The sequence below is a fragment of the Giraffa tippelskirchi genome, chromosome X, assembly GCF_054371585.1.
Source record: "Giraffa tippelskirchi isolate mGirTip1 chromosome X, T2T-mGirTip1v1.2.pri, whole genome shotgun sequence".
Classification (NCBI taxonomy): Eukaryota; Metazoa; Chordata; class Mammalia; order Artiodactyla; family Giraffidae; genus Giraffa; species Giraffa tippelskirchi.
Window position 1 is genome coordinate 34,583,059 of NC_137289.1, and position 144,179 is coordinate 34,727,237.

At 41.5% G+C, this 144,179-nt stretch overlaps 2 protein-coding genes, 1 long non-coding RNA gene and 1 other non-coding gene across 9 annotated transcripts in view; all 4 read right to left on the reverse strand.

The window, feature by feature from the left end:
* Nucleotides 1–2,157, reverse strand: part of ZCCHC12 (zinc finger CCHC-type containing 12) — a 3,236-nt gene extending 1,079 nt beyond the window's left edge. Inside the window, exons 1-4 of one of the 2 annotated variants that reach the window (XM_081564415.1) lie at nucleotides 1,922–2,157; nucleotides 1,518–1,569; nucleotides 1,177–1,316; nucleotides 1–764 (exon numbers count right to left, since the gene is read on the reverse strand). The exon at nucleotides 1–764 is cut by the window's left edge and continues 1,079 nt beyond it. In XM_081564415.1, coding sequence (XP_081420541.1) covers nucleotides 1–654 — 654 coding nt within the window. In that variant the 5' untranslated portion in view covers nucleotides 655–764; nucleotides 1,177–1,316; nucleotides 1,518–1,569; nucleotides 1,922–2,157. Of the gene's footprint in view, nucleotides 765–1,176; nucleotides 1,317–1,454; nucleotides 1,570–1,921 lie in introns of both variants that reach the window. The other variant, XM_081564416.1, reaches the window with a different exon arrangement.
* Nucleotides 2,158–25,921: 23,764 nt separating this feature from the next.
* On the reverse strand, nucleotides 25,922–32,807 carry LOC145536039 (uncharacterized). Its single transcript, XR_014075628.1, has 3 exons — nucleotides 32,707–32,807; nucleotides 28,134–28,326; nucleotides 25,922–27,768 (listed from the first exon to the last, which is right to left on the reverse strand). It is a non-coding gene; the product is annotated as an uncharacterized LOC145536039 (long non-coding RNA).
* Nucleotides 32,808–33,716: 909 nt separating this feature from the next.
* On the reverse strand, nucleotides 33,717–108,022 carry IL13RA1 (interleukin 13 receptor subunit alpha 1). 5 transcript variants are annotated; one of them, XM_081564417.1, is made up of 11 exons: nucleotides 107,882–108,022; nucleotides 101,708–101,847; nucleotides 94,348–94,486; nucleotides 92,365–92,485; nucleotides 79,484–79,671; nucleotides 76,215–76,366; nucleotides 70,030–70,077; nucleotides 69,613–69,745; nucleotides 65,981–66,077; nucleotides 61,871–61,955; nucleotides 33,717–36,178 (listed from the first exon to the last, which is right to left on the reverse strand). In XM_081564417.1, the coding sequence occupies exons 1-11, from the start codon at nucleotides 107,958–107,960 to the stop codon at nucleotides 36,086–36,088; spliced, it is 1,275 nt and encodes a 424-aa protein (XP_081420543.1). In that variant the 5' UTR covers nucleotides 107,961–108,022; the 3' UTR covers nucleotides 33,717–36,085. The 5 variants fall into 5 exon arrangements, 2 of the variants coding, with proteins under 2 accessions (XP_081420543.1, XP_081420544.1); XM_081564418.1 differs by lacking the exon at nucleotides 33,717–36,178 and adding an exon at nucleotides 54,387–56,613; XR_014075625.1 differs by lacking the exons at nucleotides 33,717–36,178; nucleotides 61,871–61,955 and adding an exon at nucleotides 62,488–63,914 and having other exon boundaries at nucleotides 65,387–66,077.
* On the reverse strand, nucleotides 103,122–103,251 carry LOC145537303 (small nucleolar RNA SNORA35). The gene has a single exon (XR_014076326.1). It is a non-coding gene; the product is annotated as a small nucleolar RNA SNORA35 (small nucleolar RNA).
* Nucleotides 108,023–144,179: the final 36,157 nt, after the last annotated feature.

The window sequence follows — 144,179 nt, forward strand, 5'->3', positions numbered from 1 at the left end:
CTCCCTTATCATCCTGATTAACTCCAGGAAACTGGGGAGGCGCTCCTGCTCATTTGCATACATCCTGAGAAGATTCTTCAGCCTGAAACGCAGGTCCCCATTCAGCTCGGCCCCTAAAAGTAACTGGTGCAGGCGAGACTGGTTGGCATCTTTCTGAGCTATGAACCCTGCCTGAATAGCATTCTGGAGCTGCACCTCTAAACGGATCACATAAAGGGAGGCTTTCTCCCCTTGTGCCTGCAAGGTGTTAAAAAATTTACTATGAGCAGTCACACTGCTTTCAGACTCCCCAAACACCAGTTTCATGGCATGCAAGAAATCTGCCACGCTGAGGTTGGGGTTGGCCGCCTGCAGCAAAAGCATCACCTCCCGTGCGGGGCCCCTCAGGGTTTTAATCAAGCGCCTGAGCTTTTCTTCTTCAGACATATTCCAATCTGGCAGAACCTCATTGACTTGGATCAGCCAGTTCTCAAAGGTTTCTTCCCCCTGGGCTGGCACCACCCTCCCCGAGAACAATTTCAGGTTTCTCTCTGCCAGGATGGCCGTTAAAGGACCAAGACTCCTCTCCAGAGACCTTAGCATAGAATAGGCCCAAGGTGGCAAGGGTGCGTTCTGCCGCCGGCTGTTACCCACGCGCGCAATGATGCTAGTCATGACGGACGATGACCGGGTCTCTAAATGTTAACAAGATGCTCAGGCTTTCACAAAAAGCCTAATCTGCAGGCGTGCTGAGGGGTTCTGTCGTCCTCCTATCTCAGTAGGAACTGTAAAAAAGAAACAAACGAAACAAAACAAAAAACGGGAGCAGGGGTTATTCTCTTCCTTTTTGAATATCCTGCAGTACATTTTATTTCTGCCCACTACCCTAAAAATATCCTCCAGGAGACTGGCAATTACAACCTCATGGAGCCAGCCGGTGTCTCCGTATTAGCAGGATGCTTTTTACAGCCACTTCTATCCCTTCCCTCCGTTCCTTCAAGAGGGACGGCAACTGTTGCTTCTAATTCTAAGTGTAACAGTGTATGGAGAGGGTAGTGGGCTCTCAAAATAGAGCACAGCGGTCACAGATTTGTGGGAATAAATAAGATCTCATTAACCTCTTGGTCTCCGGTCTCAACCACACCCCCTTCTTAAAGTCCACCCTCCACCCCGCCCCGCTATTTCTCAGATTCTTACAGGAGCTCAGGAGCAAGTGCGCGCCTTTATTTCACTTCCAGCTTCTGCAACCGGTGGCCTCCGTGGGAAAGCTCGCCTCCGGGCTTCAACAGATCGCTGTCCACCGGGGGTCGCCGATCCAGGACCTCCGGGCGTCAAGACTGCGCCGCCGCAGAGGGCAGGGCAGGGAGGGGAAGGGTCAGAAACAGCTTCATTCCTCATCCCGCTTCCTCCTCCCCGCCCCCCACCCCCAACCCCGCGGCCTCAGCAGTAGCCAGGTGGAAAATTCCTTCTCCCACCTTCTGAATACAAGCCAAAGAAGGCCCCCCATTCCATTTCCCCCGGGGAAATCGTCGTCCTACCAGCTCTGTAATCAGCCGCACAGAATTCAAGTTCAGCTTCGGCTCTGGTGGCCTGCCACCGAGAAAGAGAATCGGAGTTGGAGACCCACACCCACATATTCCTCCCGCCGGAAGGGATGAGGAGATGCAAAGGGGTTCAAGGCAGACAGTTTGTGATTCTCCCACCTTCCAAACGCGCCCCTTGCCACCTCCCCCTGAAAACGCCCCCTTTCTCAATCCAGGCAAATCCTACCCATTCGGCAGCATCCAGTGGAACCCCACCTCTTCCCTCAGTGCAGCCAGGCCGCGGGAGGGCTCCTTCCCCTGCCGCGCAGCCCTCGATTCCCTAAACTGGGAGCCGCCAGTCCTGGTAGGGCTTCCCCTTCCTCTCTCCGCACGGGGCAATCGCGCCCCCCTTTCTTTACCTGTGTTGGGCTGGTGGGCAGCGGACGCTCTGGCGTCGACAGCTGCGACTCCGCCTTCGATCTCCGCGGCCCTGCAGGGGAAAAGGATGGGCGCCTCCTCAGCCGCTGAGTTAGCCGGGACTACCCAATGGAGCTGCTTCACACGGCCGCCCTGAGACTGGTAGCCGAGTCGAGGCAGCACGGTTCCCACAGCAGCCGCGGTAGCTTTTATCCTCAGCTAACCGAGACAAAAGAGCGTGACCGGCGGGCGGGCGCGGCCAATCAACGGGGCGCGGGGGCGGGCTTCCCGCGCAGCCTCGGGCGGGATACAAGTGTGCGCCAGCGGTGGAGGGTGGCGATGAGCAGCAGGTCCCAGCGAGGTCAAGTGCGGCTTGGTTGTGGGAACTGGAGGAGTTTTCTCGAGTCTTCCCTTCTCCCTCTATCTGTCGGCTCAACTTTGGGCCTTGGAGCCAGGTGCATTAAACATGAGGCAGAATCCAAATCAAATAAGCAATAAAAGTTCTTCACCTTTGTATCGGGGGAGTGGAAAATAAAAGAGCGTTAGCGCTTTCTTTGTGCAAATAGCTTGCACAGACTTTTTTTTTTTTTTACTGTGAAGGAGGTGGCAGTACTGCGTCCATTTAACAGTGAGGGGACGTGGGCCCTCAGACTCTTTAACCAATACTCACTAAAGGATTCGTGCAAGGCTGGCTGCCTCAATCATTTTGGGGTGCTTGTTGGAAATGCAGATTCCTGGGCCTGGCCTGTGGGAGATTCTGACTTACTAGGGCTAGAGCTGGGGGATTTTGTATTTTTTTTAATTGGCATTTAGTTGCTATAGGATGCTATGTTAGTTTCTGCTGTACAGCAGAGTGAATCAGTTTTACGTATATCCCCTCTCCGTCACCAGAGTATTGAGCAGAGTTCCCTGTGTTACACAGCAGGATCTCATCAGTTATCTATTTTATACCTAGTAGTGTATATATGTCAATCCCAATCTCCCAATTCATCCCCCTCTTAGCTCCCCTTGGTATCCATCCATTTGTTCTGTACATCTGTATCTCTATTCCTACTTAAAAAAAAAAAAAAAAACAGCACTGTATTTGATTCGGAGGTCTCAAGAGGATGGTGAATAATAGACCTGCTTCCAACGTATCTCTAGAAGGACTGATGCTGAAGCTGAAGCTCCAATACTTTGGCCACCTGTTGTGAACAGCCAGCTCATTGGAAAAGACCCTGATGCTGAGAAAGATTGAAGGCAGGAGGAGAAGGGGACAACAGAGGATGAGATGGTTGAATGGCATCACTGACTCAATGGACATGCGTTTAAGCAAGCTCCAGCAGATGGTGAAAGACCGGGAAGCCTGGCATGCTGCAGTCCATGTGGTCACAAAGAGTCAGACACGACTGAACTGAATTTCCAGTGTATATGTTCACAGCATACCTATGCTGACATGCAACGACAGAGCAGATATTCTTCCTGGGGTCCATGATCTTCCTGAAATTGTTTGCAAAGATTTTGGACTCTGTAGGAGACTGAACAATATCCACCCAAATATGTCAAGTCTTAAGCGCTGGAACCTTCAAATGTTACCTTATAAAGTGAAAGAGTCTTTACTGTTCAGTTCCATTTCAATCGTTCAGTCATGTCCGACTCTTTGCAACCCCATGGACTGACCGCAGCACGACAGGTTTCCCCGTCCATCACCAATTCCCAGAGCATGCTCAAACTCATGTCCATCGAGTCAGTGATGCCATCCAACCATCTCACCCTCTGTCGTCCCCTTTTCCTCCTGCCTTCAATCTTCCCCAGCATTAGGGTCTTTTCCAATGAGTCAGTTCTTCGGATCAGGTGGCCAAAGTATTGGAGCTTCAGCATCAGTCCTTCCAATGAATATTCAGGACTGATTTCCTTTAGGATTGACTGGTTTGATCTTGCAGTCCAAGGGACCATCAAGAGTCTTCTCCAACACCACAGTTTATTTATTTATATTTAATTTTTTAAATTAAATTAGTTTATTTATCTATTTTTTTAATTTTATAGTATTGTATTGGTTTTGCCATACATTGACATGAATCCACCATGGGTGTACATGTGTTCCCCTTTCAGAACCCCCCTCCCACCTCCCTCCCCATCCCATCCCTCTGGGTCATCCAGGTGCACCAGCCCCGAGAACCCTGTATCATGCATCGAACCTGGACTGGCGATTCATTTCACATATGATAATTTACATGCTTCATTGCCATTCTCCCATATCATCCTGCCCTCACCCTCCAACACCACAGTTTAAAAGCATCAATTCTTTGATGCTCAGCATTCTTTATAGTCCAACTCTCACATCCATACATGACTACTGGAAAAATCATAGCTTTGACTAGACAGACCTGTGTTGGCAAAGTAATGTCTGCTTTGTATTAACTTGTCAAGGTTGGTCATAACTTTTCTCCCAAGGAGCAAGTGTCTTTTAATTTCATGACTGCAGTCACCATCTACAGTGATTTTGGAGCCCAAGAATATAAAGTCTGTCACTATTTCCATTGTTTCCACATGTATTTGTCATGAAGTGATGGGACCAGGTGCCTTGATCTTCATTTTTGAATGTTGACTTTTAAGTCAGCTTTTTCACTCTCCTCTTTCACTTTCATCAAGGGGCTCTCTAGTTCCTCTTTGCTTTCTGCCATAAGGGTGGTATCATCTGCATATCTGAGGTTACTGATATTTCTCTCGGCAATCTTGATTCCAGCTTGTGCTTCAGCCAGCCCGGCATCTCACATAATGTACTCTGAATATAAGTTAAATAAGCAGGGTGACAATATACAGCCTTGCTCCTTTCCCAGTATGGAACAAGTCTGTTGTTCCATGTCTGGTTCTAACTGTTGCTCTTGACCTGCATACACATTTCTCAGGAGGCAGGTCAGGTGGTCTTGTATTCCCATCTCTTTAAGAATTTTCCACAGTTTCTTGTGATCCACACAGTCAAAGGCTTTGGCATAGTCAGTAAAGCAGAAACAGATGTTTTTCTGGAACTCTTGCTTTTTTCAGTGATCCAACAGATGTTGGCAATTTGACCTCTGGTTTCTCTGCCTTTCTAAATTCATGTTGAACATCTGGAAGTTCTCAGTTCATGTACTGTTGAAGCCTAGCCTGGAGAATTTTGAGCATTACTTTGCTAGTGTGTGAGATGAATGCAGTTGTGCAGTAGTTTAAACAGCCTTTGGCATTGCCTTTCTTTGGGATTGAATGAACACTGACCTTTTCCAGCCCTGTGGCCACTGCTGAGTTTTCCATATTTGCTAACATATTGAGTGCAGCACTTTCACAGCATCATCTTTTAGGATTTGAAATAGCTTAACTGGAATTCCATCACCTCCACTAGCTTTGTTTGCAGTGATGCTTCCTAAGGCCCACTTGACTTTGCACTCCAGGAGGTCTGGTTCTAGGTGAGTGATCACACTGTTGTGGTTATCTGGGTCATGAAGATCTTTTTTTGTAGAGTTCTTCTGTGTATTCTTGCCACCTCTTCTTAGTATCTTCTGCTTCTGTTAGGTCTATACCATTTCTGTCCTCTATTGTACCCATCTTTGCATGAAATGTTCCCTTGGTATCTCTAATTTTCTTGAAGAGATCTCTAGTCTTTCCCATTCTATTGTTTTCCTCTATTTCTTTGCACTGATGGCTGAGGAAGGCTTTCTTATCTCTCCTTGCTATTGTTTGGAACTCTGCATTCAGATGGGTATATCTTTCCTTTCCTTCTTTGCCTTTAGCTTCTCTTCTATTCACAGCTATTTGTAAGGCCTCCTCAGACAACCATTTTGCCTTTTTGCATTTCTTTTTCTTGGAGATGGTCTTGATCACTGCCTCCTGTATAATGTCATGAACCTCCATCCATAGTTCTTCAGGCACTCTATCAGATCTAATCCCTTGAATCTATTTGTCATTGCATTGTATAATCATAGGGATTTGATTTAGCTCATACCTGAATGGCCTAGTGTTTCCCCCTACTTTCTTCAATTTAAGTCTGAATTTTGCAATAAGGAGTTCATGATCTGAGGCACAGTCAGCTCCTGGTCTTGTTTTTGCCAACTATATAAGAGCCTCTCCATCTTCAGCTGCAAAGAATATAATCAATCTGATTTTGGTATTGACCATCTGGTGATGTCCATGTGTAGAGTCATATCTTGTGTTGTTGGAAGATGGTATTTGCTGTGACCTGTGCGTTCTTTTGGCAAAACTCTTTTAGCCTTTGCCCTGATTCATTTTGTACACCAAGGCCAAACTTGCCTGTTACTCCAGGTATCTCTTGACTTCCTACTTTTGCATTCCAGTCCCCTATGATGAAAAGGACATTTTTTTTTTTTTTGATGTTAGTTCTAGAAGGTCTTGTAGGTCATCGTAGAACCATCCAATTCAGTTTCTTAGGCATTAGTGGTTGGGGCATAGACTTGGATTACTGTGATATTGAATGGCTTGCCTTGGAAACAAACAGAGATCATTCTGTCGTTTCTGAGATTATACCCAAGTACTGCATTTTGGACTCTTTTGTTGACTACGAGGGCTACTCCATTTCTTCTAAGAGATTCTTGCCCACAGTAGTAGATATAATGGTCATCTGAATTAAATTCACCCTTTCCAGTCCATTTTAGTTCACTAATTCCTAAAATGTCAGTGAATCTTTAATCCAATTTTCTGTTGATGGGCAGGGATGTGTACCCTCTCTGTTGTTTGGGCCAATCTCTGGTAGGGGTAATGACGGTAATGGCAACCTCCTTCAAAGGAAGAAGAATCCTATGGACAGAGGAGCCTGGAGGGCTACAGTGCATGGGGTCGCAAAGAGCCAGATATGAATGAGCATGCTCATGCGCATCTCCAAATACAGTCACATTCTGAGGTGCTAGGGCTTAGGTCTTCCGCATATGATTTTTGGGGAGACGCAATTCAGCTCACAACACTCTCTTTTCCCTTACTTCTGGTTCTGGGAAAGCAGACGTTTCCTTCATGTAGATAGTGATTAGGAGGTCCCTGTGGCACTTTGGGGGTCAGGGTGGTGGCAGCATGTGCTGCACAGGTGGACTGCCCAAGGGCGATGTTGTTGCTGTTGATCTTGCTCTTGACTGTTCTTGCTTGGAAGCAAGTGAATGATCCGATGTTTTTTGCTGCTGTGGGGTTCCTCTCTAGCCTGCCAAGGTACTTTATCTGCTCCTTTCTGCTTTCTTATTCCCAATTCCAATAGTTAGAATGCTTTGGAATAGACAGTTCCAATTTGGAGATGAGGCACCTTCCAACTCAGGAGTGTGGCCTTTCTCTTGTGGACAGAACAGTAGGGTGCTGGTGGTGGAGGGTGGATGGTGATGGAGGAAGAGAGAAGGTAGGTTGGTCACCTGGCAGGGTCGAGGGTAATGCTGGCAGTAGCTTATGGGTTACCTTCGGACTCTCCCTTCAGCTCTCCAGTGCTGGGAAATCTGACCCTAATCTATCAGCACACCCTTGTTCTGAATTTCTTATTAATTGATGAATTAATTTTAATTTTTGGTTGTGCTAGATCTTTCTTGCTTTGCACAGGCTCTCTCTAGTTGTGGCAAGAGAGGGCTACTCTTCTTTGCAGTGCATGGGCTTCTCATTGTGATGGCTTCTCTTGTTGCAGAGCACAGGCTCTAGGGCACGTGGGTTTCAGTAGTTGTGGCACATAGGCTCAGTAGTTGTGGCATGGGCTTAGTTACTCTATGGCATATGGAATCTTCCTGGACCAGAGATCGAACCCATGCCCCCTGCATTGGCAGACAGATTCTTATCCACTGTACCACCAGGGAAGTCCCCTTCTTCTGAATTTAAATAGCTTTGAGGTAGAAATTACTAGGCAGTCAGTGTAGAACTCTGAGACCGTCTTGTGTTCAGTGAACATCCCACTCCATTGTCCTGACTTTCTGGAATGTGTCTTTAGTCTGATAAATTATCAGCACTCAGATCCATGGCAGTAATTAAATTCTGTTCCATACGCTTGAGGGAAAAACAACTGGTGATCATTAGTCTTAAGGCCATACATCTGGTCCATGGTAAAATGGCCAGAGGGTATGAAAAAGAGTGGAGACTTAATCCAAGGATCAAGAGAGGCTGTAAAGAAGTTAAGTATTTTGACCTTTAAATTGATTGGTTAGAAATAATATGATTTAAGGAAGGATATAAAAACTGATGTACCCTATATGCGAGACAGAATAAGAGACACAGATGCATGGAACAATTTTATGGACTCTGAGGGAGAAGGTAAGGGTGGGACGTTCTGGGAGAATAGCATTGAAACATGTATATTATCATATGTGAAACAGAACACCATTCCATGTTCGATGCATGTGACAAGGGCTCAGGGCCGGGGCAACGGGATGATCCAGAAGGATGGGATGGGGAGGGAGGTGGGTGGGGGGTCCAGGAAGGGGAACACATGTAAACCCATGGCTGATTCATGTCAATGTATGGCAAAAACTATTACAATATTGTAAAGTAATTAGCCCCCAACTAAAATAAATAAATTTATAAAAAAAAATAAAAAAAAATAAAAACTGATGTAAGTCCCACCTTGGGGGGGACTCTTAACGCCCTCTGAGTGTCTATGCTGAGAGCTTTGTACTTTCCTCCTCTTTAATAAATCCTATTCACTTGCTACCATGAGTGTCTGAGTGTTCATGGATTCCATTCTTCTGCTCTGCAGATAAGAACTCTGATTCCCATCTCAGCTTCATCACCAAATCAGGTGACCTGCAGTTGGACATGGTGGCATCATAAAAGACATACTGGACCTCAGAAATCTGGCAAAATGTTGGAAGAAAATTGGTTGTGTATCATGGTGCCTGGATGGGGTCATTAGAACAAAGACAGGGTCACTCCATGTAGTGCTAGGAGAAGCATGTTGGTTATTGAGCAGCATGGTCTCTGGTCTTATCTCTGGTCTCATGTTGCCAGGTGTCAGGGGACACTTCCAATTGCAAAGATTCAGGCTCTGGTGGCTTGGAGGAAGCCACATTTTATTTTCCAATTTCAAGAGCATAAGCTTTTAAAACCTGAAGGTTAGGAGCTAAAGCTTTCAGTTGAAACAGTATAAGCTACTTTTGACGTCCTTACTCCTCTCTGTTACCTGTTTACCTCCATCTGTTACCTGTTTAAGCTTCTCCTGAAACTTTCTTGAGATAGACACTGTTCCCTCATCAAAGGACTGAGAGCATACAGGCACTTCACACCAGGACTTTGACTCAGCCCTGGAAGTCAAAGCCGGAGTGGGGGTGCTTACAGGAGATCCTGCCCATATGGGACCCTGGGGACGGCATATTTCATGAAAATCTTCAACAAGAGGGTGAAATAAGATATTTTTAAACAAACAAAAGTTAAGAGGGTTTGTTACCAGCAGACTGCACTAATGGAAATTTTAAAGGATGCACTTCAGGAGGAAAATGATTGGGGAAGAACTAAATGCAGGAAAGAATGAAAAGCAAGGAAAGCAATAGTATGTGGACAATGTAAAGGAACATTGACGACAGAAGGAATCATAAAAACGTCTATGCTGTTTTTTTAAAAATAAACTTTAAGTACCATACAGTAAGAAAAGATGTCAGAAGGGGCATAAATGGAGTTCAACTTTTCTAAGAGACTTGTGTCATATCGAAGTGATTTAGGTATTTACTAAATTTATACTTTGATAAGGTAGTTATCTATGTAAGAATTAATAGGATGTAGCTATTAAAATAATAGCAATAGGGAATTCCCTGGGAGTCCAGTGATTAGGACTCTGAGCTCTCATTGAGCAGGGTTCAAGTTTGATTCCTGGTCAGGGAACCAAGATAACACAAGCCACATGGTGTGACCAAAATTAATAATAATAATAGTGACAGAATAATTGAATAAAAAAAATTCTGAGTCAATTTTTTTAAGTCAAGAAAGAAGAGGTTAAAACAATAGAAGGAAAAAAGGTAGATGGAAACAAGTACAGAAACCCAAATATATTAATAATTTTATAAATGTTTCTGTACTACATGCTCAAGTTAAAAAATATTGTCAGATGGAATTACTAAATATACCCATATGCTTTTCAGGAGAGATTAATCCAAAATATAAGGATACAGATAGGTTGACAAAAAAAGATGGAGAGAGACAAATCATACGAATAACGTTTAAGTGATAGAAAACTTGTACAGCTGTGTTCATATCAGACAAAACACACTTAAAAGCAAAAAGCATTATTAGAGATAGAAGGTTACTTTTAATGATAAAAGGTTCAATTCACCAGGAATGATTTTGCACTTGTAACAAAATCCCAAAATACATAAAGGAAAAGTTAACTTATGTAAAGGAGAAATAGACAACTCTCATAGTTGATCAAGGAGAGGAAAAAAATTGTCTCTGGGGATATAGTATATATATATATATATATATATATATATACACATATATATATATAATATTCAAGCAATATAATTAATAATTTTGAGCTAATAGCCAATGTATAGAACACTGCCCACCAACAAGTATAGAATACACATACAGAACATTTTTAAAATTTGAGCATGTACTAGGACAGAAAGCAAGTCTCAAAATACTTCAAAAATTGAAATCTGATCATAATGCAAATAAACTACAATAAATAGAAAAGATAACTGGAAAACCTCTATGTTTAGAAATTAAGATAGTGACTCTGAAATAACAGATTGGTCAAAGAAGAATCATAGTGAAATTACAAATTTTGTAGTCCAACAATAATGAAAATACTCATATCAAAACTTGTGGCATGTAGCTAAAACAGTGCTTAGAAGGAAAAGTATCTTTTGACAATGATGAAAGGCTAAAAGTTCATGAGGTAGGTATCTATTTCAAGATTTAAGAAAGCAAAAAGGATAAACCCAACAAAATTAGGACAACATGAAATAATAAAAATAAGAATATAAATTAATGAAATAGAAAGCAATAAAGATAACAAGTCAAGAATGTCCTATCTTGAACTGGACTTCTAGACAGGGAAATCAGACAAGAAAAAGAAGTAAACAGCGCTGGACTGGAAAAAAAGTAAAACAATCTTTATTTATAGAGGACATGATTTTGCATATAGAAAAGACTCCAGAAACCATTAAAAAAAAAACTTCTAGAATGAATAAATTAGTTCAGTGTGATTGTAAGATATAAGATCAAGCCTGGGTGCTTGGTATACTGGGAAAGTTCATATAGTACAAATAAATGGCAACCCACTTCAGTATTCTTGCCTGGAAAATCCCATGGACAGAGGATCCTGGTGGGCTACAGTCCATGGGGCTGCAAAGAGTTGGACACGACTGAGTGACTGAGCATGCACTCTTTCAGAGAAAACTTTAGTCTCTTGCATTCAGTAGACAAGTGTTCTTAGAAGTTGCTTAAATGGTAATATAGACATTTCTCCAGGGATGGTATAGAAATAGCCAATAAACATGTGAAAAGATGTTCAACATCATTAACAATAAGGAAAATGCAAATCAAAACCACAATGAGATACCTCTTTATACCTACTAAGATGTCTGTAATAAAAAAGAGACAAGTGTTGGCAAGGATATGGAGAAATTTGAATCCTCAAATATTGCTGGTGGGAATATAAAATAATACAGCCACTTTGGAAAACAGTCTGGAATTTCCTCAAAACGTCATTAAATGTGGAATTACCAGACCATGCAAAAATTCCACTCCTAGGTAAATACCTAAGAGAAATGGAAATGTATATCAATATAAAAACTTGTACACGAATGTTCATAACAGCGCTATTAGTAACAGCTCTCCAAATGGAAACAACCCAAATGTCCATCAACTGATGAATAGTTAAGAGGAAGGAAGTTCTGATACATGCTACAATATGGATGAACCTTGGGGACATTATCCTAATCCATGAAATAAGCCAGTCACAGAAAGGTCACATATTGTATGATTCCATTTATAGGAAATGTTCAGAACAGGCAAATGTAAAGAGGCCAAAAGTAGATCAATGGTTGCTAGGAGTTGATGGAGGAGGAAAAAGGGGGAGACTGTCAATGAGTACAGAGTTTCTTTCTTCTTTTTTTTGGCCATGCTAGGCAGCACGCAGGATCTTTAGTTCCCAGACCAGGGATAGAACCCATGCCCTTTGCAGTGGAATATATAGTCTTTTTTTTTTTTTAATAAATTTATTTATTTTAGTTGGGGGCTAATTACTTTACAATATTGTAATAGTTTTTGCCATACATTGACATGAATCAGCCATGGGTTTACATGTGTTCCCCTTCCTGGACCCCCACCCACCTCCCTCCCCATCCCATCCTTCTGGATCATCCCATTGCCCCGGCCCTGAGCCCTTGTCACATGCATTGAACATGGAATGGTGTTCTGTTTCACATATGATAATATACATGTTTCAATGCTGGAATATATAGTCTTAACCACTGGACTGCCAGGAAATTCCCCATGGTTTCTTTTTGAGAATATAAAAATATTTGCTGATATAAAAATATTCTAAAATGATTGTGATGATGATTATACAACTCTGAATGTATTTTTAAAAACATTGATTTGTACACCTTAAAAGAATGAATTTTATGGATGCACACTGTAGCACAATAAAGCTGTTTAAAAAAAAAGAATACTTGTGGTATGGATCTATTTATATAAAGGTCAAACACAGTTGAGACTGTATTGTTCAGACATGTATTCAGAGATGATAAAACTAAAAGAAAGCAAGGAAATATTAAATATATACATATTAAATAAAGTCAGGATAGTGGTTACCCTGCAGGTGAGGGTGGAGTTTTGATTGAAAAGAAACCTCCAGCAGGCTTCCCCAGTATTTTATTCCTGACCTTGATTGGTGGTTACATAGGCATCTTTTTTTCTGTTTGTTAAAATGTACATATATGTTCTGTGCACGTTTCCATATAAATGTCCTATTTTGGATAAAACAATAAAATTAAGTTCATTCACGCGAGTTTATGTGGACTACACCAAACTGTTAAAATGTTGCACTGAGCCAAGTTATTCATTTCATATATTTAAAGAAAAGAATTTCTGTATTAACTGCCAGTGAGAGTCAAAGACATCATAGAGGTGGACAGGAAGTAGGGCAGAGGAAGAAAGAAGAGGATTTGACTTTCTTAAGAAGTACTACTCCTTGGGGTCCTGAGCAATACACTGAAGACGGGGTAATTGTGGTGAAGTATCCAGACTCTGCAGCCAAAGCAACTAGGTTCAAATTCTGCAACTGCCACTTAGTTTCTGACTCCTCCTCTGTCTCAGCTTCCACATCTGTCAAGGGAGTTTATCTTGCTTTCAATGTTATTGTGAGGATTAAAGGAGATTACCCTTTAAGGTCTTGTGTGCTCGGTAAATATCATCTGTTACTATTTCTTCCTAAAGCCCTTAACAGGGCTTCCCAGGGGGCACAGTGGTCAAGAATCTCCCTGTCAATGCAGGAGACACATTGGGTCAGGAGACTTCCCTGGGTCGGGAAGATCCCCTGGAGGCAGAAAGGGCAACCTGCTCCAGTATTCTGGCCTGGAGAATCCCAGGGACAGAGGAGCCTGGCGGGCTACAGTCCATGGGGTTGCAAAGAGTCAGACACGACTGAGCGACTGAGCACACACAAGTTCTTAATAAGGTGAAGAAGTTCATTCTGAGTCCCTGTTGTATGTCTATGAGATACACAAAAATAAGTTCTTGCACTTCTCCACTTGGAGCCCTGTTCCTTTTCTATGGACAAGGTGATGGCCACAGGTATTAAATGCCCAGTGTCCTCATGCTACTATGTTTTCCCTCATGCAGCCCTCTTGGTACCAATCATGAAAAGAATGAGAGCTGCCATTCATTAAGGGTTTTAATGTCCTTGGCACTATCTTCTACAGGCACATTCTCAGCTTGATCTTTGACTTCACCCCTGCTTTTAGTGACTATTTTTTCTTGGGGAAAAATATATGTTAATGGTTGTAAAGTTTTCTTATCTAGGCCATAAGGCAAATCCAGCTACAGGAATGGGCATAGTTACCGTTGAAGTTTCCTTTCTCAGAACTCTTCTAAGGCCAACTCAAACCCAGTCTTGAAATTGTGTGGGAAGGGGCCCATCTGCCACTGCTGTGCATCAGGCATGGTTGTGATCATTGGGGGCAAGAGCAAAGGCATAGCAGAAACTGGAGCTCTTTGTTCCTGAGGATGTCTCCAATGTTCTGAGGAATTAGCTAAGGACTCTTACTTTTGGTGGGTTCCAGCCTGTACTGAGGCCCTGAGGCTGTTCTATCTCTCTCACAATTACATTGCTGGGACAGAGTGGCTATCCTTCAAATCCAGGCAATTTTTTTCAATGCTCTGTGACATTTAAAGAAGTAGATGGAACAACTTGTCGGATGCTTGTCTGAAGCTGCTCACCTGAGCCCCCAAATCCTTCCCTTCAGCCAACAGATTTTTCATAAAGGAACACCAATCTCTCTGGCTCACCACCCTTTGCATCCCTACACCCTTAGATGCTGAGGCCATTTCTGGATTCAGAACCTTTGGGTAGGCTCTTTTATACCACCCTCTGCCCTCATTGGCCCCTTGTAATTCTATCACAGTTAGAAAGAATAGAACTAGTTTGTGGAAAGATTGATTTATTCAGAGTGTCCATGAGAGCAGATGGAATTGACTATCTTCTCTGCTATAGCCACAGTGCCCAGCTTTGCACCTGCCACAAACCAAATACTCAATCAGTATTTGTCAAAGAATGAATGAATGAATGAACAAGAGAGAGCAAAGTAGAAATGAATAAATGTAATTGTTCTTAAACTTTTGCAGAGCTGTCATACAGAAGACAGAGGATTTTTTAAATTAACTGTTTATTTTGAAATAATTTCAAAGTTACAGAATAGTTACAAGAATATTACAAAGAATTTTCATATGCCATATTATACAGATCCCACCAATTTTAACTATTTTGGCATTTTATCACTCTCGCTACTTTTTTCTGAACTAGGTCTGTTAAACATACCATGTTACTTTATTTCTTAATATTTTAGTGCATAATTTCAAAGGACAAGGACATTTCCATAGATAACCACAGTCCAGTTATCAAATTCAGTAAGTTTAATGTGATACACTATTGCAGTTCTTATTCCAGTTTTTCCAATTGTAAGGGAAGATTTTTTTTTCTGTTTGGTTCCCCAAGGCAGAAGGAAGATTAAGAGGTAGACATATGAGGAATATAATTTTTGGCTATATAATATAAAGATTGTAGAATGGTCTACCAATGAATACAATGGCCTTTCTCCAAAGACAGGGAACTCTCTGCTGCTGGAGGTATTTAGGTAGATGACCTGTTAGGGATGAAGGAAGAGGAGATGACTTTTGAACATGAGCTACAGAACAAGCTTCTATGTACTTCTCTAAACTAGATGACTTAAATGCAGTATACTGGGCTTGATTCTTTTTTTCCACTTACCATTTCTTTTTTTTTTTCCACTTACCATTTCTTTTTTTTTTTTTTAAGTTTTTTGATATGGACCATTTTTAAAGTCTTTATTGAATTTGTTACAATATTGCTTCTGTTTTATGTTTTGTTTTTTTGGCCGAGAGGCAGGTAATATCTTAGTTCCCCAACCACGGATTGAACCCATGCCCCCTGCATTGGAAGGGGAAGTCTTAACCACTAGACCACTAGGAAAGCTCCTCATTTAGCATTTCTAGTGTCAGAGTTGGCCCTTTGTGTAGCTGGAGTAGCCAGCCTCTTCCATGACATGATGTTGAAGCAACCTCAATGTTCCATTAGCCTGAAACTATTTCCTCTGACATGTTCTATAAACAGGTCAGCCCTGAAATAATAATACTAATGAAATGTTGCTGCTACAAGCTGTGAATGACGTCAGGATTCTTGGACTCCAGAGGAGAGGAATTTGATCTGGGGCCAGTGACAAGGCTTGATCGCTCAGAGCTTTATGTGTAGCAAAGTTTTATTAAAGCATAAAAGAGACAGTGAAGGCTTCTGACATAGACATCGGAAGGAGAGAGACAGAGTGCCCCCTTGCTAGTTTTTAGCAAGAACCTATTGCCGCTGCTGCTGCTGCTAAGTCGCTTCAGTCGTGTCTGACTCTTCGTGACCCCATGGACTGCAGCCTACCAGGCTGCTCTGTCCATGGGATTTTCCAGGCAAGAGTACTGGAGTGGGGTGCCATTGCCTTCTCCTATATACCTATTAGCAAGTTGCAAATTAGAGAAAGGAAATGCCTCAAAATTGAGAGAGTTGCACCAGGCCTCTCACCCACAATATGCATTTTGAGATAGTATTGGCACAGGTGAGTCATCCCAGGCCATAAAACGATATGAATTTTGAAGAAAGGCAGATTTCCAAGCAAATACATAGTTCATTAAAACATAGCTTAAGGAAGACATTTCCATGAGAAAAACACATTGATTAGCTCAAGATTTGAGATAAAGTTAAGCTCAGGTGGAACCAGATAACCACAATGGTGTGATCACCCACCTAGAGCCAGACATCCTGGAATGTGAAGTCAAGTGGGCCTTAGGAAGCATCACTATGAAGAAAGCTAGTGTAGGTGATGGAATTCCAGTTGAGTTATTTTATATCCTAAAAGATGATGCTGTGAAAGTGCTGCACTCAATATGCCAGCAAATTTGGAAAACTCAGCAGTGGCCATAGGACCAGAGGAGGTCATTTTTCATTCCAATCCCAAAGAAAGGCAATGCCAAAGAATGTTCAAACTTCTGCACAATTGCACTCATCTCATACACTAGCAAACTAATGCTCAAAATTCTCCAAGCTAGGCTTCAACAGTACGTGAACTGAGAACTTCCAAATGTTCAAGCTGGATTTAGAAAAGACAGAGGAACCAAAGATCAAATTGCCAACATCCATTGGATCATTGAAAAAGCAAGAGAGTTCTAGAAAAACATCTACTTCTGCTTCATTGATTACGCCAAAACCTTTGATGGTGTGGATCACAACAAACTGTGGAAAATTCTTAAAGAGATGGGAATACCATCTGCCTCCTGACCTGCCTCCTGAGAAATCTGTATGCAGGTCAAGAAGCAAAAGTTAGAACTGGACATGGAACAATGGACTGGTTCCAAATTGGGAAAGGAGCACCTCAAGGCTGTATATATTGTCACCTTGCTTATTTAACTTATATGAAGAGTATATCATGCGAAATGCCAGGCTGGATGACTCACAAGCTGCAATCAAAATTGCCGGGAGAAATAACAATAACCTCAGATATGCAGATGACATTACCTTTATGGCAGAAAGCGAAGAGGAACTAAAGAACCTATTGATGAACGTGAAAGAGGAGAGTGAAAAAGCTGACTTAAAACTCAACATTCAGAAAACTAAGATCATGGCATCTGGTCCCATCACTTCATGGCAAATAGATGGAAACAGTGGAAACAGTGACAGACTTTATTTTCTTGGGCTCCAAAATCACTGCAGATGGTGACTGCATCCATGAAATTAAAAGACGCTTACCCCTTAGAAGGAAAGTTATGACTAACCTTGACAAGTTAATAAAAAGCAGACATTACTTTGCTTGCTCCTTGGAAGAACAGCTATCACCAACCTAGACAGCATATTAAAAAGCAGGGACATTACTTTGCCGGCAAAGGTGTGTCTAGTCAAAGCTATGATTTTTCCAGTAGTCATGTATGAATGTGAGAGTTGGACCATAAAGAAAGCTGAGCGCCGAAGAATTGATGCTTTTGAACTGTGGTGTTGGAGAAGACTCTTGGGAGTTCCCTTGGACTGCAAGGAGATCAATCCAGTCAATTCTAAAGGAAATCAGTCCTGAATATTCATTGGAAGGACTTAAGCTGAAGCTCCAATACTTTGGCCACCTGATGCGAAGAACTGACTTATTGGAAAAGACCCTGATGCTGGGAAAGATTGAAGGCAGGAGGAGAAGGAGACGGCAGAGGATGAGATGGTTGGATGGCATCATTGACTCAATGGACATGAGTTTGAGCAAGCTTCAGGAGTTGGTGATGGACGAGGTACAGTCCATGGGGTCGCAAAGAGTCAGAAACAACTGAGCGATGAATTGAAGTGAACTGATGACAATACAGGATTTGAAGAGAGAAGAAAAAAAATGCCTGCCACTTGCAGTTTTATTTCCTCCCGAGGCTTGGGGACTTCTGGCCTCCCTACTGCAGCTATTAACACTCTCACTAACACGTACTATGTGCTTAAGGCCAGGCATTGGTGCAACTGCTTTGGATATGTTAATTCATTATGTCTCCAAACCCGCCCCCGCTACATGATGCAGCTCTTATTATTAGCCCTATTTTAACAACAAGGAATCTGAAGTTCAGATAGATTTTGATATCTTAACTTGATTCAAGTTCGATGTGCTAGAACACTTAAGACATTATGTTCTAGTTCAAGTGAGTGTATATGGAGATTTTAAAAATTGGTTTAATTCTTAGAAAAATAAAAATGAAAGAAAGAAGTTAAAATCTAGTATTTCAAGACTTTAAGAAAATTAATATTTATCTACTTATATCTATTTTTTTCTGAAAGGGGCAGCCTAATCTGTTACTTTTTATCTCTACTATGTTTCCTTATTTTCTGATTGTTGCTATAATTATTATTTTGATTTTAGACACATACTTTTCACTTTAATTGACATGCCAGCTTAGGATTAAAGGTTCTCATAAGGATTGTCTATGTAAAGCTTGAAATCTCCCTACTGCACTATCATTCTAGAAGACAGAGGAACCAGGAAAAGGCTCCTTATTTGCCCAGCCTTATGAGTTCCATATTTTTCAAAACAGTTAACTCCTGGCTAATTCCACTAATCCTTCAAATTTCAGCTAAAATGTCACATCCTTAGAAAAGTTTTTGCTACCCTTCAAGACTAGGTCAGATTCCCTTGTTACCTGCTCTCACTGCATCATGAAACTTTCCTTCATAGCAATGATCACATTTTATATGATTATTTTTCTGTCTTTATAGTTAGACTATAATACAACTTTTTGAGGGGTCCCATATGTTTAAGTATGTACTGGTATTATTATGAATAACAAGCTCTCTGTTAAATTCAAACCTTTCATTTTTTATTTAACTTATTTGGGGCTGCACTCCACAGCATGTGGGATTACTTCCCGTACCAGGGATCAAACCCCCTGCCTTGGAAGCATGGAGTCTTAACCACTGGACCACCAGGGAAGTCCCAGGGTCCCATCTGTTTTTGCTTCTCAGTGTATCCTCAGTACCTAGCACACTATCAGTTCAGTCAGTTCAGTCACTCAGTCATGTCTGACTCTTTGAGACCCCATGGACTGCAGCACTCCAGGCTTCCTTGTCCATCACCAGCTCCCGGAGCTTACTCAAACTCATGTCCATTGAGTCAGTGATGCCATCCAACCATCTCATCCTCTGTCGTCCCCTTCTTCTCCCACTTTCAATCTTCCCCAGCATCAAGGTCTTTTCTATTGAGTGAGTTCTTCACATCAGGTGGCCAAAGTATTGGAGTTTTAGTTTCAGCATCAGTCCTTCCAATGAATATTCAGGACTGATTTCCTTTAGGATAGACTGCAGTCTAGGATCTCCTTGCAGTCCAAGGGACTCTCAAGAGTCTTCTCCAACACCACAATTCAAAAGCATCAATTCTTTGACGCTCAGCTCTCTTTATGGTGCAACTCTCACATTCATACATGACTACTGGAAAAACCATAGCTTTGACTAGATGGACCTTTATTGGCAAAGTAATGTCCCTGCTTTTTAATATGCTAAGTTGGTCATAGCTGTTCTTCCAAGGAGCAAGTGTCTTTTAATTTCATGGCTACAGTCACCATCTGAAGTGATTCTGGAGTGCCCCCAAAATAAAGTCTCTTACTGTTTCTATTGTTTCCCCATCTATTTGCCATGAAGTGATGGGACCAGATGCCATGATCTTAGTTTTCTGAATGTTAAATTTTAAGCCAACTTTTTCACTCTTCTCTTTCACTTTCATCAAGAAGCTCTTTAGTTCTTTGCTTTCTGCCATAATGGTAATGTCATCTGCATATCTGAGGTTATTGCTATTTCCCTCTTTATTCCAGCTTGTGCTTCATCCAGCCCAGCATATTGCATGATGTACTCTGCATATAAGTTAAATAAGCAGGGTGACAATATGCAGCTTTGATGTACTCCTTTCCCAATTTGGAACCAGTCTGTTGTTCCATGTCCAGTTCTAACTTTTGCTTCTTGGTCTTCATACAGATTTCTCAGTAGGCAAGTCAGGTGGTCTGGTATTCCCATCTCTTGAAGAAATTTCCACAGTTTGTTGTGATCCACACAGTTAAAGGCTTTGGCATAGTCAATAAATCAGAAGTAGAATTTTTTCTGGAACTCTTGCTTTTTTGATGATCCAACGGATGTTGGCAATTTGATCTCTGGCAATTTGATGTATAGCACGCTATAGCCCATTTGTTGAATGAATGAATGAAAAGATGAAGGTCCAGTTCAGTTACTGAAAAGGAGGCTGGCAAAAGAAAACATTCAACAATTAAGTGGTGCCCCTGAATTCTAAATGTGGGATATTCTACAACAGTATCAAAAATCAGGGCCAGCCAGTGACTCAGTCAAAACCAAGAACTCGATGGGTCCCACAAGCAGTTAGGACTTCCCTGGTGGCTCAGACGGTAAAGCGTCTGTCTACAATGTGGGAGACCCAGGTTCGATCCCTGGGTGGGGAAGATCTCCTGGAGAAGGAAATGGCAACCCACTCCAGTGTTCTTGCCTGGAAAATCCCATGGATGGAGGAGCCTGGCAGGTTACAGTCCATGAGGTCACAAAGAGTCAGACACGACTGAGCGACTTCACTTTCACAAGCAGTTGCAGTCCAGGCTAGCATTTTGGTCAGTAGCTACAGGACAGCAAGGGCAGCATGAAAGATCTCAATTTAGTGCTGGGATGCCAGACTGGAAGCAGTCTGTGGTCAAGGTCAAGCCCTTCAGGACATAAACGATACTACAGAACATCTGCACCCAGGTTTCTTTCCTGGTGACAGAGAAATAAATCTAGAGGAAAAGAATTTGAGGGGGAATTCCCCGGCGGTCCAGTGGTTAGGACTTGGGGCTTTCGCCGCTGAGGGCCTGGGTTCAATCCCCGCTGGGGGAACTAAAATCCTTCAAGCCATGTGGCACAGCCAAAAAAATAATAAATCGAGCAAGAACTGTAAAAGACGTTGGAGAGGCGAGGTCTTTCTTGCTGGCTCCAAAATATGTCCCCTCTCACGAAGTGGTTTCCGCAAAGCCGCCGTTACAGTTTCTCCATACAGCCCCCAGAGGGCAGCAGTGCATTAGTCTTCAGCTAGAAGGTCCCGCCTAGCGCTCTGTCTTTCCGGCCATCCCATGACTGCCCCACAGTAAGCTTCGGTTTGGAGTTTCTTCACTCTGTGCCCAGAAGGCTTGCAATGTGTCTTCTCTTGGGAGTGCCCCTCATCGGTCTTCCTGGTGTTAGGCTTCCGAGACTCCGACTCTTGAAGTCACTCTCCTCTCACTGTCACCCCTGAGTGCCCTCCACCCTAATGGAAATCATGACCCAATGGTTCCCTCCAACAATCCATGTCAACATGTCCAAAACAGAATTCCTATTTCTCGTCTGCCCCATCCCCCACCCTCACTCAAGCCTGCACATCTATCATCTTTTTGTTGTTTGTTTTGGCCGTGCCGCACTGCATGCGGGGATCTCAGTTCCCCCGACCTGGGGTGGCACCCACATTCCTGGTTTGAAGTGTGGCATTTTCACCGCTGGACCACCTGGGATGTCCCATCTCTTTGTCATCTTGGACACCTTCCATCCATTCTTGGTGAGTCCACCTCTAAAATACTTCAGATCTGCACCATCTTCTCCAACTTCGCTGGCACAGGAGATCCTCGCACCTCTTGCCTGAGCTCCTATCTCATCTGTTTGTCTCCATCATCTCGCCTCCACAATCCATCCTGGTACCATGATCTCTGCCTTCACTCCAACTCCTCCAAGGATAAGAGCGTCCCTTTTGTTAATCTCTTCAAATTCTACTCACACTTCAAAGTGCAGATCAACCAGTACTTTCTTTAAGAAATTTTTCTGTCTCTCCTCCCAGCCACATAACCCATATCACTCTTTACCCTGCCTGTCTACAGCACTTTATTTGGACCTCTCTTTTCTAGCTCTAATTTTTAGCATTCTGCCTTGCATAATATTTATTATTTATATAGATGAATATTTCCTTCCATCCCTTAGCCCAGGAGGGCAACTGTGTGGCACAAATGCTTCATCTCATCCCCCAGCAGCACCCAATAAGAGACATAATTATTAGATCCTAGCTGTAATTCTACTGGGTCCAAATTCTATCTCAAAATCCTTCTCGAAACAGTACTCTAGGCAGAACTGGTCCAAAAGATGAAACAAATTTTCCATCCCTGCCCCGGACTATGAAAAACATTAAGACAGAAAGCATATGCTATTCTTCTTTGAATAATAGCATCTTGAATATAATCTATACTCATTTAAAGACTTCTTGAATGAATGAATTAAAAAAGTGGAATGGAGCAGAACCTGGCAGAAGGAATACTGTTTCCAGACTCCATGGTTCAATTTAATCCGCTTTTTTTTCACTCCAATATATCTACTCTATCCTGCCGGTAATAGACATGGTTTATATCAATATTTCCCAATGGTATTCACGGCAGAAACTTACTGAAAGCTGCATGACTAAGTGTACACTCAGCAGGTTTAAGGAGCACATACTTAACCATGCGTAACTTTTCTGAGCCTAATATTCAGACTCATAAACCTGTTTTTCTACCCTGCTTTCAGATTTTCAGTGCATTTAAAAATATCATAAAGCGGTTGCACTATTTTGGTCTTAATCCACACCGAAGTGCTCTTTCAGTGTCACATTTCCAACATGCTTATATCCGTCGTTATCCTGAGGGGGGAAAATGATGCAACACATGTATGCTTTGTACTGCCATTTGCAAGACCATTGCCTACATATATTAAAAGTTGGCATTTGGGTGAGTGTGTGTATGTATGTGTGTGCATGCAAACTTGCAGGGTTTTTTTTTTTCCCCAAGGAAAACAATGTTGTGTAAGAACTTTGCGATTTCAAGGCCAAACTTGAGTTTTCACTTATTTCACAGATGTCTTACTGTTCTTATAAAGAATTTCTGGAGTCCAATTGGACATGTAACTAATGTTTAGTCACAGCAATCTGGAAAGGAAAAAAAAGCTACTTTGTGGTGACAAGGTCATATTTTTTACTGGTTGTCAACATCATATGGTTTAAGGGCCAACGATTGTTTGTTTCCAAATCCTTGCCCCTAAGTATCACAGAGCATCAGTATTCAAAAATATACCATGAGCCTTTTTGGATCCCCACTTGAACATATTAAAAAAGATATATGAGACAATTGAGGAAATATGAACATTGACTGGATATTTGGTAGTATTAACCAATTATTATTCATTTTAAGTGCAATAATAGTATTGCTGTTACTTTTAAAATAAAAGGGTCCTCAGGTTTTAGAGATGTATGCCCTGATATGTTTGCTGATGAAATGATAGTGTTTGGGATTTACTTTTTTTAGCTTTTTTTTTGACACAGACCATTTTTAAAGCCTTTATTTGTTACAATATTGCTTCTGATTTATTATTATTATTATTATTAGCCACAAGGCATGTGGGATCTTAGCTCCCTGACCAGGGATCTGAACCTGCACTCCCTGCATTGGAAGGTGAAGGTTTAACCACTGGACCCACAGGGAAGTCCCTGGGACTTACTTTAAAATAATTTATTGTATGTAGGGTAGAGAATGGGTGGAGGTTTAGCTGAAACAAGATTTTCCATGTTGATAATTGTTGAAGCCAGATAATGAGTATATGGTTGGTCATTCATTGTAAAAATCTCTCTATTTTTATGCTGGAACTTTTCCATAATAAATGATTTTCAAAAATATATGAATCTTGTATATATATGAATCTTATCCAGGAATAATTATCCACAAATATCTTGGCCCTCCTTGACTTTAGCAAAGATGAACTGATCAAATTTCTTAAAGGAGATGGAGACCAAAAGGAAGATGAAATGAGGCAGCTAAGTCTGAAAAGAGAGGAAGTTGGGAAAGGCCTGGAACATAGACTCTTGCCAGAGTGGACAAGCCACTGCCAGCCACAGAGAGAGCATTTGGGAGTGGTAATAGCTGGAGAGAGAATGCTACAAGAAAGTAGTAGACTCAAAAGAAGGAAGGGATCCTGTGTATGCATGTTGGTGAGGGTTAGTGAGATGCAGCTGGAATGTCAAAGCTGTAAAACAAACTTACCTTTTGGGTCAAACTAGCTTTGCCTCCCCTCTAGTGCCTTGAGAAACATCATGGAGATAAGGCATTTAGAATTCACTCCTGTTCCAATTCTCAAGTCAAACAGTAACATATAGAATCATCTTCTGTTTTTGTCTACATTTTCAAATCTACAAGTCTTGGGTCAGCTTCTATTTTTCTATATCTGCTTCCATTTTTTGTCTAAAAACAATCAAAAGTTACCATTTTATTGATGGTGGATGGCAGACCTGAAGGGGCTCCTGTAGATCACTTACTCCTTTTCACGGGAGAGAAAATAGAAACTAAGAGGAAGGAAGTGAGTTGGCTAGCATTGTACAGTGTGGGGACATGGTAGGCACTCAATAAATGTCTGCTGAATCCAGGATTGGTACATTCTAGTATGCTGCTGCTGCTAAGTTGCTTCAGTCATGTCCGACTCTGTGTGACTCCATAGACAGCAGCCCACCAGGCTCCCCTGTCCCTGGGATTCTCCAGGCAAGAATACTGGAGCGGGTTTCCATTTCCTTCTCCAATGCACGAAAGTGAAAAGTGAAAGGAAAGTCGCTCAGTCGTGTCCGACTCCTACCAGGCTCCTACCAGGAGCAGCCTACCAGGCTCCTCCGCCCATAGGATTTTCCAGGCAAGAGTACTGGAGTGGGGTGCCATTGCCTTCTCCACATTCTAGTTTTAATTTTTTTAAAAAAAATTTAAAAAAAGAATCTGCCTGCAGTGCAGGAGACTTGGGTTCGATCCCTGGGTCCAGAAGATCCTCTGGAGACAGGAATGGCAATCCACTCCAGAATTCTTGCTTAGAAAATTCCATAGACAAAGGAGCCTGGAGGGCTACAGTCCATGGGGTTGCAAAGAGTCAGATATAACTGAGTGACTAACACACACAGTATAACTCTACCAAGAAATTATAGCTGGCATCAGATATGATTGGTTGGTGCCCATGTCACATAGTTTTAATACCATTCCTGGTTGGAAAAAATGGATAAATAAACAGAGAAAGCAAAGTTAGATCGTCCCTGACTTACAGGCCTTCTTTCTCTATAATTCTACTTCTGGTCTCCATGGGATCCTTATGTGCAGGCAGAGCGGCTCCTGGCTGTGAAGGTTATAGCTAATCCAGGTATCCTCTTGGGTCTGAGTTTTGTTGATTGTCTGTTAGCCTCCTTAGTGCCGCAGGCACTGGCTAGCCTTATTTTGGGCTGCACGGCAGAATGTACACCACTCCATACATTCAAGGTTTGCACTGTACTCTCATAGTGAGAAAATGGTGAGTTGGGCTCTAAGCTACCTATTTTACTGTCAAGGAGTAGCTATCTAGCATTGTTTTTCCAGTTTTTAATCTACCCCAGGGGTGAGGGGAAAAAGTGAATCTATGGAGTGTTTTTTTTCCCCAACAGCTTGAAAAGTAGAAAAAAGAAAGAAAGGGGAAAAAAAACCTACTTTTAACCTTAAGCATTTCTAGAAATGTAAACAAAAGAGTTAAGCTTTGAATTCTAGCATTCTAAGATTCTAATATTGCTAACTAGATTTATACCATATTTTTCTAAAGCAGTACAATTAGAAAATGTCATGCCATTACAAATTCAGTACAATGAAGGTTAATAGTATAATAAGATATTGTAAAAGCAAGATATATTGCTGCCACTAGGATTGTCATTTTCATATAAGAAGGAAAAAGGAATTGATGCTAGAAAAACAGTATGTGCAGTTATAGCCAGCATATATTGAAGTTCACTTTACATGGTTTATTTTATCAACATCTCAAAATAACCTGATGAGGTAGGTCCTTTTATCACCATTTTACAGATGAGAACTGAAGCTCAGACAGATCAAGTTGAGGAAACCTCCCAAAAGTGGAACCAAAAGATGATTAACTGGAGCATGAAAGACATGAAAATGAGAGAATCATTCTAAGACATACAATATCCAATTTTTAGGAGTTTTAGAAGTAGAGAAAAAAAGATATTATGTGAGAAATAATACAACGTCTCAAAAATGAAAGATAAGTTTTTTGATTGAAAGGGCTCACGAAAGCCCAGCCCAGTAAATGGAAGATGACGGATAAGAAGGTATATTACTGTTTAATGTTAAAACACTAAAGATCAAAACAGAACATTTAAAGTTCGTAGAAAAAAAGTTGTATACAAAAAAATAAGAAATCTTTCAAAAAAAATAAGAAATCAATAGAAGATCAGACTTTTCAAAAGCAACACTAGAACCAAGAACATTGGGATAAGGTTTTCAAAATTCTTACAGGAAATTGTTTCTAATTAAGAATTCTTCAACTGGTGAAACTTTGAATGATGTATGAAGATACAGTCAGACACAGAAGGGTTTTATTCAAATTACCTCCCATGCAATCTTTCTAAATAAGTTAGTGCAGGGTATGGTCCAGCAAAACTAGATCATAAAGCAATCAAGAGGACAACCTGAGATCTAGGAAACGGAATCTAACACAGAAGAGAAGCAAAGGGAATTCCTGGGACGACAGCTGGGTAGCAGACAAAGAGGGCAACCATTCCAGAATGGAGCAGGAGGGCAGCAAACTCCAACAGGGTTGTCTCTAAGAAAAATACATGAATCTCATAGATTACCTAATATACTTGACCATACTGAGTGGAGTTTAATGGTTTTGATAGAAAGTTTGAGCCTGGACTCATGGTAAGTGTATAGAAAATCAAATCAAACCAAATGTACAGTGTGGGGAATATAGTCACTATGTGCTATCTTTGTATGGTGACATGTTGTAACTAGACTTACTGTAGTGATCAGTTTGCAATGTACAGAAATATCGAATCACTATGTTGTGTAACAGGAACCAACATAGGTCAATTACACTTAAAACCAAACAAATGAAGTCATAGATAAAGAGATCAGATTTGTGGTTACCAGAGGCAGGGGGCAGGGGAATTGGATGAACGCAGTCAAAAGGTACAAACTTGCAGTTATAAGATAAAACAAGTACTGGGGATATAATGTACAACATGATAAATATTGATGTAATTAACATGGCTGTATGTTATATGTGAAAGTTGTTAAGAGAATAGATCCTAAGAGTTCTTACCCCAAGAAAAAAATTGTTTTTTTCCTATTTCTTAAATTTTCTATCTATGTGAGATGATGGATGTTTGCTAAACTTATTGTGAAAATTATTTCATGATATATGTAAATCAAATCATTATGTTGTACACCTTAATTTATGAAGTCAGTCAGTCAGTTCAGTCGCTCAGTCATGTCCGACTCTTTGCAACCCCATGGACTGCAGCACACCAGGCTTCCCTGTCAATCACCAGCTCCCGGCACTTGTTCAAACTCATGTCCATTGAGTTGGTAATGCCATCCAACCATCTCGTCCTCTGTCATCCCCTTCTCCTGCCTTCAATCTTGCGCAGTATCAGGGTCTTTTCCAATGAGTCCGTTCTTTGTATCAGGTGGCCAAAGTATTGGAGCTTCAGCTTCAGTATCAGTCCTTCCAATGAATATTCAGGACTGATTTTCTTTAGGATTGACTGGCTTGACCTCCTTGCTGCCCACTTATGAAGTACTGTATGACAATTATATCTCAATAAAACTGGAAGAAAAAAAACAAATCAAAGCAAAAGAGACAATTTGGGAATCACAAAATAAAGGCACTACAGTTAACGGCATTTTACATGGATCAACTGTAGATTATACCATAATGGTATAATGCATATAATATTGAATATTTAAGCCCAAATTTGTTGCATTTGTGGAAGGGAATTATGGGTGCACATGGTGTGTATGTAAAGCTAGTTCCTCAGTTTCTATAGTAGAAACTTAGAAATAGATAATCTCTAAGACTAAGTAAAAATAAGAAATAGCATAAGTATTATCCCAAAGTAAAGAGTTATATGCCAAAAGAAACAGCTACAAATGTTAAAAGCAGTTTTAAACAACACAGATTTATTAGCTTACATTTCTGCAGGTCAGAAGGGCAGCCCAGCATGACTGAATTCTCTGCTCAGGGTCTCACAAGGCTGAAATCACACGAGGCTGGCCAACCTGGGCTCCTCTCTGGAGGCGCTGGGGGAGAGTCTGTTTTCAGGCTCATTCAGGATGCTGGCAGGATGTGGTTCCCTCTAACACTTTGTCCATGGCTTCTTCCATCCTTAAGCCAGCAACAACATTTTGGGTCCTTTCTGTGTTTTGAATCTCTCCTCCTCTTATGTTTTCAGCCAGAGAAATTTCTCTGCTTCTAGGAGCTCAAATGACCACATCCAACCCACCCTCATAATACAAGATAATCTCTCCACTTAAAATTCTGTTATGTTAACCACATTAGCTGAGTCCTTAGAACTGACTCATTGGAAAAGACCCTGATGCTGGGAAAGATTGAAGGCAGGAGGAGAAGGGGACGACAGAGGATAAGATGGTTGGGTGGTATCACCGACTTGATGGACATGAGTTTGAGCAAGCTCTGCGAGTTGGTGATGGACAGGGAAGCCTGGCGTGCTGCAGTCCATGGGGTCGCAAAGAGTTGGACACGACTGAGCGACTGAACTTTGCCATGTAAAGTAACATTGTCATGGGTTCCAAGGATTAGGGTGTGAGCTTCTCTCCTGGGAGGAGGAATCAGCATAAGAGTGGCAGGGCAGGGGAACTGTTTTTTGTTTTTTTTTTTTACAAGCCCTGTGGTACTCTTTGACTTTTAAAATTGTTGTTGTCCAGTTGCTCAGTCCTTTCTGACTCTTTGCGACCCCATGGGCTGCAGCACACCAGGCTTCCCTGTTTTTCATTATCTCCTGGAACTTGCTCAAACTCATGTCCATTCAGTGATGCCATCCAACCATCTCATCCTCTGTCGTCCCCTTCTCCTCCCACCTTCAATCTTTTCCAGCATCAGGGTCTTTTCCAATGAGTCAGTTCTTTGCATCAGGTGGCCAAAGTATTGGAGCTTCAGCTTCAGCATCAGTCCTTCCAATGAATATTCAGGACTGATTTCCTTTAGGATTGACTGGTTTGATCTCCTTGCTGTTCAAGGGACTCTCAAGAGTCTTCTCCAGCACCACAGTTTGAAAGCATCAGTTCTTTGGTGCTCAGCCTTCTTTATGGTCCAACTCTCACATCTATACATGACTACTGGAAAAACCATAGCTTTGGCTATACAGACCTTTGTCCACATAGACTTTTATTTATTTATTTATTTTTATTTATTTTAGTTGGGGGCTAATTACTTTACAATATTGTAGTAGTTTTTGCCATACATTGACATGAATCAGCCATGGGTTTACATGTGTTCCCCATCCTGAACCCCCCTCCCACCTCCCTCCCCATCCCATCCCTCTGGGTCATCCCATTGCCCCAGCCCTGAGCATTTGTCTCATGCATCGAACATGAAATGGTGTTCTGTTTCACATATGATAATATACATGTTTCAATGCTATTGTCCCAGAACGTCCCACCCTCACCTTCTCCCTCAGAGTCCATAAGACTGTTCTATGCATCTGTGTCTCTTATTCTGTCTTGCATATAGGGTTATCGTTACCATCTTTCAAATTCTGTATATATGCATTAGTATACTGTATTGGTGTTTTTCTTTCTGGCTTACTTCACTCTGTATAATGGGCTCCAGTTTCATCCATCTCAATAGAACTGATTCAAATGTATTTTTTTAATGGCTGAGTAATATTCCATTGTGTATATGCACCACAGCTTCCTTATCCATTCATCTGCTGATGGACATCTAGGTTGCTTCCATGTCCTGGCTATTGTAAACAGTGCTGCGATGAACATTGGGGTACACGCGTCTCTTTCAATTCTGGTTTCCTCGGTGTGTATGCCCAGCAGTGGGATTGCTGGGTCATACGGCAGTTCTATTGCCAGTTTTTTAAGGAATCTCCACACTGTTCTCCATAGTGGCTGTACTAGTTTGCATTCCCACCAACAGCGTAAGAGGGTTCCCTTTTCTCCACACCCTCTCCAGCATTTATTGCTTGTAGACTTTTGGATAGCAGCCATTCTGACTGGTGTGAAATGGTACCTCATTGTGGTTTTGATTTGCATTTCTCTAATAATGAGTGATGTTGAGCATCTTTTCATGTGCTTGTTAGCCACCTGTATGTCTTCTTTGGAGAAATGTCTGTTTAGTTCTTTGGCCCATTTTTTGATTTGGTCGTTTACTTTTCTGGAATTCAGCTGCAGAAGTTGCTTGTATATCTTTGAGATTGTTTGTCTGTTGCTTCGTTTGCTATTATTTTCTCCCATTCTGACAAAGACTTTTAAAATTAGGTACATGTTTTACGTTGATCAAATGAAATCCCAAAAGTTAATTGCAATGACCCAATTTCCAAGTATCGAGTCCAAAGGGACTATTTTAGAGAATGCATCAGATGTAGTAGCAGATGTACAAGCAATCTATATTATACAAAGTCCATTTTGGCATTTCTAGGCAAAATGACCTAAGACCTGTGAAGCATGTTAAGAAATATTTGTTAGGTACAACTATGGCTGGGCCCTTGGGAAAATTCTGATTTGGATGAATCACAGGTTTCTTCCAATGTATCAATTCCTTTGTTCTTACTGTTGTATTAAAGGGCTGAGTTTGGTTATTTTTGGCAGATACTGCTGATAGCTATCTCCTGTAGCAAGAATAGGAGGTGACCGTAAACGTATTCTCTTGATATGTAAAACAAAAGTCATCATCTTAATTTTTGCAGGATATCAAAACAGAGCCAATCTAGTCCAACCTCCTCATTTTACAGATGAGAATACTGAGGCTGAGAGAGAGAAAGGAAGCTGCCCATGGCATTGCTAGTGCACACAGCAAAGATCCTCACTTCTAAATGAGCTCTACAGCTTATGGCCATTGTTATGAGCCTTGGATGGGATGATAAATCACTGTGTAACATCTTCATTTTCTAGATAGGGAAGTAGATGCAGATAGGAAGAGATACCTGTCAAAGTCATTTGAAACTCCTAAATTCTAATCCAGGTCTCTTTCCCTATACAAAGTAGCCTCTCACTGACTAACCACTTGAAAGCGAAAGTGTTAGTTTTTCAGGCAGGTCTGACTCTTTGCCACCCTGTGGACTGTATTCCATCCTCTGCCCATGGAATTCTCCAGGCAAGAATCCTGGAGTAGGTAGCCATTCCCTTCTCCAGGGGATCTTCCCAACCCAGGGACTGAACCTGAGTCTCCCAAATTGTGGGCAGATTCTTTACTGTCTGAGCCACCAGCAAAGCCCACTAACCACTCGATACCAAGACACACCTTACCCACTTCTACATTCCTAGTGCCTAGCACACTGCCTGGCTCATAGAGGAACGAATGCACAAATGAATCTTAAGACAGTGTATAAAAGCTCGCTTAGCAATGAAATGATTTAAATTCTCAGTCTTCCAGTTGATAAGAAATCTAGTCATTATTTGAAATAAGATGTTTCTTCTTTAGCCTCCTAGGACAAATAAGTACATCCCTGGCTGTGTTATACAGGCTCTAAAGTCAGGCTGACTTGTTTTTCAATTCTGTCCCAGTCACAAGCTATGCGATCTTGCACTCCCAACTGAATTACATTATGCCTTGCTTTCTTCATCTGTAACGTGAAGATAATAGCACCATTTATCTCATAGGGGGAATTAGGGAAATAACACATGCAACTTGGCAGAGAGTAGCTACTAGGTAACTAGTAATTTTCTCTTTTTACATAATGGTCTACCTAATCAATGTTGAAAACTAGCAGTGAAATATTTTCCTGTTGCTAATGGCAAACTAAGTGTGACCATTAGAAAAGACAGCTAAAGACCAAAGAACCTTCAGGAAGAAATCATTTTGGGGATTGATAAAAAAAAGTGCATCCAAATGCCAGCAAAACTCCTCCCTCACTTGAAGTAGAAGCATGCCAAGATTTTGCTACAGTAGTTACAAAAAAGTGTTATTGCTTGATCTAATCATTAGGGTTTATAAGAAAATAGAGTCTCTGAAATAAGTGTTCTGTTGTTGTTCAGTCGCTAAGGCATATCCAACTCTTTGTGACCCCACGGACTGCAGCAAGCACACCAGGCTCCCCTGTCCTTCACTGTCTCCTGGAGTTTGCTCAAATTTGTGTTCATTGAGTTGGTGTTGCTATCTAACCATCTCATCCTCTGCCACCCCTTTCTCCTTTTGCCTTCAATCTTTCCCAGCATCAGGGTCTTTCCCAATGAGTCAGCTCTTCGCATCAGGTGGCCAAAGTATCACTTGCTTCTAAAACTATTAATATTCTAGTAGCATGAAACACTACTCATGTGAGCACAAAGCTGTGCTTGTAAAACAGCAGGACTGCATGGAAATGACAAAATGGTAAATTATCTTGGAAAGCAAATGGGCTTAGATCGTTCTGGCTCCTCTGCCCTGAGATGAGGTGAACACATTTGTAGCTACAGGAATTTTTTTCTATAGATATCATACAGATATATAATCTCAAGGGTCCCCCAGTTAAATGTTTTCTGTCCTAATAGTGTTGATGTGTTGAGAATCAAAAGGCAGTTTCTTAATCAAAACTATACTTACCTGGAGATGGATTTCCAGAATCTTCCTGTATCATTTTAAATAATTACAGAAGTAACCTGACCAAGACCAGCACCTCCTATCCATATCCCAGGGCTTGGATCCTGGAAAGTTGAAGGTAAGTGACAAATGTCAGGTTAAAGACCCACTCCTAGAACATAATACAAATGAGAAACTCTCCATGACATTCAAACCATTTTGCTGTCATTACAGAAAATGTGGAAATATATTACTACCTCTTAAAAGGGAAGCTTTTGAAAATGGATTTTCTTAGTCTCAATCTAACTTGCTTATGTGATTCATTCATAACTAGAGGTCCCTCATCATGTATATACCATGACAGTCTCCTGAAGTACACTGCACTCTGTGCTGTGCTTAGTTACTCAGTCGTGTCTGATGCTTTGTGACCCTATGGACTGTAGCCTGCCAAGCCCCTCTGTCCATGGGGATTCTCCAGGCAAGAATACTGGAGTGGGTTGCCATGCCCTTCTCCAGGGTATCTTCCCAACCCAGGGACTGAACCCAGGTCTCCCACATTGCAGGCAGATTCTTTAAGGTCTGAGATACTAGGGAGGCCTGAGAATACTGGAATGAGTAGCCTATCCATTCTCCAGGGGAACTTCCTGACACAGGAATCGAACCGGGGTCTCCTGCATTGCAGTCGATTCTTTACCAGCTGAGCTACCAGGGAAGCCCACGCTGCACTCTATTGGAAGCTTAAAATCAGAAAGGACCAGTTCCCCATTTCCCTTGTTAAAATCATGATTTATCAAATACTTATGTCCTTTTAGGTACTGTTTGCAAAGGCTGTGCTAATATTAAACCACAAGCACACCTTTATCAGAAAACCCAGGCACGCCCAGAACAGCAGAGAAGCTCATGATAAATGGCTGTAAGATAAATTAGCAGTCTTGGAATTTTTTCCCAACTTACATTCTTTTAACTCCAATTTTTTCTGCCACCTACTCCTCATAACACTTTCTTCGAAATAAGACAAAAGGAAAACATTTGGGTGACATACAAAAAAACAATATTTATTTTACTCAAGCTTTTCTGCAAGAAGTTAAACAAAATGATCCCCAGTTGAAGGCATTACCAAAAATGTTAACATAGTTTCACATATCCCTTCTGTGCCAAATGAGGAAAAGACTTATCTGAATGAAAGAATAAGAATTACCATTCTTACAGTGGGTTTACTTAGCTATGTGGAGAAAAAAAAACATATAGGTTAGATATCAAATAGTACATGAACCTACTAGTTTCCTATAGGTAGTGGGAATTAAGCTGATGTATTAAAGTATTCAATTGCTCTCAAGACCTGGGGATCACTTTTCAGGAATTATAAAACAGCCATAGGCAGCACTCCCATAATTCACTGCCCCATTTTTTCCTCCAACTATTTTGCTAGTAAAAGAGCAAGATGGAAACAAAACACAATTTTCCCACTCTCAGGCTGCAGGACTGTCTGGCATCAGTAGTTCCTTAGATCATCAGAATATTAGAGCCTCCCCCACCACTGCCATCTAAGTAGGATGACAGGAAAAATGGCTTTGGGTGAGGCATTTAGGTGTTGTGTTTTCTGGAAGTATAAGATCTGGCTAGGAAATAATAATCTCCTCTCTACACAGGAAAACCAAATATTCTTTCTAGAGAACAGAGCAGAATGGAACATCCATGCCTGTCTTCCAGCCTCAACCTGACCTCAAATATAGAAGTGCAGGGAGGAAACATCTTGACATCTGCCATTGCCATGAGCCCCAATTTCCTCATCCACTGTGGTGCAAGGACATTGCCACTTTTGCCCAAACCTGTAGATAGGGATGTCTTATCTCCCTTCCCCCTAAGAGCAGGAATTGGAACTAGCACTATCTTATTAATATGAATGAATGGATGTTTGGAGAACTTGTGACATAGAGTTCTCAAGTTCCTACCAGTAATCTGAGTCTATGTAAGGAGGGGGACTTCTCATTTCCATACTCTGAAAATAGAGGAAGTAGAAATATACACACACACATATGAATATGTTGTGGGGATGGGTGAGGATGGAGCCCTAACATAGGCAAAAAAGGCAAAAAAAAAAAAAAACCACAAAGGACTAACGTTGGAGCCTGGGATGGCTGGCTATCAGTATTAGAAACGAAGCCTGCTAATAACCATTTGGGGGAGTAAGGGAAAAGAGAAAGATAAAACTATTCTTTTTTTCTCAAGCAAATATCAAAGTTCTAAGTGAAGAGAATATTTCTTTTCTGTGTAGAAAATGCATAAACAGTAAATGCTGAAAACCTTCAAATAAATGCAGACTCACACAGAAGTTACAAAATATGCAAGAATTAGTCATTGTTTCTCAATCTACTCACACTTTTCCTGAGATGCAAATTACTCCCTGCTCCTCTAGGTGCTGTGAGCAGATTTATATTCTAATTGCTAATGAGAGGTGAAAGAATACACAGAGGGAGATGAGGGAGAATGCAAAAGGGGAAATCTGGGTGGGGAGTGGGGAGCTGAAATGTCTGGAAAATGACTGGTGGGGAGAAAAAACTGATTGAGCCCCAACTAGACTGTGAATTCTTTGAGGGAGTCAGCACTTCACAGCTGGAGGCCCAATACAATCTGGACATGTGCTAAATACTTGATCTGAATAGCAGTGGTGAAGAAGAAATTCATCATTAGAGATTGTGTCCTTCAAACTCTAATATCCAATAAGCTGTTCTGCCTCCACTGCCATTAAAAGCCTGCAGTGGCTTCAAAAGTTCTCAGTAAAGAAGCTGCCTCTGCTTTTCTGTAGTCACAGCTGGCTGACATGGATGCCTGGGCCTTTCAAAGCAGAGGAAAATGCTGCTGGAGGGGATGAAGATTCCAGACTATTAAAGAGTTTTAATAGCCATAGCCCCAACTCAATGGGATCCCAAACAATAGATAACAGATTCTATCAATTCTGTTTTGTCAGAAGTTCTCTATGACTCAAGTTTGACTTCAGCATTTGCACCCAAAATGAGTTCTCCTACAAACACTATGTGTTGGTATTATCTGAGAAAAAGAATTCAAAGCAGGCATAGATCCCTCAGGAAGTTGTCACAACTCTTGATAAGATTAACTCGACTGCCATCATCACTTTCTAGCTTTTGCCCCCTAGTGTGAAGCCTTCGCAAAAGATGTCTGCTTTTCTAATTCAACAAGAATGACTCCGTCCTTTTCTCCAAAGGGCCTGTTATTTTTAGTTTTTCGGTGCACACTCAACAGAAAGACCTGTGGCTCTTATGAGCTGCCTGTTTTAAAATGGTCCAGTAGTTTCAGTTTCCCTTTAACAAGTTCCCAGATAATTAATGGAGAACGGAATGAATCTTCACAAGGTCACATTGAAGGTTAAAATAAATTATCCCCATCACTGAGAGGCTCTCTTCAGGTTTTCTATCAGCACTACAGAGTCAGTTTCTTCTTTGGTTTGCTTCTCATAGATGTCATACTTCTTCCAGTGCTGGAAGGGAAGAAAAAGCACATGATGACTTTTCTAAACAGTGTTCTTTTCCTGAGTACCCGCAGCAAGTGCTTATTTTTAGGTTTGTGTGCATGGAACCCTGAATGTATGTTTTCCTGTTTGTTTGGGGGTTTTTTTGTTTGTTTTGGCCCAAGAATCTTCATCTGTTTGGACAATTAAATGAATTGATCAAGAAAAAAAGCATGGGATTATTATATGATGTTTAATAGCTATCTCAAAAGGTAAACTTATGTGGACATCTCCAAAACTGGAAACAAAGTCTTTTGTAGAAGAATGAAAGGGTGACATGTTTTTCTTACTTCAACTGTTTCTATCTTTATTTTTTTACTGCTCAAATTTGACCATTGCTCCAGAGCTGTCAGAGGCTCAGAAAGGCATCAAGGTTTATGGCAATATACAAAATATCCTAGAAGACAGTGCAGTTAAAAGTTTTGAAAGACCTTGCATTAACAACTTCATGGAAAGGCATCAAGGTTTATGGCAATATACAAAATATCCTAGAAGACAGTGCAGTTAAAAGTTTTGAAAGACCTTGCATTAACAACTTCATGGAACATCATTTGCAAGAACAGGGAACTGTGCATACAAAGTAAGCACATCTTGAACTCAAGTTAAGTGTGTCTCTTATGGTGAAAGCCAATATCCTAGTCCTTGCCTTCCTTCCTTCCAAGTCAGAGGAAAGGGTGAAATGTGAGCTCAGTCCCCTCATCTAAAACACAATTGTTAGACTAAACCCTGGGACAGCACTATGTTCTAAGGGCCAAATCTAGCAGGCTGCTTGTTTTGGTAAATGAAGTTTTATTAGAACACAGCCACATCCATTTGTTTCTGTATCATCTATGGCTGTTTTCATGCTACAACAGCAGAGCTGAGTTGCTGTAATAGACCCAATGGCTTGTGAAACCAAAAATATTTACTATCTTGTTCTTTACAGAAAAATTTTGCCAATCCCTGCACTAGATTATTTCTAAGCTCCTTTCTGCTCTGCTGTTTTCTGGTTCTGTAAGACTAGAGAAGTAAATGAAAAGAAGAAAAACTAAAAACAAATGACAATGATGATTCAGCTGCCTCATGTTGTGCAACTGGAGATGGACCCAGCAAGTCAGGAGCATCCAGTCTTAGAGCACATATAGAGGGATGAGTTGGGAAAAACTGCGTAAAATATCAAAATTATTCTAAATATTTAACCGTGATACTCCTAGTAGAAAGGCTACAATAAAAAATACTGACAATTCCGAGTGCTGATAAGGACGCCGAGTACCTGGACTTTTTACATATTGCTGGTGGCAATGTAAAATAGCACAATCACTATGGAAAACAGTCTGAAAGTTTCTTATAAAACAAAATATACACTTACTGAATGACCCAGAAATCTCACTCCCAGGTACTAACCCAAGAGAAATGAAAATATGTCCATATAAAGACCTCTACATGAATGTTTATAGCAGCTTTATTCATAAAAGCCAAAAATCAGGAATAGTCATGATGTCCTCGAACAAGTAAATGGTTACATAAAATAAAAGCAATGGCACACAACAACAAAGCAACATCATGCTAAGTGAAAGAAGCCAGACTCAAAAATCTGTGGCTTGCATGATTATTTTGGGCTTCCCTGGTGGCTCAAATGGTAAAGAACCTGCCTGCTAATGCAGGAGGCCTAGGTTTGATCCCTGGATTGGGAAGATCCCTTGGAGAAGGAAATGGCAACCCACTCCAGTTTTCTTGCCTGGAAAACCCCATGGACAGAGGAGCCTGGCAGGCTACAGTCCATGCAGCCACAAAGAGTCAGACACAACTGAGTGACTAACACTTTCACCATTCACTTTAATCATGATTCCATTTATATAATATTCAGGAAAAGGCAAAACCTTACAGATAGAAAACAGATCAGTGGTTGCAAGGGTACAGGATCAGGGAAGGGGGTGTACTGTAAAAGAGTATGAGGGAACTTGGAGGGATGATGGAAGTTTTCTATATCTTGGAGTGGTGGCTACAAAATTGCATACATTCGCTAAAACTCTTCTAACTGTACACTTACAAGTAAAATGTATGCTACGTAAATCTTAACACACCTAAAATTTTAAAAATGCACAGATATCTAATAAAAAAATCTAAAAACATTATATAACCTTAAAGTAATGGTTTATCCAATAAATGGCACTAAGAAAACTGGCTAAATGCCAGAGTCCAGCTCCAGCAGCCAGGGAATCAGCCTGAAGGGATGAGCAGTGTCGGCGAAGAATGATGTAGCCTCTGACTCAAGGTGTGGGACTGCATGCATTTCAAGCATCAGGTTTTCTTTTATACTTTGACAAAAGCATTAGTCCAGAGGTTTGACATCTTCAGTTCCCCCTCACCCATATTTATTGTCTCCAGAAAGTGTACTTGTGATTACATTGTAACTCATGCTTATCTCTGGGCTGCATACCACATTCCTCAGTTTATTTCTTAAAAAGGCTTCTAGCTATTAGTATCTCTAAAATTCCTAATCTCTATAAGCTACAGTAAAAAATCGGGAGCCGCGTTAGGCATTACTGACAGCTAAACATTTGAAAAATAAAGTTAAACCCTACCTCACAGCCTATATGGATAAACCCTCTATCGATTAAAGGCCTGTATGTGAAAAACAAAAGTAAGTCCTGGAAAAATGTATTAAAGAGCAATTGCATAAATCTGTAATAGGAAAGAGCTTTCTACACATAAAAAATAAAGGAAGAGGGAGAATAAGATGGTGGAGGAGTAGGTGGAAATGGAGTACAACTCTCTCCACGGATACATCAGGAATACATCTTCAGACACAGAAGTGCATGCAGAACACCAGCTGAGAGCAGACAGGAGTACCTGACCAGAGGAAAATAATATATAGAACCATGTAAAACTCGGTAGGATGAAGGAACTAGGGGGAAAAACAGGAGTGTTAGTAGGACTGGACCTGCCCTCGGTGGGTGGGGAAACTGAAGCAGGGGTCTGATCCCCACATTGGGGCAATCGTCGGAGTCAGAGGAGAAACATTTAAGGCTGAGAGTGAAACAGCTGATCTGTGGCAGCCTAAATGGAATGAGAATCAGACAGTCCTTGCCACAGCCATACATACTCCAGACAGGGATGCAGGTCTCCTGGAAGGTGCAGCGGCTGGGAGCTGAAGTTTAGGAATTGTGGAGCAATCCCAGGGCGAGGGCTTCTGTTGACTGGGGCGAGACCAACTGAGGGGACTTGAGGGAGGAGATTGTGGTGGGAAATGCCTGTGGAGGAAAGCCAGGAAGCCATGGAAGCAAGGCGATCCTGCTGAGTCACATGTAGGGGGTGGAGCCATCACTATAGCCTCTCTCTCCCCACACACCAGCACTGGCAGCTGAACAATAGGAGAGCTGACCCATCAAACCCCTGACTGCACTGAACTACAGAGCAGGACCCCACCCAGGGTGCTCCTTGAAGTGACTAATGCACTGAACTACAGAATAGGACCCCAGCCAGGGGGGCCCCCTCTATGCACCTGACACACAGAATAACAGAGAAGGACCCCAGGCAAGGGAGCCCTCTAAGTGTCTGAACGGGTAGAGCTATGGAGAAAGACTGGCCAAAGAGGCCTTCTGATCACCAGCTACAAGGGGCTTGAAAAAAGACTCTGATAGGGCCATAACTCCTGTGGCGGAGGCAGTCCGTGTCCCTGCACACTTGGAGCTGCCAGGGTCCCCGCAAGCCAAGCAGCAGTGCCACCTTCATGCTCAACTCTCACTGGGGCAGAAATGCCACGGGCAAAAAAAAGTCTTGCATCTTATGCATGCAGGGTCACTTCGGTAGTGTCTGATTCTTTCCAACCCTATAGACTGTGGCCTGCCAGGCTTCTCTGTCAGGGAGGGGGGTTCTCCAGGCAAGAATGCTGGAGCATATTGGCCAATACTGGTTGCCATACCCTTCTAGAGTACTATATTTCCTGCTGCCCGAGCTGCCAACTCCTCTGAGTACCTGGTGCTGCCAGAGCCCCTGTGACCCAAGCAGCTACACCACCTCCACATCTGGCTCTCACAGGGGCAAACCCAAATCCTCCAGGGCAGCCTCAGGAGCAAATCCCAATGGAAGACCCACATGCAGAGGTGGAAATAAAACCACAATTGAAACCCAGGGGCAGTGTGGCTAAAGAAGAAGACCCAAAACCTTCCCACCAGCTGGACAAGCTGCAGATTAAATCCACACAATCAACTAGGCAGTCTCTGTGTCTATGGAATATATAAAAGGTCATGAGAGCTCCCACAAAAGAAAATGCACTAGTTCTGATAGCTGAGGACATTGGAGGCAAGAACACATAGGAGTCGGACCAGATTAGAATCCAAGCTGCCCCCACAGCAGGTCCAGAGATCAGCACAGTGTTGGAGGGCATCCTAGGTAGGTGAGGTAGACTTTGACTCTCAGAGAGGGAAAGGACTCTGACAGCAGTGACTCAAGGAAAACATTTATTCTTCTTAGGTTTTGACTTGTTCTGTAGATTCTTTTGTACTTTTTCTTTTTTTACCCTTTTTTCCACCCTCTGTTGTAGTTGCAGCTTTTATTGGCAATATGAAATCTAATTAAGCTTTTGGGTTTTTTTTTCTTTTTTTTTCCTCAGTCACATTTTTTATTGTTGTTCTAAACCTCTGCCTGTGTACATTGGGCTTTTGCAATTCTGTGGAGTTTTCCATTTTCTCTTTTTTTTAATTTTAATTTTTAAAACCTATTATTATTTTTCTACATTTATTCCTTTGTTTGCCTTTCCTACTGTTCTTTTCCCCTTGTAGTTAATCTTTAATGTATATAAATCTTCTTCATCTACCTCTATTTAACTTTGCATATTTATTCTTTTCTTTCTTTCCTTTCCTCTCAACATATTTGTTAGCTTTGTTTTCATTGCTTTATTCCCCACTTGGCACCTTGAATTAGTTTTGTTTTCCAGTTTGTGGTTTAGTTAGTTTTTTTCTTAACTGGTAAATATAATTTTTGATTTCCATTGTTTGCTGGGTCAATCTACTGTACTTTATTTTTGTTGGACTTTTTTGACTTTGCTCATGGGTGTATATGTAAATGTGTATATTCCATTATTTTAATTATTATTTGACTGATTTTGTAACTGCCATTTGTCTGGGGTTCATCTTTGGTTTCTCGTTTTTGGATATCTGTTTTAATCTCACTTAATGCCATAACAAACCACTTGTGGAATCTTCACTCCTGACCAGAGATCAAGCCCTGGGCCTTTGGAAGCACTGACTCCAAGACCCTAGACTACCAGAGAACTAACCCTACAGAGTATCAAGTAGTGAAAACTCACACAAAGGAAACCACTTGAATTCAAGACCCAGCATCACCCAACCACCAGTAGCACCCTGTGAAGGATGCCTCATTTAAATAACAAACCAAACAAAAATACAAACCCAATCATCAGCAGACAGGATTACCACCTCACTCAGAGTCGGACACGACTGAAGCGACTTAGCAGCAGCAGCAGCAGCAGCAGCCTTGCCCATCAGAGGAAAAACAAACAAACAAAAACACAGCACAAAACTCACCCTATAGGAAGCTCACACAAACCACTGGACCAAACTTAGGAGGGCAGAAACCAAAAGGAAGAGAATTCAACCTTGAAGCCTGGGAAAAGGAAACTTTAAACACAATAACTTACAAAAAAATGATGAAAAGGCAGAGAAATAATACACAAATGAAGGAACAAACTAGAAACACATAAATCCAAATAAATTAAGAGGAAATAGGCAAACCACCTGAAAAAGAATTCAGAATAATGATAGTAAAGATGATCAAAAACCTTGAAAACAAAATAGAGAAAATGCAAGAAGCAATTAACAAATACCTAGAAGAATTAAAGAATAAACGTACAGAAACAAACAACACAATTACTGAAATTAAAAATACTCTAGAAGGAATCATTAGCAGAATATCAGAAGTAGAAGAATGAATCAGTGATCTGGAAGATAAAATGGCGGAAATAACTGCTGAAGAGCAGAATAAAGTAAAAAGAATTGAGGATAGTCTCAGAGTTCTCTGGGACAATATCAAATGCATCAACATTTGAATTATAGGGGTCCCAGAAGAAGAACAGAAAAAGAAAGGGTATGAGGAAAGTTTTGAAGCGATTATAGTTGAAAATTTCCTCAACATGGAAAAGGAAGTAGTCAATCAAGTCCAAGAGGCACAAAGAGTCCCATACAGGATAAACCCAAGGAGAAACATGCCAAGACATATACTAATTAAACTAACAAAGATTGAACACAAAGCAAGACTATAGCAAGGGAGGAGCAACAAGTAACACACAAGGGAAAGCCCATACATTTAGCAGCTGATCTTTCAGCAGAAACTCTGAAGACCAGAAGAGAATGGCAGGATATATTTAAAGTACTGAAAGGGAAAAATCTACAACCAAGATTACTGTACCTGACAAGGACCTCTTTCAAAACTGATGGAGAAATCAAAAACTTTTCAAACAAGCAAAAGTTAAGAGAATTCAGTACCATCAAACCAACTTTACAACAAATGTTAAAGGGACTCATATAGTCAGCAAATACAAGAGAAGAAAAATATCTACAAAAACAAATCCCAAACAATTAAGACAATGGCATTAGGAACATATATATCAATAATTACTTTAAGTGGAAACAGATTAAATGCTCCAACCAAAAGACACAGACTGGCTGAATGGATACAAAAACAAGACTCATGCATATGCTGTCTACAAGAAACCCACTTCAGACCTAAAGACACATATAGACTGAAAGTGAGATGGAAAAATATATTCCATGCAGATGGAAAGCAAAAGAAAGCTAGAGTAGCAATCCTCATATCAGACAAAGTAGACCTTAAAATAAAGAATATTACAAGAGATAAAGAAAGACACTACATAATGATCAAGGGATCAATACAACAGGAAGACATAACAATTGTAAATATCTATGCACCCAACATAGGAGCACCTCAATACATAAGACAAGCACGAACAGACATAAAAGGAGAATTTGACAGTAACACAATAATAGTAGGAGACTTTAACACCCTACTCACACCAATGGACAGATCATCAAAACAGAAAATTAATAACGAAACACAAGTCTTAAATGATTCATTAGATGAGATGGATCTCATTGATATCTTCAGGACATTCCAGCCAAATGCAGAAGAGTACACCTTCTTCTCAAGTGCACATGGAACATTCTCCAGGATAGACCACATCTTGGGTCACAAATCAAACCTCAGTAAATTTAAGAAAATTGAAATCGTATCAAGCATCTTTTCTGACCACAACGCTATGAGATGAGATGAGGTTTTCTTACAAGAAAAAAACTGTAAGAAACACAAACACATGGAGATTAAACAACGCGTTTCTAAATAACCAACAAGTTACTGAAGAAATCAAAAGGGAAATCAAAAAATTTCTAGAAACAAATGACAATGAAAACACAACTCAAAACCTATGGGATGCAGCAAAAGCAGTTCTAAGAGGGAAGTTTATAGCAATACAATCCTACCTCAAGAAACAAGAAAAACATCGAATAGATAACCTAACTTTACACCTAAAACAACTGGAAAAAGAAGAACAAAAAATCAAAATTAGTAGAAGGAAATAAATCAAAAGATCTGAGCAGAACTAAATGAAAAAGAAATGAAAGAAACAATAGTAAAGATTAATAAAATGAAAAGCTGGTTCTTTAAGAAGATAAACAAAATTAACAAGCCTTTAGCCAGACTCATCAAGAAAAAAAAGAGAAAAGAATCAAATCAATAAAATTAGAAACGAAAAAGAAGAGGTTACAACAGATAATGCAGAAATACAAAGGATGATAAGAGATTATTATGAACAACTATATGGCAATTAAATGGATAAACTGGAAGAAATGGACAGATTCTTAAAAAAGTTCAATCTTCCCAGACTGAACCAGGAAGAAATAGAAATTATGAACAATCCAATTACGAGCACTGAAATTCAAAGTGTGATCAAAAATCCCCCAAAAAACAAAAGCCCAGGACCTGATGGCTTCACAGGAGAACCCTATCAAACATTTAGAGAAGAGCTAATGCCTATCCTTCTAAAACTCTTTCAAAAAATTGCAGAGGAAGGAACACTTCCAAACTCATTCTATGAGGCCACCATCACCCTGACACCAAAACCAGACAAAGACAACACCAAAAAACAAAACTACAGGCCAATAACACTCATGAACATAGATACAAAATTTTAGCAAACAGAATTCAGCAACACATCAAAAAGCTCATACACCATCATCAAGTTGGGTTTATTCCAGGAATTCAAGGATTCTTCAATATTTGCAAATCAATGTGATATACCATATTAGCAAATTGAAAGATAAAAACCATATGATCATCTCAATAGATGCAGAAAAAGCCTTTGACAAAATTCAGCACCCATTTGTGATTAAAACTCTTCTAAAAAATGGGCATAGCAGGAACCTATTTCAACATAGTAAAGGCCATATATAATAAGCCTACAGCAAACATTATCCTCAATGGTGAAAAACTGAAAGCATTCCCCTATGATCAAAAACAAGACAAGAGTGTCCACTTTCACCTTATTTTTCAACATAGTTCTAGAAGTCCTAGCTATAGCAATCAGAGAAGAAAAAGAAATAAAAGGAATCCAGATCAAGAAAGAAGTAAAGTTCTCACTGTTTGCAGATGACATGAAACTGTACATAGAAAATCCTAAAGATAGTATCAGGAAATTACTAGAGCTAATTACTAGAGTGAATTTAGCAAAGTTTCAGGATACAAAATCAATACACAGAAATCACTTGCATTTCTATATACTAACAATGAATAATCAGAAAGAGAAATTAAGGAATCAATCCTATTCACCATTGCAACAAAAAAAATTAAATATCTAGGAATAAACTTACCTAAGGAGACAAAAGAATTGTATACAGAAAATTATAAGACACTAATGAAAGAAATCAAAGACGACAAAAACAGATGGAGACAACAAAAACATAATCCATGTTCCTGGGTAGGAAGAATCAATATTGTGAAAATGACTATACTACCAAATGCAATATACAGATTCAATGCGATCCCTATCAAGTTACCAATGGCATTTTTCACAGAAGAAAAAATTTCACAACTCATATGGAAACACAAAAGATTCCGAATAGCCAAAGCAGTCTTGAGAAAGAGGAATGGAGCTGGAAGAATCAAACTTCCTGACTTCAAATTATACTGCAAAGCTACAGTCATCAAGACAGTATGGTACTGGCACAAAAACAGAAATATAGACCAATAGAACAAGATAGAAAGCCCAGAAATAAACTCATGCACCTATGGGTACCTTAGTTTTGACAAAGGAGGCAAGAATATACAATGGGGCAAAGACAGCCTCTTCAATAAATGGTCCTGGGAAAACTGGACAGCTACATGTAAAAGAATGAAATTAGAACACTTCCTAACACCATACACAGATAAACTCAAAATGGATTAAAGACCTAAATGTAAGACCAGAAACTATAAAACTCTTAGAGGAAAATATAGGCAGAACACTCAATGACATAAATTAAAGCAAGATCTTCTATGACCCACCTCCTAGCATAATGGAAATAAAAACAAAAGTAAACAAGTGGGACCTGATTAAACCTAAAAGCTTTTGCACAGCAAAGGAAACTATAAGCAAGGTGAAAAGACAACCCTCAGAATGGGAGAAAATAATAGCAAATGGAACAACTGACAATGGATTAATTTCCAAAATATATAAGTAACTCATACAACTCAATACCAGAAAAACAAACAACCCAATCAAACAGTGGGGAAAAGACCTAAACAGACATTTCTCCAAAGAAGACATACAGATGGCTAACAAACACATGAAAAGATGCTCAACATCGCTCATTATTAGAGAAATGCAAATCAAAACTACAATGTGGTATCACCTCACTACAGTCAGAATGGCCATTGTCAAAAAGTCTACAAACAATAAATGCTGGAGAGGGTGTGGAGAAAAGGGAACGCTCTTGCACTGTTGGTAGGAATGTAAATTGATACAGCCACTATGGAAGACGGTATGGAGATTCCTTTAAAAAGTAGGAATAAAAGCACCATACGACCCAGCAATCCGACTCCTAGGCATATACCCTGAGGAAAACAAAGTTGAAAAGACACATGTATCCCATTGTTCATCGCAGCACTATCTACAATAGCTAGAACATGGAAGCAACTTAGATGTCCATCGACAGATGAATGGAAAAAGGAGTTGTGGTACATATACATGATGGAATATTACTCAGCCATAAAAAGGAATGCATTTGAGTCAGTTCTGACGTGGTGGATGAACCTAGTACCTATTATATAGAGTGAAGTGAGTTAGAAAGAGAAAAATAAATATCATATTCTAAGTCATATATATGAAATCTAGAAAAATGGTACTGAAGAATTTATTTACAGGACAGCAATGGAGAAACAGACAGAGAACAGACTTTTGGACATGGGGAGAGGGGAGGAGAGGGTGAGATGTATGGAAAGAGTAACATGGAAACTTATATATGTAAAATAGATAGCCAATGGGAATTTGCTGTATGGCTCAGGAAACTCAAACAGGGGCTCTGTATCAATCTAGAGGGGTGGGATGAGGCAGGAGATGGAAGGGAGTTTCAAAAAGGAGGGGATATATGTATACCTATGGCTGATTCATGTTGAGGTTTGACAGAAAACAAAATTCTGTAAAGCAATTATCCTTCAGTTAAAAAAATAAATTAAAAAAATAATAAAGGAAGATTTGAGTGCAAAAAATAAAAACCTTTTGTACATCGTTAATCACCCTAAATACAATACAAAGGCAAACAGTGATGACAAACCAAAGGAGTACTAATTGACTTATTAACAGCTTTACAAACCACTAGAGAAAAGAATATTGCAGGGCAAAAACAAGCAATGAACAAGAATTTCACAGAAGAATTGATTCAACTCAATGAACACGTGAAAAATATAAAATTTGATATGTAAATTTAAAACAAGATGCCCTTTCCTCATCTATCACATTGGGGAGATTTTTTTTTAATTAGTTTATCTTCTATTTTTTAACTTTACAATATTGTATTTGTTTTGCCAAACATTGACATGAATCCACCATGCGTGTACATGTGTTCCCCTTTCAGAACCCCCCTTCCACCTCCCTCCCTATCCTATCCCTCCGGGTCATCCCGGTGCACCAGCCCCGAGCACCCTGTACCATGCATTGAACCTGGACTGGTGATTCATTTCACATATGATAATTTACACGCTTCAATGCCATTCTCCCATATCATCCTGCCCTTGCCTTCTCCCATAGAGTCCATAATACTGTTCTATATATCTGTGTCTCTTTTGATGTCTCGCATACAGGGTTATCTTTACCGATTGACTAAATACCATATACATGTGTTAGTATACTGTACTGGTGTTTTTCTTTCTGGCTTACTTCACTCTGTATAATAGGCTCCAGTTTCATCCACCTCATTAGAACTGATTCGAATGTATTCTTTTTAATGGCTGAGTAATATTGCATTGTGTATATGTACCACAGCTTCCTTATCCATTCCAGGACATGGAAGCAGCTTAGATGCCCATCAGCAGAGAATTTTTTTTTTAATTAGATACATTCCTGTGGGCAAAAGCATGGCCAAACAATCAGTGAGTCATACTACTGGTTGCTATGTAAGTCAGTACAACCTAATTGTAATCAGTGCTTCTTGTGAAAAATTTAAGTATGTGTATTCTAATGCCACCATTTCCTTAATATGAAGGAATCAGACCCTAGATATTGAACCAGAGTATTTAATGAGACAGCATATATTATATATTTTCATACATCAGTAAAATAGACCTACCTTATTTTCTTGAACCTCTGCATAATATTTCATTGTATCACTGCACTATAATTTATTTAACCAGTATCCTTAATATTAATAGATATTTAACTTGTATATCCTTTCTGGATGACAATTTGTCAATGGCAATTCAAGAGTTTAAAATGAATATAATCTTCTTTCCCCTGGCAATCTTAACTGTAACAATTTATCCCAAGAAAGTAATGAAATATATATGCTAATATTAGCTGTGAAATGATACCTATAATAATAAAATTTAGATTAATCTAAATGGCCAATAATAGGGAACTGATCAAGTGCATCATTATATTGACACTCTGCTGCTATAGCATGAAAGCAGCCATAGACAATATACAGATGAATAGGCATGGCTGTGTTCCAACTGAACTTTATGGACACTGAAATTTGAATTTCATATAATTTTCTTCCTTAGATTTTTTCCAACTACTTAAAAGTATACACACCATTTGCAGCTTGCAGCCTGTATGCAAACAACTGGCAGACAGGAGTTGGCCCATGGTCTGTAGTTTACAGAGAAATCCTATGAGGAAGGTCGTGGATGGCAGCATAATTTTTTTTTAATTGGAGGATAATTGCTTTACAATGTTGTGTTGGTTTTTGCCGTTATGACAGCATGAATCAGCTATAAGTATACACATATCCCCTCTCTCTTGAGTCTCTCTCCTCCCACCCCACCCTTCCATCCTGCCCACCCTTCCACCCTCTAGGTCCTCACAGAGCACCAGGCTGAGCTTCCTGTGTTATCTAGCAACTTTCCACTAGCTATCTGTTTTACACATGGTAATGTATATATTTCAAGGCAGCATAGTTCTTCTATTTCCCCAAATGCCACTATAAAAAGCACAAGCAGGAAAGGTGAGTCTGCAGGCTAAGTAGGAAGGCAAAGCCAAAATCCACAGACACAGTCTGAAACAAGACCAGATCAAAGTGATGCTTCAATGAACCCTGAAATATGACTGGGTGGCCAAATTAGAGATGCTACAAGAGTAGGATGGTATTAGTTACAGGAGAGTCTGGAGACAGAATCAGCAGGGCCTCTGGTAGATGTGAGGACTCTAAGATAACTCACTGAAACGTCAGCAAGTTAATGTATGAAGTGAGTAAGTCTGGAAGAAGTCTGCATTGTCCAAGAGTGACCAAATGCAAGGAGACCATGGGACAGCCTGTGAGCCAGCTGGGCTCTTTGAGCTCTCAAAACCAGCCAAAGCTCCCTTCCAGGGCCAAGTCTACTCTGAAGAGAAACTGATGGAAACAGACTCACACTGGCTAGGATAGAGCCAGGAGACACAATCTAGAGAGCACAGATAAAAGTAGAGGAGGTGAACAGGCAGAGTCAGATTTCAGAAAGGAATTTACTATAATTAAATTGGCAAAAATAATAGAAGATGAAACTCTACAGCTGTGAAATTAGAAAAAAAAAACTATCCTAAATCAAGCCTCCTTCTAAAACTTCAGGGAAACTACTTTCATGTAAAAATAAGCAACAGAATAATATTGTTACAGAATTAAAGCAGGCCAGAAAGAGGTCCACCAAAAAAAATAGATAAAAATTATAATCTCATGTTTTAAAACTAGTGAAAAGATATTAAGAAAAAGTTATATGATATGGAAAATGTACATGATATCAAAGAATATAAAAATTCAAAATAAGAGCAACTCAGAAATTACATAGTAAACTCCAAGAAACAGTTAGGAGTAAAAGAAAATAATCATTTCAGAAATGAAGACTAGCTAGAGGAAACATGGGCAAATAAACACAACAGATAATACCTTAAGAGAAACAGAAGATGAAAAGGAGGATTATTTTTAAATCAAAAAGAAATAAGATTAAAATAATCAAAAATAAAGTTATCAAAAGGATGTGACAAACAGAAGACAGGCAAAGAAAATAAGGTAACATAATAACAAAGTCTATAAGCGAAGAAATTTTTACTGAAATTTTAAAAAATGATTTGAAACTACATACTGAAAATGCACACTATATACCTTGGAAAATCAACCCAAAATGACTAACGCCAAGACATATCCTAATAAAATTATTAGACTTGAAGGAAAAAAGTCTTTTGACAACCAAGCAAAAAAGACAAAGTGTTTCAATACAGAGAGAATTGTCAGTAGACTTTGACAACATTTACGCCAGAAGAAAATGGATGACATATTTAAGACACCCAAGGCAAGTACATGTAAGCCAAGGATTTTATATCTAGCTAAAATGACTTTCAATTATTAATGAAGGAAACTCCATCAATGTGTAAATAATTCAGGAAATGTTGGTCTCATGAATCCTGAGAAAACTTTTGGTGCTTCATAAAACCAAAATTACTGTAACGACATCAACAGAAAGACTGGGAGTTGGCATCAAATACATACCATACAGAATTAAGACTAAAAAGGGCTATAAGGGAGAAAATATAGTACACAATGACCTTATGCACTGGACATGCAGATACTAGACAACTTCAAGAACGAGGAGAGAATGGGAAGAACATATGGAAAATTTGCTATTTTTGCTAATCATTAAAAATTATTTTATAGCTTTGTCAAAAGTTCAGAAATTCCTTCAGTTCCACCTGTTTCTTTCTCATCTGTTAAATTCAAATAAAGATATGAGCATTTTATTAAAACAGGTTATATAATATATAACAGGTTAAAAGCGTGGACTGGAGGGGACTTCCTTGGTGGTCCATTGGCTAAGACTCCCCAGTCTCAATGCCGGGGGCCTGGGTTTGGTCCCTGGTCAGGGAACTAGATTCCACATGCTGCAACTTAGAGTTCACATGCTGCAACTAATATCGAAGATCCCACGTGCTGCAACTAAGACCTAGCACAGTTAAAAAAAATGAAGGAATATATTTTTTAAAAACTGTGAAATGAATCGCCAGTCCAGGTTCGATGCATGATACAGGGTGCTCGGGGCTGGTGCACCGGGATAACCCAGAGGGATGGGATGGGGAGGGAGGTGGGGGGGGTTCTGGAAGGGGAACACATGTACACCCATGGTGGATTCATGTCAATGTATGGCAAAACAAATACAATATTGTAAAGTTAAAAATAGATAAATAAACTAATTAAAAAAAAAAAAAAAGAAAACTGTGGACTAGAGGATAACAATGCCTGAGTTCAGATCCCAGCTCTAACACTTGTTAGTTGAGATCCTAGCTCTGCTAGGTAGCAGCTGTGTAACCTCGAATGAGTTACACATAATCCCTCTGGTGCTTCATTTTCTTCATCTGTAGAGTGGAGATAAAACCTACTGCAGAAGGGGGACAAATTAATGAAGGAGAGGCTTGGACAAGTGTCTGACACATAGCAAAAGTTCAATAAGTATGAACTGTTATTACTATTATTGTTACTATTTTTCCATTTACCAGTAAAAGTGCAGTCAGTCCTCCAGAGGATATTCTTAGCTTCTGTGCAAATACTACACCATTTTATATGAGGGACTTGAACATCCATGAATTTTGGTATTTGAGGGGGTCCTGAAGCCAATCCCCACAGATACCAAAGGATGACTGTAACAATGATTTTAATTTAAAAAAAAGTAACCTGAATATTACATTTTCGCTGGTTTCTGCTCATTAGATCCAATGCTTAAACTGTGTTGGACAGGAAAAAAGCAATCTGCACACTGCAGCAGAAATGGCTTCTAAAAATACATTAATTTTTTTAACTGCCTTTTTTTCATTCCTGAAACTTTGATTACTCTCATTTTCACCCAGCATTAGCATCAGGGCCTTTGAGCACTATGTCTGTAAATATGTTCACGTAGGGTTAAAGGGACAAAAGCAAAAGCTCCGACCTATTATCCAATTATATGTCAGTCTAATTTTGAAATTACTTGTAGAAAAAACCTAAATCCATAAAATTACAGTCCACGACTCAATTCTTACCCGACTGATTTTTTAAATAAGATAATCAACAACAGAATAATGGCCAAAGATGAAAAACATCCTAGGTGAAAAAATAATAAGTGTTTGTATGGTGAACACAACTAGTTTTTAGTTGTTAGTCATCCTAGAAAAATACATGTATGTAACAATATTTTTTTTAAAGAAAGAAACAAAAATCATAGAATAACGGAACATCAAGTCTCAATTGAAGAGTACTTTGAAAATTTGGTTACTTCCTGCAGCGAACTACCCACAGGGGTGAAATGGGCTTCATACACCTTAGCATCACACAAAACACTGGACTTGTATGTGCAAGTCAACGGATTATGTGCCTCTGTCTTCTTCAGAGTAACATTCACAATAGAAAATTGTACAATATGAATCATAAATCCCCATGCCTTCAAATCACTGTAGCTTAAAAAGAACTAGCTGAATGTGGTGTGGAAGGGACTAATTTGATATCAGTTGAGGTGGTTATCAATTCAAACCCTCACTTTAAAAATGGATAATTAAAGGGAAAGAATTAGATATGTCTCCTGCCTTTCTAGCAGAAACTGAACTCCAGAACAATCAAAAGGAGCCTAGCTGATAATTGAGAGCAGTGCTTATAGAAAAGTGTCAGCTTATAAATGTAGATTAAATGATAGATGAGAAAAATCATCATCATTTCACAACCACTAATGAGATGATTGAATCAAGCAAGGATACTAACTGGCCAATAAAAAGCATCAGCTGAAGAGTTGACAGGGTGCTAACATAACACCACACAGATTATCTTCCAGTGGCAAGGGAAGGCAAGGTGTAGATGGCAAGAGGGGACATGTTATTATCACCTTAAATACAATGGTCGATCTTAGCCTCACTACGGGTGGACAGCTGGATACTATCTGTCTCCTGACACCTGGGACAGCTGGAAAGATTGAAATATGGACTGAGCATTAGATGATATGCATGCATGCTAAGTCACTTCAGTTGTGTCCGACTCTTTGCGACACTATGGACTGTAGCCCGCCAGGCTCTTCTGTCCATGGGATTCTCTAGGCAAGAATACTGGACTGAGTAGCTATTTCCTTCTCCAAGGGATCTTCTCAACCCAGGGATCGAACCTGTGTCTCTTATGTCTCCTTCATTGGCAGGTGGATTCTTTACCACTAGTACTGCTTGGTAAGCCCATATTAAATGATATTAAGGCAATAATCATTTTTAAAGTGAGGCCATGCTATTTTGGCTATGTAAGAAGCGATCTTAGCTTTTAAAGATACATACTGAAGTTTTAAAAAAAAATCAGCAGTATTTGGAAGTCAACTTCAAGTTAAAAAGGCTGTTTTCTAATCAGGAATTCAAAACTGGCACAGGACTGAAAATAAAATTGGTTTCCAAGAAGCAGGGGAAGAATAGATAATATTTTAGGGACGAAAAAGAAATGCAGATGCAGAAGAAAAGCAATTCCCTCTGCAAAGTCCCCACCCCCCAAATATGGCCAGCAGCCCAATTAGTCACAAAGAAAGGGCAAACAGTAAAGCAACAGGAAAAAGTGCTGTTGGCCAAAATGTTACTACAGTGATAAACAAAACATTGTCAAAACACTAGAAACCTTAAGGAAAACTATAAAGAAGATTTAATTTATTGGTAGCCACACCTAAATACATTTTAAGTACCACTACTGATGGTACAGCATGGAAGAAGAAAGTATTTAGAAAGGGCATGGATTATTTCTTGGGATTAGAAGCTGGTCACTTTGGGCTACAGTGACTTCTAGTGCAGGTTCTGGAATTATCTGTCTATGTGATAGTCCTTGAGAAATTTCTCCATGGCCCCCAGTGTCTCCACCTTTAAAGTGAGGGACTGGACTAGAATCTAGAGTTTTGAAAATTTATAATTAAAGGCAACTAAACATGTAAACATATACCACATTAGACGACCTCTAGAGAAATGTTCATTCCGTAATTATTCATTCCATAATCCAATGGTTCTAGAAGTAAAAAGACAGTCTTTCTGCTAGCATATGCAATTCAATTTGTGAGGCTCGCTGCCATGTAGAGAAAGTACATTAGTCATTCGGTTAAAAAGCAAACATGGAGATTTGTTCTATTACCCTTTCCCCTGCCTGGCATTTTTATTATACTTTTAGTTTTAAACACTGACTTTATTTAATGGTCTGCAGCCACCACAAACAAAAACATTTTATACTTTTAGTGGTCCACCTTGTCAGTGTATCCGCCTCACTAAATTATAGAATTATCTGACTCATCGGGACAACATATTATCCCCTAGACAGCAAATTGAAAAAAAGCAATTTTCCCATCTCTGAGAAAGATAATTGATTTGATTTTTCTGTCAACGTTATCATCATTCACTCTATCACCCAGACTTGAAACCCTGAAATTATTTTTTACTCTCACCACCTTTCATCACCCACACAGAGTCACTGAGTCGTAATGAGTTTCCTTTAATAATGTCTCTTGCATCCATCTCCTCTGCTACCACCTAAGTTCAAATCCCTATTATCTCACAGGCTTGGATGACCATGATATTCTCTTATCCCTTAATGACTTGTACAGAGTTTCTTTTTATTATAAAAGTAATACATGCTCATTACAGGCAATTTGGAAATTTCAGAAACATAGAGGGAGAAACAAAATAATATCAATTATCCACAATCTTTCTGCCCAGAGATGATTATTTTGACCTATTTCCTTCCACTCATTGCTCTATGTATATATTGATGAATTTTTATAAAAATTAGGATTGTAATACACTACACATTTATGATATGTTTTTTATACTTATGTCATAAGTATTTTGTTAAGACACTAAATGCTTTGAAAACCTAACTTGTTAAAAAAACTTATTCTTGATTGTTGATGTTTCCTTGGCTTCTAATTTTTTGTGTTAGAAACAAATTCTGCATTGGCCATCCTTATGTCATTGTTGGATTATTTTCCTAAAATAAATTCCTAAAGAAATAATTATAAGATCGAAGATGATTCTGGTTACATTTTACTGAGTTGCCCTCTGGAAAGAATACATACCATTTTACAGGCTCACCAGTGGTGTGTGAAGAGTGCCAGTCCCCCACCCATTTGTTAACACTGGATACTATCACTTTTTAGAAATTTAATAAGCTGAAAATTCATATATCTTTGGTTGTATGTCTTGTATATATCAGTGAGTCCAAACACGTTTTCACAGACATTGGGCATTTGTGTCATGGCACTTTGACTGTCTTCATTCTGCTAAGAGTGGTAGCAAACTCAAATGCCTTTCAGGGGTCTAGCATGTTAGGTCAATGTGTGAAACCACAGTGGGAATTGGGAATGGTAGGGCCTGAGATGAACTGGTAGTCCATGCCCTGCTTAAGATCCCAAATTGAAAATTTTTAAATACACCACACTGGCCAAACAAAACATCTGTGGGACAAATTCAGGACTAGATTATCAGTTTGCTACTGTGCTAGCACTTCCTCTCTCTAATTCATTCCCTTCAGGTTGTTCTGAGAATGACAGGTGTGGAGACAAGGGAACCCTCCTAGACCATTGGTGGGAATGTAAATTGGTACTGTCACTATGGAGAACAGTATGGAGATTCCTTAAAAAGTTAAAAATAGAGCTACCATATGATCCAGCAATCCCACTGCTGGGCATATATGTGGAAAACCCATGGTCCAAAAGGATATATGCACCCCAGTGTTCACTGCAGCACTGTTTACAGTAGCCAAGACATGGAAGTAACCTAAATGTCCATCAACAGAGGAATGGATAAAGAAGATGTGGTATATTTATACAATGGAGTACTCAGTTCAGTTCAGTTCAGTCGCTCAGTCGTGTCCGACTCTTTGCGACCCCATGAATTGCAGCACGCCAGGCCTCTCTGTCCATCACCAACTCCCGGAGTCTACCCAAACCCATGTCCATCGAGTCGGTGATGCCATCCAACCATCTCATCCTCTGTCGTCCCCTTTTCCTCCCGCCCCCAATCCTACCCAGCATTAGGGTCTTTTCCAATGAGTCAACCCTTCGCATGAGGTGGCCAAAGTACTGGAGTTTCAGCTTCAACATCAGACCTTCCAATGAACACCCAGGATTGATCTCTTTTAGGATGGACTGATTGGATCTCCTTGCAGTCCAAGGGACTCTCAAGAGTCTTCTCCAACACCTCAGTTCAAAAGCATCAATTCTTCAGCTCTCAGCTTTCTTCACCGTCCAACTCTCACATCCATACATGACCACTGGAAAAACCATAGCCTTGACTAGACGGACTTTTGTTGGCAAAGTAATGTCTCTGCTTTTAAATATGCTATCAAGGTTGGTCATAACCTTCCTTCCAAGGAGTAAGCGTCTTTTAATTTCATGGCTGCAGTCACCATCAGCAGTGATTCTGGAGCCCAAAAAAATAAAGTCTGACACTGTTTCCACTGTTTCCCCATCTATTTCCCATGAAGTGATGGGACCAGATGCCATGATCTTAGTTTTCTGAACGTTGAGCTTTAAGCCAACTTTTTCACTCTCCTCTTTCACCTTCATCAAGAGGCTCTTTAGTTCTTCTTCACTTTCTGCCATAAGGGTGGTGTCATCCGCATATCTGAGGTTATTGATATTTCTCCTGGCAATCTTGATTCCAGCTTGTGTTTCTTCCAGCCCAGCGTTTCTCATGATGTACTCTGCATATAAGTTAAATAATCAGGGTGACAATATACAGCCTTGACGTACTCCTTTTCCTATTTGGAACCAGTCTGTTGTTTCATGTCCAGTTCTAACTGTTGCTTCCTGACCTGCATACAGGTTTCTCAAGAGACAGGTCAGATGATCTGGTATTCCCATCTCTTTCAGAATTTTCCACAGTTTCTTGTGATTCACACAGTCAAAGGCTTTGGCATAGTCAATAAAGCAGAAATAGATGTTTTTCTGGAACTCTCTTGCTTTTTAGATGATCCAGCAGATATTGGCAATTTGATCTCTGGTTCCTCTGCCTTTTCTAAAATCAGCTTGAACATCTGGAAGTTCACGGTTCACGTATTGCATGGCAAACCACTTCAGTATTCTTGCCTTGAGAACCCCATGAACAGTATGGAAAGGCAAAGAGATAGGACACTGAAAGATGAACTCCCCAGGTCAGTAGGTGCCCAATATGCTAACGGAGATCAGTGGAGAAATAACTCCAGAAAGAATGATGGGATGGAGCCAAAGCAAAAACGATACCCAGCTGTGGATGTGACTGGTGATAGATGCAAAGTCCGATGCTGTAAAGAGCAATATTGCATAGGAACCTGGAATGTTAGGTCCATGAATCAAGGCAAATTGGAAGTGGTCAAACAGGAGATGGCAAGAGTGAACGTCGACATTCTAGGAATCAGCGAACTAAGATGGACTGGAATGGGTGAATTTAACTCAGATGACCATTATATCTACTACTGTGGGCAAGAATCCCTTAGAAGAAATGGAGTAGCCATCATGGTCAACAAAAGAGTCCAAAATGCAGTACTTGGATGCAATCTCAAAAACGATAGAATGATCTCTGTTCGTTTCCAAGGCAAACCATTCAATATCACGGTAATCCAAGTCTATGCCCTGACCAGTAATGCCGAAGAAGCTGAAGTTGAATGATTCTATAAAGACCTACAAGACCTTCTAGAACTAGCACCCCAAAAAGATGTCCTTTTCATTATAGGGGACTGGAATGCAAAAGTAGGAAGTCAAGAAACACCTGGCGTAACACGCAAGTTTGGCCTTGGAGTACAGAATGAAGCAGGGCAAAGACTAATAGAGTTTTGCCAAGAGAACGCACTGGTAATAGCAAACACCCTATTCCAACAACACAAGAGAAGACTCTACACGTGGACATCACCAGATGGTCAACACCGAAATCAGATTGATTATATTCTTTGCAGCCAAAGATGGAGAAGCTCTATACAGTCAGCAAAAACAAGACCGGGAGCAGACCGTGGCTCAGATCATGAACTGCTTATTGCCAAATTCAGACTTAAATTGAAGAAAGTAGGGAAAACCACTAGTCCATTCAGTTATGACCTAGATCAAATCCCTTATGAGTATACAGTGGAAGTGACAAATAGATTTAAGGGACTAGACCTGATAGACAGAGTGCCTGATGAACTATGGACAGAGGTTCGTGACATTGTACAGGAGACAGGGATCAAGAAAATCCCCATGGAAAAGAAATGCAAAAAAGCAAAATGGCTGTCTGAGGAGGCTTACAGATAGCTGGGAAGAGAAGAGAAGCGAAAAGCAAAGGAGAAAAGGAAAGATATTCCCATCTGAATGGAGTACTACTTGGCCATTAAAAAGAATGCCATTTGCAACATAGACGGACCTAGAGATTGTCATACTGGGAGTAAGTCAGACAAAGACAAATATTGTATGATATTGCTTATATGTGGAATCTAAAAAAATGATACAAATGAACTTATTTATAGAACAGAAATAGACCACAAACTTACAGAATAGATTTATGGCTACCAGGGGCGGTGGGGGGGCGGAGAGGGATAGATTGGGGAGTTTGGGATTGACGCATATACACTACTATTGATATATTTTAAACGGATAACCAACAAGGACCTACCATATAGCACAGGGAACTCTGCTCTATATTATCTAACAACCTAAATGGGAAAAGAATTTGAAAAAGAATAGATACATGTATATGTATAACTGAATCACTGTGCCGTACACCTGAAACTAACACAACATTGTAATCAACTCTACTCCAATTTTAATTATTAGGTTGGCCAAAACGTTCATTAGGGTTTTCCATCCCATCGTACAGAAAAACCTGAACAAACTTTTTGGCCAGGCCAATCAGTCAGTTCAGTCGCTCAGTCGTGTCTGACTCTTTGCGACCCCATGGACTGTAGCACGCCAGGCCTCCCTGTCCATCACTAACTCCCAAAGCTTGCTCAAACTCATGTCCATCGAGTCAGTGATGCCATCCAACCATCTCATCCTCTGTCGTCCCCTTCTCCTGCCTTCAGTCTTTCCCAGCATCAGCATCATTGGCCACGCCAATGAAAAGTTAAAAAAACAAAGAATGATATTCTTACTACTTTCTCATAGAAACCAACCAAAATGTGACTCCAAATCTATTTCTGGGAACTCCTCTATCCCAACCCAGTATTTCTACCACACAGAACTCTAAGGAGACTGTGAGGCTCTTGAGGACAAACACCCTGTCTTACAAAAGGCCCTGCAGCATGGTGGAAAGAGAGAACTCTAGAATCAGACAGTTCTTGGTCAAATCCCACCTCATTATATCCTTGCTGTGTGACTGCAGTAAAGTTATCTAACCTCACTGAGGCTCCAATTCCTCAACTGCAAAATGCTACTAAGAGCACTGACACCACAGGGTGGGTGTGAAGATGGAGCACTGAATACACTGTGTACACATGGGAGACTGCCAATCGCTGCTTACAGGTGTTGTTAGAATACTTGCACAATTCTTAACCTCCAGCATCTATCACAGTAGCTGGCAAAATGAAGACACAGGGGTAATCCTAAGGAAAATGTCTGTAACAGTGATTTTCAAAGTGTGGTCTGTGAATGATCTTGCCAGGAGAGGCATCATTGTTGGGTTCCTGTTAAGTATGCAGATTCCTGGGAACCTTCCCAGACCCAGTGAGTTCGAACTTCTCAAGACAGGGCCCAGGATTCTATATTCTTACAAGCATTCCAGTCAACTGTGACTCAAAGGTGAAGAACCACTGGTTGCCACAGCCACCTCAGTCACAACATATGAGCCCTTCATCAGGCACCTGACTTCTGGATCTCCCTGTCTAGTGGTGCCCTATATAGCAGAGTTACCCACTGTCTATGACCCTGATTTGATGAAAAAGATCCAGATGACTTCTCCTCTGACAGCATGTGAGCCTCTGTGCCTTCCTTCCCTAGCCACGTAGCATCACTGCCACTGTGAACCACCAGTTATTACAAGAACTGTTTGGGCATTAAAGAGAAATGGAAAGTATTATCAATAGTAATACTAAGCACTAACATTTGCTGTGGTTGTTTAGTTGTTAACTAAAGAGTTAATAAAAGAGTCATGTCTGACTCTTGCGACCTCATGAACTGTAGCCTGCAGGCTCTTCTGTCCATGGGATTTTCCTGGCAAGAATACTGGAGAGGGTTGCCATGCCCTCCTCCAGGGGATCTTCCTGAACCAGGGATCGAAGCCAGATCTCCTGCATTGCAGGCAGATTCTTTTACCACTGAGCCACCTGGGAAGCCCCAAGCACTAATATTTACTAAGCACCTATAAAGTAACTGCCAGGCACACTAAGGAGTTTCTATGTATTAATTTAATCCACATAACAACATTATGCGTGCTAAGTTGCTTCAGTCATGTCCGACTCTTTGCAGCTTCATGGACTGTAACTTGACAGGCTCCTCCGTCCATGGAATTCTCCATGCAAGAATACTGGAGTGGATAGCCATGCCCTCCTCCAGGGGATCTTTCCAACCCAGGGATCGAACCCACATCTCTTATGTCCCCTGCACTGGCAGGCAGGTTCTTTACCACTAGTGCCACCTATCATTACCTTCACTTTACAAGTGAGAAAATTGAGACACAGGGAGGTTAAGGAAGTTACCTAAGGTCAAACAGATGGTACATGACACAGCAGAGACCCGAATCCAGACAATCTGACTCCAGAGCACAGGCTATTATCTACTATGCTCTACTATTTCCCCGAATTAAGTGTCTTATGCCTGAAATGATTACTTTAAGATATATACAATAATATTGATATTTATTTTATTTAGTGTCTTTATTATCTTATTTGGGTGAATGCATTTATCAGAGAAACCACAAACTCTTTTGTTCCCACAAGGTCTTAGCTTTCCCAGCCACAAATTCCAGCAGGAGTGTCTGTAGCCACCTAACTCGAACAGTTCAAGGGGTGAGAGGTTGCTCTAGTTTCATGTCTTCTGAGGCCAGCTTCCCAGGCAACAGCATGAATAAAATCTATTTCAACTGTTTGCATGCATGTGTACTCAGTAGCTCAGTCATGTGTGACTCTTTGCAACCCCAAGGACTGTAGCTCACTAGGCTCCTCTGTCCATGGGATTCTCCAGGCAAGAATAATGGAGTGGGTTGCCATTTCCTCCTGCAGGGGATTGTCCTGACCGAGGGATCAAATTCGCATCTCCTGTGTCTCCTGCATTGCAGGCAGATTCTTTATCACGGAGCCATGAGGGAAGCCCTTTGACTGTTTATCTTATGTTTATATTTCCCCAAACCAAGTTTGAAAGATTATTCAAGAGTCAGAAGACTTATCTATCGGTTTAGTTTCTTAAAGGAGGCTCCTCCCCCTGCATGTTTGGATCAAATACATTCTCTTCCCCAGAGAGAGAATGAAGCCCAGTGATACAAGCTGAGTGAAGTATTCTGGGGATTTCTTAAATGGTATGTTTGGCTTGAGATACAACATTTTAAATCAGCTCTTTAACCTTTTATACAAAATGTACTTTAAAATAACCAATTTTGAAATGAAATTCGGACCCATGCTACAACATGGATGAACCTTGAAAACGTTAAGTGAAAGAAGTCAGACACAAAAGGCCAAATATTGTAGGATTCCATTTATATGAGGATTCCTTTTATATGAGTCTAGTTCCTAGACTAGGCAACTTCATAGAGACAGAAAGCAGAATAGAGGTTACCAGGGGTTGAGGGGAATGGAGAATTATTGTTTAATGGGTACAGTTTCTGTTTAGGATGATGATAACATTCTGGAAATAGTGAGGATGGTTCAACAGCATTGTAAATGTACTTAATGTCATTGACCTGTCTACTTAAAACTGGTTAAAATGTTAAATTTTATGTTATGTATATTTTACAAAAAAAAAATTTTTAATCCCATAGCCTCCCCTCAAAAAATCAATTTTACACCCCATAAAGTCAGTACTTACCAGGGTATCATCATTCTGGTCTCCAAACATTTCTTTAAAAATCTTGCCAGGATCAGGAATTGGAGGGAATATAATGATCTTGAGCCTTTAAGAAAACAGGGACATTTCTGATCAAATCTTCCAGTCCATAGAAATGTTCCTCTTAAATATAGCAGTATTAAAACAGGGCTTGGACAAAAGACATGGTACACAAGTCATCTTTAGTGATAATGCAGTTGTGAAGAAATTTCTAAAGCAGGCTGAGAAATCAATGTCTCAAGAGTATCAAGTGTGGGTAAAGCAAAGGATCCATCAGTAGCAGACCACTTATAATCTATCATTTAAAATTTTTTCCAGCTTTATTGAGGTATACTTGATAAACAAAAATTGTATAAATTTGAGGTGTACAAAGTGAGTTTTATGTAGGTGTACATTGTGAAAAGATCATCACAATCAAGGTAATTAACATATCCATCACCTCACATAGTTATAATTGTGTGTGTGGGTCTGTGTGTGTGTGTGTTATACCCTATCATTTAAATAATAATGGTGTTTTACTTATCACAGATCAGATGGGAGCCTGCTGTTTATAATTTTTTTAAAAAATTCTTCTGAGAACAGGGGACATTCCTCTTTAATTTTTCTTTTCTTTTTCTAATTTGTCTTCTATTTTAAATTTTTTTTCAATTTTTCTAATTGAAGTATAGTTGATTTACAATGTTGTGTTAATTTGTTCTGTACAGCAAAGTGAGTTAGTTATACATATAAACGTATATTCTTTTCCACTACGGTTTACCACAGGATACTGAATATAGTTTCCTGTGCTATACAGTAGGACCTTATTATTTGTTCATTCTATACATAATTGTTTGCATCTGCTAATCCCAAATTCCCAATCCATCCCTTCCCCACACCCCTCCCCCTTGCAACCATCAGTCTATTCTCTATGTCTGTGATTTTGTTTCTGTTTCACAAATAAATTCATTTGTGTCACAGTTTAGATTCCACATATAAGTGATATCATATGACATTTGTCTTTCTCTTTCTGACTTAGTATGATAATCTCCCATTGCATCCATGTTGCTGCAAATGGCATTATTTGATTGTTTAATAGCTGAGTAATATTCCACTGTATAAATATACTATATCTTCTTTATCCATTCCTCTGTCAATGGACATTTAGGTTGTCTCCATGTCTTGGCTATTGTAAATAGTGCTGTTATGAACATAGCAGTGCATGCATCTTTTTGAATTACCGTTTTGTCTGAATTCTGTTTTTGCATCTGGTAGTATTACATTGGCCCAAAAGTTCATTCAGGTTTTTCTGTAAGATGGTGTGGAAAAACCTGAACAACCTTTTTGGCCAATCCAACAGTACCCTCTGGTGGACCTACCTCATCTCCTAGGTCTCTAAATATCGATATGTCCTAGGGTTCAGTGTTTTGTCCTCTTTATCTCTCTCACTTTATGAGCACTCTCTTCTGGTCTTAGGGCTTTAAATCTATTTATATGCTGAGGACTCTCAAATTTCTAACTCTGGCCCAAACCTCTTCTTTAAACTCCAGATTCATGTATACAGATAATAATTCAGAATCTCTACCTGGATATTTAATAGGTATCTCAAACTTATCATGTTCAAAACTGAAGTCCTCACCTTTTCCCTAAAGCCAGATCTCCTCCCAATCTTCCCCATCTCAGTAAAAGGCTGCAATATTCACTCAGTTGCTGAAGCCAAAAATCTAAGAGTTATCCCTTGAATCCTCAATTACTCTTACACCTCCAAAAACAAGCAGCCATCAGCAAGTGCTATTATTAATTTCATCTTCAAAATACATCCCACACATCAGAATATTTCTTACTACCTTCACTGCAAACCTCCTGGCCTACACTACCCTCATCTTTCCACCCAAACACTACAATGTTTCTTAACTGGTCTACCTGCATTTACTCTTATCCAAGTCAAGTCTTCATTCAGCAATGCAACGATCCTTTATGACAGTCAATCCAATCACATCCCTCTCCTGCTTCAGTTCAGTTCAGTTCAGGCGCTCAGTCGTGTCCAACTCTTTGTGACCCTATGAGCTGCAGCATGCCAGGCTTCCCTGTCCAACACCAACTCCCGGAGCCCACCCAAACTCATGTCCATTGAATTGATGATGCCATCCAACCATCTCATCCTCTGTCGTCCCCTTCTCCTCCTGCCCTCAATCTTTCCCAGCATCAGGGTATTTTCAGCTCTTTGCATCAGGTGGCCAAAGTACTGGAGTTTCAGTTTCAACATCAGACCCTCCAATGAACACCCGGGACTGATCTCCTTTAGGATGGACTGGTTGGATCTCCTTGCAGTCCAAGGGACTCTCAAGAGTCTTCTCCAACACCACAATTCAAAAGCATCAATTCTTCAGTGCTCAGCTTTCTTTATAGTCCAACTCTCACATCCATACATGACTACTGGAAAAACCATAGCCTTGACTAGATGGACCTTTGTTGGCAAACTAATGTCTCTGCTTTTAAATATGCTATCTAGGTTGGTCATAACTTTCCTTCCAAGGAGTAAGCATCTTTTAATTTCATGGCTGCAATCACTATCTGCAGTGATTTTGGAGCCCCCCAAAATAAAATCTCTCACTGTTTCCCCATCTATTTGCTTAAAACTCCCTAATATTTTCCCATCATGCTTAGGATAACATCTCAATTCCATGCCACAGCCTACATGATCTGGTCTCGCCAGCCTCTCTTGCCTCATATCCTCTTGTTCTCCCCCCTTGTATGCTCTCCTCTAACAAGACACACTAAGCTCACTCCAGCCTCAGGACCTTTTCATTTGCTGTTCTTTTGGCCTAGAATGTTCTTTCTTTGAATATCTGAATGGCTCACTCCTTTAAGTCTGTCTTCACATGTCACTTTCTCAGAGAGGCCTTCCCTGACATTCCATGTAAGATTAGCCTCATATCACTTCCTAGCCTTTCTCCCCAGCCCAACTCCATAAGTTTACTACTCACTATGTGAACCCATAGGTAGGGACTTTGTCCTGTTCAGCACCACAACTCTAGCAATTAGAACAGTGCCTGGCACATAATGCCAACAAAGGTCCATCTAGTCAAAGCTATTGTTTTTCCAGTAGTCATGTATGGATGTGAGAGTTGGACTATAAAGAAAGCTCAGCACCGAAGAATTGATGCTTGCTAACTGTGCTGCTAGAGAAGACTCTTGAGAGTCCTCTGGACTGCAAGGAGATCAAACCAGTCTATCCTAAAGGAAATCAGTCCTGAATATTCATTGGAAGGACTGATGCTGAAGCTGAAACTCTAATAATTTGGCCACCTGATGTGAAGAAATAACTCATTGGAAAAGACCCTGATGTTGGGAAAGATTGAAGACAGGAGGAGAAGGGGATGACAGAGGATGAGATGGTTGGATGGCATCACCGACTCAATGGACATGAGTTTGAGCAAGCCCTGGGAGTTGGTGATGGACAGGGAAGCCTGGCATGCTGCAGTCCATGGGGTCACAAAGAGTCGGACATGACTGAGCAACTGAACTGAACTGAGCTGGCACATAAATAGGCACTCAATACATGCATGAAATAATGATAAAATGTTGATTCTAGAACCAGCTGAGTAAACTTATCCCAACTTTAGGTATTTTCCTGAAAGATCAAATAATAGCACCAGACTAGTTCCTATGATGAAATTAAGAAAGTAAAAAATTCTCCAAGAATGAGTACCATGTCTTAGAACTTGAAGCACTTTATCTTATAGCGTTAAGCAGCAACTCATTTTGCCTTCACATTAGACAAGTCATTTAATTGGTAATGATCTCCATTTCTAAAACTTATGAGCTAGCAACAAACAGTTGACAAATTAGGTGTTTTAGAGAGTTGAATGAACGTAAGTCTTATCAACATTCTAAAAATGTACAGAGCACTGCCTGAGCAGTGCCTTGGAAGACTAACACTTTCTTCACCAGAAAATGGGCACAGTAATACTTGCCATGCCATCCTACCAAAAGCCAGGTATAGCCAAAATGCTGCCAACACACTGGGCAGACATCAAACACACCCACAAAGAATAATAACCATAGCAGCCAGGCTAGCAGAAAGTTTCAGGCCTGCCTGAGCATCTGCCTTACCTTTTCAGATACAGCAGAAGGACAATGACTGCAGCTGCAACAATGACTGGAATGATGAGTAATGTGGTTATGTAAAATGTTGGATTGGCCTTCTGACCTGGAAGAAGGAAAGCAAACAGAAAGACATGAGAAATAAAACCCTTTGAGAAATAAACTAAGCAATCTTGTTATACTAGACTAACGAGATTACAGCTATTTCTGCCCTCTACACCAACATATTCCCCTAAACTCTTCAATTCTCTTGTCTTTTGTTATGTTAACAGTGGGGGGGGGAATCCTGCTCTGGTGCCTAAAATTCCATGGATGAATAAGCACCTTAAGGATTATCTGAAACCAGGATATCTTAATTGGTTTTAGACACTATTAACAAAGAAGTTATATTTTTTAAATATGTCATCTCATTAACACTGACTATCTGGTTTTATTGGTTACTTAGCATTATTGTTGTCATTGTTTTAGTCGCTAAGTCATGTCCAACTCTTCTGCGACCCCATGGACTGCAGCCCACCAGGCTCCTCTGTCCCAGGGAATTCTCCAGGCAAGAATACTGGACTGGGTTGCCATTTCTTCCTCCAGGGGATCTTCTCAATCCAGGGATCAAACTCACATCTCCTGCACTGGCAGGTGGATTCTTTACTGCTGAGCCACCAGGGAAGTTCTAGAGATTTATACATTTATACAGATGAGAAGTATAAGGCTGAGAGAGGTTTAATGGCTTGTCCAGAGGGTTTAATAAGTAATGGAGTCAAGACTAAAACCCAGCACTGTCCAATTCCAAAGCCTGTCATTAATTGCCTTGCTACACCTAACACTTAGAATGGCATATGTCTATTTATATGCTCATCTTTTCCATGAGGGCATGAACATTTGGAAAGCATCATCAGGGCCTAGTATTGGGTTAGGCAGCCTCTAAGGTGACTCTAAATGATCCTTGCCTCCTGATATTCACACCCTTGTGTAATTCTCTCCCCTTTAGGGTGGGCTAGACTAAATATGTGAACCACAACAGTGATGGAATGTCCCTTCTGAGACGAGGTTATAAAGGGCTGCAGTTCTCATACTGGGTGTTCTTTCATATGCTCTTTTTTGCTTGGACCACTCACTTGGGGAAGCCAGCTGCCATGTCATGAGGTAGCCCTGTGGGGAGGTTCAAGTGGCAAGGGACTGAGAAAGACCTCCGTATTAGTTTCCTAGAGCTGCTGTAAAAAATCACCATACACTGGTTGACTCAAAACAATAGAAATATATTCTCTCATAGCTCTGGTGGCCAGAAGGCCAAAATCCTAGCTTCTGGTGGCTCTCAAGAATCCTTGGCATTTCTTGGATTGTAGCTGCATCACTCCAATCTCTGCCTTCATCTTCACATGGCCTTCCCTGTTTCTGTGTATTCTCTCTTCTTCCGATAAGGATACTAGTCATTGGATTTAGGACCTACTCTCAGCCGTTATGGGCTTCTCTGGTGGCTCAGATAGTGAAGAATCTGCCTGCAAGGCAGGAGACTTGGGTTTGATCCCTGGGTCGGGAAGATCCCCTAAAGAAGGGAATGGCGAATCACTCCAGTATTCTTTTTTTTTTTTTTTAATAAATGGATGAAACTGGAGCCCATTATACAGAGTGAAGTAAGCCAGAAAGAAAACACCAATACAGTATACTAATGCATATATATGGAATTTGAGAGATGGTAATGATAACCCTATATGCGAGACAGAATAAGAGACACAGATGCATAGAACAGTCTTATGCACTCCAGTATTCTTGCCTGGAGAATTCCATGGATTGAGAAGCCTGGCGGGCTACAGTCCATGGAGTCACAAAGAGTCAGACACAACTGAGCAACTAACACTTTCACTTTTCACTCTTCACTCAGCCCTTATGGCCTCTTCTTAACTTGATTACATCTGTAAAAATTCTATTTCCAAATAAGGTCATATTCATAGGTACAAGGAATTGCAACTTGAACATATCTTTTTTTTTAATAAATTTATTTATTTTAGTTGGGGGCTAATTACTTTACATATCTTTTGAGGCACAAAATGCAACCTTCTAAAGCCTCTATCCAGCAGCCAGTGTGAAAATGAGGATTTCCAATGACCATATAAGTGATCTTGAAAGTGGATTCTCCAGCCCCGGTCAAGCCTTCAGATGGAACCACAGTCCCAGTCAACAGCTTGACTGGAACCTTATGAGAGAACTTGAGCCAGAGGTACCTAGCTAAGTTGTGCCCAGATTCCTGAGTCATGGAAATTGTGAGATAGTGAATATCTGTTTTTTAAGACACTAATTTCTTATGCAATAATATAATGTAGCCTGGCATATAGCTTGTTCAATCTCTCAATTAATAGGGCTTGATTACTTCAATAGCCTGTTTCTCTTACTGTTAGGTAGCTGTTAGGAAGTTCTTAAGTTGGTCCTGTTTTGCCCCATAGAGCCACAAAAAAAAAAGACAGCCTATTCTCTCTTCTACTTGACACTACCTCAAATATTAGAATTCAGCAATCATGACTCCCCAGGCTTACTTCATTAACTGTGCCTCACCAAATCTTAACATTCTTCAACATCCTGATTACGCTTTCAAGGAAAAATTCCAGTCTCCTAATGCACCTCTTACAATGTGGTGCCCAGGATGGAATACTGCACACTTCTGATGTAGCCAGGACATTGTGCCACACGCTGCAGCATTCCCTTATTCTGGATGCTGTACTATCACTGCTGCCTATGACTATATATGCCTTTGGGGGACATTTAAGGGTCTGATGTTGAGTCACTTTGAGCTTACCATCTAATAAAACCCTAGCCCCCACCCCACAATACACATATCCATAAGGCACATGTCTTTACAATCCTACACTTGACTCTAGCACATAGCTTGCACAGCCTCTCAATTAATAAGTGAAACTGATTTTTTTTTCAAACCTGAAAGTGTGAAAGTGAAAGTCATTCAGTCATGTCCAATTCTTTGGGACCCCAAGGACTATACAGTCCATGGAATTCTGTAGGCAGAATACTAGAGTGGGTAGCCTTTCCCTTTTCCAGGGGATCTTCCCAACCCAGGGATCGAACCCAGGTCTCCCACATTGCAGGCAGATTCTTTACCAGCTGAGCCACAAGGGAGGCCCAAGAATACTGGAGTGGGTAGCCTATCCCTTCTCCAGTGGATCTTTCCAACCCAGAAATCGAACCATTATAGGTGGTTTCTCCTGTATTGTAGGTGGATTCTTTACCAACTGAGCTATCAGGGAAGCCCAGATACAGGTTTATTTCTATAAAATGTCATCAAGGTCATTGTCGTACTCTTGATTCTGTTACCAGCACATAGGATAGTCCTCTAGCACTGCACAATCTGCAGATTTAATCATGCCTGCCTTCTATAGTTTTGTTCAGGTTGTTCGCAAAGATGGAAACAGAACAGAAGAGAGAATAACATCATTTGGATGGCAAATTTTCAAAGAGTTGCATAATGTAAATTAACTCTGAGTGATTTGATAATAATTAAACAGAAAGTACATTTCAATTGTAAGTGTTCTCTGGCTGATGTTAAGAATGAAGAACAGTCCTTTCCCATAATGTTTTCTGCCTCAATTTAGTTTCCATGCATCAGTGGTTTAAACTTTAATGTAATCCCATTCTCTTACCTATACTCATTGCTTGACTCCAATTACTCCAGAGTTTGTCATCCTCATAGCATAACTTATTTGTTTTGACTCTTATTCTGACTGTGTTCAAAGTATCAGGAAGAACACCAGGAACCATGAAACAAATTGTACCCTTAGATACAAGAAAAAAACACAAGGAATATTACCAGTTTATTCTCTTTCTCTGCTTCTGAATCCTAAATATAATTATCTGCCAAGTTCTGTATATGATCAAGACTTTGTATTGCAATGCAAATTATCTGACTTTAACTCCTGAAAAAGGAAATTGGCAATAATCCACAGAACAAAGTAGTTTGTTTTCCTCAAAGTAGTTCAAATCTAGGATATGCTTACCCTGCCTCATCATCAATTACCATATGAGTTTAAGTCCAAATAGCTCAAGTTGAATTTACTGACCTCTAGGTTTCCTTCAAATTCTGTATTCTGACATTTGGCCTCTTCAACCTTGAAAATATAAAAAATACATAAATTCAAAAGAAATTAAAGACCACATTTTATATCATTTAACCATTTTAACAAGTTTTTCTTTATCTCATTAACAGAAGACCAGGTATAACGGGAAAGGAGGTTTTTTAAAAAATAAATGGTGCTAGGATTGTCATACTGAGTGAAGTAAGTCAGACAGAGAAAGGAAATATCATAGGATACCCCTTTTGTGTGGAATCTAAAAAGAAATGAGGGGAAATATGTACACTTATAGCTGATTCACGTTTTTGTATGGCAGAAACCAACACAACATTGTAAAGTAATAATCCTTCAATTAAACATAAAAATTAAAAAAAGAAATGATACAAATGAATTTATTTATGAAACAGAAACAGACTCACAGACTTAGAGGATGAACTTATGGTTAGCAGGGGGAAGGGTTGGGGGAAGGGATAGTTAGGAAGTTTGGGATGTGCAAGTATACAGTGTTATATTTAAAAAGGATAACCAACAAGGACCTACTGCACAACACAGGAAACTCTTCTCAATGTTATGTGGCAGCCTGGATGGGAGGGGAGTTTGGGGGAGAATGGATACATGTATATGTATGGCTGAGTCACTCTGCTGTGCACCTAAAACTATCACAACATTGTTAATCAGCTATACTACAATACAGGGCTTCTCAGGTGGCACTAGCGGGATTAGAAGTCCAGATAATAATTGCTCTTTGGGAAAGTAGTGACCAAAAGAGGTCATGATTGAGCTTACGGGGAGCTGGTTTTGTAAGTGACAAATCATTTGTGAAGAATCACTGAGCTGTCCATAATGACTTCTGCAATTTTTCTATAGTATACTACATAGCAATACATAGTTAAAAAATATTATGCTCCCTTGTTGAGAATATGTGCTCAGGCGCTCAGTCGTGTCCGACTCTTTGCGACCCCATGGGCTGTAGCTAACCAGGCTCCTCTGTCCAGCGGGATTCTCCAGAAAAGAATACTGGAGTGTGTTGTCATATCTTTCTCCAGGGGAATCTTCCTGACCCAAGGATCGAAACTGCATCTCCTGCATTGGGAGGCAGATTCTTTACCACTAGTGCTATCTGGGAAGCCCAATAATATATCAAAAAATGACTGAGTTAGGACTTTCCTGGTGGTTCAGTGGTAAAGAATCCACCTGCCATGCAGGAGACATAGGTTCGATCCCTGGTGCAAGAAGATCCCACATGCTGGGGTGCAACTAAGCCCATGAGCCACAACTATTGGGCCTGTGCTCTAGAGCCCGGGAATTGCAACTACTGAGACTGTATGCCACAACTATTGAAGTCCGTGTGCCTAAAGCCCATGCTCTTGCAACAAGAGAAGCCACAGTAATGAGAAGCCTGCACACCACAAGAAAGAGTAGCCCCTGTTTGCTGCAACTAGAGGAAAGCCCATGCAGCAACAAAGACCCAGCACAGCCAAAAATAAAAAAGTTGAACAAAATTATTGTTTTTAAATGACTGCGTTCGAGAAAAGAAAATAAAATGCAAATTTCTCCTCTACACAATTTAAGTCACTTTCTGCATGATGCAAAGAGAATAACCAGTTCCTAAAATGCAGATATTTCAAAATCAGCACATGAAAGTCTCTTGCTTCATTTCAACAGTCTACTTTTGGCAACAGGTCCATGAAAAGACATTCAACATCACTAATCATTAGCAAAATACACATCAAAAACACAATCATCTTACACTTGTTAGAATGGCTGTCATCAAAAAGATAAGAGATAACAAGTGCTGGAGAGGGTGTAGAGAAAAGGAAACCCTCATGCACTGTTGGCAAGAATATTAACTGGTGCAGTCACTTTGGAACAGTATGGAGGTTTCTCAAAAAATTAAAAATAGAACTATCATATGATCCAGCAACCCCAAGGCAATCCTGCCATTTGTGACAACATGGAATAAACTTCAGGGCACTATGCTAAGTGAAATAAATTAGACAGAGAAAGACAAATACTGTATGATCTCACTTGTATGTGGAATTCAAATAAGTTGAATTTACTGAGGCACAGTGTAGCATGGTAATTGCCAGAGGCTGGGGAGTGGGGAAAATAGAAAGATGTTGGTCAGGGGTACAAATTTTCATTTATGAATTCTGGGGATTTAATGGGGCTTCTCTGATAGTTCAGTTGTTAAGGAATCTGCCTGCAATGCAGGAGATCCTGGTTTGATTCCAGGGTCAGAAAGATCCACTGAAGAAGGAATAGGCTACCCACTCCAGTATACTTGGGCTTCCGTTGTGGCTCAGCTGGTGAAGAATCCACCTGCAATGCAGGAGACCTGGGTTCAATCCCTGGGTTGGGAAGATCCCCTGGGAAAGGGAAAGGCTACCCACTTCAGTATTCTGACCTGGAGAATTCGGGGTCACAAAGAGTTGGACACGAGTGAGCGACTTTCACATGATGATTACAGTTAATAATACTGTAATATATACCTGAAATTTGCTGAGAGATCTTGTTTTCTCACCACAAAAAAAGCTAAGTCTGTGAGGTGAATGTGTTAATTTGATTGTGATAATCATCTTACAATGTATATGATTATTATAACCTTGTATACCTTAAAATAATGTTGTACAACCTAAATACATATAATTTTTACTTGCCAATCATACCTCAGTACAGATGGAAAAAAGTCAGTCAGTCAGTACAGTACAACTTCTATCAGAGATGTTTAAACATGGGACAAAGACCAGAACACATGCTATGATTTTGGGCATTCAATGTCATTCATTGAATGGTTCCTACCAGCATTTGTGAAGAGTGAAAGGCCAAATGAATGATGATGAGCCATCCTATCAATACTTCATATAAGGTCAGAGAAAAAAGCTACTCAGGGGTTACTGTACCCCAGTGATGGCCATATGGAGTCAGAAGCCTGCTGGGGAATCACAAGTGCCAATTACCCCTTGAGGGACCAGGCTGCAGGCTGATGTACCCCCCTCCCTGGACCATCTCCCTGATGTATATATTCCAAAGTCAGCAAATTATTGTGTAAATTGATGGTTCTGGGCTCTTGTTCAAATGTAAATCTCCTTGTGTAGTTTATCAGCTGCTCAGATACTTCTGTGAGAAAAGGGAAACAAGGACACAGATCACCAAGTGGATAGCTGGCAGGGATGGGCATGCCCAAAGACAAGTCACTCCATGCTTTATGATTCTGTCACAAGTGATCCCTGACCCAGAGCCATGGATGGCACCAGCTCATGCACCAGCCTACTTCCCCCTCTTAACTAGAACACCAGGCCAAATAGCTCCTCAAAAAGTCTTGCAAGAAGAACCAAGAAAGGGTCTAACCAGCTGAGCTCAAAATCAGTGAGCACACAAAAAGCTGATGACAATCTAGGGGATGGAGCAGCTGGTGAACATCTGCTAAGAGAGAGAACATTAAACTCAAGTGTATAAACAGAGTTAATTCCAAATTGACTACAGTTCTGGTTTTGATGGATAAATTCCACAGTATATGTGCTCTCTTCAATTCAGAAGTTTTTTTTTTTTTTTTTAAAAAAGGTAATAATTCAATAAGAATTTATTAAGTGACGACTGTACACATGGTCTTATACCGTGTTCTTGGTTAAAATGTAATACATGGAGACCAACCTCTGAAGTCATACTTACTAGCTGTGTGGCCTGTAGCAAGTTACTTAACCTCTCTGAGCCTTAGTTTCTCACTAAAACAAAGGTTAAAAAGGAACCAATTTCATGGATTGCTATGAGCGACTATATAAGAAGTACATAGAAGACTGTATTTGTAACACATCATGAGCAATAAGTGATGGCTATTACTCGCAAGAGGAAGTATTGAGGTGGTCCCCAGGGGGTTAAGAATAAAAGCTTTGGAGTTAGACTTTTGCTGAAATCTTGGACTCCAACCCTTACTAGAAATGTGACCTTAGGAATAACCTTTGAGACTAAAGTTTTCTCATCTGTAACAGGCCTAGATCCTTGGGGTTATTGTGAGGACTAAATGAGACAACTCAGATAAGGTACTTATTAAAATAGCTGCTGCTGCTGCTAAGTTGTTTCAGTCGTGTCCGACTCTGTGTGACCCCATAGATGGCATCCCACCAGGCTCCTCCACTCCTGGGATTCTCCAGGCAAGAATACTGGAGTGCGTTGCCATTTCCTTCTCCAATGCATGCATGCATGCTAAGTCACTTCAGTCGTGTCCGACTTTGTGCGACCTTATGGACAGCAGTTCACCAGGTTCCTCTGTCCACAGGATTCTCTAGGCAAGAATACTGGAGTGGATTGCCATTTCCTTCTCCAATTAAAATAGCTAATACACAGCAATTGCTTAATACAGATTAGCTAGTATTAGTAGCCGGAACAGTACAAAGTAAACAACACCTAACTCCTCCCCCTTACAGGAGCTTATATTTTTAGTCAAGATCATGGGTAACTAGCAGGACATCATTTAGTGCCAAGTGAGTAATACAAGGGGCATGTGTCTCCAGATTTCAGACAGAAGAGAGCAGTCAAGGCTGGAATAGTCAAGCATATTCAGCTTTCTGATAACTCACTTAGTTGTAAATTCAAGCCTCACCCCCTCCCCGATTGGAAGCCCTTTGCTTTTTCCTTTTGTGGCATTATTTGGGGACCCTGGTTTCTGGGATGAAGAATGATTATTCTGCTTCAGCAAATGCTTTCATTTGCAAATGCCCAGAAGAGCTCTGCTCAGCTGTGGACCTGGTCACTCCCTCCAGAGTTACAGCCTGTCAACAGCGGCTTATTTTAGTAAATAAAATACTTTAGCTTTCGAAATTTCCATAATGAGCTAAAACAAGTGAACCAAGGGATCTTCCCACATGTGAGATGCAGGACTCCTGTAAAAGCCCATGGTTTCTAACCTCTCAAACTCAAATGGACACAGGGCCCAGGCAGGTAACACAAGTGAGTGGCACAGTCCCTGTGGTCCTAAGGTGCCACCTTATGGCAACTATACCCTCAGGTACCAGTTTTCAATCTGGGCAGAAAATTCAAATGTAATATACAAGCAAACAAAACCCCACTTTGTTTTGTGGTCCAAACAAAAATGTTTGAGGCCTGAGTTTGAGATCTCTCTTCTAAAGCATAACAATGCAACTGGGCCCTGAAGTTATACCATACCCTGTTAGGCCCAGTGCTCCAAAGCATGCGTGTATGCTCAATTGCTCAGTGGAGTACAACTCCTTGCGAACCCATGGACTGTAGCCTGCCAGGCTCCTCTGTCCATGGAATTTCCCAGGCAATATTACTGGAGTGGGTTGCCATTTCCTACTCCACAGGGACCTCTAATCAGCATGATTTTTTTAAAATTAGTTTATTTTCTATTTTTTAACTTTACAATATTGTATTTGTTTTGCCATACATTGACATGAATCCACCACGGGTGTACAGGTTTTATATTAGATTTCAAAGGGCATAAATGTACATGATCCAAAAAATACTAACTACTCAGTATTGACTACTCTAGTTTCTACAAACTCCAAAAAAACTGAACGGCCATACCAGAGCCTCTAAGTAGCTACATAATCTGATCCCGGCTCTAGGTTCAGACACCTCTTCCTACTATATTTTGGTCATGCCAGTCTCCTGTTTTTCACACATGCCAAACTCATTCCTGCCCAAGTCTTTGACCATGCTGTCTCCTCCACCTCCAGACCATCAAATGGCTAGCTCCTGCTCATTGTTCCGGTCTCATCTCAAATCTCATCACTGTGGATACCTACCCTACGTAATATTCCCTCAGTCCTTGCCATCACCCCACTTAAATTTCTGCATAGCATTCATTCTCTAAAATTAGTTTGCTCATTTACGCACTTATTTTCTAGTAGGTAAGCTTCATGGGCAATATTTGTTTTTTATCAGGTGTCACATGCAGATAAAATAGTGCCTGGTAGTACATGATAGACATGTAATAAAAAACTTTTCAGCAAATGAATTAATGAATGGCTGAACTCTTGTAGGCAACACTACCATAAACTGTCAAACCTTCCACCACATGCTATTTCAGAGAAACCATCATCATCAGGTGACAAATCTATGAGCTACTTTTCATTGATATTTCAATTTATTACACTGTAAGAAATACAAGAAAAATTTCTAAATAACAACTATCTAAAAAAAAAACCACTTACATAGAAAATATCATGTGTCTCAGCGTGGCTGTTATTGACCTCTACTTCATAAGACAAGCATTTGCTCTGAAAATTCTGTGGATTTGTCCACTGCACATATAAGTCACCATTTTGGAAGGAGAGATTTTTAATATGTGGAGGATCAGGTTTCACTGAAAGACAGAAACAGAAGAATACAAATTAATTTCCAGAGTTAATTTTGATGAGATACACATATGGGCTTCCTGGATAGCTCAGCTGGTCAAGAATCCACCTGCAATGCAGGACAGCCCGGTTCGATTTCTGGGTCGGGAAGTTCCCCTGGAGAAGGGATAGGCTATCCACTCCAGTATTCTTGGGCTTCCCTGTGGCATAGATGGTAAAGAATCCACCTGCAATGTGGGAGACCTTGGTTTGATCTCTGGGTTGGGAAAATCCTCTGGAGGAGGGCATGGCAACCCACTACAGTATTCTTGCCTGGGGAACCCCTAAGGACAGAGGAGCCTGGCAGACTACAGTCCATGGGGTTGCACAGAATTAGACAGGACTGAGCGACTAAACACAGCATAGCACTTATGCGTAGAGACAATGACGGTCACAAAGGTAAATCAAAATAGGTCTGATGCTTTTAACGGCCTTACATGATCAGACATACAGTTCTAGAATTTCTGATTAATCACAATTAATGTAGGAAGCTTATTTTTTTCTTTGCTTCTTTTTCTTGTTTCTGGCCACACCACACAGTATGCAGGATCTTATTTCCCTGATCAGGGATTGAACCTGGGTCCTCTGCAATGGAAGCTCAGAGTCCCAATCACTGGACCAGAAGGGAAGTCCCCTGTAGGAAGCTTAAACTGCCTAGTAAAATAGATCTAAGGAACATCTTTGGGGCTGGCAGATGATGCGGATTCTGACCTGCATCTGATTAGGGCATGGATGGGGTATAATCCAGACATCTAGCTACAACAAGGGGGTGGAATAAAGAAGCGCATGGGTCCAGATGTGGCTCTTCCTGATTGTACTGAGGGGCATCAGGTACAAGAGGTTTCACCAGCCAGTACTCATTTATGCCAACCAAAGACCACAATGAAAACATCAGCATAGTTTTGTCATAGATTACAACAGGGATGAAGGGCTTCTCATGTGGCGTAGTGGTAAAGAACCCACCTGCCAATGCAGGAGACGTAGGAGATGTGGGTTCTATCCCTGGGCTGGGAAGATCCCCTAGAGGAGGACATGGCAACCCACTCAAGTATTCTTGCCTAGAAAATCCCATGGACAGAGGAGCTTGGCGGGCTATAGTCCATAGGGTCACAAAGAGTCAGACACGACTGAGTGACTAAACAACAACAGGGATGTACTTTGAGGACATGATGCTAATAAAATAAGTCCATTACAAAAGGACCAATACTGTATGATTCCACTTATAAGAGGTATCTAAAGGAGTCAAAGTCATAGAAACAGAAAGTAGGAAGGTGGTTACCAGGGGCTGGGGGAGGGGGAGGGGTGGGGGAGGGAGAATTAGTATTTCATGGGCATGAAGTTTCAGTTTTACAAAATGAGAGAGTTCTAGAGATCTACTGCACAACACTGTGAATATATTTAACACTACTGAACTGTACACTTGAAAATGGTTAAGATGGCATATTTAATGTTATATAATTATAATCATGATTTAAAAGAAAGTAAAAAAAGAAATTACCCTAGTCAATTTAGTTTTTCAGGAGTCAACTATGCTTAAGACCAAGCAACAAAAGAGAGTGGATAATTAACAGAAAACAACTTCACAACATCTTCTTCTAGCTAACAAGAATCTCCCACTCATCTCTTATATCACCATTCATCTCTAGGTAGAAGAGCAGCAAAATGAGCTTTAAAAGGTCCATCGAGGACAAGCTTCCAAGCAAGGGGGAGGAGAGAGAAGGGCTTTGCTTCAAATGATCCCATTTGGCAAGTTGCCTCAACCTCACTCCCCTGGCTTACAAACTAAGCTACCTTGGGTGTTCTATTAGAATTCACTTCCATGACTGTCTGAAAGGGCAGTAAATAGTGTTCTGCTCACAGACTTGGGAACCTTGTCAATTCACGATTATTTGCTTGTAACTTTTCTGTGTACCACTTCAGCTAGAATCGGAGCTCCCTGTTGGGATACTACAGCAAATAAGTAAACATAATGTGGCTTCCCTGGTGACGCTGGCAGTAAAGAATCTGCCTGCAATGCGGGAGACCTGGGTTCGATCCCTGGGTTGGGAAGATACCCTGGAGGAGGGCATGGCAACCCACTCCAGTATTCTTGCCTGGAGAATCCCCATGGACAGAGGAGCCTGGCAGGCTATGGTCCATGTGGTTGAAAAGAGTCAGACATAACTGAGTGACTAAGCACATATGACTCTGCTTTAGAGATTTACAAAACGCTTTTACACATGTCACATCATTTGGAACTTACAACAATCCTCTGAATTCAAGAGGGACTGTGTACCCCCTTTTATAGATGAATAGGAAATTAGAGTGTATATGCCATATCCAAAGTGACAAAGCTAAGACCTTAAGCAGGTATTTTGTTTTCAAGTTGAGGGCTCTTTGTAATGGGCTGAAACTCGGCTGCACTGGTTGTTCTCATTGATCCGTGCCTGGGTTACTCAGAATGTTAGACAGTTTGAATATCACTCATGATGACTCCATCTCCAGTCTAAGCCTTTTTTGTTGTTAAACAAAGAGACAGATTATTCAGGAACTATATTAAATCACATTTATTCTGCAGCATCATCCCCTGGAGTGTAAGTAAAAGAGAACAGATCTTAAGAGTCAAAGAGGGACATCCCTGGTGGTCCAGTGGCTAAGACTCTGTGCTCCCAATGCAGGGGGCCTGGGTTTGATCCCTGGTCAGGGAACTAGATCCCACATGCTGTAACTAAAGATCTGGTCTGCCATAATGAACATCAAAGATTCCGCATGCCTCAACAAAGACCCAGTGAAGTCAAATAAATAACTCAACATTTAAAATTGCTAAAAAAAGTCAGAGAGCCTGAGTTTCAATCTCAGTTCTACAACTAACTGCTTGCTCTAAGGCTCAGCATAAGTAAACATGGATAAAGCATGTAGCATATGTGCACAATAAATATGAGAATTTACAAGCTTGCTACTTTAAAAAGGAACAAAGAAAAATATACATAAATATAGTCCCTTTTTTCTGGGATGATCTTCAAACCAAAATCATCATTTTTTTTATCATTTGTATTGATGACATAACACTTTCATCCACACTGTCATGGAGTACTTCTAAAACTTACCATGAGAAGTTAAAGGCACTATACTGAAGGATGGTCTGATTTTTCCTGCATTGTCCTTAACCATTACTTGGACACTGTGCTGTTCAAAACTGGAATCCTTCACCTTAGTCAGCTCAAAGGAACAAGCAATGTGCTGGCCTTCTCTGTAGATGTTTTCACACTGAAGAATTTTTCCCAGGCTTCTGTGCCTACAAGATAAAACAAGATAACCTTCTGCATTATTTTTTAACCACATATGCAAGAAACAAATACAGATGTCTGTTTTTAAATGATTAAAGATGTCCATGAAAAGCCATATTTGCAATCTGGCAGGGTAGCTTTCTTTTAAAGCCCTATTTTATAATATGGCTCCATTTCACACTTGAGGAAGAAATGAATGTTCCTTTTTCATGGATATGGTATTTTCAATAGCTGTGGAAATCATAGGAGTCCTGACTCTTTTTCCTCATCTGTAGGGGAAACGGTACGAGGCCAGGATGAGAAATTTTATGCTTCCTGAAAATGCCTTATCTGTTCAATTCCAAGTTTCCCTAGTCCCTCTGTCTGCTCCTTCCTTGTTCTCTTGGCTTGTTCCGTTCCTTTCTTCTATTCTCAGAGAATTCACGTCCAGTCTTCAGCCCTCTGTGTATTCCTCTCTATTTCTTACTCCCTCATCCACTCGCCCATTTATCACTTGCACTCCTCAACTAGAATTTCTGCACTGAGGATTCCTAATCCTGACCTACTGCCTTGGAGCCAGTTCCAGATTTCTAACTGCTCCACTTTAGAGTTCCACTCTTGCTTCAAATTCAACAGCCAAGACAGATGCCCCCTCTTCCTGGACAAACTGCCTTTTCTTTTAACCATCCCAATTGCCATCAGCCAGAGGTCATTTTCTCTGGGCTCCTTGATTAGATTAGAGCCTCTGAAATCACCCCTCCCCCTTTTTTATATCCTATCACCAAATTCGGTTACTTCTTTCTTTGCAAACCCTCTGGGATTCTCTATGATATTCCCCTCACCCTATTTCATGCCCTAATCACTTGAGGCTTCATGTCTTCTCCAGATTGACCTCTCTGATGTTATTAGTGTTCTTCAACCACAATCCTTACCTATCAGAATGAAAACCACAATCACAGAAAACTAACCAAACTGATCACATGGATCACAGCCTTGTCTAACTCAATGAAACTACGAGCCATGCCGTTTAGGGCCACCCAAGACAGACGGATCATGGTGGAGAGTTCTGACAAAATGTGGTCCACTGGAGAAGAGAATTTGACTTTGGAGGCCAGTGGGATTTGCTTACAGAACTTCTACAGGTCTGGGGAAACAGACTCTTGGAAGGCACAAACAAAACCTTGTGCACACCAGGACCCAGGAGAAAGGAGCAGTGCCCCCACAAGAGACTGAGCCAGATTTGCCTGGGAGTGTCCAGGAGTCTCTGGCAGAGAGGCGTGAGTCGACAGTGGCCTGCGGCCACCCAAGACAGACAGGTCATGGTGGACAGTTCTTACAAAACGTCCTCCACTGAAGAAGTGAATGGCAAACCACTTTAGTATTCTTGCCTTGAGAACCCCATGAACAGTATGAAAAGGCAAAAAGATATGACACTGAAAGATGAATTTTCCAGGTTGGTAGATGCCCACTCCAGTACTCTTGCCTGGAAAATCCCATGGATGGAGGAGCCTGGTAGGCTGCAGTCCATGGGGTCACTAAGAGTCGGACACAACTGAGTGACTTCACTTTCATTTTTCCCTTTCATGCACTGGAGAAGGAAATGGCAAATCCACTCCGGTATTCTTGCCTGGAGAATCCCAGGGATGGCGGAGCCTGGTGGGCTGCCGTCTATGGGGTCGCACAGAGTCGGACACGACTGAAGCGACTTAGCAGCAGCAGCAGCAGCAGCAGCAGCAATATGGAGAAGAGTGGAGAAATAGCTTCAGAAAGAATGAACAGACTGAGCCAAAGCAAAAACAAAGCCCAGTTGTGGATGTGACAGGTGAAGGACGTAAAGTCCGATGCTGTAAAGACAACATTGCATAGGAACCTGGAATGTTAGATCTATGAATCAAGGTAAATTGGAAATAGTCAAACAACAAGAGTGAACATTGACATACTAGGAATCAGTGAACTAAAATGGACCCGAATGAGCAAATTTAATTCAGATGACCATTATATCTACTATTGTGGGCAAGAATCCCTTAGAAGAAATGGAGTAGCCCTCACAGTCAACAAAAGATTCTGAAATGCAGTACTTGGATGCAATCCCAAAAAATCAAAATGAATTCTGTTCATTTCTAAGGCAAACCACACAACATCACAGTAATCCAAGTCTATACCCCAACCACTAATGACAAAGAAGCTGATGTTAAACGGTTCTGTGATGACCTACAAGACCTTCTAGAACTAACACCCAAAAAACATGTCCTTTTCATCACAGCGGACTGGAATGCAAAAGTAGGACAAAAAGAGATACCAGGGGTAATAGGCAAGTTTGGCCTTGGAGTACAAAATGAAGCAAGGCAAAGGTTAACAGAGTTTTGCCAAGAGAACCCACTGGTCATAGCAAACACTGTCTTCCAACAACACAAGAGATGACTCTGCACATGGACATCACCTTATGGTCACTACCAAAATCAGATTGATTATGTTCTTTGCAGCCGAAGATGGAGAAGCTCTATACAGTCAGTAAAAACAAGACAAGGAGCTGACTGTGGCTTAGATCATGAACTCCTTACTGCAAAATTCAGACGTAAATTGAACAAAGTAGGGAAAACCACTAGACCATTCAGGTATGAGCTAAATCAAATTGCTTATGATTATACAGCAGAAGTGACAAATAGATTCAAGGGATTAGATCTGATAGACAGAGTGCCGGAAGAACTATGGATGGAGGTTCGTGACATTGTACAGGAGGCAGTGATCGAGACCATCTTGAAGAAAAAGAAAGGCAAAATGGTTGCCTGAGGAGGCCTTACAAATAGCTGAGAAAAGAAGAGAAGCTAAAGGCAAAGGAGAAGAGGAACGATATACCCATCTGAATGCAGAGTTCCAAAGAACAGCAAGGAGAGATAAGAAAGCCTTCTTCAGTGATCAATGCAAAGAAATAGAGGAAAACAATAGAATGGGGAAGACTAGAGATCTCTTCAAGAAAATGAGAGATACCAAGGGAATATTTCATGTAAAGATGGTCACAATAAAGGACAAAAATGATATGGACCTAACAGAAGCAGAAGATATTAAGAAGAGGTGGCAAGAATACACAGAAGAACTATACAAAAATGATCTTCATGACCCAGATAACCACAATGGTGTGATCACTCACCTAGAGCCAGACATCCTGGAATGTGAAGACAAGTGGGCCTTAGTAAACACCACTATGAACAAAGCTAGTGGGGGTCATGGAATTCCAGTTGAGTTATTTCAAATCCTAAAAGATGATGCTGTGAAAGTGCTACACTCAATATGCCAGCAAATTTGGAAAACTCAGCAGTGGACACAGGACTGGAAAAGGTCAGTGTTCATTCCAATTACAAAGAAAGGTAATGCCAAAGAATGTTCAAATACTGCACAATTGCACTCATTTCACATGCTAGCAAAGTATTGCTCAAAATTATTCAAGCCAGGCTTCAACAGAATGTGAACCAAGAACTTCCAGATGTTCAAGCTGGATTTAGAAAAGGCAGAGGAACCAGAGATCAAATTGCAAACATCCCTTGGATCATTGAAAAAGCAAGAGAGTTCCAGAAAAATCTACTTCCGCTTTATTGACTATGCCAAAGCCTTTGACTGTGTGGATCAAAACAAACTCTGGAAAATTCTGAAAGAGATGGGAATACCAGACCACCTGAACTGCCTCCTGAGAAATCTGTATGCAGGTCAAGAAGCAACAGTTAGAACCAGACATGGAACAATGGACTAGTTCCAAATTGGGAAAGGAACACCTCAAGGCTGTATATTGTCAGCCTGCTTATTTAACTTATATGCAGAGTACATCATGTGAAATGGTGGGCTAGACGAAGCATAAGCTGGAGTCAAGATTTCTGGGACAAATATCAATAACCTCAGATATGCAGATGACACCATCCTTATGGCAGAAAGTGAAGAGGAACTAAAGAGCCTCTTGATGAAAGTGAAAGAGGAGACTGAAAAAGCTGGCTTAAAACTCAACATTCGAAAAACAAAGACCATGGCATCTGGTCCCATCACTTCATGGCAAATAGATGGGGAAACAGCGGAAACAGTGAGAGACTTCTTTTCTTGGGCTCCAAAATCACTGCAGATGGTGACTGCAGCCATGAAATTAAGACGCTTGCTTCTTGGAAGAAGAGCTATGACCAACCCAGACAGCATATTAAAAAGCAGAGACATTACTTTGCTGACAAAGGTCCATCTAGTTAAAGCTATGGTTTTTCCAGTAGTCATGTATGGATGTGAGAGTTGGACCCTAAGGAAAGTTGAGCACTGAAGAATTAAAGCTTCTGAACTGTGGTGTTGGAGAAGACTCTTGAGAGTCCCTTGGACTGCAAGGAGATCCAACCAGTCCATCCTAAAGGAAATCAATCATGAATATTCATTGGAAGGACTGATGCTGATGCTGAAGCTCCAATATTTTGGCCACCTGAAGTGAAAAACTGATTCATTGGAAAAGACCCTCATGCTGGGAAAGACTGAAGGCAGGAGGAGAAGAGGATGATAGAGGATGAGACGGTTCGATGGCATCACCAATTTGATGGACATGAGTTTGAGCAAACTCTGGGAGATGGTGAAGGACAGGGAAGCCTGACGTGCTAGATTCCATGGGGTTTCATAGAGCTGGACACAACTGAGTGGCTGAACTGAACTGAACTGAACCACTGCCAGATCAATGTTCCATAGCACGAGGTCTTTCTAAGTGTCTTACTCAACTGTGTGGTTCTAAATGCTGGTATCTTCTTTCTCATTTCCAAAAACCTCTACGTAGACCTTTCCCCAATGATCATCCAGCACAGTACAGGCAGACAGAATGTGCTCATTACACTTTTTGTCTAGGTTATCAAAGGATTCTGTTTTATAGTAACTACCAGAAGACACAGAGTCAAGCTTTACATCATTAGTCACAAGGGAGATGTGCAAACGTTCTGCAGAAAAGGAAAACAATTTAGAAAATAACTAAGAGGAAAGAGTCCCAAACCCTTGATTTGTTTACTTTAGAATCATCTGTGGTCATTTGAAAAATGCAGGTCCCTCAGCTCCTCTCCCAGAGAATCCTACTTAGAAGGTTTTGCCCAGGGACTAAGTTAAGCATTTTGACAGCAGTTCTCCAGGGGACTGTGCTACAAATCCAGTGTTATAAAAAGCAGATCTTTCCCATAAATACAGTCAATTGATCTTTGACAAAGGAGCAAAGGCAATACAAAGGAGCACAGATAGTCTCTTCAACAAATGGTGCTGAAACAACTGGATATCCACATGCAAAAAAAAAAAAAAAAAAAGAATCTAGTCACAGACCTTATATTTTTCACAAAACTAAACTCACAATGGATCACAGACCTAAATGTAAAGTGCAAAACTATAAACCTCCTAGGAGATAACAAAGGAGAAAACCTAGATAATCTTGGGTATGGTGATGACTTTTTAGATACAACATCCAAGGCATGATCTTTAAAAGAAATAATTGATAAGCCAAATTTCATTAAAATTAAAAACTTCTTCAAAAGATAATATCAAGAGAATAAGAAAAGAAGCCAAACACTGGAGGGGTGGGAGAGCAAATATTTGCAAAAGACACATCTGATAAAGGGCTGTTAGCCAAAATATACAAAGAACTCTTAAAACTGAACAATAAAGCAAAATACTCAACTAAAAAATGAGCCAAAGATCTTCACAGACATTCCACCAAAGACATACAGATGGCAAATAAGCACAATGCAAATGAAAGCAACAAGATACCACTACACACTGGTCAGAATGTCCATAATCCAGACATTGGCAATATCAAATGCTGATAAGGGTGTGGAGCAACAGGAACTCTCACTCATTGCTGGTGGGAATACAGAACAGTACAGCCACTTTGGAAGACAGTTTCTTACAAAACCAAACATGTTCCTACCATATGATTAGCAATTGTGCTCTCTGGTATTTACCAAAAGAAATTGAGAACTTACATCTACACAAAAACCAGCATACAAAAGTTTAAAGCAGCTTTATTCATCATTGCCAAAGCTTGGAAGCAACCAAGATGTCCTTTAGTTGCTAAATGGATACATAAACTGTGATACATCCAGACAGTGGAATATTATTCAGCACCAAAAAGAAATGAACTATCAACCCATGAAAAGATATGGAGGAATGTTACATGTGTAGTACTAAATGAAAGAAGCCCATCTGAAAATGATACATACTGTCTGATTCCAACAAGATGAAATACCGGAAAAGACAAAACTAGGAGAATAAACAAATCAATGGTTGCCAGGGATTGGGGTAGGGGAGAGATGAATTAGTGGAACACAGAGGATTTTTAGGGCAATGAAAGTACTCTCTATGGTAATTATAACAATGGATATATGTCATACATTTGTCCAAACCCATAAAATGTAGAAGACCAAGAGTGTGCCCTAATATAGACTATATAGAATTTTGGTGGTGATGATGTATATCAATGTAGCCTCATCAGTTGTAACAAATGTACTATTGATGAGGGATGTTGATAATGCTATGCTAAGTCGCTTCAGTCGTGTCCGACTCTGTGCGACCCCATAGACGGCAGCTCACCAGGCTCCACCGTCCCTAGGATTCTCCAGGCAAGAATACTGGAGTGGGTTGCCATTTCTTTCTCCAGTGCATGAAAGGGAAAAGTGAAAGTGAAGTCACTCAGTCGTGTCCGACTCTTAGCGACCCCATGGACTGTAGCCTACCAGGCTCCTTCGTCCATGGGATTTTCCAGGCAAGAGTACTGGAGTGGGGTGCTAATGGGGGAAGCTATTAATTGTAGGGGCAGTGGGTACATGGAAAATCTCTGTACTTCCCTCTCAATTTTGTTGTAAACCTAGAACTGCTTTAAATAATGTCTTTTTAAAAAAATGAAAACAAAAAAAAATTTTTTTTAATTCAGATCTAATGTATTTACTTCTTCAAAGGCTGTTCAAAGAAATGCTTCAATATAGAAAGTGACCTTGTCCTTTAAGAGATAGTATATAATTTTTTTCTCCTAGTTGTTGGCCCCTGTGGTTCATGAATGCAAACAGTTTTTTAAAAACTAAGTTACAGCCATGACTGGTTTTTAGATCAGACAGGCCTGAAATGTTTTGCACCCACACAGAAATAGAAACTGAAGAAACTTAGGACATTATTGTTACATAACTAAAGAGAACTATGTAGAAAGTTATTTTTTTTTTCAATAATGAAAGGGTAACCTTTGAGATTCGTTTTTCATTGTACCCTGAGTATTTCACCTATTTTCATGGACTCCAGATAAGAAATTGTTAAAAAAATCTTTTGTTGTACTTTAGGAAAAATAACAAAAGGGAAAATACTGATTTTGAAGAGAAAATTTTTGAAATCTTGTGAAAGATTAGATGATAACCTAAAATAGGAGGCATTGGAGTGCTTCCTGTTAAAAACCACACACTGAAATCCACACAATCACCCTGCAGAGAGAAGGAGGAAATGGACAAATTAAAGACTATTTCCTGCACTCTAAAGATGATTAGTTTGTTAAGAAATTCCCTAAAATTCATTGGCTTGGCTAGTCTGTAGCTATTAAGGTCAGGCTTCCTTCAATGCCAGACTATCCAAGTCATCGCCCTGGGGCTTCAAAATGACTCCACGTTTTTCTGACTAGAGATTTGGGAAACAGTCTCTGGCAGTTTGACATGATTTTAAACTGGTACTTAAACCAATTCCGATTGTTTGATAATGAATGAGCCATCTATCTTTCTTCTGTGGTTTTGATTGGAAAGTATCCCTCTAGGGGAGAGCAGGGAGGAAGAGGTGTGGGCTAGGTGCCAATTCTGTGAGGTGGTGGAAAAGGTCAGCTCTGTGTACTGGCTGCATCCTCAAGGGAGTGGGGATGAATAATAAAAAACCATGTATTGCACGCTTACCCTACAAATGTTAGCCATTAGGCCAACTCCAAACATTCTTCATATAACAGCCCTCAAAACATCCTTAAGAGGCAGCACTATTGTTACTACTCCCATTTTACAGATTACAAAACTGAGGCTGAGAGAGACGTGACTTGCTCCAAATCACACTGCTAGTAAGAAAGAGAGTCGGGATTTGAACCCAAGCAGTATGGCTCCAGAAAAGAGAATAAGGTGGTAAGGACAAACGATACAGAATTTATACCAGCCTGTCCAATAAAATTTTCTGGGATTATGGAAATTTGTGGTGTCTGGTACAGGAGCCACTAGCCATATGTGAAATTGGCTAGTAAGACTGAACAACTTAAGTGTTAATTTGATTTAAGTTTTTTTTTAATTTATTTATTTTAATTTGAGGCTAATTACTTTACAATATTGTATTGGTTTTGCCATACACTGACATGAATCCGCCACGGATGTACATGTGTTCCCCATCCTGAACCCCCCTCCCAACTCCCTCCCCATCCCATCCCTCAGAGTCATCCCAGTGCACCAGCCCTGAGCACCCTGTCTCATGCATCAAACCTGGACTGGCGATCCATTTCACATATGATAATATACATGTTTCAATGCCATTCTCCCAAATCATCCCACCCTCGCCCTCTCCTACAGAGTCCAAAAGACTGTTCTATACATCTGTGTCTCTTTTGCTGTCTCGCATATAGGGTCATTGTTACCATCTTTCTAAATTCCATATATATGCGTTAGTATACTGTATTGGTGTTTTTCTTTCTGGCTTACTTCACTCTGTATAATATGATTTAATTTTACTTAATTTAAATTAAAATGTAAACACAGTCATGTGTGACTAGTGGCTCTTGTACTGGACAGCACAGGTCTATGTCATAGGAAGAGTCCACGCTGATGACCGACTCTGGGAATGTGTATGACAAGAAGTGGTGTCCCTGCTGCATTCCCCCCACCACTGGGTGCCAGTGAACCCCCACTCTTTTGGGATGGATGCCATCCCATGGTTGTATCTTATCCCTGCACCACAGCATGAACTAAGGGCTGAAAGCCAGCCAACCAGCCCAAGCACTGTCTGCGGTCAGCTTTGGTAAGATGCTGCATCAGCCCTGAAGATGAACACTTCAGTCCAGAGGAAGAAGAATGCCTTCTTATTTGGTTGGGCCAGTTTTTGATAATTTATTCATCCAGAGGGGATGCTAGTTTTGTAATCTGCACTAAGATTCATTTTGTGCTGGTATATGCACCAAGGTGGGGCTTTCCAGGTGGCTCAATGGCACCCCACTCCAGTACTCTTGCCTGGAAAATCCCATGGACGGAAGAGCCTGGTAGGCTACAGTCCATGGGGTCACTAAAAGTTGGGCACGACTGAGCGACTTCACTTTCACTTTCACTTTCAGTGGTAAAGAATCCACCTGCCAATAGAGGAAATGCAGGTTTGATCCCTGGGTTGGGAAGATCCCCTGGAGGAGGAAATGGCAACCTACTCCAGTATTCTTGCCTAGGAGAACCCCCTGGGCAGAGAAGCCTAGTGGGCTACAGTCCATGGGGTTGCAAAAGAGTCAGACACAACTGAGTGACTAAATAACAACACATACTCCAAGGCACTTCCCTAAATTTGTCTAACAAGAACTCCAAGGGCTAGGCTATCATCTGTCTCAGAGCTACCCTAATTTCTATATTTGGGTTACTTTCCTGCACAGTCTGCCGTGGACTGAAATAAAGTTTTAAGACTTCTTCCCTTCCTTTCCCTGCCCCTGCTAAAGATAGATTCTTTGAAGGTTTTCCCTGTGATTTTACCAATAACAACTCTAGGAAAAGCAAGGGGAATTAATAGCATAATAAACTCAGGGATCCTACAAGTTATAAGACTTCAAAGCCTCTAATAACAGCTCTCTCCAGACTTCACCAAAACATCACCAGGGCCAGGCTGCTTCTTTTAAGGCTTAGTTCTTGGGGAGGCAGATCTACTCCATCCTTCTCTCTGTTTATTCCTGAATTATAATGCTCCTGAGTTGCTTATGCTTGCCCCCTAAGTCCTCACCCCAATCCCGAATGTTGTCTAACTTTGGATACTACCAAACGTTCGAAAACCTATTCACAGAGCACCTCCCGTGTGTCAGGCATGGGGTTGGGGGAATAAGACACAGCCCCTGCTCTCAAAGGTGACGCAGACTGGAGAGGGTGACCACTAAGTAAACAGGAAATGACAACACGATGTGCTGAGTATTGTGACACAGGAAAGTACATAGTACATGACAACCGGGCACGTACCTAGGCTAGAGAGGTCAAGGAAGGCTTTCTGGAAGGGAAGAGATGCCTGAGCTGAGATAAGAAGGACAAGTTAGAAGCGTCCAGGTGAACAGGCGAGGCCTGGGCCACAAGGGCATGCAGAGTGCTTCCGCTATTCTGCCTGAATGTCCGGTCTGTACGCCACTCTTCTGTTTGAGTGTCTCAAGAGTGAGTTTGAGGAACTGAAAGAAGTTCAGTGTGGGCTGGGTGGTGGGTGCAGGATGACACTGAGTCGACAGAGCCAGTTAGGAGAGTGAGCATAAAAGGCTTTGTTGCTCCTGCTGATGAGTTTGGACTTTAGACCGCAGGCACCAGGAACCACTGAAGGGCTTCAAGTAAAGGAGAAGCAACAGGTACCACTAGCAGGCAAGTGAAACTGCAAACCTCACATGAGAATGATCTGTACTGGGGAGTCAGGGGGACTCCAGACTGAACCACGTGAATTCAGTGCTGTCTGCCTTCACCTGCAGTGCCCCTCAACTTGCCTGGGAGCACCTCTGGGGACAGGGGAAGAGAGGGAATGCCAACCCCAAGGCCACCTGGGAGGCTTCTGTTCAAAATTCATGTGATTTTTCTGGTGTCCTATTCCATGATATAGCCACGAGGGTTGTCATGTACCAAAAACATTCATACTTTTCATCCAGTCATTGGGCAAAATGGACATTCCAGGGTAAAGGCCCCATTCATCCTATAACTTCAGAAGTTCTGGATGTGGCCCTCCATACCCCACTCTCTCAGAAACAGTCTGAATGAACGATAGACAGGGGGACAAGGCCACGTGCAGGGCACTGCCAACATCAGACCTCCTGCTTCCCTACCTGGAATCACATAAACTAAATACTCCCAGTCCTGAGACCATTCTGCCTCAGCGACAGCCTCCAACCTCAGAGACACTTCCGCATCTGGGCAGTCCACCCCTTCAGCAATGCCTCTCACCTTGCTCCACCACCATGCCAAGCTCCACCCTCGCTTCTCACAGAGCCTGTCTACACTTCTGCAAGCCTCCATCGTGCACTCTTCTTTCTATATAAACAACTGTGTCCAGCGCTGTCACCTCTACATTGAAGCTTCAGGAGTAAAGAGACAGGTTTCTTATTTCTGCTCACTATTCAGAGATTTACCCACTATGTATGTTCAGGTTTTACTAAATTGAATTGATTAACCTGGTTCTTTCTTCCCTGTTCTGTTGTTAATAATCAATTCTAGGCTCCAAAGGAAAGGAAATAATGAAAGATTAATTTAGAAATTTAACAAATTTTGTAGATACAGTCACACATAGGAAATACAAGTTATTCTCTGGGGTACTAAACTACTTTTTAACTCTGGGAATGATATAATTTTCCTTTTGAAAGATAGATACCAATCACTCATACATTGCTGGTGAGAATGTAAAACAATACAGTTACTCTAGAAAATAATTTGGCGGTTTTTTAATAAAACTAAACATGCAATTACCATATGATCTAGCAATTACACCGTAAGGCATTTGTTCCAGAGAACTGAAAAGTAAAATTCACATAAAAACCTGAACATGAATATTTATAGCAGCTTTCTTCATACTTGCAAAAAAATTGAAGATAACAGAGATATCCTTTAGTGAATAAAAAGTTAAACAAACTGATACATCCATATCATAGAACACCACTCAGCAAGAAAAAGGAATGGACTATTGATATATACAACAGCTTGGATGGATCTCCAGAATATTATGCAGAGACTGAAAAATAGAGTTAGCCTCTGACAGTTATTAATATATTTTGTATGATTCTGTTCCTGTTACATTCTTAAAATGACAAAATTATAGATGGAGAACAGATGAGTGGTTGCCAGAGGTTATAGACTTGGGGGAGAGGAGTGTGGAGAGAGGGGGTGCAGGAAGGAGGTGGATGTAGCTATAAAAGGGCAACTTGGGACTTCTGTGGTCCAGTGGCTAAGATTCCTCACTCTCAATGCAGGGGGCCTGGGTTCGATCCGTGGTCAAGGAACTAGATCCCACATACCACAACTAAAGATCTCTCACGTAGCCACTAAGACCAGGTGCAGCCAAACTGACTAACTGATTTTTAAAAATAAATAAAAGGGCAACTAGAGGGATCCTTGTGATAATGGAACTGTTCTGCATCTTTGCATATGATAAAACTGCATAGAACTACACACACACCCAAATGCCTGGACGGAACACTGGTGAAATTGGAATAAGGCCAGTGGACTGTACCAATGTCAATTTTCTGGTTTTAATATTGCACCCTATATATGAGATGTTACCATTGGAAGCAACTGGGTGAAGGGTAGATGGGATCTCTTTGGATATTTTTTGCAACATACCAGTGGATCTATAATTATTTTTTAAGGTTTTTTTTTTTTTAAATGAGACACCAAAAGCAGATGCATTTTTCATTGCAGCAAACTGTAGAAAGGAATAGGGTATTCTGTTTATGTTTTAACTAGGTTAGTTCCAAAGGTTCCCAATGCAATCACAGTCAGTCCCTCTGCAGTAAGTGTACTGTCCATACTCACCAGTAGGATAGAGTGTAGTTAGTGTCAGGACTCGTATGCCTTCCAGGGAGCCAAGTGCACTTCATGTACCTCAGGTTGTGCCAAATGCATTGGAGCTCAGTAACAGCAGACTCAGGATCACCTAGAACATCCAGCCAAGAGTTTACGACTGTCCTCTCCTTGTAGTGCCAGCTAGCCAATCACTCTGAGGGCTGGGGGTGATGAGGGTGCTTCAGGCTGCTTCCCCCAGAAAGCTGACCCCTAACCTCTCACTCCCATTTGACCCAGAAGGCACCCAGGAAGGAGAAAACCCAAATCTAATTTGCTCACAACTTTCTCTCTCATCTCCTCAGACTAAGAAGACATCTTTACTATCGAGGGACCCTAACTCTTGTACTCCTAACTGGAGAGAGAGTTTAAAGGTCAAACAATATTTCAATCATAGGAAATGACTATGATGTTTCCCAAATGAATGTGAAAACATAAACAACCATTATATCTACCTATTGTTTTAAAAAAATACGTTTACTGAGTTATAATTTACTTTCCTGTCATTTCAGCAATACTGACACATCTTGTTTTAAAAATTAAACAAACATTCCTCTTGAAGCAATCTGGGGAAAGGTAAGCAAAATATAACTCTTAGTCACTGCCTATTGTGTGTTTTGGTCTTAGGAGCCAGAAAATCTCATTGATCTGAAATCTCTACCTTTAGAAAGCCTTTTAAGTTAAGATATAACATCTCTAAATTAAACGCCTTTGTTTAAAATTCAAACCTGCTATCCCTCGTGATCCTTAAAAGGCTACTTTTTATCATATTACAATTTTTTGTATCACCAACCACCTTTTGGTCATAATACAGTTTAGGCTTTATTCGGATTATTAAACTCCTCAGGAAAGGAGAATAGGGGAGGTTAAGTTGTTATAAACCATGCTCCCAGCCTCTTACCCATACTGAATTTTATAATTTTACAAATATTACTTCATATACTTTTGATCTGTGAAAGGCAGGTAGACAGAATGGTCTGGAACACAAGTCATGTAGTGCTAAGGTTTGGAGGTAGGAGATGGGACCCTGCCCAAGCAAAGGGCAACATAATATGATGATAATATATATCTAGCATTTACTCTTTGCTGGGCATTACTCTAAGCACCTCACATATACTGATTTATGTGATCCTTTCAACACTCCTGCAAGGTAGGTACTATCATTGTCCCCTTTTAACAGATGAGGAAACTAGAGAGAGAAGGGGCAAAGTGATCTGCCTAAGGGTACATGACTAGAAGTTGGCAGAGCTGAGATTTAAACTTTGACATCTGGGCTCTGGTAGCCATGCTCTTTGTACGTATATGCTACTCCCTGCATGTAACATAGGAGCCAGAAGGACACTGGGGGATGGATGGGAAGGGAGTTTGGGGACAATGATCAACTTGACTACTTGACAGCCTTTCTGAGGGCTGGTCTTGAGTCAGAGTTAGGGAACTATGCCCACTTGCCTCTTTAAATATCTTTCTCCAAATATATCCTTTTGATATGTATATCAAACTAATCTCTCTACATAATGAGATAATATTTTTGTTATTTTTTTAAGGCACTGGACCTAGGATCTGAAGATCAACACAACTCACTCAGTTTCCTTCTTCCTCATAAAATGAATCAGGATAATAATACACACCTTTGTCATTTCACAGAATAAGCTTAAGAAGCTCGATTCAGGGGAAAGGCATGTGTGTGTGTATGTGTGCATGTGTGTGTGTGAGGGTGTGCCAGTGTGTATTACTTTCCAAATTATTCAGTACTCTATAACTACCAGGGATGGTCATTCAAGTTGTTTGTGAGCATCTCACAGTTATCAGTGTGTTGTCAGCATCTAATACAAGTCCCTAACACTTATTAGACTCAAGTGTTTGGAAATGGAATGAATTAATGAACACTGAACATAAGCAGGTAGATAATTTGGATGTATTCTCTAAATGCCAAGAGATAGTGCTTTCAGTTGTTACCTTCAGGGGGCGAGATGCACTTTTCCACCAAAATGCTGGGCTTTTCACTTTCATTGGTGCTGCACTGGGACCCCACCTGCAGACAGATCCTCTCATTCAGGGGCACTTCTTTTGAACGATGAGTTTCTGGAGCAATTTTCTAAGGTAAAGAAATTTAAAAGGTATTGCTGCAGCCAATGCACAGAAATACATTTATGTAAGAAAACATTTGCATGCTGAAATGTGTAAAGAAAATGAAAAGTTAGCAAATGGTATCCAGTTCAGTGATTCTCAACTGGGTGTGATTCTGTTCTCCCACCCCTTGATGACATTTGTTGATGTCTAGAAACATGTTTAGTTGTCATAACCGGCAGCAGGGGGCGGGGGGAGGGGAGCAGGGTGAACTGCTACTGGCATCTAGTGGGCAGAGGCCAAGGATGCTGCTAAACCCTCTACAAGGCATACGACAGCCTTCCCTCACTCCACAACAAAGAATTATCCTGCATCAAATGGCAGTAGTGCCACCATTGAGAAACTCTGGTAGAAACAAAAGACAGTTATCCCACATTTTCATGTATAAACATCATGACATTTTCTATAAACCTATCATGCTAACATGTCAACTGTCTAAGAGCAATCTCAAAGGAAACACAGTGAGATTATCAAAATTCAATTCCAAGTAGATGCAGTATAACATCAAGATTAAGGTCAAATGAACTGGTCTAAGAATCTGGCAACTCTGGTCACCTCTGAGGAGAGGAAGTAAAGAAGGGGAGCCTGAGGGCTGAGGAACGACTTTTCACCAAACATCTTTCTGCACTGACCATTTTGACGATCTCACATAGACATAAGAATGATAAGGGCTGATGTTATATGCACTGAGTGCAGTACATTCTTATTCTGAAAGGTAGATAAGCTTTGTGGAACCACAGAAAGCCAGCTCATAGACAGCCTACAGATAAAAATCACAAATCTTGTTATTATGATTTAGAATAATGAGATTAAAGGACTCTTCAGGAAATTCACATTTTCCAAGGTGACAGAGTTGGAATTATTAAGAACAGAGCTGCTTTTAATCACAGTTCCAAGGCGCTTCCTGTTTTGTAATAGTTTCTGACTCAAGTTGGAAATGGCATTTCCTTTTATATACGTGCTAAGAGCCATGAAGGGGAAATTTTGTCAGAGTTACCTCTATCTACCACTCTAAGGGGGCTACTCTGCCATTTCACACGTCTGCCAGGAGCTGAGCATGAAGGCAACTGTGAGAGATTCTCAAAATGAGGACCCAAGGATGTCCTCTGAGAGGTAGCCAGCCAATCATCAATCAACAAACCATAGCAAAGACACGGGGAAAAAAAAAAAACACTTTATGAGACACTGAATAGCTCTATGGACTAGGCAAGACAGCACTATAAAAGAGGAGTTAGTTGGTCAGCCCTGGAAGAAAAGAAAAAGAAATGTCTGCAAACAAAATTGTGATGGGGAGAAAAGGTGTTTTGGTCCATGAACATTGAGTAGGTTTGTCCCAGCAGCAAAGCCATGCCTACCCTCAGTGGTGCCTCCAGCTATTCTGAGCCAAGTACATTTTCACAACAAATTCCTGACTCCTTGCCAAGGAACCTACTTATCATTTGGCTTTCCATATAGTTGCTGCCTACAGGGATGGAACATACCAGCTCTGCCAACAGAAGCCTCTCGAGACTGTTTCACTATTATTGTTCTCATGGTGAAGTAAGGAACTGGTCCTGGATTGATGAATGCATGCTGAGGAAATGAGGTTTCTCAAAAGACTCTTGAGAATGTTTTGGCATTATTGTTCCCATGATGAAGTAAGGAACTGGCCCTAGATTGATGAATGTGTGCTGAGGAAATGAGGTTTCTCAACCTGTGAAGCTGACGACCAGTCCCAGGATTGATGGTGATGATGCCAGGGAAGCTCTGAACGCACATTTCACTAACCACACTATTTTACTGAGCAAAAGTCCCATATACCCCTGAAGGAGCCGCCCTGACCAAGAATCCTCGATAATTCTTGTGTGGAAACTGCGTTTGCCCTTTGAGGACACACGGGGGAAAATGCATGGTCAAATGCCATCAGTGAGAATCATCAATGAAAAAATCTCAGTTCTCAAATCATCTCACAATTTGTATGGAAATATAAGAAACCTCGAATAGCCAAAGCAATCTTGAGGAAGAAGAATGGAACTGGAGGAATCAACCTGCCTGACTTCAGGCTCTACTACAAAGCCACAGTCATCAAGACAGTATGGTACTGGCACAAAGATAGAAATATAGATCAATGGAACAAAATAGAAAGCCCAGAGATAAACCCACGCACATATGGACACCTTATCTTCGACAAAGGAGGCAAGAATATACAATGGAGAAAAGACAATCTCTTTAACAAGTGGTGCTGGGAAAACTGGTCAACCACTTGTAAAAGAATGAAACTAGAACACTTCCTAACACCGTACACAAAAATAAACTCAAAATGGATTAAAGATCTAAACGTAAGACCAGAAACAATAAAACTCCTAGAGGAAAACATAGGCAAAACACTCTCCGACATAAATCACAGCAGGATCCTCCATGACCCACCTCCCAGAATATTGGAAATAAAAGCAAAAATAAACAAATGGGACCTAATTAAAATTAAAAGCTTTTGCACAACAAAGGAAACTATAAACAAGGTGAAAAGACAGCCTTCAGAATGGGAGAAAATAATAGCAAATGAAGCAACAGACAAACAATTAATATCAAAAATATACAAGCAACTTCTGCAGCTGAATTCCCGAAAAATAAATGACCCAATCAAAAAATGGGCCAAAGAACTAAACAGACATTTCTCCAAAGAAGACATACAGATGGCTAACAAACACATGAAAAGATGCTCAACATCACTCATTATTAGAGAAATGCAAATCAAAACCACAATGAGGTATCATTTCACACCAGTCAGAATGGCTGCTATCCAGAAGTCTACAAGCAATAAATGCTGGAGAGGGTGTGGAGAAAAGGGAACCCTCTTACACTGTTGGTGGGAATGCAAACTAGTACAGCCACTATGGAGAACAGTGTGGAGATTCCTTAAAAAACTGGGAATAGAACTGCCATATGACCCAGCAATCCCACTGCTGGGCATATACACCGAGGAAACCAGAATTGAAAGAGACGCGTGTACCCCAATGTTCATCGCAGCACTGTTTACAATAGCCAGGACATGGAAGCAACCTAGATGTCCATCAGCAGACGAATGGATAAGGAAGCTGTGGTACATATACACAATGGAATATTACTCAGCCATTAAAAAAAATACATTTGAATCGGTTCTACTGAGATGGATGAAACTGGAGCCCATTATACAGAGTGAAGTAAGCCAGAAAGAAAAACAACAATACAGTATACTAATGCATATATATGGAATTTGAAAGATGGTAACGATAACCCTATATGCGAGACAGAATAAGAGACACAGATGCATGGAACAATTTTATGGACTCTGAGGGAGAAGGTGAGGGTGGGACGTTCTGGGAGAATAGCATTGAAACATGTATATTATCATATGTGAAACAGAACACCATTCCATGTTCGATGCATGTGACAAGGGCTCAGGGCCGGGGCAATGGGATGATCCAGAAGGATGGGATGGGGAGGGAGGTGGGTGGGGGGTCCAGGAAGGGGAACACATGTAAACCCATGGCTGATTCATATCAATGTATGGCAAAAACTATTACAATATTGTAAAGTAATTAGCCCCCAACTAAAATAAATAAATTTATAAAAAAAAAAAAAAATCTCAGTTCTCTTATTATACTAGATATTGTTCCAGTGAGTGGGCTGAGGAGTTTTATTGCACAAATATTTTTAATAAATGGAATTTCTTAAATTAAAAACATACTTTAGTACCTAAATCTGAACCTTTTGTTTTGGGCATATGAATAATAAAATAACTTAGAAAAGACATGGTAGGGGAAAAGATAAAATACTTAAAAAAAGTTATCTTCTGAAGCTCAAGGCAAATAATATTAAACTGGCATGAATAAAGTAGGAATCCCCATTGTCAATGACTGCCAAGTCAAGTGTGCCTCTCTCTATCAGAGCAGGAACCAAATCCCTCCCAGCAGATCTTGATGAAGTATGTCTGATGGCTCCCATGTGACTTTCAGCTGTGGTGACTCATTCTACTGGTAGCTGCTCTATGACATTATGCTCCACCCCTCAGAGAGTCTGGGCTCCTTTGAAAATTTATCAAAAATCAAGGCCAGAGTCCTGAGCCGATCTCTCCCCCTCAAGACCATGTTCATTTGGCTAGGTTGCAGCTTTCCCATTTCCTAATCCTTTCTCAGAAGGAAAGGGGGGCCAGCTTGAACTTTAGCCTCTTTGGATGCCTAGACAGAACAACAGCCTTTTAATTTATTCACCGAGTGAGACTCACCTGTCTCTTGGTGATGAAAGAAATCTAAAATCTGAGGCGAGATCAGGTTAGATATCGCTAAAACACTGGTGGAGGGCAGCCACTTGAACTAGTCTTCTATTTTTTTAAAAAAAATTATCTACGATTCTCTATGTCTCATATTAATGTTTCTCCAATCTGAAGACTGAAAATGACCTCAATGATTTACCTCATTTAGCAATTTGGGACCATTAGATGGTCACAAAAACACCATAACACATACAAACTATTATAACGCCACTGCATCAATATGCTTCAAAGCATATATACACCCCATGGGCCTTCTCTGGTGTCTCAGTAGAAAAGAATCCACCTGCCAAGCAGGAGATGTGGGTTCAGTCCCTGAGTCAGGAAGATCCCCTGGAGAAGAAAATGGCAATCCACACCAGTATCCTTGCCTGAGAAATCCCATGGAGAGAGGAGCCTGGCAGGCTACAGTCCATGGTTGCAAAGAGTCAGACACGACTTAGTGACTAAACAATAACAATATATACATCCCGGTGTGGTCTCATGACGTTAATGCTATATTCAAAGGACAGAGAGAGGGGAAGAAAATCTCTCCTGCCTTTGATTCTCAGCCTCAGGATTGTAAACTTCAAAAGGATCAGACAGGAAATCCCCCATCACTGATTGGAAGGGATAATCTGTGTTTATCACAATCCTGACATTGGTAGCCTTCAATGCTACAAATGGCTGCAATAAATGAGTAGGCCTTAGGCAGAGGCCACCCTTTATAGGTTTCTTTGGGAGCAAAAGGGAGGGACCAAGATTAAACAATAATACTGGTTGAACCATACATATGACCTATAAAAGAAACAATTTTACATGATTTAATCTAACAGTAATCATAATAAAAGCTAACAATTACTGAACACTAACTCTGTTCCAAGTATATCACAAACATTATCTCCTTTCATAAATGTACACCGTTCATATGAAGTAAGTATTTTTACCAGCTTCCCCCTCACCCGACCCCAGCATTTTACAAACAAGAAAATGAAGGCTCAGGCTGAGATAAGTTAAATGACTTGCCTGCCTAAGGCCACAAGACTTGAAAGGGGAAGAGACAAAATTTCCAACCCAATTCTGATTCCACTGCCTCCTAAAGTTACTTTAATGTCTAAGTTTCTGAAACTATACTGAGGTGTCAGCCCCATTTCTAGGCTGGCATGTTGGCATATCTAGCCGACTGATCCTTGAGCATGGCTGACAGGCTAATGAACAAGACCTTGTTAGAAAGATGGTGACCTCTCCTGGGGGTTTCAGTTATATTATATAGGTGACTCACTAAAAAGGGTCTTTTCTGGAATTTCTCAAGGCTGAACTACCAGAAGCTGTCACTAAGACTCCAACTGTCTAAGGCCCGTCCTTAGGAACAAGAGGAAGCCAACAGTGTGAAAAGGGGAACTGGTCTACCAGAGTTTCACTGGCTTCCGCATTTGGAGGACCTCTCTTAAAAGGCAAATACTTGGAACTGACCAGCCTCTTATCAATAGACATCTAAACTATAATTAACACCTCTGTGGGAAGGCAGATTAGCAAGTTCCCCTCGGGAGGGAGAGCCCATTCCATCCTCACTTCATTAAGCTTTCCCATACATTAGTTTTGGTATCCCAGCAAGCCAGAGAAGTGTAAAGCCACAGTTTACATACAAGGAAATGAAGGCTCAGAGAGGTTAAGGACTTTACCCCAGGCCACTGAGCTAGCTGCACAGTGCACTAACTAGTTCTCCAGACTCTTCCTGCCACCAAATTGTCTGGACATGATGATTCCACAGTTCACTGAGCCAAAGTACTGTCATTAATAATAACTTCTCATTGGCCTCCTCAAAATCCTGGGCAAATTCAACCCCAAACATCCTCCATCTTCCCCACCCACACACTGAAAGAAGATAGAGTCACCCCTGTTACATGGCAGGGGCATTGGTTCCAGGACCTCCTGTGGACACCAAAATGTGTGGATGCTCAAGTCCTTTATTTAAAATGGCCTAGTGTTTGCATATGACCTCTGCCCATCCTCTCCTATACTTTCAATCATCTCTGGATGACTTCTAATACCTAATACAATGTAAATGATATGGAAATAGTTGCCAGTTTGAAAACTTCAAGTTTTGCTTTCTGGAACTTTCTGGGATTCTTTTTTCCTGAATATTTTCCACCTGCAATTAGTTGAGTTTGCAGATGCAAAAACCAAGGAGTATATACAGGTATAAAACAGTTCTGAACAGACAATATGATGGTTTGAGGAACCTGTCAATTATAAGGGGCTACAAACCAATAAGGTTCTTAAGAGAAATTTCCATTAAATACGATTATCATAAAGAATCCGAAATCTTGTTAACAAAAATTCACTGAAATCGGTTGCACATCCGACTGAGAAAAGCTGAAAGTTTCTCTCATTTTTCCTCAAACATCAGGGAATCTTCTAGTCAATCCCACCTGTCACGGACATCTTATTTTTTTCACTTTCCATATGGCCATTTTCTTTGACATCACATAGATCTTGCATATCTACCTGTGCATGTGATTAATGAGATGGTAAATGAGAAAATTCCCTGAGAAACTGAGAGTCTTATATAAATACAATGCTTCAGGCAGCAACACAGAAACCAATTTTAACATAATTATTCATGGAGTGCCTATAGGAACCAATTTTAATGTAATTAATTATTTATGGAGTGCCTACTAGACAACGATACTTAATATTTCCTAAGAGAGTGATAACCTCAACTGTATTTGATTAGCAAATATTTTCTGATATTCAGTTTTGGACATAGCTGTTTCCATAATTTTCCCAGTTAAAAAAATCTGGACACGACTCAAACTAAAAATCCAACTTTGAAGTGAGATTAGAATGTGGCTCATTCTTAGCTCCAACTCACAGTTGTTCACTTTACCTTATCAGTGTGATCTGTTCCAGAAAACTTACCTTATCCTGTTTGTTGCCAAAATGACTGAAATACTTTAGACTACAATTCGGACTGGCTCCCTCAGGAGGATTCCATGTCCATATGATGGTGCAGAGGTTTTCAACAGAAACACTCAAATTTGTCACAGGTGGCTGAGATTCTGTTCAAATCAAGCACAGGAAACACATTTATCAACAGCAGCCAGTGTTTTCAGTGGTTCATTTCATTTTTCCTCCAAGTCCTACAGGCCAGGAATCATAAAACTGAGTTAATGAGAGCTAACATTTACTGACCCAGGTAGTATCCTAAGTACTCTCCACAAACGACTCCGCTCAGTCCTCACAACCTTAGGAGACAGGGACTATCAGCTTGTAAAGATGAGGCAACCCAGACAAGGGCTTTGAGTCACTTGCCCAATATCACACGGCTGGTAAATGACAGAGCTGAGATGCAAACCCAGAAAGTGTGGCTCCCAGGACGCATCACCTGCTATAGGGTGAACCCAGAGGACAGTATATTCTTAAACATCCAACTTTTCCTCCTGTGGGTATTTGGCGTCTCCTACACTTGCTCACCAAAGGGCACTCGATATAGACACTTCCCTCTCAGCAGTTCTGCGAATGTGTTGAAGCGGCTCATCTTTAACTGTGCTTGCTAACGTGACCTGGTAATTTTTTTTTATGACTATTCCAAAGAAGTACTGAGAGAGAGAGATTTAACAGCCCTGGTTGCTCCCCTGAGGTCTGACACTAAACAGCTGGAACTGTAGCTCTGGCGAATCTGAAGAGGGAAGAGAAGAGGAGAAACAGTGAACCAATGTCTTGAAAAATGTGTTTCATTTGGAGAAAACTCACCACTGTCTCCACCAAGTATTTACTGACTCTATTATTTTGGACTCAGCTCTAGGACCAGGGGGAAGTTTTCATGCTTCTGCCAAATGCAGGGAAGGAAACAGAGAGGGAAAGGAAATATCATTTCAAACTTTCCCGAGAACTTCTCCTGAGGCCAGGACTACCAAAATCACACCCCAGAGACTGGATAAGGGCTTCTCTGTACTATCTTTGCAACTTTTCTATAAGTTGAAAATTATTCCAAAACTCAGTTATTTAAACTAATGGAAACTTAATTATTATTAACTACTTAAGGACTACAGCTATATTAACTTATCAATAGGTAGTTATATTTTATACTGTATGCCAACACTTTGGAGTGCTCTGGGCCTCTTACATGATATGCAATATTTATAGCATTACCTTCCTTTTTAACTGAACAAAAAAATGCCATCTGTCCCAAAACATCAACCTGACAGGCACTATGTAGTTGTGATTCCCCCCAAAATCAGTTTTCTACATGGCAGCCTGCACCGGCCCTGAATTCTCAATATTCAGCCCACCATTCCTGACTCAACTACCATTAGCATTTCTGAAAGGTAGACCAAGGGCCCAGCTGTGGGGAGGAGCAGCCCATAGCAGGCCAAGTCCTTGTGGAAGCAGGGAGTTCCTATTGCACTGCATTTAAACCCAGCTGGTGCCAGGGGGCACCAATGGCTCAGGTGACAATGATTTTAAGATTTTAAGTGATTAAAAGTTAGGATTTAAGTTAGGACTTAATATACAGTTAGTCCATTTCAGCCTTTCTGACATCATGTCAATGATATTTTTAGAGACAAATCATTTATCAGGTATACAGCCTTTAATGAAAACTTTGTTCCTACTGGAGACCACACTCTACTTTAGGATTATCTCCCTTACTGTGCAGTTTCCAGAAACGCACTGCACCAAAAGTCCAGGATAGCTGGTTTAGCCCTTCCTGATATACCGCCTTCTCACCCACCTCCCACTCCCACACAGAAATTAAAGCCCTCACAATAAAAATATTACCTATTTATGGTTCGCTTTAAATCATACCCCAATTTTCAAGGCAGTTTAAGACTTTTTAAAATCTATTTTTTAACCTTGGTATTTCCCATCTCTCAAATGGATTTCTTTTTTGCCCATTTGTTCTGAAGTACATCCCTGGCTCAGGAAGATCCCCTGGGGAAGGGAATGCAACTGACTCCAGTATTCTTGTCTGAAGAATTCCATGGACAGAGGAGCTTGGTGGGCTACAGTCCATGGGGTCGCAGAGTAGGACACGACTGAGCAATTCACACACACACACACACACACACACACACATATCCTTTAGTCAGATCTTCTAACTCGTTTGCATTTTAGGGTACTTGTGGCTCTCTGCCATCCTTTTATTTCCTAATAGTTCCTTCCATTTCTCTTGAGATTCTTCTACTTCCTATACTTTAAAACACACACACTCACAGAAAGTTTAAATACAATCTGCAAATGTTTAAACGTATCTGAATACATGTATGTGGGTATAATACATCCAGACATATTCATAAACAAGTGGAGACTGTGCTTCTGGTAAAGCTCTGTAACAACTCTTCATCTGTAAGACATTTCATTTCAGCGTAGTGTAGTGATTAAGAGCATGGACTATGGAGCCAGGCTGCCTGAACTCAGATGCCAGCTCTGTTACTTACTAGCCGGCAAGTTACTTAACCTCTCTGCCTCTCTCTGCCTCTATAACATGAAGATGATAATTATAACCAAAGAAAATGGTTATTATGAGGATTAAATGAGTTACTACAGATGAAAAGCCCCAAACAGTGCCTGGCACAGAACAAGGGCTATGTAAATACATGCTATGTGCTTTCTTTCTTTTTGAAGAGACCAACAGTTCTGAACAGTTGCTTTGGTTTTCTATAGAATTGATATCTGCCCATGGCCTTAGAGACAGAACAAGCTTATCTGCCTGATAAACTTTTCTTAGGCACCTAATTCCAATCATTTCTTAGGGGTTGATCACTGACCGGAAAGGGAAGTGGGAAGGCCAGGGGGACTCAAGTTAACTACCTTGACTAAACTTCAAACCTCAAGTGAGTCTGTATGGTCATCTAGCACAAGATCCCATTCTAATTCTGAATTAATATGATCAATGCTGTCTCTAATAATAAGGCTTAACGCAAAGCTTGTGCTCTCTCTCGTTCAGTCACAGGAGCTGGCAGAAGCATGCATATGTCGGGAAAAGTCAAGGAAATCACGAGTCATACGTGAATCATCCATCTCTTTCCTTTACATCTCAATCATCAACCTCTTTCAGTGCTTTCCTTGCAACACCTCTCTTAATTATCCTGATCATACTCAGGTGCTCTGCTGGGTCCCGTGAGGCAGGCAGACATACAGCAGTAAGGCCCGAGCCTGGAAAGAAGGTGTGCCTGATCCATCTTTCTAGGGGCCACCTCCAATCCTAGATTCCTGCGGAGCTTTGCACTCTGGTAACCCCCCCAGCCCCACACTCAGTCAAGTCTCCCTGTTGACTTCTCCTCCAGTGTCATCTCCTCCCTCTGCACCCCAACTCAGATTCAAGGGCAAATGAAGCCCTTCTGCCTTGACTGGTTTGGCCAATGCACCCTCCTGCCAAGCCAGGCTCCTCGTTGAGCCCACAGGGGCACCGCCACCATTACTTCTGGGCCTCTGCTCCTGCTCTCCTCCCGAACTGGGAATAACCTCCTCCACCAACTCAAATGTCACCCACCCTAAAAGTCTAGCTCAAATTTTAGTTCTTCCTCAGAATTCCCAGCCCTCAGTTTCCCCTCTTCTGAATGTCATGGTACTTATTGTTTGGACTACACAGTCTGACAGTCATAAAGCAAGTCTCCAATACATGATCATTCGCTTTTTACCAATGGCCTGTACATACTTGCGTGAATGCCCATCAGTCCTGCCCTGCTGCTCTGGGAGAGGCCCAGCCCCCCTCCCAGCCAAGGACTCCCCTCATTTCTGCAGAGAGAGGCACTGAATGCAGTGGTTAGGGGCATGGTCTCTGGAAGTGACTGCTGGGGTCAGAAGCCTAGCTCTCTCCTGCAGTCTACCACCTACAAGCCTCTGGGCAAGCCTCTGGGCCTTGCTGTGCCTCAGTTTCCTCCCATACAAAACAAGAATGGTAACAGCACCAACAGTAAAGGTTCTGTGGAAAGATGAAATAGGTCAAGTGGAAAACTTAGAACGCTGCCCGGCATAGAGTAAACACTATATAAACACTAGTTGTTATTAAGAATGCCACAATGTGGGCTTACCAATCTAAACAGACTAAAACTAAGCTGGTAACCTAATCATTTTTATAAACACTCAAAAGATTAGAGCTGGAGGACCCCTTAAAACTTACGGAGTTCAGTCTCCTTTCACAGAGAACACTGTTGCACAAGGGAGGGAAATGACCAGTCCTGAAGCCCCACAGCTGGGAAAGGTCAGACCATTATAATAGTCAAGTCCCCTGTTTTGTTTTGCTTTTTCTCCCCCCACCATATCTTAATGCAATTGTATCAATATTTCCAATGGGAAAAAGTTTCTGTACTTCTAAGTAACCAAGTCGCCAATGAAGCTCTGTGACAAAACTGATTAAGTTGGGGATTGCCAGTATTAGCTAGAGTCAGCTGTTTGTTGTTCCAGGTGTGAGGTGTGTGGGAGAGGGAGTCTGGAGGAGGGAGGGGACTGGAGTAGCACCGTGAAAATCAGGAGACTAAGGAGATGGGTGGCTTCCCTGCTGGCTCAGTGGTAAAGAACCTGCCTGCAATACAATGCAATGCAGGAGATGTTTGATCCCTGGGTCGGGAAGATCCCCTGGAGAAGGATATGGCAAGCCACCCCAATATTCTTGCCTGGGAAATCCCATGGACAGAGGGGCATGGAGGGCTACAGTCCATGGGGCCGCAAGAGAGTTGGACATGACCGAGTAACTAAATGACAACAACCAATGGGATGGGTGACCTCCCTCCCTTCTCTGGAGTGTAGCTGCCCCATGATTATGGAAATCAGATCCCCCTCAAGTGAACTAGGAGCGTGGGGGGGGGCACAACGATTACACAATATATTCTAAGGCTCTAAGCCAACGCACAAAATCTGGCTCAGTACTAAAGAAGGCAGGCACTTGAATGAATGACTGACAAACTACAAACTTTCCTCAAGTCTCTACTCGAATGCCGCCTTTTCAGTGGCAGTCTATGTAGTCCACCCTATTTACAATGGCAAACCCCTAGACTGCTTTGTTTTTCTCCATAGTACTTATTGCCCTCTAACATACCTTATATTTTACTTTCCCCCCCCCTTACTCCGACTCTACCAATAGCATACCAGCTCCAAAGGGCAAGGACTTGATCTGTTTTGCTCACCGCTGTATTCTCTGCCCCTAGAACACTGCCTGGCACAGGGCACGCAGAGTCTGCATAGTTTTTGTTGACTGCATCAATAGAGGGCATCCAAGTTTCCTAATCAACATTTCAACTTGGGTTTCAAAGCCCAACGCACCGGTTGAAAAAGCAATAAACAAATTGTGGGTGTTTGTGTCAACGTGACAAAACCTATCAACTTTGGAGCTACTATCGTCACCAAAAAAACGTCCAGAAGGTTGCTCAGGCCAAAATCTGTCCCTCAGGAATTCATTAGTGCCCCCCCCCAAGTTTTCACAGGAACTCTGGTTGATTAATTTAAATTGCCGCACCAGGGGAGGAGTATATGAGAACTGGCATCTGTGCAACTTTTCTGTAAATCGAAAATTATTCCAAAATATAAAGGTTACTAAAGAAAAAGGCATTCGCGCGGATGGTGCTCCGGATTTCCCATGGATTTCTTGTACGCCAGAGGAGACACGTCCTTTGCCTACAGGGACTAGGCGCTTCAGAGGTTCCCTTCGACTGCTGCCACCTCGCTGGACCCGCCGCGCAAGGAGCCTCGGCGCGTCACCCTCTCTCCCGGACCTTGGTCGAAGTCCCCGCGGGCTCCCGGCCCCTCATCCCCTCTCTGGGCCACGGGCGACACTCCCGCCCCCGACCCCGCGAACTCCTTTCGGCTCCAGGCCTTGGCGCCAGGCTCCTCGGCGCTGCCCGACGGCCAAGGGAAGTGCGGCGACAAGTCGTCGTCCTCCCGCCCCGCCGCCCCCGCCGCCCGGGATCCGGGAAAGCGCGGTCGCCCCGGGTCCCCCAAGCTCGAGCCGGGCGAGGAAGGCGCCTGCTGCCGCGGCCGCGGGATGTCCTGGAGAGGGCCCTCGACCCCGACTCCCGCCGCGGCCCTCGGCCCCGGGCGCCTCGGCGGGCCTCTCGGCCGCGATTCCCGCTGCCCCGGCCGCGAGACTGTACTCACCCGCGGGCGCAGCCACGCCGCCGCGGCCGGCGTAGAGCAGCAGAGCCCACAGCCCGCAGAGCCGCGCCGGCCGCTCCATGCAGCCCCTCGCTCGGAGCCCGGCCGGGCAGCAGCCGCCGCAGTCTCCGCCTCTTTCGCTCCCTCTCCCACTTCCCGGCTCCGCCGCCCTGGAGGCTGGGGGGGCCGGCGCAGACGGGAAGGGCCGCCCCGCCCACCGGCCGCAGGTAACCCCGGGGCCAGAGCCGGCGGAGGGGCGGGGCGCCCGCGGCTCCAGCAGCGGCTTCCGAGGCGCGAAACCTGGCCCCGCGACAGCCGAGCCTCCGTCGCGCCGCGCGAGTTCGATCGCCGGCCAGGCAGAGCGGGCCGGCCCCGGCGCCGCCGGGCTTGGTGCGAACGGTGTGCAGCCCGGAGGAAACTCGGACGTGCCCAGCCGAGCACCCGGGCAGGGCAGGGCGGCCTCCAGGAAGGAGCCTTGACCTGGACTTCTGGAGTCTCGGCTTGCAATAGTTGGCCTCTGAGCCCTTGTTTCCTAAACTCTGACTCTAGGGTTAGAAATCCCAGGCCTGACTTCACACGGTGCACTTGGAAGACCAAAGAGGGGACTTGGTGGGAGCGTGCTGTGAATGGGATGAAAGGTATATTTGAAAGCTGGTGATACATAATGCTAAGCTGAACATAGAAAGAAAGAAGCTAAATTTTAAATATGAGAGACAGTGCCATACTGGGCTTCCCTGGTGGCTCAGTTGGTAAGAATCCCTCTGTTATGCAGTTGACCCAGGTTCGATCCCTGGGTGGGAAGATCCTCTGGAGGAGGGCATGGCAACCCACTCCAGTATTCTTGCCTGGAGAATCCCATGGACAGAGAAGCCTGGCGGGCTACAGTTCATGGGGTTGCAAAGAGTCAGACAGGACTGAGCGTCTGAGCATAACAGAGTACCATACTATGTACTTGGATTTTTCAAAACTCACAGCCAACTTTCTACACATTTATTTTTCATAGATATATATTGGGAGATGGAAGGTGAGCTGGAAAAACATGCACTGAATACGTTGAAAGTGGGTGATTGTGAGGATTAAGGATGACGAGGATGGAGGAAGAATGCTTTAGTTTTCCTGTGGCTGCTATAACAAAGTATCACAAATTTCCCTTGTAGCTCAGTTGGTAAAGAATTTGCCTGCAGTGCAGGAGATCCGGGTTCAATCCCTGGGTTGGGAAGATCCCATGGAGAAGGAAATGGCAACCCACTCCAGTATCCTTGCCTGGAAAATCTCATGGACAGAGGAGCCTGGTGGGCGGCAGTCCATGAGGTCTCAAAGAGTCGGGCACAACTGAGCGAATAACACTTACTTACTTACTGGTGGCTTTAAACCACCCAGTTTTATTATATTCATATTAGAATTCTGGAGGTCAGAAGTCTCACTGGACTAAAATCAAGCTGTAGGCAGACAGTGTTCACTTCTGGAGGTTCTGAGGATGAATCTATTTCCCTGCCTTTTCAAGCTTCTAGAGACTTCCTGCACCACTCAGTCCTCTACTTCTCTTGTCACATCTCTTTCTCTGACTCTGACCCTCCTGCCTTCCTTTTTCATTTATAAAAATCCTTGTGATTTGATTGGACCCACCAGATATAGAGAAGCTAGTGATTGGGGTAGGAGCATGTGGGGTACAAACTATTGGGTGTTAGATAGGTAGCAAGGATGTATTCTACAACACAAGGAATGTAGCCAATATTTTCTAATAACTGTAAATGGAGTGTAATCTTTTAAAAATTGTGTACAAAATATTTTTAATGTAAAAGGGAAAAAATAGATAGGACCTACTAGATAATCCATGATCATCTTCCTATCTCAAAATCCTAATTTATGTTAATAAAAAACTGCTGTGTAGCACAGGAAACTCTACTCAATACTCTGCACTGACCTATATGGGAATAGAATCTTAAAAAGAGTGGATATATGTATATGTATAACTGACTCACTTTGCTGTACAGTAGAAACTAAAACAACATTTTAAATCAACTATATGTCAATAAAAATTAGTTTTAAAAAAATCATTGATTTAGTCACACCTGCAAAGTCACTTTTGCCATATAAGGTAGCAAACATATGCACAGTTGTCTGGGATAAGGTCATGGACACCATTGGGAGGGGATTCTTTTGTCATTATGGGCTGTGTGCTTAGTTGTGTTCAACTCTTTGTGACCTCATGGACTGTAGCCCGCCAGGCTCCTCTGTCCATGGAATTTTCCAGGCAAGAATACTGGAGTGGGTTGCCATTTTCTTCTCCAGGGTATCTTCCTGACCCAAGGATCAAACCCACATCTCCTGCATTGGCAGACAGATTGTTTATCACTGAGCCACCTGGGATGCTCCCCCCACCCCCGCCAAAAAAAAAAAGAGTCTTGTCTGGATGTATGATGAGACCCACTAACTGGGATGTATTTTGGTTGAATTAAGCCAATTTACACACCTAAAATCTGTTGCAAAAAGTACAGCATTAAAAATACTGATAGTACACCTAGTCTAGAGTCTACCCAGGGGCTTCCCAGGTGGTGCTAGTGGTAAAGAACCTGCCTGTCAATACAGGAGACATTAGACATGGGTTTGATCCCTGAGTTGGGAAGATCCCCTGGAGGAGCGCATGGCAACCCACTCCAGTATTCTTGCCTGGAGAATCCCATGGACAGAGGAGCCTGGCGGGCTGCAGTCTATGGGGTCACAAAGAGTCAGACATGACTGAAGCAATTTAACCCACATGCAGAGTCTACTCAAAGGGCACGGGGATGTTTAACCTATTCAAAATAATGGCCTCACTCTTGGTATTAAGACCCTCAAGTTCAGTAAACTGAAGTAGACACTCATTAAAAGCAGGCCCTGCCAACAAAAAGTTGCAGCCATTGTGAGGGGAGATCATAAGGGCAAGAACAGGGAACTGTGGGACACAAAGAAGGGACAACTTATGGGAGAGCAGAGGCAGGAGAGGCTTCCAGAAGGCAGGCCTGCCTGCTCTGAATCTTGAGATATTGAATCTTGTGGTTCAATTTTCAGAATAAATCCTTGACTGTGTATTTTTGTCGTTGTTGTTTAATAGCTTAAGTTGTGTCTGACTCTTGTGACCCCATAGACTGTAGCCTACCAGGCTCCTCTGTCCATAGGATTTCCCAGGCAAGAATACTGGAGTAGGTTGCCATGCCCTTCTCCAGGGGATCTTCCCAACCCAGGGATTGAACCTGTGTCTCCTGCATTGACAGGCAGATTTTTTACCACTGAGCCACCTGGGAAGCCCTTGCATGTGTACATTACTGTACAAAATAATGTTTATGAAAACACTATGTAAACTATCAGAACCAGCAGAACTGAGACATTACTATTATTTCTAAATCCCCCCACAAATAGGCCAGTCACCCTCTAACCTAAGAACCCCCTCCCCCATCACCACACACATACACTTGTTGACATTTGCTATAAACATTATACGATAAGTTTATAATAATGTTTCCAAAATGATTATATTTTCTGCCTTTAAAGAAGTCTCCAGTTGGAACAGGAGTCCCTGGGGACTGGCTGAGTGCCACCATGGGCACTGTCTCGCATAGACTGAGCAAGTACTTAATGAAATGAACAGTAATGGCAGCAAATGATTGGAAAATAGCATCATGACTTGTCATTAGCCTCCAGAAAAGGCCCTGAAAATGTGAGCACTGTGAGGAAAAAAAAAAAAAACCCAGGCAGGCAGTGGCATGGCTGAGGTAGTCCTGCCTTGCTGTCCTGAGCAAGAGTCTTATATATAAGTCGGTTTCATTTCCTCCAGATCCTAAACATCAAGCAACATTTGAAAAAAGAATTTTTTGGTAGAGCTAGGCAAGGGTCAGGAAGGCTGTTTCTTCAGCTGCTGCTAAGTCACTTCAGTTGTGTCTGACTCTCTGCGACCCCATAGACAGCAGCCCACCAGGCTCCTCTGTCCACGGGATTCTCCAGGCAAGAATACTGGAGTGGGTTGCCATTTCCTTCTCCATTTCTTCAACATCAAACTCTTATTTGTAATCTCTGTGTACATTTATTCAAAAACCATCTTGGATTGAGTTAGGCCACTGCCCAGGTCTGCAAGAAGATGAAGACAAAAGGAAGACTTTCCAGGGACTGCAATAAACACAGAGTTCTCATTTTGGTTTTGTGTAATCAAAGTCCTGATGAGTCAACATCAGGTTGAGCTTTAACCTTTAATCCATTGAGCCCTAATGACTTGGGTGTGAGACTCCCAATCACAGCTCTTTTTGCTTTGAGTAGGTGAGGCTGGAGTTCTGGGCTGACTGGTGCATCCAGTTGGCTTTCTTGATCTTTACCCTTCTCCCTAGGGCTTTCTTCTTTTCTGTAAGTGGAGTTAGAAAAGGACTTGTTGTTCATGTCCAACTCCTTGTGACCCCTTGGACTTTATAACCCTCCAGGCGCCTCTGTTTATGTGATCTCCCAGGCAAGAATACTGGAGTGGGCTGCCATCTCCTTCTTCAGAGGATCTTCCCAACCCAGGGATCGAACCAGCATCTCCTGCATTGGCAGGTGGATTCTTTACTGCTGAGCCACCAGGGAAGCCCTAGAAAATGGCACAAGAAAGTATCTGGGAGGAGAGAATGGTATCCTTCTTTCCAACGTCAAATCTCCTTCCATCCAGTTAGACGCTGCCTCCAAAGTTCATAAAGGACAAGACCCCAGCACAGACCAAGGGCTTAACCAAGAATTCTAGCTCCTTGGGCAAAGATCTCACAAAAGGTCTTCTACGTTTTATTAAGCAGAACCAGAACAGACCCTCATCACAACTGTGAAGCAAAGCAAAAAGGGAAATAGTAAACAGGGAACTTCCCTCCTGTCACTAGAGCAATGGTTCCCAAACGGGCAATTTTGCCTCTGTGGGGGATGTTTGGCAGCATGGTCTGGAGATATTTTGGGCAGACATGATTTGAAGTGTGGGGGCGTGTGCTACCAGCATCTAGTGGGCACAGGACCATCACCCACAGCAGACTTCCCCAGCTCAAAAAGACAATAGTTGAGAAATTCTGAGCTAGGATACTCTGTTATCTTTTGAACTTCATCCCTAGCCAGCTACCGTCCCCCTGCCCAGCAAAAATCAGTGAGACATGAATGCTAAAACTTATCCTTGACACCTCCCTTCCCTGGATCTAGTGCACATAGTTTGCCCATTCCACCGATTAGCCATGCAGTCACTTAAATGCAATCAATCCTAAAGGAAGTCAATCCTGAATATTCATTGGAAGGACTGATGCTGAAGCTGAAACTCCAATACTTTGGCCACCTGACGCGAAGAACTGACTCATTGGAAAAGGCCCTGATGCTGGGAAAGATTGAAGGCGGGAGGAGATGGGGACGACAGAGGATGAGATGGTTGGATGGCATCACTGACTTGACAGACATGAGTTTGAGCAAGCTCCAGGAGATGGTGAAAGACGGGGAAGCCTGGCATGCTGCAGTCCATGGGGTTGCAAAGAGTCGGACACGACTGAGTGACTCAACAACAACACTTAGATGGGAAACCACCTCTCAGATCTACTCTCTTCCCATCTTCACCTCTGCTGTTCTATTCAGGTACTTATCGCCTCACCCTTATAGGTCGCGTGTGTGTATGTGCGCTGTGTGCTAACTCACTTCAGTTGTGTCTGACTCTTTGCAACCCACTGGATTGCAGCCCACCAGCCTCTTCTGTCCATGTGGATTCTCCAGGCAGGAATACTGGAGTGGATTGCCACGCACTCCTCCAGGGGGTCTTCCCAACCCAGGGATCAAACCCTCTTCTCCTGCATCTCTTGCTTTGGTAGGTGGGTTCTTTACCACTAGCACCACCTGGGAAGCCCCTGAGTACCCGTGGCACCTGACAAATTCCTCTACTGTAGCAAACAATACAGAGGATTGTAGTCATGTCCATTTTTCCCACTGAATTCAGGTTTCTGGAAGCCAGAGACTGTTCAGGGTGATTCCAGGATTTCCACCTAGAAGGAGCTTAGGGCCAGCAATCTGATTGGAAGGGACAACAATCAGGGGCTTCTCTGGAAGCCATGTGTATAGTATGCAAGCACAATAATCTTACTCAAGTTCTGAGTTTATTTGTGGTGGCTAGAGGGAAGACATGATGTGGCACCATGGAGACTATAAAGATGGATGTAACCTGATCAGTCTGGGTTTAATTGACTCATAGGTTCTTTGCTCTTCAGCAAGTGCTTTTCATCTAGAAATGTTGCAGGGGTACACTCAAGGCGATGCTGTTGACACAAGAGGCCTGTGATGGGATCCTCTGAATTTAACCTTAGGCAGAGTAGCAAGGTGCTGAGCAGAGTCTCTGTCAGTGTCCTGAAACCCATGTCTTTACACTTGACAGCACTGATTAAATTGACTCTTTAAAGAAATTTTATTGAGTTATAATTTACAATGTTGTATTAGTTTCAGGTGTATAGCGAAATGAATCAGTTATACATGTACATATATCTACTCTTTTTTAGCTTCTTTTCCCATATAGGCCATTACAGAGTATTGAGTAGAGTTCTGTGTACTGTACAGTAGGTCCTTATTAGTTGTCTGTTTTATATATAGTAGTGTATATTTTGGAGAAGGCAATGGCGACCCACTCCAGTACTCTTGCCTGGAAAATCCCATGGATGGTGGAGCCTGGTAGGCTGCAGTCCGTGGGGTCGTGAAGAGTCAGACACAACTGATCGAATTCACTTTCACTTTTCACTTTCATGCACTGGAGAAGGAAATGGCAACCCACTCCAGTGTTCTTGCCTGGAGACTCCCAGGGACGGGGGAGCCTGATGGGCCACCGTCTATGGGGTCGCACAGAGTCGAACACGACTGAAGCGACTTATCAGCAGCAGCAGCAGCAGCAGCAGTGTATATTTGTTAATTCCAATTTTCAATTTTATCCCCCTCTCCCTTACCTCCCAGTAACCATGTCTGTAACTCTCTTTTTTGTAGATAAGTTCATTTGTAGCCTTTTATTTTTTAGATTCCACATATAAGCAATATTACACGATATTTTCTTTTCTCTTTATGACTTCTTTCACTCTGTATGACAGTCTTCAGGTCCGTCCATGCCTCTGCAAATGGCACAATTTCATTCCTTTTTATGGTTGAGTAATATTCCATTGTATACATGTGCCACATCTTCTTTATCCACTCCTCTGTTGATGGACATTTAGGTTGCTTCCATATCTTGGCTATTGTGAGTAGTGCTGCAATGAACACTGGGATGCATGTATCTTTTTGAAGTATGGTTTTCTCTAGATATTTGCCCAGAAGTGGGATTGCTGGATCCTATGATAGTTCTATTTTTAGTTTTTTAGGGAACCTCCACTCTTGAAATCAATGAGGCACTCCTCTCCTCAGAACTCTCCAGTGGCCTCCAAGGCCCTACCCCATCCTGCCTTGCTAACCTCCTTTCCAACTGCTCTCCCCCAGTGTGCCCTCCTCTAGCCCCAGGAACCTTCTGTCCCTTCCTCACACAAGCCTATTGCACTTCTGCCTCAGGGCCTTTGCCCTGCCTATGTCCTCCACTTCTTGCCCTACTCCTTCCCCTCATTCAGATCATTGCTCATTGAGGCCTGCCCTGACCACCTCCTTGAAAACTGAAAACCACATCAATACTCCCTATCTCCCATCATGGGTCACTCTGTCTCTCTACAGTCAAAAGTAAGCTTCAGAAGGGCAGGGAATTTGCTCTGATTTGTTCCCAGCTGTATCCACAGCACTCAGAACTATACCTGACACTCAATACATACTCAATAAATATATTTGAATGAACAAATAAATTACACTTTGCTAGGTGCTGTCAGGGATACCTACCAACCAAAAAAAGGCAATAGTTCTGGCTGTTGCCCTTGGGAAACTTCCAGCCTAAGTCATGGAAAGACTTAGAAAACAACTACAGAAAATGAAGCAAATGAACATAAATGGCAAAAATGCTCTTTTGTGTTATAGCTTTCAGAGAAAGACAAGACAGACCAATATAGTTGGAATTGCTTGTGAGGGCTTCTTGGAATAGATGGGAGTTAAACTAGACCTTAAAGGATGACCAGAACTTAGAGAAAGAAGTGGGGAGGGGGCTGGAGAAGTGGAGGGAGGGAGAAAGCTCATGAGTGAATAGCAGTCAGCTTATGGCTAGATTTCAGAAGCAATAAGGAAACTTTCATGAGCCAGGTGGTGACATACATAAGTGGTGTCTAGGAGATCTAGTGATCTAAGATGAATCATCAAGACTTCTTCATTCTTGCCTAGAGGGAAGAAGGTAGTGGAAGGACAGTTTGAGGTTTGGGCAATCAGGAACAGGGTCAGCCTCTAGGCAAAGTATGGGCTCCACCATCAGATCACACGGGCCTGGAGGCTGATTCTTCCATGGGCCAAACAACTTGGGGTGCTCTGCTACAAAGAGTACACGGGGGTGGGGGGTTGGGGCCTGGCATCCCTACTCTCTCTCTCTTTCCCCTTGAGAGCATTCAATATCACCTGCAGGGGCTCCACAGCCTCACTGCCTTCAGGCCAGAAACCCTTCCTCTATGGAACTGACCCTCTTCTGCTTTCTGACTCTTTGGAGGAAGGGCCTCTGTCAGTCAGTTCAATCACTCAGTCATGTCCAACTCTTCGCAACTACATGGACTGCAGCATGCCAGGCTTCCTTGTCTATCACCAACTCCTGGAGCTTGCTCAAATTCATGTCCATCAAGTCAGTGATGCCATCCAACCATCTGATCCTCTGATGTCCCCTTCTCCTCCTGCTTTCAATATTTCCCAGCATCAGGGTCTTTTCCAATGAGTCAGTTCTTCACATCAGGTGGCCAAAATATTGGAGTTTCAGTTTCAGCATCAGTTCTTCCAGTGAATATTCAGGACTGATTTCCTTTAGGATGAACTGATTTGATCTCCTTGCAGTCCAAGGGACTCTCAAAAATCTTCCCCAACACCACAGTTTAAAAGCATCAGTTCTTTAGTGCTCAGCTTTCTTTATAGTCCAACATTCACATCCATACATGACTACTGGAAAAACCTTGTCAATAGCCTTGACTAGATGGACCTGTGTTGGCAAAGGAATGTCTCTGCTTTTTAATATGCTATCTATGTTGGTCACAGTGTAACAGGAGGGAAAGAGGCAAGGCACAACTTTTGAAAGAATGACGTAGCCCAAGGACACAACATAAACTGATTAGAATCAAATAGGACCAAATGGCAGGCAAGACTAGACCTTAATCCTTAATCAACAAGTGAAATGACGCACCCAGAGGTGCCATGACAGTTCCACTGCACTGTTAAAAGACCAAGGAGTGGGTGATGGCCCAAATCCAGGAAATCTCTGCCCCTTCCCAAAAACAGTTTGAATAGTCCTCCTACTCATTAGCATATGAAATTACCCAGCCTATAAAAACTAACCATACTACATCTCTTTTTTTAAATTAATTTATTTATTTTAATTGGAGGCTAATTACTTTACAATGTTGTGGTGGTTTTTGCATACATTGACATGAATCAGCCATGGGTATACATGTGTTCCCCATCCTGAACCCCCCTCCCACCTCCCTCCCCATCCCATCCCTCAGGGTCATCCCAGTGCACCGGCCCTGAGCACCCTGTCTCATGCATCGAACCTGGACTGGTGATATATTTCACATATGATAATATACATGATTCAATGCTATTCTCTCAAATCATCCCACCCTTGCCTTCTTCCACAGAGCCCAAAAGTCTGTTCTTTACATCTGTTTCTCTTTTGCCGTCTCACATATAGGGTCATTATTACCATCTTTCTAAATTCCATATATATGCGTTAATATACTGTATTGGTGTTTTTCTTTCTAACTTACTTCACTCTGTGTAATAGGCTCCAGTTTCATCCACCTCATTAGAACTGATTCAAATGCATTCTTTTTAATGGCTGAGTAATGTTCCATTGTGTATATGTACCACAGTTTTCTTATCCATTCGTTTGCCGATGGACATCTAGGTTGCTTCCATGTACTGGCTATTGTAAACAGTGCTGTGATGAACACTGGGGTACACATGTCTCTTTCAATTCTGGTTTCCTCGGTGTGTATGCCCAGCAGTGGGATTACTGGGTCATATGGCAGTTCTATTTCCAGTTTTTCAAGGAATCTCCACACTGTTCTCCATAGTGACCATGCCACATTTCATGGCAGCCACATTCACCCTCTGCAATGGCCCACACGCTGTCTATGGAGTGTGCTTCTCTCTGAATCTGAATAAATCCACTTCTTACCTGTTACTTTGTCTCTCACTGAATTCTTTCTGCAATGAGACATCAAGAACCTCAGCTTCATTAGGTCCTGAAACCAGGTACTGTGGGTTTTGGCTGGGTTTGAGTGCCAGCCACATGTGTTCAAGTCCCAAGCACAGTTTTGGCTGGGTTCGAGTCCCAGCCACGTGGGTTCAAGTCCAAAGCAGGGTTTTGGCTGGGTTTGAGTCCCAGCCATGTGGGTTCGAATCCCAATCTGAGGTAAAAGATTTCAAAAGCTTTTCTTCCAAGGAGCAAGCTTCTTTTAATTTCATTGTGGTGGTCAACAATTCTAGTCATTTTGGACCCCCAAAAATAAAGTCTCTCACTGTTTCCATTGTTTCCTCATCTATTTGCTGTGAAGTGATGGGACTGGATGCCATGATCTTCGTTTTCTGAATGTTGAGTTTTAAGCCAGCTTTTTCACGCTCCTCTTTCACTTTCATCAAGAGGCTGTTTAGTTCTTCTTCATTTTCTGCCATAAGGGTGGTGTCATCTGCGTATCTGAGGTTACTGATATTTCTCCTGGCAATATTGATTGCACCTTGTGCTTCATCCAGTCCAGCATTTCTCATGATGTACTCTGCATATAAGTTAAATAAGCAGAGTGACAATATACAACCTCGATGTACTATTTTCCCAATTTGGAACTAATCTGTTGTTCCATATCTGGTTCTAACTGTTGCTTCTTGACCTGAGTACAGATTTCTCAGGAGGCATGTCAGGTGGTCTGGTATTCCCATCTCTTGAAGAATTTTCCACAGTTTGTTGTGATCTATACAGTCAAAGACTTTGACATAATCAATAAAGCAGAAGTAGACGTTCTTCTGGAATTCTCTTGAATTTTTGAAGATCCAATGGATGTTGGTAACTTGATCTCTGGTTCCTCTGCCTTTTCTAAATCCAGCTTGAACATCTGGAAGTTCACGGTTCATGTACTGTGAAAGCCTGGCTTGGAGAATTTTGACCATTACATTGCTAGCGTGTGAAATGAGTGCAACTGTGAGGCAGTTTGAATATTCTTTGGCATTGCCTTTCTTTGGGATTGAAATGAAAATGGACCTTTTACAGTCTTGTGTCCACTGTTGAGTTTTCCAAATTTGCTGGCATATTGAGTGCAGCACTTTCATAGCATCATCTTTTAGGATTTGAAATAGAACAAGTGGAATTCCATCACCTCCACTAGCTTTGTTCATTGTGATGCTTCCTAAGGCCCACTTGACTTTGCGCTCCAGGATGTCTGACTCCAGGTGAGTGATCACACCATTGTGGTTATCTGGGTCATGAAGATCTTTTTTGTATAGTTCTTCTGTGTACTGTTGCCACCTCTTCTCAATATTTTCTGCTTCTGTTAGGTCCATGCCATTTCTGTCCTTTATTGTGCCCATGTTTGAATGAAATGTTTCCTTAGTATCTCCAATTTTCTTGAAGAGATTTCTAGTCTTTCCCATTCTATTGTTTTCCTCCATTTCTTTGCACTGATCACTGAGGAAGGCTTTCTTATCTCTCCTTGCTATTCTTTGGAACTCTGCATTCAAATGGGTATATCCTTCCTTTTCTCTTTGCCTATTCTTTCTCTTCTTTGGAAGTGCAAATTAGCACACTGATGCCCAGAGCAGTGTCACAGCTATGCAAAGAGCTCCCTCAGGGAAACAGCTTAGATAGAGGGGATGGAGGAGAGGCAAGAGGGACTGGAGATTTCGGTGTTCAGATGTAAATAGTAACTACCCTACACATTCTAGACAAACAATGGAGACTTTTCAGGGCCAGAAGCTGCAGGAAACTAACATGCAAATGATGTATTTGCATCTTTAAAGTGAAGAGTCCTGAGTCCTGAGGCACCAGCACAGATGGGGCTGTTGAAAACTTGATGGTGTGTACAGACTGGTCCTGCCTGGGTCAGGGAAGGGGGCAGGACCTGAATAGGGCTTAACTCCAGAGTGGAGAGTGCAGTGAGAAGGTGGCAGGGGTCCTGAATGAGACCTGGGCTAGTGGCCCCATGACAGCACCACAACCTGAGGCCAAAGGAGAAGCTGTGGACTAACAATGAGGCACAGAGGCCCTGAGAAAAGAAGAGAAAAACAGAGAGAAAAATAGCTGAGAAAAGAAGAGAAGCTAAAGGCAAAGGAGAAAAGGAAAGATATACACATTTGAATGCAGAGTTCCAAAGAATAGCAAAGAGAGATAAGAAAGCCTTCCTCAGTGATCAAAGCAAAGAAATAGAGGAAAACAATAGAATGGGAAAGACTAGAAATCTCTTCAAGAAAATTAGAGATACAAAAGGAACATTTCATTCAAACATGGGCACAATAAAGGACAGAAATGGCATGGACCTAACAGAAGCAGAAAATATTGAGAAGAGGTAGCAACAATACACAGAACTATACAAAAAAGATCTTCATGACCCAGATAACCACAACGGTGTGATCGCTCACCTGGAGCCAGACATCCTGGAGTGCAGAGTCAAGTGGGCCTTAGGAAGCATCACAATGAACAAAGCTAGTGGAGGTGATGGAATTTCACTTGTTCTATTTCAAATCCTAAAAAATGATGCTATGAAAGTGCTGCACTCAATATGCCAGCAAATTTGGAAAACTCAGCAGTGGCCACAGGACTGTAAAAGTCCGTTTTAATTTCAGTCCCAAAGAAAGGCAATGCCAAAGAATGCTCAAACTACCACACGATTGCATTCATCTCACACGCTAGCAAAGTAATGGTCAAAATTCTCCAAGCCAGGCTTCAATAGTATGTGAAACGTGAACTTCCAGATGTTCAAGCTGGATTTAGACAAAGCAGAGACACCAGAGATCAAATTGCAAACATCCCTTGGGTCATCAAAAAAACGAGAGAGTGCCAGAAAAACATCTACTTCTGCTTTATTGACTATGCCAAAGTCTTGACTGTGTGGATCACAACAAACTGTGGAAAATTCTTCAAGAGATGGGAATACCAGACCACCTGACCTGCCTCCTGAGAAATCTGTATGCAGGTCAAGAAGCAACAGTTAGAAATGCACATGGAACAACAGACTGGTTCCAAATCGGGAAAGGAATACATCAAGGCTGTATATTGTCACCCTGCTTATTTAACTTATATGCAGAGTACATCATGAGAAATGCTGGACTGGATGAAGCACAAGGTGCAATCAAGATTGCCAGGAGAAATATCAGTAACCTCAGATACGCAGATGACACCATCCCTATGGCAGAAAATGAAGAACTAAAGAGCCTCTTGATGAAAGTGAAAGAGGAGAATGAAAAAGTTGGCTTAAAACTCAACATTCAGAAAATGACGACCATGGCATCCAGTCCCATCACTTCATGGCAAATAGATGGGGAAACAATGGAAACAGTGACAGACTTTCTTTTCTTGGGCTCCAAAATCACTGCAGATGGTGACTGCAGCCATGAAATTAAAAGAAGAAAAGCTCCTTGGAAGAAAAGCGAGACCAACCTAGACAGCATTTTAAAAAGCAGAGACATTGCTTTGCCAACAAAGGTCCTTCCAGTCAAAGCTTCAGTTTTTCCAGTAGTCATGTGTGGGTGTGAGAATTGGACTATAAAGAAAGCTGAGCACCAAAGAATTGATGCTTTTGAACTGTGGTGTTGGAGAAGACTCTTGAGAGTCCCTTGGACTGCAAGGCAATCCAACCCGTCCATCCTAAAGGAGATCAGTCCTGGGTGTTCATTGGAAGGACTGATGTTGCATCTGAAACTCCAATACTTTGGCCACCTGATGCGAAGAACTGACTCTTTTGAAAAGACCTTGATGCTGGGAAAGATTGAAGGCAGGAGGAGAAGAAGACAACAGAGGATGAGATGGTTGAATGGCATCACTGACTCAGTGGACATGAGTATGAGTAGGCTCCAGGAGTTGGTGATGGACAGGGAAGCCTGGAATGCTGCATTCCATGGGGTCGCAAAGAGTCAGACACAAATGAGTGACTGAACTGAACTGAACTTAGAGGTCACTTTGCCTATCAGGCTGTTTGACATTTCTTTCAGCAAGCAAGGAATGGAAGTCTCACTATTCACTTGGAAAACACCAGGCTTGGGGGAGGGTGGGGGAGCAGCAATACCTAGCTTGATTTAGTTCCCCAATGAAATGACACCTTATCGCCCACACCTCCTTACCTGGATTGCCCTTTCTGACTCTGCTAATTAAAGCAGCATGACTGCAGCTAGACCACGTGGTGGGTCGCATTCCTGGTGCTGGGCCGTGGCCTTGGGCACTCTGGCCAGCCTCCCCACTTCTCAGCCACAGAAGCCAAGGCCAGCACTTAACTCCTCTGCATCCTCACTTCCCAGGACGGTACCAAGCCTTGCAGAATTGATTAGGTTTGCTTTATGACACAATGCATAGTTGGTATTTGTCAATGTTCCATGAATGTTTGAGGAACAATTCTCCAATTATGGAGCCCAATGTTGTGTGTGTGTACATTATATCAAGTCTGTGGGTTGTGTTGGTCAAATCCATGCACTTGCTGAGGTTTTTCTTTCTTATTGAACCTGTCAGTCACTGAGTCATGTTAAAATCTCCCACTATGATACTCTGATGGTGGATCTATCAAGCTCTCCTTATAATTCTGTTCATTTTTGCTTTACAAAGATGATTTTTGAAGCTATTTCATCAGAGGCATGCAAATCTAGAACTGTTATAGCTTCATAGTGAACCATCGAGGACTTTCCCAGTAGCTTAGTGATAAAGAATCTGCTTGCCAATGCAGATTCATGGGTTCGATCCCTAGGTTGGGAAGATCCCCTGGAAGAGGGCATGGCAGCTCACTCCAGTATTCTTGTCTGGAGAATCCCATGGACAGAGGAGCCTGGTGGGCTCCAGTCCAAAGGGTCACAAACAACTGCATACGACTGATGGATTGAGCACATAGAGAACCAAGTTATTAATCACTAAGAAGTAACTTTCATTAATCTGTGAATGTTATTGGCCTCAGGTTCTGTTTTGACTAATATTAGTCTAACTTCATAAGCTTTCTTTTGGTTAGTAGTGTGTACCTTGTACCTTTCCATACACCCTTATTCTCCTGTCTCTGCTACTATGTTTTAGATGTGCTCTTGGAAACAGCATAGAGTGCAAACTTCTTTCTTTTCTATCCCGTAGGCAATCAATGTCTTTTAACTGTAGAGGTTAGTTCTAATACGTTTAAACTTATTTATACCATCTGGTTTTGTGCTTTCTGTTTGTCCCATTTTGTCTGTTTCTTCTTCTCGTCTCCTCTTTTGATTTCTTTTAAATGTTGTGTGTGTGTGGCTGGGGGGCTCTTTGTTGCAAGAGCATGTTTTATTTTTTGTAAAATATGCATACCACAGGGTTTGTTGTCAGGATTGAATGAGATGAACAAACTCACATGAAATGCTTATCCAGTGCCTAACACAGAGTAAGCACTGCTAAATGGGAACTATTATTAGAAGTTCTAGTCCTCTTTCATCTTTAGTGTTCCCTTGTATCTTGCGGTTCCGCTTCTGTTGTTCTCCTTTCTGCTGACAATATCCCATTTGTTTTCAGTCCCTTTTCTTTCATTTCTCCTTTACAGCCACTTGATTTCCTGTTTCCACTCAGCCCTCCATCCCCAAGGCAGCTCCGTGGTGAAGCCCTTTGGGGAGGAGTCCGTGTGCAGGGGCTCTGTGGCACAGTAGGTGTGGGAGAAGACAGTGGCACCTTGACTGATTCCCATTCCACAAGGTGACGGAGGTCTCCCCCAACACGGGGCTGCATTTGCGTGTCATTCTAGGCTGGCCACGGTGCAACTGAATCTGCTGCCATCATCAGTTTCTGTGAGATGGATATAAGGCCGCAGAACCCACCAGCTAGGAAACAGTTTAATTCCTTGTGTCTCTTCCTAGAGAGGATGGCCAGATCCTGGCTGTCTGCTTGTGCTCAAGAAGTTGTCCCGCTGTGAGAGTGTGGGTGTCACCACACTAGGAATTTGTGTATGTACTAAGCAGAGCCTGGAAAGAGGAACCATTTGTACTCAAACACATTGTGGTCAGAAGAAAATTTTGTCATCATTGTTGCGACAGAACTGCAGCTAAATTTAGCAAGCTACGTACTTTGTGTGTGTGTGTGCGCACATGTGTGATGCCTGGAGAAAGTAACACATTATGTTTCCAAAAAGCAAAATCTCCCCAGACGAAAAAGAAAGCCTTCTTCTTACCTGGTATTTGATTGCCATGATGATTCCTCACCCCACTTACTTCACATCTTCCCTTTTTCTATGTCCTATGTAGCATGACATTCTTTTGAAAGAGATTATATCACTAGAGGAACTCTGGAACTTGGTGGAGTTTTGGGTGTTTTTCTGTTCTCTGGTGGTTTCTGTGCTTGCATTGAAATAAACTGCGGTGTTGAACATCTGTATTTTGAATGGGCTTCACACAAATATGAGAGTCTAATCTCTTGTTAAAATTAATTTATTTTAGTTGGAGGATAATTACAATATTATGATGGGTTTTGCCACACATCAGCATGAATCGGCCATAGGTATTACACGTCCCCCCCCCCAATCCTGAACCCCCTTCCCACCTCCCTCCCACCCTATCCCTCTGGGTTGTCCCAGAGCACCGGCTTTGGGTGCCCTGCTTCATGCATTGAACTTGCACTGGTCATCTGTTTTACATATGGTAATATACATGTTTCAATGTTATTCTCTCAAATCATCCCATAATCTTTCGATAGCAATTTTGTATACACTTTTATTCTTCACAGTAAACGTTAAATAGATGCTCTCAGTATTTTTTGAAATTTGTTCCAAAATTGCAATATCAACTTACAATTTGAATGAAATGCAATACATCCCTGTTAGCATGTACAGTAACAAAAGGCCTCTCTGTGATTCAGAAGTTCTAAAAATACAAACTATATATAATATAACTGTCTTCAGCAAAGTGAATGCTTCTGCCCGTGTGGAAAATAGGAGCAGTTTAATTTCTTGAAATACACAGGAACTATGTGGAGAAGAAGGTGAGATAAACATATGCTGGTGAGGACTTCCCTGGTAGCCCAGTGGTTAAGAATCTTCCTTCCAATGCAGGGAGCATGGTTTCCATCCCTGGGTGGGGAACCGAGATCTTACTTTCCCTTAGGCAACTAAACCTGCATGCTGCAATGAAGACCTAGTGCAGCCAAAAACAATAAAACCCCAAAATATATGCTGGAGACCTGGTGCAGAGTGAAACACACCTAGAAACGTGAGACAGTTTTAGGAAAAAGTAGGAAAAGGAATGGAAGAGAGAGAGGGAGGAAATAGAAGAGAGGGTATTAAAATTATATTTTTGGCTGCATCAAGTTTTAGTTGCAGCACTTGGGATCTTTTACCTTCATTGTGGCATGCAGTGTTTTGTTTTGTTTTTTATTTTAGTTGCAGCATGAAGGATCTAGTTCCCTGATCCAGGATCGAACCCAGAGCCCCTGTGTTGGGAGCATGGAATCTTAACCACTGAACCATCAGGGAAGTCCTGGGTCTTCCAGTTTTAGTAGTCAGGTAAGAATTTGATTTGAAGTGACTCTGAGGGGGGTTTACCTCCCCTAATATGTTCTAGGCCTGTGGCTCTCAAATTTTTGATCTCAGGACAACTTTAAACTCTTGAAACTTTGGGGAACTGCAATTCAACTTTGTTTCCCTGTATCCCACAGGTGTTCATCCCAAGGGCACTCCTTCCTTAACAGCCTGCACTCTGAACTACCTCAGATTTCACTTCCTGGGAAGATTAACCTATGACAAGCGTCCAGCCCAGGAACTACCATATTTATGCAATTTACTTTCTTCAGTAAGGGATATACTTGACTTTAAATAAGTAAATTTAATAATATGTGTGAGGATTATTTGTTTTATAAACAATTTTTTTAAATCTCGTAAGGTAGTTCTTGGATAATATAGCTTAGGAAAAATATGGCATAATCATTAGGGAAATGCAAATCAAAACCACAATGAGGTACCAGTTCCCACTCATCAGGATGACTATTATTTTAAAAAGAAAGGAAAAGGTCAAGTTTTGACGAGGATCTAGAGAAGTTGGAATGCTGGGTCACTGCTGGTCGGAATATAAAATGATGCAGCTACTGTGGAAAACTGGCTACTGTGAAAAGTCTGGCAGTTCCTCAAAAAGTTAAGCAGGGTTATCATATGATCCACACATTCTACTTCTACATATATATTTAAAAGAATTGAAAGCAGTGACTTTAACAGGCATTTGTACATCGATGTTCATACCAGCATTTTTCACAATAGCTGAAACATGGAATTAGCCTAAACATCCCTTGACAGATGGATGGACTATCAAAATGTAGTGGAATGTTATTCAGTCTTAAAAAGGAAGGAAATTATGATAATGCTAAAACAGTGATAAACGCTGATGACTTTATGCTAAATGAAATAAGCCAGTAACAAATGGAAAAATACTGTATTATTCCTCTTATCTGAGTTATCTAGAAGAGTCAGATTCATAGAAACAGAAAGAACAGTGGTGGTTGCCAGAGGCTGGAGGGGAGGGAAGAGTGGAGAGCTATTACTTAATGCACACAGCATTTCAGATTGGGATGATGAAAAAGTTCTGGAGATGGATATTAGCGATGGTTGTACAGTAGTGTAAATATTCTTAATGTCACTGAATTTTACACTTAAAATGGAAACAATTGTGTTACAAATATTTTACTACCAGATACTTTTTTAAAACTAAGTATAAATATGTCTGGAATCTTGCAATACATTAGTAAGTTGGTTGCATAAAATGGTTAATGAGTCATTCCTTTTTATTGCCAAATAATAGTTCATTGTAGGCATATTCATTGGAAGGACCGATGCTGAAACTGAAGCTCCCATACTTTGACCACCTCATGTGAAGAGCCAACTAATTGGAAAAGACCCTGTTTCTGGGAAAGATTGAGGGCAGAAGGAGAGGGGGACGAGAGAGGATGAGATGGTTGGATGGCATCACCGATTCAATGGACATGAGTTTGAGCCAACTCCTGGAGATTGTGAAGTATAGGGAAGCCTGGCGTGCTGCAATCCATGGGGTCACGAAGAGTTGGACATAACTGAGCAACTGAACAACAGCAACCACCTTAAAAATATTAAGCTAAGTGAGAGAAGTTAGTCACAAAAAACCACATATTGAAAGATGTCTGGACGATACAAGTCCTTAGAGACAGAAACTAGTTTAGTGCTTGCCTAAGGCTGAGAGGAGATGTGGGAAGAAAAGAGGAAAGGCTGCTAGTGGTGTTAATGGACACAGGGTTTTCTGAGGCCCAGTGATGATGAGTTGATTGCAGTGATGATCATACAACTCAATGGCAATACTGAAAATCATTAAATTCACTTTATATCTCAATAAAGCTTTGTTAACAAAAAGATTAATGAAAACCAAAATCATAGAAAAGTCTCTTGAGGAATATCTTTCCTGATTGACCTAGGAAATTAACCTTTTATGCCTCCGTGTGGAAAGGTTCATGGATTTTCTTGTATTTCCCTTCAATCATTCAGTAAATACTTATTGCAAATTTTCTGTGGGCAAATAACACTATTGAATGACATAGTGATCTATAAAAAAATATTGTCTTAAAACATGGTGTCTGCCTTTCAGAAGCTTTCTCTCTGATTAAGGAGACAAGCCATACACATGCGAAATGAAATTAATTAAAGCAGGGCCACATTGGAGTTCAATTATTGACTCATGTCCATTTGCCACACACAACAAACTGAAAGCATTATTCCTGTAAAATTAGCGATACTGAAAATAAGATTTCACAGTGGTTAAGAGCAAGGGCTCTGGAGCCAGACTGTCTGGCCTGAATCTTGGCTCCATCTTTTACCAACTGTGTGAACTTGTGCAAGTTACTTAACTTCCCTGTGCCTCAGCATCCTCCTGTTGAAAATGGGATGATTATGATAATAACGGCGCCTACTTCAGAGAGTTATTGTGAGGATTAGATGTGTTAATACAGATAAAGTGCTTAGAACAGATCCTCGCACATAGTAAATGCTCAATGAAAGTATTAGGTACTGTTATTTCCAGAAAACTGTGGGTAACCTCTTTGATGAATATTGAATATTTGTGTGGTGAAAAGCTTTAAACCTACATTTTAAAGATATTTCTTAACAGAGTTGCAACCCTATGCTGGAGATTTTGACAACACATATGGCAGGGTGTCATTCAGGATGCCATACTTTTATTGGTTCCAGGCATCTACAATGTCCTGTATCCTGACTGAGCATGAAGTACAGGCTCAATAAATATTAGAATTCAAAGAAAAATTTAGATTAAAATGTTAACATTTTGGATGAGGCAATTATGTAATTTTTTAGCCATTTTCTAATTTTTTTCTCAAAATGACTGGATTACTTTTATTTGTTTATCTATTTTATTGTTAATATTTCAAGTCCACAGAAATATATAGAGACTAACATGCTGAGCCCTTATGGCAGAAAGTGAATAAGAGCTAAAGAGCCTTTTGATGAAAGTGAAAGAGGAGAGTGAAAAAGTTGGCTTAAAGCTCAACATTCAGAAAACAAAGATCATGGCATCTGGTCCCATCACTTCATGGCAAATAGATGGGGAAACAGTGGAAACAGTGGCTGACTTTATTTCTGGGACTCCAAAATCACTGCAGATGGTGACTGCAGCCTTGAAATAAAAAGGTGCTTACTCCTTGGAAGAAAAGTTGTGACCAACCTAGACAGCATATTAAAAAGCAGAGACATCACTTTGCCAACAAAGGTCCATCTAGTCAAGGCTATGGTTTTTCCAGTTTTCATGTATGGATGTGAGAGTTGGACTATAAAGAAAGCTGAGCACCGAAGAATTGATGCTTTTGAATTGTGGTGTTGGTGAAGACTCTTGAGAGTCCCTTGGACTGCAAGGCGATACAACCAGTCCATCCTAAAGGAAATCAATCCTGAATATTCATTGGAAAGACTGATGCTGAAGCTGAAACTCCAATACTTTGGCCACCTGATGCGAAGAACTGATTTATTGGAAAAGACCTTGATGCTGGGAAAGATTGAAGACGAGAGGAGAAGGGGACGATAGAGGATGAGATGGTTGGATGGCATCACCAACTCAATCGACATGAGTTTGAGCAGGTTCCAGGAGTTGATGATGGACAGGGAAGCCTGGCGTGGTGCAGTCCATGGGGTCGCAAAGAGTCGGACATGACTGAGCAACTGAACTGAACTGAACTGAACATACTGAGCACACATATACCCGTTACTTCGCTTTGTTAAACTGTAACCCTAGGAACTTCCCTGGTGGTCCAGTGGCTAGGACTCTGTGCTTCCAGTGCAGGGATTCAGGGTTCGATCCCTGGTCGAGGAATTAGATTCCACATGCCCCAACTAAAAGTTCAAATGCTACAACTAAAAAATCCCACATGCCACAGCTGAGGATCCTACATTGCACAGCTTAAAAGAAAAGAAAGAAAAAGATCCCTTGTGCCGTGATGAAGACCAGGCTCAGCCCAATAAATAAATTTAAAAACTTTTTGAAATACAATAAAAAGTATGGCTGGAGCTTTTAAATAAATAAAAGCAACTAGTAAATAAAAGTTCACTTTAAAAAAAAAGTAAAAATAAACTAACCCTACACCTTGTGTACCCAAGTTTCCTTTCTTAAGAATTAAAATGTTACAGAGTTGACACCCTCTATGCACCTTTCTCAGTCTCTCAGACACCATCTCTCCCTAGAAGTGCCCTTATCTTGAGTATTTTTATACTACTGCTACAGTGAGGGTATTCATAAATAATATAGGGTTTTTGCATGTTTTGAAACTATATACACAGAGAACGAACTTGTGGTTGGAAGGGATAGTTAGGGAGTTTGGAATGGGTGTGTACACACTGCTATATTTAAAAAGAATAACCAACAAGAACCTACTATATAGCACACAGAACTCTGCTCAGTGTTATGTGCCAGCTTAAATGCTGGAGGCAGGTGGGGGAAGTTTGGATACATGTATACATATGGCTGAGTCCCTTTGCTGTTCACTTGAAACTATCACAACATTATTCACTGACTATACCCCAATACAAAATAAAAAGTTAAAAAAAACTATATACAAATGGTAATCTGTACATGTATCAATCTGAAACACCTTTTTCATTTAGCACTTTCTGAGACTCCTTCATGTTGATACATGTAGCTCTAGTTCATTTTCCCTGTTGTAGAGAATTCCAGAAGGTCTATGTTTATTTATCCTTTCTTTTGATGGAGGACATTTATATCCTTTCCATTTTTTCCCTATTACAAATGGGGTTCCTCTGAAAATTCTTGGGTATATGTATAGATTTCTCTAAATGTTCATCTAAAAGAGATATTTGCATCTTCAACTTGACCAGATATTGCCAAATTGCTCTGTAAAGTACTTCTATTCTCACCAGCAGTGCCAGGATGTTTCCGTTGCTTCACATCCTTGCCAAAAGTTGATATGTGTTGTGCTTTTAAAAGTTTTGCCAGTTTGATGGATGTGAAATGATATCTTATGGAAAGCACATGGAATTTTGCCTGGCACATAGTAGGGTCTGAGTAAGGGTGAGTTACTATTTTAGTGATCATTTCCATAATCAATATGATAATCAATATGGGTTGGGCACCTTTTCATTTGTTGGTCATTAAAAGTTTTCTGTAAGGTACCTCTTCGTGTCCTTTTCCCATTGTTCTACTACATTGCCTTTTTCTTATTGATTTATAGGATTCTTTATATTTTCTTACACTAATCCTTTGTTTCTTACGTATTCTTCGGCATGTCTTTAACTTCATTTATGGTGTCTTTTGTCATTCGGAATTATGTTTTTTAATTTAATATACTCAGATTTATCATTTCACCCTTTGGGTTGTGCTTTTTATATCTCATTTTAAAAAATCCTTCCCTATTAGTGGGGCTTCCCAGGTGGCGACAGTGGTAAAGAGTCCACCTGCCAATGTAGGAGATGTGAGATGCAGATCTGATCCCTGGATCAGGAAGATCCCTTGGAGAAGGAAATGGCAATTCACTCCAGGATTCTTCCCTATTAGTGGTTATGAATTCCCAAGGGAACTATTTTTCTGGACAGAACCCAGGCCTAGGTAGGCAATCTTTCATTTAGTCTCCTCTGCCAGTGGACACACGTTTTTCCATAATTTTCCATTTCACTGAGGGAATAAATAATTAATGGTCCATGATTAATATGAGGGTCTTGGTCCCAAAGCCTTGGCTCTTCTCTCTGTATGTACATTGAACTTATTAGTATTAGTGGGTAACAGTTGCAGCTGAGAGCTGAACCTGATACTCCAAAATAATAGAGACATCGATAAGAGGAAAATTGTCTCATATACCAGTCCAGAGAAAGGCAGTCCACGCTGGCACAGAGTGTTTATCTTCACCATGTCCTCAGGTACCCAAGCTCTTTCTATCTTGTTGTTCCAGTCTATGTGGCCTCTGTATCACAGGTCACTTCACAGCCCAAGAAGGCTCTAGCTTTCACTTTGATATTCCAGCCAGCAGAAAAGAGCAAGAGGTCAAGAAAAAGGGACATGGCAGCTATCTTTGAAGGAAGATTCTCAGTAGCTTCCAAATGACATTTTCTTTAATATCCCATTGGTCAGAACTTAGTCATGGTGGTCTTTATTCTGGGTGACTCTGTCCAACTAAAAAGTAAGGAGTTCAGTATTATATACAGAGGAGAATGGATATTGGGGACCTAAGTCTTGGCCACAGAGATCAAATCTCAAGTCATTAGATGACAAGTTGCCCATATACTACTCTAGTTTTTAGTTCTCTCATCCTTTCTGGTACCTTATTTTCTTGTACTCTCAGCTGTGCCTTTCAGACAGTCATTCAATAATTATTGATTGAGCATCTACTATGAGGCCAGGAACTGTTTTCAGAGCAGGACTTTTGTGAAGAAGACAAAAGCCCTGCCTGCATGAAGCTTACATTCTAATTGAGGGAGGCAGACCCCAAGCAAACCAGAAAATGCAAGACTGTAATGTCAGAGGGTATGAACTGGGATGGAGAAAAGTAAAGCGTGTTTACTAAGGGGATGAGGACTGCTGGGAGTGGAGCGAGTGGTTATTATTTCAGGGAAAGCTGACATTTGGGTAGAAACCCTAATGAAATGAGGAAGAAAGCTATGGTGTTATTTTGGGTGAGAGCATTTCAGGCAGAGGTAAGGCCAAGTGCCCTGAGGTGTAAGTGGACACAGTATGTTCAAGGAACAGCAAGAGGGCATGTGTGGCTAGAGCTTGGTGGGAAAGTGGAGAGAGAGAGAGAGATCAGTGGTACACCAAAGATGCCAAAGCACCAGATCAGCCAGAGCATAGCAGGCTTTTGCTTTTATTGGAGGGAGAAGAAAACCACTGGAGGGTTTGAACAGAGGGGCATGCCACGATCTAACTGACTTTTTATTTATTTATTTTACCTCACCACACTGCATGTGGGATCTTATTTTCCCAACCAGGGATCAAACCTGAGCCCCCTGCGACAGAAGAATGGAGTCTTAACCACTGGACCACCAGGGAAGTCCTTGTCTTAAGTTTTATGAAGACCACTTCAGCTGTCGAGTTGAGAATAGACTCTAAGGTAGTAAACGATGGATGGGGGAGATAAGTGAGAAGACTACTGTGGTTGGCCAGGCAGGAGATGACAGTCACTCTGATTAGGATGGTAGTAATGGAGGTGGCTTCCCCAGTGGCTCAGTGGTAAAGAATCTGCCTATAACGCAGAAGACTCAGGAGATCCAAGTTCGATCCCTGGGTCAGTAAGATCCCCTGGAGGAGGGCACGGCAACTCACTCCAGTATTCTTGCCTGAAGAATCCCAGACAGTGGAGCCTGGCTGGCTACAGTCTATTGGGTTGCAAAGAGTCAGACATGACTGAAGTGACTTAGCACAGGACAGCAGAATGGGGGTGACAAGAAAGGGTAAAATTACAGGTATATTGTGAAGGTTCAGCCAAAAGTATATGCTAAAGGATCAAGACAAGGTGTGTGTGAGACAGGGAGAGGTGATAGAACCAAGTCTTAGGTTTCTGGCCTGAGCAAACATTGAGTGGTGATGCCACGTACAGAGATGAGGAATTCTGGGAAACAAGCAGGCTTGGGGGATGGAAATCAAGAGACCTGGTTAAATTTGAGATATGCAAGGGGAGACATGATACAGTTGGGCATAGCATTTGCAAGTTTAGAGATATCTGGGTTGGAGATATGCCTTTGGGAGTCATCAGCATATAGGTGGTCATGAGATGGGGGGAGATCAGGAGGAAAGGCAGCACAGAATTTGGAAGAGTTGGCAGTAAGGAAGATGGGGACATCCTCTTCTGATTCCTGTTTTTTCAGTGAAATCAGAAGAAAGATCATTTGCTGAGAGTGACATGGTAGAGAAGAAACTGGAGGTTTGAGGAGAGGGGAGACAGTGTGAAATATCTATGTGTGATGTTGTATTTTATACAACATTTCTAGGTGTTTGTTTTGGAACAGAGTTTTGTTTTATTCAAGGAGCAGTTTGCTGTGGTAGTTCACTTTTATAGAGAGGAAAAGGGTCATTTTAAAAGACATGTAGAAGTAACTACATGTCTTTTAAAATGACCCTTTCCTCTGCATTGGAGAAGGAAATGGCAACCCACTCCAGTGTTCTTGCCTGGAGAATCCCAGGGACGGCGGAGCCTGGTGGGCTGCCGTCTACGGGGTCACACAGAGTCGGACACGACTGAAGCGACTTAGCAGCAGCAGCAGCAGCAGCTACTTCTGATCATCCTATCCTTGGCAACATAGAATAAAGAAACAATCAGAAATTGAAAATGTTTCTTACAGATTTCCATTTGCCATGAGGGAGCGGGGTGGGGGAGGGAAGTATTGGGTGTTTGGGATTAGCAGATGCAAACTGTTATATATACCATGAATACACAATAAGGTCCTACTGCATAGCACAACAAGCTATTTTCAGTATCCCGTGATAAACTATGTGGAAAAGAATATGAAAAAATATATGTGTGTGTGTATACTGAATCACTTTACTATACAGCAGAAATTAGCACAATATTGGAAACCAATCACACTTCAATAATATCTTTAAAAATCTAAAATGCTTCTTAAATTCCAGCAAATGAATAAAAGCGAAATGGAAATGGCTTTCCCCTTTCTTTACATGGGAGGCGTGACATCAAAGAGTGATTTGCCTAACATGTCTTGCTCCCACGAGGACTAGGTGACTGTCATCCTACAGACAGGGTGAACTCCAGGGATGTTTGGCCACTGGTCCCCTTTCCAGGGAAGAATGTTGCTGCTCTCCAATGCTGCACTGAAAGTGTAGATAGGACAGAGGACTAGAAACTGGGGAGCAATGCCTCAGCTGTCTTGGGCAGACTAGCTGAGTTCTAGCCACCTGAAGATGTCATGGCCCCTAACCAAAGCGGATTGAGTGTCCCAGTCTGGAGATCACTGGAGACAAGGGCCCGACCTTGGCCAGGCAGTCCCTGAAGTTAGACAAAGCGTGTACTCAGGAGCTCTCTCCCATTCTCTGCTTCATAGTCGCTTTCACATGGACTAGATTACAGAGCATCATTCCCCCTCACCTCCCAGGCCACCTCATGAAACACTGACAGACATCAACAGATTTTTTTCTGCAGTGCCAGATGTAGGAAGAAGCAAACTCTTCTTTAGCTTATCCTTCACACTATGAGGAACTTAACCTGGGAGGGACGTGTACTTCTGCTTACCATAGTCATAGAGGATCTTTCTTTGCTGTCTTCAATTTTGTTTAACTGTCCATGTCAGGAAGCCATGTGGACAAGTGGTGTAGATATGGACAAAGATCTCACATGGTGTACATATGGATGAAGATCCGGGACGTGTTCAGGAAGTGAGTTCTGTAAGACTTGCCCGATTAGAGGTGGGAAGGAAGGAGCGTGAGGTTTCTAGACCAACCAAATCCAGCCCATTTATTTCTGTATGACCCAGACCTAAGAATGGATTTTACATTTTTAAATAGCTGGGAAAAAAATCAAAAGGAACCTATCATTTTGGACCCTATGAAAATTATGTGAAAACTTTTTAGTGCACCTAAATGAAGATTGATTGGAACACAGCCCCACCCACTTGCTACATGCTGTCTAATGACTGCTTTCATTCTGCAATGGCAGGGCTGACTAGTTGTGACAGAGATCGTATGGCTCGCCAAGCCTCAGATATTTCCCATTTGGCTTTTTACAGAAAAAGTACGCTGACCAAGGTGACTCGTGGGTTCCTGGCCTGGGTAACTGGATGGGAGATATTGTCATCACTGAGACGGGGAACACAGGAAGAGGAGCAGGTGTCCAGGGAAGAGCAGGAGGTCAGGTGGGGGCAAGGTGATCCTGAAGTACCCACGGGTCCCCAAAGGGAGAAGCCCAGCAAGAAGCTCTAGAACTTAGGAGAGAGGCTGAAGCTGGACGCCAAGCCGGGGAATATTGATACCCTTCCCATTCTACCTACCGACGTAAACACGCCAAACCCCATAGTCTTCTTCCCACTCTTTGGGTAATGAGCTGAGAGGTCCAGGTTTGCTCTCAGGGCCAGTGTTTGCTTTAGCTGTAAAGCTGTCATTTCTTTTAGAACCCTAAAGATGTAGCAAGGTGCGGATGAAGACGAGAGGGCTTTTGAGAATTTATTTGAGTATTGGAATGATCTTCAGTTTAGTCTCCAGCCTTCCTAGGATTTTAAGGCCTGTTCTTGTTTAAATTGGGCTTCCCAGATGGCTCAGTGGGTATAAAGAATTCACCTGCAATGCAGGAGATGCAAGAGATTCAGGTTCAATTCCTGGAGGAGGGCACAGCAACCTACTCCAGTATTATTGCCTGGAGAATCCCATGGACAGAGGAGCCTGGTAGGCTACAGTCCATGGGGTTGCAACGACTGATGATACTTGGCACACACACATGCACACACTTGTTGAAATTACAGCTATATGGTGAGGGAGGACATAAGTGGATCTTTTGATTTTGTTGTTCTAGGTTGTGCTTTGGCAGAGAGGTGAAAAGCAAACCCAAAATGTAGCATTTTTCTATTCCTGAATTCAGATTCTTTCAGAAAACCATTGCTTTTTTTTAACGATATAAAAATAACATTAGAGTGTTATTCAGCCATAAAAATGAAGAAAATAATGCCATTTCCAGGAATATGAATGAACCTAGAGATTTTCATATTGAGTGAAGTAAGACAAACATCATATGATACTGCATATATGTGAAATCTAAAAAAATGGTACAAATGAATTCATTTGCAAAACAGAAATAGAGTCACAGATGTAGAAAAACAACTTCTGGTTACTAGGGGGGAAACTAGTGTTGGGGAGGGATAAATTTGGAACATTAGGATTGACATGTATACACTACTTTGTATAAAATAGATAACTAATGAGAACCTACTGTATAGCACGGGGAACTCTACTCAGTGCTCTGTGATGACCTAAATGGGAAGGAAATCCAAAAAAGAAGGGATATACACACACACACACACACACACACACACACACATATAGCTGATCCACTTTACTCTACACCGGAAATTGACAAAACATTATAAAGCAACTGTACTCCAATAAAAATTTTTTAATGAAAGAAAACGTTGATTCCTCTGGACACCATTTATTTCATTGTTTTGAACTCTTGCCTAAGTCCGATGTACTTAGGAAGCTTTGGTAACAGAGACAGAAGTGGGTGATCCAAGGGCCTGGAAAAAGAGGCTGGGCACCATCTAGCAACTGCCTTCCAATGTCAGGTAACTGAAGCTTTCCTCCTCCTTCCTTCCTTCGTCATCATTTTATTCTCCTGCATCTGTCCTCTTTTTTCCTTGATTCATCTCCATGTGGTGGTTCAGAGTGTGAATTTCTACACTAGATTCCCTGGGTTCAGATTCCAGCTCACTATTTATTGATTGTATGATCTCAAACAACTTATCTAGCTTCACTGTGCCTCAGCTTCCCCAGTCATAAGGTGGTGGGTGATATTAGTAATTGTCTCACAAAGTTGCAGTGAGTATGAAATGAGCTTGTGTATGCAAAGCCCACCTGTAGACCAAGTGCCAGATTAGAAATGAGGGTCAGGAGGCCCGCTCCTGCTTGTGGTATGCAGGTATGCATGTGCACGTGCTAAGTCGCTTCAGTTGTGTCTAACTTTTTGTGACCCTATGGACTGTAGCCTGCCAGGCTCCTCTGTCCACTGGATTCTACAGGCAAGAAAACTGGAGTGGGTTGCCATGCCCTCCTCCAGGGGATCTTCCCGACCCAGAGATGGAAGCTATGACTCTTATGTCTTCTGCATTGGCAGGTGGGTTCTTCACCACTACCGCCTCCTGGGAAGTCTGGTATGCAGGAACACAAGTGGGTAACAGTTGCAGTTGAGGGTAAAAAATTCCCTAGTAGGAAAGAGATCTCCCAGTGGATTTACTGATGGGATGACCAGCAAAAGGGTCCTTGAGGACGAACCAGCTGGTGGAACAGCTTTCAGGGAGTTCAGTGAGGCAGGTACTAGTGGTACTCCGCACTCCTGACCTTAGAGGCCAGGTACATTTTTGTTTTGGGGGGCTGCCTGTGCATAGTAGGGTGTTGAGCAGCAGCCCAAGTCTCTACCCCACTTCCCAAAATGTCTCCAGTCATTGCCAAATGTCTTGGCATTGATCCTGCCTAATGATCAATCCCAATTAAGAACCACTCTTCTAAGATCTAAGGGACCAGGGAGCAAAGGAATAACCAAAGAAGTGAACATGTGTGAGGTCGGCCAGCAGGATGTTGGTGGGGAAGGTCAGGGTCTAGGCAATGCAGTCTTGGCCTGTAGGCCTCCTGCAAAGGGGAAGTGCAAGATACCCACCCCACTCTGCTACCTCCTGGAAGAGGGGGTGGGATGATGAGGTAGCTGACTTCCTAGGGATGTCCCAACATCGGATCAGGAGGAGGAAGCAGAGCAGGGCCAGGGACTGATTTGCTGAGAGCCATCCAAAGGAAGAAATCCGTGCTGCAGAATATCTGGCAGGGAGGGAGCCTGAGGGTAGAGAGGTATCCATCTGCGGGATCAATTTCAGATTTGAGGTGAAGAGAGGGAAGCTATAGCCAGTTCGATCTCAAGACATTTCCCTAGCGAGGCTTGTCAGATCCTGACTAACTAAATGCCAGTTTCCCCCAAGTTGCAGTGGCTGCAGAAACTTGCTGAAATGCCTTTCAGTGAGATGAGCTGGAGTTATGGGTCATGGTTGGGGGAACTGATTCATCCAGACAGCGAGCACTGAGCAGCTAGTGTGAGGAGAGCACACAGCGCAGAGAGGTGGGGAGCTCTTGGAGAGAAGAAGAGACTGAGCAGAGGAGGCCAGGATCCAGAAGGCACTGGGAAGGAAGGGCCAGCACTTGACTGCTAGACACAGAGACTGTAGACCTCCACTTCAGGTCCCATCACCCGAAGTGAGGATGCTGCTGCTGCTGCTAAGTCGCTTCAGTCTTGTCCGACTCTGTGCGACCCCATAGACGGCAGCCCACAAGGCTGCACCGTCCCCGGGATTCTCCAGGCAAGAATACTGGAGTGGGTTGCCATTTCCTTCTCCAGTGCATGAAAGTGAAAAGTGAAAGTGAAATCGCTCAGTCGTGTCCGACTCTTAGCAACCCCATAGACTGTAGCCTACCAGGCTCCTCCATCCATGGGATTTTCCAGGCAAGAGTACTGGAGTGGGGTGCCATTGCCTTCTCCTAAGTGAGGATGAAATGTCTTTAAACAAGATTGGTTGGGCGAATTTTCCCCTAAAGGATTTCTCTAGCTGCAGAGAAATGGGTAGGAAATGGGGAAGGGAAACTGAAAACTTTTTCATCTTTTTTAAGAGAGCTGGTTATCTGTGAATGTTGACAGAAGAAATCCAAATGAGAAACATACATTAAATTCAACTGAAGGAGGCTATGGCTTTAGAGACTCTCTAGAGAGGAAATACTGAGAGAGTAACTCATATCAGTTCAATCGCAAACCAAAAACCACTTCTGTGTAATTCTGATAGTGGAAGGAAGCCAGAGGAGAAAAGCAGAGAGGCCCAAGAGTTTGGGAGAATAAGGGATGGATGGCTGATGCTCAGATGTGTGTGGAAGCTACAACGATCAATAACTGGCTACTGTTCAGGAAGAAAGACACAGGGCAGGGTTCATATGCAGTCAGCATGTGCCAGTATGGCAGTGTTGATCGCTATCAGCCAGCATCTTTGTATATTTTGTCGGTAGGCTTCCGTGGTGGCTCAGATAGGTAAAGAATCTGCCTGCAATGCAGGAGACGCAAGAGACTTGGGTTGGATCCCTGGGTTGGGAAGATCCGCTGGAGGAAGGGATGGCAATCCACTCCAGTATTCTTGCCTGGGGAATCCCATGAACAGAGGAGCCTAGCAGGCTACTGTTCATGGGGTCGCAGAGTTGGACACCACTGAAGTGACTTAGCATGCACCTGTGTATCTATCCACTGAATACAGCCTTGATCGTCCATATAGCTGGCTTACAATGTAGATCAAAAAATTGTGACAGATGGTCGACAATTCCCAGATTACATCCCTCAACAGTTCATATGATAGCTTCCCTTGGTTTCCTATCAGAGGCACACACTCACCATGCCAGATGAGGAGTCCAGAGCCTGTAAGACTCTCAGCCCTAGGCAATCTACAGAATCAGTGATTATTTCAAAGTGCTGCAATACACAAAGAACAAGACTTGTTGGTCAGAATTTGACTGAGGCTAGCTTCAAAACTTTTCTAACATGGGGACGAAGCAACTAGAGTGCAAATGTTCTGACAAAAAAAAAGCTGCTTTACTGAGTTTGAGTCTAAGATAAAAGGATAAGGGGGTCAGAAGAACAAGATAATGTTACCTGCTTTTATATCACTCTATTATTATTTTTCCTTTGCATGGCTATTATTATAGTGATTGGTTCTAATGGTCAGTGTTCATATAATAGTTAAAATGAAGTTTTTAACTACCCTGCCTAAGGTCCTTCCTTAATACACACATTCTGGTTCCTACCCATCCTTCAAGGCTGCCCTCCTTCATGAAGCCTTTTTTGTTCTACATCTACAAAAGCTCTGCTTATTCAAGCACTTGTCATGACCACTGATTTGCTATTATCAGACCTTCTCATATCTCATTATGTGACTATGTCTTATCTTCCTCAACCACAATCTCTTTGAGGGCTGGGGTATTGTTCACACTGCCTTGTCCATACTAAAAGCTCTAGAAGGATCTGATTATCTAAACTGGCTTTCTTGAGACTGCTCAAGTACTTATTCTTTGGCAGGTGCTTTTATGTTTCAAGGAAACAGAGACAAAAAATCAGAAGAGACTCTACCCTTAAGGGGCTTACCTTCTTAGTAAAAAAGTAGAAGAGAGGAAACTTTTTGGATCTCTGTACAAAGCTGCAGCAGGAGACTGTAGGAAATAGTATATAATAGCTGAAAACACTGTGGACTCTGAATTACGATGCTTTGATTTCATTTCTAATTTGATGTGTATCTTGAGTACATTTCTTAACCATTTGTCATCCATTTCCTTATATGTCATAGAGTACATGTCACATTAACATTAAGAAATGTACTCTTTCTTAATAGAGTACATTTGTCATCTATTTCCCTATACGTCATACAGGGATCATAGGATTACTGGGGGAATTGATTGAACCGGAAAACAGATGCAAATCATGTTTCAGGGAACTTCCTCAACATGATAAAAAGCATCTATTAAAAACCCATAGCTAAGACTACACCTAAAGGTGAAAGTTTGAAGGCTTTCTCCCAAAGATGAGTAATAAGACAAGAATGTCTTGCTCTTACCACTGCTATTTAACACAAATAGATGGAGAAATACACCGTGTTCATGGATCAGAAGAATCAATATAGTGAAAATGAGTATACCCCCAAAACAATCTATAGATTCAATGCAATCCCTATCAAGCTACCAACAGTATTCTTCAGAGAACTAGAACAAATAATTTCACAATTTGTATGGAAATACAAAAAACCTCGAATAGCCAAAGCAATCTTGAGAAAGAAGAATGGAACTGGAGGAATCAACCTGCCTGACTTCAGGCTCTACTACAAAGCCACAGTCATCAAGACAGTATGGTACTGGCACAAGCACAGAAACATAGATCAATGTAACAAAATAGAAAGCCCAGAGATAAATCCACGCACCTATGGACACCTTATCTTTGACAAATGAGGCAAGAATATACAATGGAGAAAAGACAATCTCTTTAACAAGTGGTGCTGGGAAAACTGGTCAACCACTTGTAAAAGAATGAAACTAGAACACTTTCTAACACCATACACAAAAATAAACTCAAAATGGATTAAAGATGTAAATGTAAGACCAGAAACTATAAAACTCCTAGAGGAAAACATAGGCAAAACACTCTCTGACATAAACCACAGCAGGATCCTCCATGACCCACCTCCAAGAATATTGGAAATAAAAGCAAAAATAAACAAATGGGACCTAATTAAAATTAAAAGCTTTTGCACAACAAAGGAAACTATAAGCAAGGAGAAAAGACAGCCTTCAGAATGGAAGAAAATAATAACAAACGAAGCAACGGACAAAGAATTAATCTCAAAAATATACAAGCAACTCCTGCAGCTCAATTCCAGAAAAATAAATGACCCAATCAAAAAGTGGTCCAAAGAACTAAACAGACACTTCTCCAAAGAAGACATACAGATGGCTAACAAACACATGAAAAGATGCTCAGCATCACTCATTATCAGAGAAATACAAATCAAAACCACAATGAGGTACCATTTCACGCCCATCAGAATGGCTGCTATCCAAAAGTCTACAAGCAATAAATGCTGGAGAGGGTGTGGAGAAAAAGGAACCCTCTTACACTGTTGGTGGGAATGCAAACTAGTACAGCCACTATGGAGAACAGTGTGGAGATTCCTCAAAAAACTGGAAATAGAACTGCCATGTGACCCAGCAATCCCACTGCTGGGCATACACACTGAGGAAACAAGAATTGAAAGAGACACGTGTACCCCAAAGTTCATCGCAGCACTGTTTATAATAGCCAGGACATGGAAGCAGCCTAGATGCCCATCAGCAGATGAATGGATAAGGAAGCTGTGGTACATATACACAATGGAATATTACTCAGCCATTAAAAAGAATACATTCAAATCAGTTCTAATGAGGTGGATGAAACTGGAGCCTATTATACAGAGTGAAGTAAGCCAGAAGGAAAAACACCAATACAGTATACTAATGCATATATATGGAATTTAGTAAATCGGTAAAGATAACCCTGTATGCGAGACAGTAAAAGAGACACAGATAAATAGAACAGTATTATGGACTATATGGGAGAGGGCAAGGGTGGGATGATATGGGAGAATGGCACTGAAGCATGTAAATTATCATATGTGAAACGAATCACCAGTCAAGGTTTGATGCATGATACAGGGCCCTCGGGGCTGGTGCACCGGGATGACCCGGAGGGATGGGATGGGGAGAGAGGTGGGAGGGGGGGTTCTGGAAGGGGAAAACATGTACACCCATGGTGGATTCATGTCAATGTATGGCAAAACAAATACAATATTGTAAAGTTAAAAAATAGAAAATAAACTAATTAAAAAAACTAATTAAACTAATTAAATTAATTCTACTGGAAGTCCTAGCCAAGTGCCAAGTGAGAACATGAAATGAAAAGAATCAAGATTGTAAAGGATGAAGTAAAATTCTCTATATTTCCAGATGACATGATATTATATATAAAACACTAACGAATCAGAAAAAAAAAACTATTAAAGCTAATAAATGCATTCAGCAAGCTTTCAGGATACAAGGACAATATACAAAAGTCAGTTGTATTTCTATAAACTAGCAAAGAATAACTGGAAAATGAAATTAAAAACTCCATTTATAATAGCGTTAAAAAGAATAAAATACCAAGGAATAAATTTAACAAAGGAAGTGAAGTACTTCTACACTGAAAACCACAAAATACTACTGAAAGAAATTAAAGAAAACCAGAGTAAACAGAAAAACATCTTATGTTCTTGAATTGAAACTTAATATTATTAAGGTGGCAATACTCCCCAAATTAAATTATGGATTCACAGAAAATCGTACCAAAATTTCAGCTATATTTTTTGCAAAAACTGACAACTTGAATTTAAAATTCATATGGAAATGCAAGGGACCAGAATATCCAAAACAGTCTTAAAAAAGAACGAAGCTGGAGGACTTGCACTTCCCAATTTTAAAACTTACTATCAGTTCACTTCAGTCTCTCAATCCTGTCCGACTCTTTGCGACCCCATGGACCGCAGCACGCCAGGCCTCTCTGTCCATCACCAACTCCCGGAATCCACCCAAACCCATGTCCATTGAGTCGGTGATGCCATCCAACCATCTCATCCTCTGTCGTCCCCTCTCCTTCTGCCCTCAATCTTTCCCAGCATCAGGGACTTTTCAAATGAGTCAGCTCTTTGCATCAAGTGGCTAAAGTATTGGAGTTTCAGCTTCAACATCAGTCCTTCCAATGAACACCCAGGGCTGATCTCCTTTAGGAGGGATTGGTTGGATCTCCTTGCAATCCAAGGGACTCTCAAGAGTCTTCTCCAACACCACAGTTCAAAAGCATCAATTCTTTGGCGCTCAGCTTTCTTTATAGTCCAACTCTCACATCCATACATGACCACTGGAAAAACCATAGCCTTGACTAGATGGACCTATGTTGGCAAAGTGATGTCTCTGCTTTTTAATATGCTGTCTAGGTTGGTCATAACTTTCCTTCCAAGGAGTAAGCATCTTTTAATTTCATGGCTGCAATCACCATCTGCAGCGATTTTGAAGCCCAGAAAAATAAAGTCAGCCACTGTTTCCACTGTTTCCCCATCTATTTGCCATGAAGTGATGGGGCCGGATGCCATGATCTTAGTTTTCTGAATGTTGAGCTTTAAGCCAACTTTTTCACGCTCTTCTTTCACTTTCATCAAGAGGCTCTTTAGTTCTTCTTCACTTTCTGCCATAAGGGTGGTCTCGTCTG

Excerpts from the sequence above, each read along its gene's own strand:
- IL13RA1 (XM_081564417.1), bottom strand. The coding sequence starts at position 107,960 with ATGGAGCGGCCGGCGCGGCTCTGCGGGCTGTGGGCTCTGCTGCTCTAC. Across the intron at positions 101,848-107,881 it reads CGGCGTGGCTGCGCCCGCGG|AATCTCAGCCACCTGTGACA; the intron begins GTGAGTACAGTC and ends TGATTTGAACAG. Across the intron at positions 66,078-69,612 it reads GAGTCAAGCAATGAGTATAG|GTCAGAAGGCCAATCCAACA; the intron begins GTAAGAGAATGG and ends TCCTTCTTCCAG.